The sequence below is a fragment of the Copadichromis virginalis genome, linkage group LG5 (assembly GCF_057382275.1).
Source record: "Copadichromis virginalis isolate Kocher_CV1m ecotype Utaka linkage group LG5, C_Virginalis_male_GT1.1, whole genome shotgun sequence".
NCBI classification, from domain to species: Eukaryota; Metazoa; Chordata; class Actinopteri; order Cichliformes; family Cichlidae; genus Copadichromis; species Copadichromis virginalis.
The window spans coordinates 18,511,404-18,655,582 of record NC_140622.1 but is presented as its reverse complement, the minus strand read 5'-3'; the positions used below and the strand labels follow the sequence as shown (position 1 = coordinate 18,655,582).

The 144,179-nt window shown below is 40.6% G+C and overlaps 7 protein-coding genes across 13 annotated transcripts; 4 read left to right on the top strand and 3 right to left on the bottom strand.

Annotated features, from left to right (window-relative positions):
- Window positions 1-5,688: 5,688 nt before the first annotated feature.
- fmoda (fibromodulin a) lies at window positions 5,689-9,513 on the bottom strand. The gene is made up of 6 exons (XM_085458034.1): window positions 9,394-9,513; window positions 8,465-8,854; window positions 7,722-7,844; window positions 7,482-7,622; window positions 7,131-7,398; window positions 5,689-6,845 (listed from the first exon to the last, which is right to left on the bottom strand). The coding sequence occupies exons 2-6, from the start codon at window positions 8,825-8,827 to the stop codon at window positions 6,694-6,696; spliced, it is 1,047 nt and encodes a 348-aa protein (XP_085314160.1). The 5' UTR covers window positions 8,828-8,854; window positions 9,394-9,513; the 3' UTR covers window positions 5,689-6,693.
- A 580-nt stretch (window positions 9,514-10,093) lies between these two features.
- LOC146709437 (lumican) lies at window positions 10,094-24,302 on the top strand. 3 transcript variants are annotated; one of them, XM_085456353.1, is made up of 6 exons: window positions 10,094-10,193; window positions 21,038-21,369; window positions 21,523-21,847; window positions 22,133-22,318; window positions 22,403-22,450; window positions 23,491-24,302. In XM_085456353.1, exons 1-6 carry the CDS (start codon window positions 10,169-10,171, stop codon window positions 23,640-23,642), a joined length of 1,068 nt encoding a protein of 355 aa, XP_085312479.1. In that variant the 5' UTR covers window positions 10,094-10,168; the 3' UTR covers window positions 23,643-24,302. The 3 variants fall into 3 exon arrangements, with proteins under 3 accessions (XP_085312479.1, XP_085312476.1, XP_085312478.1); XM_085456350.1 differs by having other exon boundaries at window positions 22,133-22,450; XM_085456352.1 differs by lacking the exon at window positions 10,094-10,193 and adding an exon at window positions 17,917-18,166 and having other exon boundaries at window positions 22,133-22,450.
- An 11,059-nt stretch (window positions 24,303-35,361) lies between these two features.
- On the top strand, window positions 35,362-46,540 carry prelp (proline/arginine-rich end leucine-rich repeat protein). Of its 2 annotated transcripts, none has more exons than XM_085456348.1 (7): window positions 35,362-35,485; window positions 41,764-42,199; window positions 42,287-42,472; window positions 42,570-42,727; window positions 42,802-42,998; window positions 44,511-44,586; window positions 44,768-46,540. In XM_085456348.1, the coding sequence occupies exons 2-7, from the start codon at window positions 41,768-41,770 to the stop codon at window positions 44,856-44,858; spliced, it is 1,140 nt and encodes a 379-aa protein (XP_085312474.1). In that variant the 5' UTR covers window positions 35,362-35,485; window positions 41,764-41,767; the 3' UTR covers window positions 44,859-46,540. The 2 variants fall into 2 exon arrangements, with proteins under 2 accessions (XP_085312474.1, XP_085312475.1); XM_085456349.1 differs by lacking the exon at window positions 35,362-35,485 and adding an exon at window positions 38,009-39,744.
- A 2,585-nt stretch (window positions 46,541-49,125) lies between these two features.
- Window positions 49,126-51,644, top strand: il20 (interleukin 20). The gene is made up of 6 exons (XM_085456347.1): window positions 49,126-49,438; window positions 49,735-49,923; window positions 50,042-50,104; window positions 50,281-50,433; window positions 50,531-50,593; window positions 51,402-51,644. Exons 2-6 carry the CDS (start codon window positions 49,762-49,764, stop codon window positions 51,495-51,497), a joined length of 537 nt encoding a protein of 178 aa, XP_085312473.1. The 5' UTR covers window positions 49,126-49,438; window positions 49,735-49,761; the 3' UTR covers window positions 51,498-51,644.
- Window positions 51,645-72,201: 20,557 nt separating this feature from the next.
- On the top strand, window positions 72,202-74,209 carry il10 (interleukin 10). The gene is made up of 5 exons (XM_085458032.1): window positions 72,202-72,480; window positions 72,640-72,699; window positions 72,798-72,962; window positions 73,603-73,665; window positions 73,785-74,209. The coding sequence occupies exons 1-5, from the start codon at window positions 72,316-72,318 to the stop codon at window positions 73,878-73,880; spliced, it is 549 nt and encodes a 182-aa protein (XP_085314158.1). The 5' UTR covers window positions 72,202-72,315; the 3' UTR covers window positions 73,881-74,209.
- Window positions 74,210-78,311: 4,102 nt separating this feature from the next.
- Window positions 78,312-114,996, bottom strand: mapkapk2a (MAPK activated protein kinase 2a). The gene is made up of 10 exons (XM_085456346.1): window positions 114,206-114,996; window positions 94,649-94,788; window positions 87,165-87,229; window positions 86,883-86,962; window positions 86,626-86,752; window positions 86,442-86,517; window positions 86,223-86,347; window positions 81,703-81,788; window positions 81,338-81,418; window positions 78,312-80,347 (listed from the first exon to the last, which is right to left on the bottom strand). The coding sequence occupies exons 1-10, from the start codon at window positions 114,449-114,451 to the stop codon at window positions 80,204-80,206; spliced, it is 1,170 nt and encodes a 389-aa protein (XP_085312472.1). The 5' UTR covers window positions 114,452-114,996; the 3' UTR covers window positions 78,312-80,203.
- A 19,223-nt stretch (window positions 114,997-134,219) lies between these two features.
- dyrk3 (dual specificity tyrosine phosphorylation regulated kinase 3) lies at window positions 134,220-143,868 on the bottom strand. Of its 4 annotated transcripts, XM_085456343.1 has the most exons (7): window positions 143,176-143,867; window positions 142,987-143,015; window positions 140,835-140,944; window positions 137,889-138,094; window positions 137,469-137,772; window positions 136,964-137,380; window positions 134,220-136,868 (listed from the first exon to the last, which is right to left on the bottom strand). In XM_085456343.1, exons 3-7 carry the CDS (start codon window positions 140,910-140,912, stop codon window positions 136,134-136,136), a joined length of 1,740 nt encoding a protein of 579 aa, XP_085312469.1. In that variant the 5' UTR covers window positions 140,913-140,944; window positions 142,987-143,015; window positions 143,176-143,867; the 3' UTR covers window positions 134,220-136,133. The 4 variants fall into 4 exon arrangements, with proteins under 4 accessions (XP_085312469.1, XP_085312467.1, XP_085312471.1 ...); XM_085456341.1 differs by having other exon boundaries at window positions 142,987-143,868; XM_085456345.1 differs by lacking the exon at window positions 142,987-143,015 and having other exon boundaries at window positions 143,721-143,867.
- Window positions 143,869-144,179: the final 311 nt, after the last annotated feature.

Sequence of the window (144,179 nt, the reverse complement as noted above, 5' to 3'; positions counted from 1 at the left end):
GGTGAGGTCTCTCCTTAAGACATAGAGCTCGGTCTTTTCTGCTCATGACACTGACTTGGGTTGCACTAACTTGATCTCCCATGACATTCCGCTCTTAGATGATATCCCGGTGCGGCAGCGTTAGAGGCGCATCCCCCCTTCGGAGTATGAGGTTGTGAAAGAGCATATTAACCAGTTACTAGGGGCTAAGGTGATTAGAGAGAGTAGCAGCCCCTATGCTTCTCCCATTGTGCTTTTTAAGAAAAAGGAGGCAGCCCACGCATGTGTGTTGACTATCGGCAATTGAACAACAAGACGAGGAAAGATGCATTCCCCCTGCTGCGCACTGAGGAATCCCTAGATGCGCTGACTGGTGCCCGTTGGTTTTCCACCATGGATTTAACCAGTGGCTACAATCAGGTCCCAGTTAGGGAAGACGATAGGCCCAAGACTGCGTTCTGTACTCCCTTTGGCCTATTTGAGTGGAACCGAATGCCACATAAGTATAACAGCCCTGTCACGGCGGGGTGCGCCGGTGTGTTTTTTGAAACAGGACCCAAAAGCAGATGTGGACGAGGAGTTGCAGGTTTAAACAGAAAGCGATCCTTTATTTGGATGATAGCACGAGTTAAACATGGAACCCTAAGCAAACTAAAAAACACTAAGAAACAAATACTATGAAGTTCTATGACTATAACAATGACTAAGACAATGGTGGAGATAACAGACGACCTGACAACAACATTCAGAAAACAGAGGACTTAAATACACACATGAGGTGATATGGGGAAGTGGAGACACATGAGAACACAGCTGACTCGAATGAAACATAATGACAATACAGGGGAGAGTAACACTAACTACAATGAACAAAGAACACCAGACTCTTACAAAATAAACCAGGAAACACGGAGGCATAGACATGGAGATAAAACATGACATGAACTTAACATAACCACATAGACATGAAACATAGACGCAGGAACCAGGGAGACCGGGTACAAGGGGAGATGACAGAAATAACTAAGAAATAAGGTCTGAACAGCAACGTAGAAATGAACTAGATTGAAAATGAATACAAAAATACATAAAACTCAAACACTGGGTCACACGACCCAGTACCGTGACAAGCCCTTTGTTTAGGTGGACCGCTGCGCTCCTAGCACCAGCTGTGGGAAATCTTCACAAGGTCACTTTTGGGCCACACACACAGACAAGGTATTCTTTGTTCACATATATGTCTGTGTAACACGCCATAATGAATTTATGCATATTCATGTACCTTAATAAAGAGCAGTGTTACGAGGAAGCAGACGAGAGCAACTGGGGTCAAGCGAAGGAACGGCGCTGTCACTGTTCTCTCTCTCTCGTGCACGAGATCAAAGAGCTCTGGTTGGTGTCCAATGCTTTTTGCTGTTGTAGTAGGATTGTCTCGTTCCAGCGAGACAGAACCATCATTGGTCATCAAATATAACATTTTCAGAAGATAAATGAAGTGTTTTGTAATGTTCCTGTGAACGGGCCCTGGTTTTGACGTTACATCATTTGAAACATACAGCAGACATACGAGACCAATAAAATACATTATTACTACCAGTCAGATGTTGTTTGTAGGGTTCTGACCCACATGCATGGAAATGGTTTGGCCTCATGTATTATTGTTCAATAATACTAATGGTTTTGCTAATGCTAAGTGCAAAAATAATAAAGCTTACTACTTAATTGTCATACATCTAATTGGGGATATTAGTTATTTTGTTTCACTAACACTTTCGCCTAACACAGTCAATGGTTCATTTCCTGCCAGGGACACATATTCCCTTTGGGGTTGTGTCAGGAGGGTCAAATCAAACACGTGGAGCTGCCCACTGTGGCGACCCCTTCTGAAAGTAGTTGTCGCTCTCTCCTTCTTGCTGTGCGCCTTCCTAACATCAAACCAGTTTGAACATGTTGGTGTTCATATTGTGCATGTTGAAAAACATGGAGATGAAAGAGAAAAACAAAACATATGCAAGGACCATGAGCGCAAAGCATGAAGATGAAGATTTTGGCCATTCGTTTTCACCAGAATCTTTATTAACACAAGTATCTGCACTTCTGAGCGAACAACTTGTGTATGTTTGTCTTCTGAGGTTATTATTATAACTATTGTTTTAAGTTGGCTGTACTTCCAGGTTACCTCGTTTCTTGTCCATTTTCACTCAACTATCAACTAAACACTTAGCTCAGTATGGGTACACCTAAAACCTTATTCCACTTGCCAGATTGTCTCTGTGTCTGCAGTTATTCTGTATTACAACCTTTTTGGTGTTGTTTATTCTTTAAGAACATTAAAAATGTAAAACCTTTTTGTTCGCCCCTCATTTTTGCCTTTTTTTCCTGCTCCCTGTCTGCTCTCATCACCTTGCTGGCTTGCTGCCTGTGACCCCTGCTTTGTGTATGCTGGATTATGGAGTTTGACAGAGATGCCAGAATAACAGTGGAACTTTGTGTCATATCCAAAGGTCAAATGTAATTATCAAGCCAACAAGTTCTATACATTCTGTTCATTCTTTAGACTTAGACAAGCTTCTTTCCACAGGTTTTATGAGTCAAAGGAGTTAAACAAGTGGAGATGGTTAATGAATTATTTGTGTTTGCCAGGGCAACAGATTTTACTCAGATAATCCAGTCTTTACTATATAGTTTGCTACAAAAGAAAGAGATTATGAACAAATGCGCATTATCTCTATGTATCTTACTTTTGGGAGCATTCACATGCTTCAGGTTCAGGTAGTCAAGCTGAACATGAGGTGCTAACACTCTTACCTCTTGTTCACTTTGAATGGTGTGACATTGTGCTTTACAAGACCAAATTATGGATCCTTTTCTTGCATGCAGTGAAATGTTCAGCTTTTTAAATAGTAAGGCAGTTGCCAGTCAGTCAAATCATGGTTATTCAAATATTCCAAAGGTGCTGTGAGCCAATTAAATCACTACAGAGAACGATTCTGATGGAGTGAGGTCATTGCTTGTGCAGCCTGTTATTTGGCATCAAAATGCAGCCGTTAAAAGTTGATCATTATGGTGAGTAATCGCCCTATTTTATAAGGACAAAGTTAGGTTACTGGCTTGGCTAATGCTAATTTCTAATCAGAGATCTGTTAACTTGCTTTGTGAGTGACTGCTTGTTGTCAGTGGCCATGCTAGTACCCCAAATGTCTTTTTTGCAAACTGTCAAATTGTGGAAGAACTGTAAATCCTCCTATAGTGATTTATAGCTGTGCATGGGTACAGTAGCAGTAGCAACATCTCTGCTTCAAATTCAACATTTGTCTTCTGTTTCTGCTTCTCTCTCTTCTCATGTTTTCTACAGGGAGTGCAGAATTATTAGGCAAATGAGTATTTTGTCCACTTCATCCTCTTCATGCATGTTGTCTTACTCCAAGCTGTATAGGCTCGAAAGCCTACTACCAACTAAGCATATTAGGTGATGTGCATCGCTGTAATGAGAAGGGGTGTGGTCTAATGACATCAACACCCTATATCAGGTGTGCATAATTATTAGGCAACGTCCTTTCCTTTGGAAAAATGGGTCAAAAGAAGGACTTGACAGGCTCAGAAAAGTCAAAAATAGTGAGATATCTTGCAGAGGGATGCAGCAGTCTCAAAATTGCAAAGCTTCTGAAGCGTGATCATCGAACAATCAAGCGTTTCATTCAAAATAGTCAACAGGGTTGCAAGAAGCATGTGGTTTTGAATGTCAGAAATGTATATTTGTGAATGTGGAGATGTTATATTGGTTTCACTGGTAAAAATAAATAATTGAAATGGGTATATATTTGTTTTTTGTTAAGTAGCCTAATAATTATGCACAGTAATAGTCACCTGCACACACAGATATCCCCCTAAAATAGCTCAAACTAAAAACTACTTCCAAAAACATTCAGCTTTGATATTAATGAGTTTTTTGGGTTCATTGAGAACATGGTTGTTGTTCAATAATAAAATTATTCCTCAAAAATACAACTTGCCTAATAATTCTGCACTCCCTGTAATTCTGCACTCCCTGTATGACGTAAAGGCATAAAGTTCCCAACAATTCCTATGAAATGTCCTCGAAATTACTCAGTACTCAGGAAGAAACAGGAAGTGAGCCACATGTTGTCATTACTACTCTCCACCATAACTATACACAAATCCTTCTTTTATTGAAAGCAGAGCTTGTGAGTTTAAAGCTGTGAGCAAACAGTATTATTGCCCAGTGGCAGTTACTCAGACAGTGTGAGACCTTTAGTTGTTCTCTTTTCTCATTGTACCTGTTTGCAATGGTCTGTACCTGAGTTCTCTGCTATTTTGGTCACTGACCCTTAGCCACAAGTTAACCACAGAAGTCATTTGATATACATTTTACTGTGATGATGATCCTGTGGTGTTTGTCCACAGACTACAGTGGAAAAACATCCTAAATTTAGACATTATGTGTCCTCTGACCATCCCACATCTGGTGAGCTGACGCTTAGAGGGTTAGGCCCTGATGCAACAGCACGTCATCGTTAACATTATCAGCATTACAAGTCCATCCCAGAAAAATATTCATTTGTAACATAGCAGACATAATAAATGTAAAAAGAAAAACATACACTTAAATTGCAATGGAAGGCTATTAAGATAGAGCTAAAAGGAACTAAAGAGAAACGTGAGAAGAAAGAAGAGTCTTAGTTTCCCTCTCGAGTAAAGCCAACCAGCCTGATAAATATCTCTATAGCCATGAGAAAATCGCCTTAGCTGTTTAGAGGAGCAATTAGTCTCAAGAATTCGGGTTAATGAGGTACAATTAAAAAAATATAAATATTTTAAGGAATCCAATGACTCTTCTTTGTGCCAGTATCCCCTTAAGAGCTTTCCTCAGTGTTATATTGGGCAGCTTCAGAGTTTTGACTCCTTGTGGTTTCTCAAGGAAACTGGTTTCTGTGGGCACCTTGGGTTAAAAGTGTAAATAAGCTATAAATGAAACACCTCTTTATCCTGTCTATTACTATGTAGAAACCTTGCATCAGGCCCTAAAAACCCTCACTGGTGACTGATACTCGCTTCATGCTCATGTCTGTTATTAAACCTTTGAAATAAGTATGAATTTAACATTGAGAGATAAGATCAACATAAACTTTAATTCAAAGACTTCAAAGACACTTTTCAGCCACGTTTGAAATTGCAGGAGGAAATGCGAGAGAGACCTTGAAGTGGCTCAACCCCAGCGTCCCGGATCTAACTTAAGTGCTAGGTAAATTATTTTAATCCCCCAAAGTTCCTGCTCCGGGTAGTAATTTTCAAAGAGCACAAACTTTGCAGGTGGAGCTTGCAGGAATAAAGCTTCTTTGATTGGTTGAGTGTCTATTTACTGTGTTCCTCTCTATTCAATTACTGAGGAAGTTTGTTATAGCAATATGTGACAACTCAGCAGCCTGTTATCTCAAATAAAATGTATCCTGTAAATGAAACACTATTTAAAAACAACACTTAAAGCACCGTGAAACAGTGAAGTGAATATAACTGATCAAGTCTGGGAAACCTTGAGTTTTTATTATTTAAGTTGTTATAAGGAACCATTTGAGGAATAGCTACAAAAACTTTCTCCTCGGATCCCAGATCAAAGAGAGACAGTTCATACTTTTGACTGATCACCTCAGTATTGCATTTCATCACTGGCTGATCAATATAGGACAAAAATGACACAGATCTTTATTAACTTTATTTATTCTGCAATGGGTTCATGAACAAAAACCCTTTGTCAGGATAATAATTAATCCATGCAATGTTTACATAGATCCTAATTCACAGACCACGAGCCCCACGCATGTCTGATTTACTACAGTACGATATCCATATTATTCTTTTCTCATGGAACAGAGACATTTTCTGTTTCTCTAAGAAAATTTCACTGTGCAAAAAGACGATCTTAAACAGAATCAAGCTGTCACAGCATTTTTCTCTCAGAAAGATAAACTAATATAACCAAGTGCAATAACATATTCTCATGCAGTAGACACCATAATAATGTTTTAGTATTCTACATATGATCTATATTTGAAATTATATATTTCACAGTATACAAACCGTTATTTAGCACCTTATTATACAAAGCAATAAAACACATGGAGGAAGTCCCGAAAAGTTGATTCTATTCATCTGGACGTAGCGTCCCCAACCTTATAAACAGGTTGGTGACGCTACGTCCAGATGAGACTGAAGAAGTCACTTGAATGAGTGACAAAATGTTTCTCCCACTAAAAATGCTACGTCCACATGAACAAAATCAACTTTTTGAGATTTCCCTACATGGATGATTGCGCATGCATTAAGACACGTGGAGGAAGAATCATTACAGCACAGTATGCTGTAAATAGGATGAAGGTCAGAGAACCATTCCTGAATTTCATTCAGGTTCTGTTGTTTTTTTGTGATTAAAGGCTCATTTATGGTGTTTTATCCTTGTAAATCTGAAATTTCAATACACGAGAAAAAACAGGCTTTCATTCTTTCTTTCTTTCTTTCTTAACTGGAGGAATTTCTAGTAAAGCTCACAGTGATGCTCTCTGCAATCACTAATAACTAACTCACTACCTGCTGTAGATATCAACTTATATCTGCTGTAACCTGTTTTTTTTTTTTTTTAAATAGTCCTGCTGTAGGTGCATGTGGTGAACTGAGCCACAGACTGCGTTGTGCACATGCTTAGATCTCAATGTCGAGAACCTGGCGCAGACAATGGCTCACGTCGGTGGGGATGTCCACAAGACTGAGCTCGTTTCCATCCAGTCGCACCATTAAGAGTCTGGAGAAATTTGTCACGTCCACAACACTGCAGAAGCTACCCACAGTAAACTCTACAGGCAAGAGAAAGAGTGGAGACAGCGATGAGTTCACTTTCATGCAAAACTGTAAAATGGCAGTATAACTGTATAAATCACCCCAGGAAAAGACATGTCCAACATCTCATTTCTCAAAATCCAGCAAACAACTTTTTGTTCTCGTTTAATCTAAGTGGCAGTACATATACGATCATGAACTTTCTTATTACGAAATCAACAAAACTGGCTTAAAGGTAGAAAACTGCATGGTAATGTAGAGCATGACGATTAAAAAAATGATTTCTTCAAAGAAACTCTCACCTTTGATCTGATTGGCTTGCAGGTAAAGGTATTGCAGCGTGGTGCTAACTGAAGGAATTCTCTCCAGTTTGTTGAAGCTCAGGTCCAGCTCCACCAGCCCAGACACGTTAAACATGTTAGCGGGGATGCCTTTATTTGTTAGCAGGTTATGCGACATCCTAAAATACTGTAGCTGAGAGAAGAGGCTCAGGAATCCCTCAGGTATAGAGTCGATGGCATTGTACTCCAGGTAGAGCTGATGCAGGTATGCAGGGAGCGGAGCTGGGACCTGGGACAGTGACACAACATCTCTGAACGAGATTACCTTGGTTGCTTAATAATGCATTTAGAAAAAAACAGATAAACAATTACCTTTGTCAACTTGTTGCTACTGAGGTCAAGCAGTGTGAGGGAGTTCAGCCCCTTCAGTGATGAGCCCACCTCTGAGAGAGCATTATCATGAAGGTACAGGATAGTGAGATTATCCATTCCCTCTAGGTCTGCAGGTGACACCTAGGTAAAAGTGGCAATAGCCATAAAGCATATCGTAATGTCTCAACTGATGTTGGACTAAAACAGGAGGGCTGTGAATGTGAATTTTTGAAGATTTACCTTCTCAATCATGTTGTTATCCATTCTCAGGTCTCTCAGGCAGAGGGGAAGGTTTGAAGGAATGCTGGTCAAATTATTGTATTGTAGATATAAACGCTCAAGTTCCCCCAGCTTCACAAATGCCTGCAAAATGATCAAGATGAGCAGGTATAAAACCCAAAAAGAAAAATCATCCTAAATTATGTGGTGGTTTTACAATAAAAATGATGAAAGGGGCCTTTTCAGAGCACAGATGCATTATTGTCGGTTGTGATATTGAAATGATATTACACTACATCTTTTTATGTGTTTGCAAACGACCGGCTAAGTTTCAACTAGCATTCAAACTGATGGTTACAGTGCGTGAATGTGCGTGATGTGTTTTTCAGTGTGTTTCACTGGAGAAAGAGACTTTATGCTGAGGGTTGTAGACCACAAGGTTTGTGGCTCTGATGTAGCAAGCTGCTGTCTGGTTTAGTGTGAGCATGTGCTCTGCTGATCACACTGCTTTACCCATACATGTTTCAAATTATAACAAGTTTATTATATGATGACAGAAAACTAACCACAATATTTATTCATGTTTTTTCCCCCTTTTGGTTTCTTCTTTTCTTTAAAAAAACAGATAACACAGGAAATTAACTTGAGGATTAAGAACAGACAGCAATAAAAGAAAACCGACTCGGGCTGTTAGACACCTGTCAGCCATTGTACCGCTATTTATAGTGATGTGTGTCTGGATGTGCCTATGACTACGTGTTTACCTTCTTGCCAATTGATTCAGATGTCAGCTGGTTGAAATGCAACATAAGCCACACCAGATTGGTTGCATTGCTTAGAGCTGAGTCAGGCAAAGATGTGATGGCATTGTGTTGAAGATACAAGTATTTGATATGGGAGGGAATCGGTGGCACGGTGGTAAGGCCTCGCCCATTACAGTACATAGCAACGGGGAAGGAAGAGGGGCAGTCACACTCGTCAGGACACGCCGACACACTGTATGCTCTGTCTGCATACTGGGAGCCATAAAAGTATCCTTGGCTCTGCCAGTAATTTGTCCAGGAGTTCCATCCATGGCAGAGAACGAGGGGAATCAGGGCAGACAAAAGGAAAATCACCTGACGCATGATGGAAGGAAGTCACTCAAATCTTAACTGTAATGTAACACAGGGAGAACAGAGGGACATGCAGTGGTATTAAAAAGGCCAAAAAATAGAAAAAGTTATTCACAATCACCAAAATGTTCGAGATTTATAATCTTACAGATGTTTTAGAACGTTTTGAAATGCTCAAACATGTGAAATTTGACATTTAAAAGAACAAAAAAATCTTTCAGAAGTATAACTGCCAACTTTAACTAAATCTGTTATTCTTCTGTCCTACTTAGGTTTAAGGTGCAGTGCAGGCATGGACTTCATTTGGAAATATTGCTGCCTGCAGGCAGTCACATTCTTACTGGTCTTAGTCCACAGGGAAACTCAGAAAAGCCTTTCCTGGCTTTCTTAAACCTTCCATGAATGCCAGTTTTGTAATATTCACTCTGTTACCTTAAAAATTAAGGTAAAACATTCAGTGATTATTTTTCCAAAATTATTCTACCCTTACTTCTCATTTAGCCTTGTATAAATCTCAATTTAAAAGAAAACAAAAAGATTTCACACACTTGCATGCACACACAAACACACACACCTACCCGATCAAAGGCACTGGCCCTCTTGTCCCCCGCTCTCTCTCTGAGTGAGTGTGCTCAGGACTGCAGGGTGCTCTGACACACACTGTATGAAAAGTATTTTCTCCCCTCCCTGCTCTCCGTTCCGTCATGCTAGCCCCCTCCACACCCGTCTGTCTGTTCTTGTGCTTTTGATTACTTCCACCCCCTTGTCCAGTTGCCCGCACCCCATTGCATTTGGTCGGGAATGGCCCACAGCCCACTCTGAAGCCTTTTTTCTCCCCCTCCAGTGTGAATGATGTGAGACGCAGTGGCTTTGAGGGATTGTTCCCATCTGCGAGCAGCACATTCAATCCCTCCGTTTCCTCATTTCGAGTGACCCCCTCTCTTTCTTCACAATAAAGGGTAGAAAAATAAAAGTCATACATAAGTGGCAATGATAAAATGATCCAACTTTGGTTCATATGGTGCAAATGCAAATACCTGTGAAAGACTAAAATGAGTAAGAACTTGATATTACATATACTTTAGCTGTAGCACTGCAAAGAAAGTGGAAGTTTTGTTATCGTAGTTTATTGCAGCTACAAACATAAAATCGCAGGTGTGCTGTTAGCAGGTGAGACACTCACCAGCCAACTGTGTAATTTGGAATAATGAAAAGCTGGATAATTGGTTGTGTTTTTTTCTTCTTGCTGCTTTTTTTAGGAGGTCATCATTACAGCTGGAATAACTCAAAGCAAGCATACCTTCATCAGCACACACCTGCGGGGTTTTTTATTGTGATCTGTGTGGGGAAACGATGCAGAGAAAGAAGTACAGCACAGGTCAGTTTTGTTGTAACAGTACACGGTAAAAACCTTGTTACGCCTTGCATGTGATTGTTTTGTTCTTTCGTAGTTGCTTCAGTGTGCTGACAAGTGTTTTTCCTGTGTTGTGTTGTAACGTGTAAGGCGTTGGTTTAAACATTATTAAACATAATAAGATAACCTTAAGACAGAACCTAGATGCCCTTCGACCTACATAAGTTTTGTTTCATTTTTTTTTTACATGGGTGGACCCAACTCTTTCTCGTCTACAACAAGCTTACATCTTGTAAAGGGTTAAATGAAACCATGTGTGACAGTCTCTTTATGTTGTCTGTCTGGTTTCAATGTGGGCCTCTTCCTGCTTCTCTATGTTCTCCAACTCAGCGTCCATAAGAACCAGTGTTTCTACTCATTTTCTGCCCTCTCGACATCTTTTCAATCATTGGTTATTCTGAACTTCTATCTCTTCTTTCTATCCTGCTTTTTCTCTCCTCCTTTGATGTAAGCTTGGAAGATCTATAATTTTTCACTAAAATATTATATTTACACATGGTAATGAAATCTCTGAGCTTTAACTATATGAAGGGAAAGATTTTTTGGAAACACATGAAAATATAAACAGTTAGGTCCAATATTTGTTGGGAGAAAGACAAAATATCTGTAGTTTTGCCTCTGCTCACCACCACACTGGATCGCACAGTCAACGTGCTTTCAGTTTTACTTTGGAGGGTTTTTCAGATGATTTGCATGAAGTTTTTTCTTGCAGCTTGCTTCAGGTCATTATCCATTTGCACTGTGGAGCTCTGTCCAATCAGTTTTGCAGAATTTGACGCAATCTGAGTTGAGAGTATAGCGTTGTATACTTCAAAATTATTCTGCTGCTTATATTAGCAGTCACATGAGCAATAAAAACTAGTGACCCAGTTCCACTGGTAGCTATATCGACGTTATAACGCTGCCTCCGCCATGTTTGACATATAATGTGGTATGATTTGGGTGATGAGCTATTATTTCCTTCTTCAGATTTTTCTCCTTCCATCATTCTGATAATGATCTTAATCATAGTCTCATCTGTCCATAGATTTGTTTGCAGAGCTATCCGGTTGTTCAGTCTGACGTCACTAGCCGTGTCTGGACCTAAACTCCGCTGCAGGTCCATATATCAAACGATCACTATGGCATTACTGAGAGTTGAAACTGTCTAAAGTCTTTCATCTTGAATAAAATGATCAGCGTTCTGCTCTACCAGGTGTAACAATTGAGTTTAACATCCGGGCATCCATGAAAACGAAATTTATGACATTTAACGGAGTTAGAAGTTAGCAGGGAGTTAGCTCGCTAGCTTCTATCTAAATACAATATAGCATGTCCTGACTGCGGGGTTTTGGAAACAAATTAAAACGTACAGCTCTGTTATCACTTCCAGCATAAATGAAGACAGAAAACTAAAAAGCAGTGACGTTTGTAGGGTTACTGAAGTTGGGCTAGCTGGTATATAATGATGTGCTACGTGACCGCTAGCGACACAGCTATGTTAGCATAATATAAACAAGCTAACTTTTTTTCCCCACTCGATAAAAGTTAACGTGAGTGTTCTCGGTGGTCAGGAACAAATGTAATCGCATGGCAGGATGCTGTAAAAGGACCAAACTTCAGCCAGGAGAACAGCTGAGATAATCCATCCACAATACGAGGTTAGTCATTCATATACTGCTGCATGGGCTGGGCTGTAGTTACATCCTAAGGTTTTAAAAACTGAGCTTAAATAAATGATTAGCAGTAATAAAAGCCGAGGGAGGTCAACGGTGATCACTGACTGTTTTAGGAGGTTTTTGAGATCAAATAGAAGAAAATACATAACATTAAACATGTTAACAACACAAAAGCCATATTAAACGCAGACTACTTTAGGCCCGGAAGTAGGATTCGTCGTGTCATCACTGAACAACCGGATTGGTTGTCCTAAAAGTCGCTAGAAGTCGCTAAATGACGTCATCGCCTAATTTGCATAATTGGTCATCCTAATGTACCTGTAACCTATGTTGTTGGAGAGAGAAATAACCTCGTGGAAGAGACATAAAGTGAGTAAAAAACGTCCTAAATGCATTTAGAGTTTATTTAGAACTACAAATTAAATTTCTTTTAGCAATTATTGTTTTTTTTAATGTCACAATTCCAACCCTGCTCCTTTACCTGGGCTTGGACCGGCAAAAGTGACCCGAAATAGGCACTCTGGTGGAGTTACTTTGTGTGTGTGTTTATAAGTAGTTCTAAACCTTGTGATCCACAAAACAGCATAAGAGTAGAAGAAGAACTGACTGCGTTACAGCACCCGCTGCTTGTTGAGAGTAAAAGCGATACGCGCTTTCACGTCTTTTTTTAGCGACTTTTTTTTAGAGAAAAAGTCGCTAAGGGGTCTGAAAACTCGCTAAATATAGCGACAAAGTCGCTAAGTTGGCAACACTGTGGTGCATGGGCTGGGCTGTAGTTACATCCTAAGGTTTTAAAAACTGAGCTTAAATAAATGATTAGCGGTAATAAAAGCCGAGGGAGGTCAACAGTGATCACTGACTGTTTTAGGAGCTTTTTAACATTAAATAGAAGAAAATACATAACATTAAACATGTTAACAACACAAAAGCCATATTAAACGCAGACTACTTTAGGCCCGGAAGTAGGATTCGTCACGTCATCACTTAACAATCAGATGCCGACTCATTTAGATGTTTTCTAGCAACATATAATCTGGCCTCCGTGTTCATGAGTGGAACCAGTGATTTGTTGTAACGACAGACGTAAATTGACTAAGCAGGCTGTCATGAGAGCGAGCAACCTCCATAAATGCAACAAGTCAAGGAATAAGCTTTGTTTTGTATCACATCTAACATAGCAACTATTGAACAATCTGTACATGTTGTCACATTCAGTCTGACTCTTTTTAAGTCAACATATTTCCCAAAATGATAATTTTGCAATCCATTTATGTAGCTTTTAGAGACTCATCCAGAGTCTGTTGGCTGTTCTTCCTGTAGCCATTGCATCCGACATCTGACAGTAAAAAGCTTTATGAATCAAAAAAAGGGAAGAAAAGGGTGACCAGATGTCCACATTGCATTACATCTAAGCCAAAAGTTTCTTCCCTCTTTCTTTTTTGTCTGCAGGCATCCACAGACAGATGTAGCATTGGCAAAATGTTTAAGCAGTCATATTTGTTCCTGTAAAATGTTTTAGTATTTATTTGATTTTAAATATTTCTCTTAAAACATCTGAGGAGTTGTGTTCAACACCTGTGAAGTGAACCAAGAGACCGATAATTAACAGTCAAACCCTAACATGAGGTTATAAGGTTAATAACTCTTGAAATACTGAAATCTGCTTTTATGAGATTGTTAGGCAGATAAAGTTGTGTGACTTTTGTGTGCATGCATGAGACAAAGATAACCTTTCTGTGCCACGGTGTGACACATTCTCAAGGTTACCAGCAGCTACCCTTGAAAGTGAGGGAAATGACTCAAGGTCTTCAAAGTAAAAGGGTAATCTGGACTTTGAGGAGCAACATGTCCAACCCCCACCCATGTCCCCCCGTCCCCAAACTGGGTCATGAGCGGCACTGAGCTAGAACTTAACCCTTCTAGCGCAGACTGTGAATGCCTGCTAATTTCTTCTTGTGCAAAAAACCAAAGAAATACCAAGAAACCAAAACACTGACAAAGAGATATCAGACAAGCCAAACGCCAGGCAGAAGTAACTGCAAAAATACACACGGACAACACACTAACTTCTTTTATCTCCAGCATGAAGTCAAACAGGAAAAACGCAGTTTGTTTGCAGCACGTTGCTTAAAATGAGCCAAAGTGCTCCGTTACATATGTATGGCAGTCAGATGTTCTCCCTGCTGGCTGAGGTAGAGATTCATGCGGCCCTCATAAATTTGCACTAATTTAAAAAAATCCTGTGTTTAATTGATAAGTAAGACGTGATGTTAGGGTTCCTGAAAAAGAAAGTATGGAAGAAGATAATAAAACAGTAGAGACGATAAAAGATTCACTACAGAATTCACTGCTACTTGTGATGCATTTTTTTCTTAAACTGCATAGTTTGCACATCTCTGTGTTTCTCATTTCCTGGACGCTAACCTTAACTTTTACATGCTTCACCTCATCCCTAATGATACACACACTCACACGAGCAGCATTAATAGCTCTTCTCAAGCATCCCTGATCTCCTCACTCCCTGCACTCCACTCCAAATATAGCTGCTTCTAACTTGTCCTCCACACAGTTCCAAATGCTGCATAAAATAATAACTGAAGGAAATTTACACTTAATAAAAATACTCTCAATTTCAAGGTGTTATGGTCTACTTGGACAAAGGGACTCCTTAAGGTAACTTGAACCATGGCACCCTAGGGCACAGGGGCAGCAAAACCATGCAATAGAAAGCAGATGTATACACACACATACACACATATAGATACATGCATGCACACACACTTCCACATAAACCATAAATCACAAACAGATGTTTAAATTTACACCATGTCGGGATCCTCAGCCTTTTCTCATATGGATAAAACGCACAGCTCTTTAAGGAAGTATGTTATAATTACGGGCTTGAGCAAAAATAGAAGAAAGAAAAAAAGAAAAAGAACCAACAAAAAACATTTAACTTCTTAACATCTTGGCATAATTTTTTTTCAACCAGTGTTAAATCTTTTTGAGTTACACTGAGAACAGAGGCGTTGAATCTGCACTGAACGGTGTCCTGGTGACTCAGCATAGCTGCCTGCATCTTGGACTCCAGCTGCAACATCTGGAGTCCAACACTGTGCTTTGGCCCATAAACCTGCGGGGAAATTGTAACACTAAAAGAAAGAATATGTCTCCAAAAGAAAGTTACATGTCTTATAAGAACAACCAGGAGTTTTTGCCACATCATAATTCATCTGAAGTCTTTGAGTTGGTTATTTTTTTCACATTGCTAATAAATCACATCTTTCAAATAGGCCTATATTTGATTTAGTGGAATTAATGCGGTATGTGTGCTTTTGATATGTGAGGAAAGAGAGCCCTCTAGTGTAAGTGATAGGAAATTTAAGGATGTGTTCAGGAAGCTGTTGAAGACAATCCAAGAGAAAGGTGAGAAAGAGGAAAGCAGAATCACAACTTCCAGCTCAAACTATGCTCTGGTCAGCTGATAACACTTTTAAAATAAACATGTAAAGCAGACAGTGTTAAACAATTGCACAACCTAGGTTAAAAAACATTACGAGTTTAGAATGAAGAAAGTGAAAACGTTCAAAAAACATCAGTCACAGTGTTGTATTGTACATTCAGTCCCCTTGAGACTTACGCAGACATGGTAACGTACATTTACTCACAAACAGGACGGTAGCTGGCAGGGACAAAAGACAATGACTCATTAATGAGGAAATTGAACAAGAGACTCCCAGTGAGTCACACTTCTACGATGACATTATACCTTTTGTCAGTGGTTTCATAAATAATCGTGTAATGATCCTACTGTAAACAACAGACAACTGTTGATCTGACTGTCTCATTGCATCACATCATAAAAAACTGTGATACAGTCTGAATAATAGTGATAGTAACAATAATAATAATCTAGGATTATGATGAATAATGTGTGACATTATTTGTATCTAGTTTAAGAGCACTTCATTAAGCAAGGTGAAATTTCAAAACACTTACTATTTAATCTTATTAAAGCCATTGTCAGTACTTAAAAATACTCACATGAATCCTTAAAATATAATGAGTGTAAATGGAAATGTGAGCATTTCTACTCTTCTAAAAGAAAGGAGATTTAAAAAATATGCTGAACTTGTGTTTTTTGGGGGTTTTTGTTTTTTTTTGGGGGGGGGGGGATGTTTGCACTGTGATTACACAGTGTTATTGTCACAGTTTGGAAGGCAGGAAGTGGACCCCAGTGTAGGACTTAGAAGATAAGACTTCGAACTCAGCTTTACTTTACAGCAAAACTCTAGGAGAAAAACACAGGGAGCACGGTGCAAGGAAACACATACCATGTGGAGAAGACGCAACAACAAACAGACAGGACTCAGACAATAAATACACACCAGGTAATTAGGAAGATGGGAAACACCAGGGAACACCGCTGGAACTCATTGGGGAAGCAAGACAAGGGAAGCAAAATTACACACATGGCACAAGAGACGGGAGACTAACAAAATAAAACAGGAAATAAATAAACACAGATTCACAGATTCAAAGACTTGACAAGAAGGCACGGGGGACGCTGGAGAAGCATGAAAACTGAAACAAGAGATAGAATACAAACGCAAACACAAAGACACAGAGGAAATGAAAAAATGAAACAGCAAGGGAGACATAGCTGAACGGGGAGACAAAACTGCTTCGACACAGGAAAACAGAAGGACCAGATAGGGCAATATGGGAAGACAAAAGACAAATGCTGATGTCATTGGGACACCAAGGAACACAGAAGGGAACTAACTAGAACCAACCTGCATGTCAAAAGTAACAAAAATGACAAGAACAGAAATCCGAGGAATATACTGAGTCCATAAAGAGCTGCAAACAAGATTTTTAAACTTTAAAACACAGTGAATAAAATTAAAGCCACCACTCAATAGTAAATAAATATCAACATTAACAGGGACAAATAGTGAAACACTAATGACTAGCTAAATATAAAAACAAATTAAAGGCAATAAAGAATAAAGGTGAATATAGGTAGGTGAACATCTGTAATCCACAAAATGTGATCGAAACATTAACAGCAGAAAACTTAGAACCCAGGGTTTTATAATAACGCATTCAAAATCACCTCCTTGTGCACCATTTTCAGCAGGGTTTCTCCTCTGAGGTGTGTCAAAATGTAATCCTTCATCTTGAGTGGAAGTCGTAAGGAGGCAAAACTGATCGTGCTTGTGTGGCTGTGGTCTTTTCAGAGCAGCTGCGTGGCAAACACTTCCGATCATAGATAGTTTCTGCTGAGTGCAGAGTGAACGTGGACGGTCGTATTCCTACCTAGCGTCGTTTCCACTGGTCTTGTCGCTAATTGTAATTTATACTTAATAAAAGCTTACAATGGTGTGACCGGAATGAACACTTAAAATCTGTTACACTTGTCCACACAGTCAAAATAAAGTTTGGATGAGGTGTTTTTGGTTAAAGAACATGTTCTTGTAATTCTCCATGGTTAAAGTGAAATGATCCATCCCCTCTAATACATTTTGAAGCCCACATGAAGGATTGTGATTCTCCCTGGTTTATCCTAGAGGGAGCTCTTTGCATGATGTGATCAGGAGATCATTTTGCCTGCTTCTTCCCCACTGCCTCTTCTTTCTCAGCACAGCAGTAATATATTGCTGGAAAGGAATGTGGGATCGTTTTCTTCTCTTTTGGTCAGCTGTTTTCAAGAAGCTCTTTCCTTCAAACACACACACACACACACATTTACACACACACGCGCATAGGCACACACAGAATGGTCTCTTTGGCTCCCCAGGTACTTTGTAGCTTAATTGCCTCTAGACCGATCACATACTGTACCCCCACCACCACACACACACACACACGCACACACACACAAACACTCTCTTTCGAGGAACAATAACATATACAATTTGCATGCTGATCAATTCAAATCCAGTTTCCTCTCATTTCCCCCCTCTTTGTGCTTCTTTAGCGTACCTTCTCAGATCTTTTTGTGCGTCTCTGCAGGCAAACACGTTTCCACTAAATGTACTGTTGTTACTGCGGGCTAATACAAGAGGAATGGAAGAAGTGAGTGTGGGAAGTTTATGAAGGAGGTCTGGTAGCGTTTGAAGCAGAGGAATGTGTCAGACGGGGCATATGCCGCCGGTAGCCTGAAAACATATACACATGCACACATCCCGACACACACTCATTCAAAGATCCCAAGGGTTTCATCACTGAGGATTTAGGACAACCCGTCTCCGTTTGTATCTCCTAAACAAACAGGTAAGTTTGTGGTTAGTTTCTAGTTTACCCCATTTCCTCTTTCTGCATTGAAGGCAAAACTGGAAATGATGAAAATCAGACTGTGTGTTTGTTTAGTTACAGTAAATCTCTTGGCAATGCTGCACTGTAAGACTCTAAGGGTGGAATGCAAATGCAACATTGCAACCATGCAGATCAAGTCAAACTTCCTGATGTTGCAAACATTTCTTACAAATTGCTATCTTATACGGTAACTTGATGTGTAATTGCGCATGCATGTGTAGGTGTGTCTGCATATGTGTGTGTGTGTGTTTGTCCTCTTGTGCACTTTATATGAAGGTAGGAAAATTTGTTCTTCTGTCTCAGATTTAATCAGTTTAAATTCGAAGAAATGTGCAAGCAAAAGCAACAATCTGCACACGTGGTGACTGAAAACCGTGTCACATACTTTTTCATTCATTTTATTCTATTTTAGTTTATTTCATCCTGCAAGAAAAATATTCACACAGACGATTTCAAACAGAAATTTATGTTTAACTTTTGAAGCTTCAGTTGGATAAAAGTAATTCATTTTCACATTGAACATTACTAAACAGTAATCAGAGATTGAAGTGAAGCACATGCTTCACTTGAGTACAAGTACAGATGCATGCATTAAAAAATAATTTTACTCCAGCAGAAGCACTGATTGAGCTTCTTTACTCAAGTAAAATTGAAAAAGTACCGGCTTTGAAATATAATCAAAGTACATGAAAATAGTTGAGGTTGACGATATTTCTGCCAGCTAATTTTTGCGAAGGAAACTGAAGCTCCTGCTATATAAGGATAATAATAAAATGATATTATTAAATAGGAATTTAAACTTTATTTCAACCTAACTTTTAATTCTAATGAATGTGCTTAAACACTAGCTCTGTTTGCTCTTGCCTTCATTGTAGATGGGTGACTTTGCCTTCATGTGTAAACAGAAAAATGAGTAAAGTCAAGAGTTAAAGTGGGATTCAGTGGGTGTGGGAACCCTAAGCTAAGTTGCAGTGGTGGAACCTGAGAAAACAATCATTTAGAAACAAATCACAATAATTCATGTTGTGATCTCCAGTAGAATTTCTTTGTGTGCAGACTGTGATTAGCTTAGTGTTGCTGCTACTTTTGTGGATTTACACAACCGAGTTCATCAAGATATCAGCAGATGTTTCACAAACTATTGAGGCTGATTTCCAACCCTAGATGCTACAAAACTGATGTAAAGGTGAAAATTAGTGAGTTAATTTCATCAGTTCAATTTACTGTTTACTACCCTTGTTATACCTTAACACTGACCATGAACACCATGGCTGCTCTGCAACACAATGCATCACTAACCAGCGTAGCCTGCACTAAACTGCCCAGTGTGTTCATGCAACTTTTAAATAACACAAAATATAGATCAAATTTGCTGATGTTTGTTGAGTTGATAGAAAAATTACGTTTCAAAATAACTGCCATGTTACTCCATTTATGCTCCTTGATCTTAAGTGAGGCTCATGATACTGAGGTACTGTGATCACAGCATATAAATATCAACACCAGATATGCTGTCTAGATCATTCCGACCCACATTATCCCCCGAATACAGTGCTGTAAAAGATGCATAAATTATGTTGTTTTTTTGTTTTTGTTTTTTCCCCCCATTTCTTCATATGCAATAAGCACCCGTGAAGGATACCAACAGTAGAGATATTTCTGTTACAAACGAAATAAAAGTAAAAAGGTGTCAGAAAAACAAATATTCCAGTAAAACACAGATACCTAAATTCTTAAGTACGTGAACAAGTATTGGTATTTCATTCATTCCATGTCCAAGTCTTTTTAAAGAAACACTCAGGAGGTTTACACTCACACACTTCTATTAATTTGGTGAATTTAAGAGAGACAGATAGAACAAGATTAAACATGAACTGTCACACCAGTGGCTCCTTGAGGCTCTTCATAAAAACAGTGCAGTTTAGGAAGTAACGTTCACATCACATCCCGATTTGACCTTGCAATAGTTGGAGAACTTCCAAAAATCTCAAGAGCTACATGTCAGACTTAGTATGTGAAATGCTAAAGTTCATGACTGCAAAATTAAAAAACAAAAAAAACACTGAACAAGGTTTCTTTGGAAGGGATTTATGCAACAATGTCATTTTGGCAGACAGCACCAACGTGTAGATGTTTAGCCATAAAGTCCACCACTGCATTCAGCAAAAACCAGACACAAAATATCAGCACAAACACCTCATGAAGGGTTTATGATGTGGACTTGTTTTGCAACCACAGGGATTGGGCACCTAGCAAACATGAGACCATCTGTCCGACAGCTAAGGCCTGGCCCAAATTGGGTCATTTAACAGGATGATGATCCAAAGCACACCAGCAAATCTACAACAGAACACCCAAAATAGAAAAGAACCAAAGTGTTGCAATGGTGCAGTAAAAGTCCAGACCTCAGCTTGAAATGCTGCGGCAGGACCTCACAAGAGCTCCGCATAAATTAATGCATGCAAATCTTAGTGAACTGAAGCAACACTGTAAACAACACTGTGAGAGACTCATGAGGTCATACAGAAAATGCTACTGATTCATGGAGTGTGCTCAGTTTTTCAGATTACTGCATAGAGTCCTTTGAAAACTTTCTTTTTCACATGATTGTGAAAAAAAAAGATGCTTTGGAGCTTATATAGTTGAAGCTCCTCCTCCTATAATCTATGATGGAGCTCTTATGCCTGGCAGACCATTCAAAATTAACACTTACAGGTTTGGCTTATGGACATATTGTTCCTTTCTAAGCAGTCGTACAGATCATGACTTGTAAAACTACTTGTCAAATCTATGATGGTGTTCAGGTTTTTCTTAATGTTTCATTTACAGCATCACACATCCCCCCAGCCATGTCCATGGCTCTTTTGTGCTCTGGCCTCCTGTTTCTGTTGAGTGGTTTTCAGTCTGCTTCAGGCACATTTGTAGCTGATATGGACTATGGAGGCGTTCCTCTGTGGATTAACCGCCTGCTAGGTGAGCCCAGTGTGCTGAGTCTGCAGGGGCGAATGGACCCAGCCTGGTTCCGGGCTAATAATCCGCAGCTCTGCCCTGAAGAGTGTGACTGCCCCATCCAGTGGCCCACAGCACTCTATTGTGACCAGAGAGCTTTAGCACACATCCCTGACAGCCTGCCCGACAGAACTCAATACCTGTTTCTACAGGTAGGACAAACACTGTGTGCATGTGTTATCTTAAAGTGGTCTAGTGGAAACCAACTGAGGTTTCTCCTCAGTTTCCACTACAATATATTCTATATGCTTTTCATCAGTATTAAATGACAAAATTCCTCAGGTAGTGAATTGCATTCTTATCAGGGCAACAACATCTCAACCCTGTCCTCTTCCGTGCTGGCCAACGTTACTGGGCTTCGATGGCTCATTCTGGACAACAACCAACTGGAGAGCGACAACCTGACGCAGGACTCTTTGCAGAGCCAGACCCAGCTGTGGTACTTCTTTGCTAACCACAACCACCTGAGTTCAGTGCCCAGCGCTTTACCAGCTGGACTCAAACAGCTGCGACTGGCCTACAACCAAATCAGCAGCATCAACCCAGAAGCTTTCCAGAACTTGCATAGCCTAACACTGCTGCTGCTGCAGGGAAACAGACTGAATACCATCACAGAGGGAGACCTCAGAGGTAGCGTAATGTGTCATTTCCTTTTGTTTGTTCATGCACACTTTACTTTAAACACGTATGGCTGGAAAATAAGAGAGAGCTCAGCCTGATACTGCTGACAAAAAAACAAACAGAAAAACAACTCGGTAATTAAAAGAAATTGTATTGTACCTAAACACTGCCAGGAAAGATAAGAATATTTTTACGTGTTCATCTCACTAGGAAATGTTTTGTCCTAAAATCTATTTTAGCATCGGTGTTATGTTTTGCATGTTTGTGTGTGTGTGCATCACTTCTGTCATGTAGGTCTGGTCAGTCTGAACCTGTTGGACCTCAGCGGGAATTCATTTTCAACCATTCCCAGGCACTTACCTTCCTCCGTTGAGCAGCTCTATCTGTCAAACAACTCTCTCACTGGACTGGATGTGGACAGTTTTGAGGGATTTCTCAACCTTAAGTATCTACGCCTAAGTCACTGTGGCCTGCAGAACCGTGAGGTCCACTCGCAGGTCTTTAACCACTCCAGCTTGGTGGAGCTGGACCTTTCATATAACAAACTCACTGCTATTCCCACAGTCCCCACCACCCTCCAGTACCTCTACCTGGAGGCCAATAAAATACAAGGTGAGGACTATACGTTCAGCAAAGCATGCACAGACATTGTAGAGGTGTTACTGACTTCACGTCTCCTAATATTTCATACATGTTACCATTCAACAACACAAAGCCCTGCTGTAATAGAGAAGAAATGTGGAAAGCTTTCACAGCCCATCCCGTTTAAAAATGGGCGGCTCTCCTTGCTGTATGCAGACATGGGAGGGGCTGGGTTTGGATGGTGAGGCAAGTATGAAGGCAGAGGGACAGAAGGAGAGACAAGGAAAGAAAAGGAGAGAAAGGAGGGTGGAGGTAAGAATAGACGAGGGGATATTAATTGGTTAGACGTGTGGAAAGTGGAGCTAGTGAAAAACAAGTGAAGGGAGTGCTATGGCAACATCTGTGATGGATTCGAAGGTAAGAGTGCCAGATGAGCCAGAAGCACATGCTGTTCCCCTCTTCAGTCTCCGCTTTCCTCTCTCTCCGTCTGCTCCCCATCAGTTTGATTTTTTTGACTTTTCAGCCAAAACCTGACTCACATGACCATTTAGCGGCAGAGAACTGGCACGCAGTTTTGGTTTAGCCGTTCAAGTTTGCTCTCATTTCTGAATGTGTGATGCAGCAGACAGTGGGGCTGTGTACCAGCGAGACAGACAGACAGCAAAATACTTCCACAATAACATACACCTCATCGTCTAGCAAGCAGCCTGACTGCTACTGCAGTCTTTGGCTGCCAAAGCGCACGCTCTGGCCTGAAAGACTTTTTACTACTGAAATGGCTCAGAGAAATATGAAGAGGGTGTTGTGGTTTCCTCTGTCTACATCTTTACTGCAGCACCTGTAAGATGGTAAATGCAGACTCTATGGGAAGAGGACGGATTTCTGCAGATTGCACAGTTCAACTTTGATCTCTGAACGTGACAAACACATGGCACATGATGTGAAACTAGAGCTCTCCAGACTGGCTTGGTACCTATAATGTCTTGGCAAGACAGCATTAATCACATGGTTGTGACTCTGGTGAATAGAGATTATGAAAATAAAAATACCTTTCTGTCTGTTCACCACAGAGTTCAATGTGACCAGTTTCTGCAGAGAGGTGGGACCTCAGTCTTACTCCAAGATGAAGTTTCTACGATTGGATGGAAACAAAATATCCTACCATCAGCTGCCTCCTGACTGGGTGTTCTGCCTGCGAGTGCTTCAACGCATTTACGTCTGACTCTACTTTTTGAACACAAAACCAACACAGGGGTGCTCTATGTAACTGTCAACCCATCAAACCTCCAACCACGACTCAGCATTTCAATATCCATAATGTGAACTCTAACAGCCCAGCTTTAAAACTTAAAACCAGAGAAGAGTCTGATTATGTGTTCAAATATGTAGATACGCAGCCAGGTGGTGGTGGTTAGAGGAAAACTGAGCTTCAAAAGATAGCAAAGCTTGAACTTAACCCTAAACCAGTGTTATTTATTGGTAATGACAGAGGTTCTGATCAAACCCTTTCTTATACTGCCACTGCAGCCTCGTGGCTTTCTCTCTTTTCCAAGTTCTGAATCATCAGGTTTTAAACATCTGTTTGTTATTAGTGAATAGGAACAGTGACAACCCATCTCATTTTTGAGTTTCCTGAACGATGTGCTCTGGTTAAACTGAGCTGCCCTTGGGCAAAGGAAGCACGTATGAATGGCAAAATTCAGTAGCTTTCCCAGGAGCGGATCTGACTCAGCTAGCTGCACCCTGTTTAACAGCCACACCACACCATGTGGAGCTGGGTGGAAAATGAACATGAAGCATGCTTTGACTTTGTAAACCTCTTTATTGTTAGATTCTTTAAATCTTAAGTCAACAACTGATTTCCATGATAAATAAAATAAAAAAATATATACATATACATCACATGCGTACCTGTCTTTTTTTCAAATATACAAGCAAAAAATAAAAACTCAGTATGTATAAAATTTGTGATTTAATTTTTATGCAGCTACATCATGTCAGCAATGTAATAACTACAAACTGTCTATTTAAACTTTTCAATCTCCCCACAGTGATGTCAGACCTAATAAAGCCTAATGAGGAAAACACAGAATACAAATGCAGTGAAGACCACAGTCCTTGGGCTGTTTCTCGATACCTCGAAAGTACTTATTGCAATTAGACTGCCACTTGTGCACAACATTTCTGCACTCTGTTGTCATTTCCCTGTTTATTATGCGTCTAATCAGCTGATCAGAGCTGGTGGTGGTGAATAACCTTGACTGGCATAGATTTCAGTGAGGCGAAAGAAAAGATGTAAAGATGCCGATAGGTGTAAAACTAGTGTCTCGAGGCAGCTGGTGTTCTATTTGCACTGACAAAGTGGGTGCAATAATACTTTTCATTTTCTAGTTCTGTCACAGACTGCAGTGAATACTGAGAACTGTGTGGGAGTTACATTTGTAAAGATAAACACAAGGCCATCGACTCAAATCAGCACTGAATGTATGTATAATTGCGATTTTGGTATTTCCCCAATGAATTATATACTGCTGACTATTATCAAATATTAATACAACTATTACTAATAATCTAAGATAAAGGAAAAGTATTTTCTGATAAGAGTCAGGTAGAACTCTCATAATCGTAATTTCCCTCATTTTCCAATCATTGTGACACAGATCATTTCTGAGATAGGTGCGTCATCAGTTTAAGAAAATTCAATTTAATTCAGTAAAATAAGCGGGAAAGATTCGCTTAGCATAAGCAAAGATTTGAAAACCTGAACTAGATTTGACCAAAAAACAAAAACAGCACACGACATGATTTCTTTAAGTGAATAAAATGAACATTTAATCATTATTAAAGTTTATAATACTTAAATACAGATACTCAGAACTTTAAAAACAGTACTTGGGTTTTTCTTTTTCTCACTAAATCCACTACCATATTTTCCCAGTGATGCAATTTCTTCCAAACGCTGCATGTTGTTGATGGTCTGAACATACTTGTCCAATGTCTGGACCCACTTTTACCAGAGTCAGGAGTCACTCACACAGACTTCCTTTGAGGGATGAGCATCAACCATAAAAGAGTGTACAAATTTGTTCCAGTGACAACCAGCCGGCAGTCTGCTGGCTACGTATGAAGTCATGGTGGAAGGAGACAAAGTGAAGCAAAAAGCTTGCTGGTTCTGTGTTGCTGTTGAGGGACTGTAAACACAATACAAAACCACATCATGCTGTCTTAAAGTAACAGTTTAACATTTTCAGAAACGTGCTTGATCACCTCCTTATTTTGAGTAACAGTCTTTTCAGAGCTGTGCTAATAGTCTCCACTTGTTTCCCTTGTTTTTGCTTCGTAGTTCATCAACATATTTAAAGGGACATCAGTCCTCTCATCATTCTGTTATAAAAAATCAAAGCTTTATTTCCCCAAATTTCCACATATATACTGTTAACATAGGAGGAGGTCAAATAATCTTATCTTCTGTGAAACTTTAAAGATGTCAGCAGTTCTACAATCAGCAGAAAATATATTGATCTTTTTACCTCTTTTTGTTGTCACAAAAGTTGGGTTTAAACATGTAGGACTTGCTATGGCCATACCTGACCCATCCATCTAGCCCAATCTCCTCCCTGTGTAAACATGGTGGCTCTGTGATAAGATAACCTTAGATTCACCTTTGGAAATAAAGCATTATAATTATATGAATAATACAGTTCACTGTATTTACAGGTCTTAACTTGAAAGGCAGTCAGAGAGAGCACACCATCACTGAACCCAGTAATCGACTGTTTTCTGACATATTCCTTCATACCGCAAAAATGGTGGGTGATATAAAGAGTTTTTAAGATGTGGTTCTGAGTCTGTGTATCAAAGCTGATTTTGATAGAGATCTTGGTGACGTATCACCTAACTTCATATCTGGCAGCTATGATTAGCTATGACGAATTTGCTAATGTGCTAATAATAAAGAGTGGAAAATCAGTGTATTGTTAAATATCTTTTTTATGCAATCACTGTGCGTGATTAGAGTGCCTAATGCACTGACAACAGGAATTAAAGGCTTCCTCTTTTGCCCACGCTCCACCTCTCCCTTAACTTCTTGCTTGTAACCTGACAAAATGGTATTGTACATACTGCAACCTCCTTGGCAGATGTAATAACATGGTTGCACTAATGACCTATGGAGAGCGACTGCGGTAATAATCTTTACTTTTTTTAGCTTATTTTTTCTGTAAATCACTCGCCCTCCCACACTTAAACCAGACCTCTAATGTATTCCTCATTTTCCGAACCATGAAGCATGATGATCATAAATAAGCCACGTATTTATTGGAAGAAACTGCAATTTAAGGGGAACCACATTTAAAATATGGTGCATATTTTGTTAGAGTGAGCCATTAATAGTGTCTCTAAACCAACACCTGCACCTTCTTAGATGCAGGTGTTGGTTTGTGAGATTGCCAGATACAGAAGAGCTCACTGTGGAGCCAGATGACACGAGTTAACGCCCTAAAGGCTGCTTGAAACACCACTGAGAGAAGAATCAGCGACTGAAGGTGCTGTTGTTGGTGCACTGACTGCAAGTCACTGACGTGGCAAATGTCCTTCACTGCAAAATAATGTGTAATTTTTGCCTTTTCTACTTCCAGACTCACAGATTTGCTCAAAAGATGACCTAAACAAAGTGGAAAGATTGCATAATGGATCTGGAAAAATACAAAAGCAGCTCTGTGTATTCATTTTTTTCGGTTTCATGTTTGAATAAGTATTAAATTTTGTAAAGAGACTGAAAGCTCATGTTTGTTTAGACTTTATTCATAGTCAGGAGTATTATCTTTACAGCAGAACAAAACTCTGGCTGGTGAAATCGTTAAGGCTCTCACCATTCCTCTCCTCTGAACTAAACTGTGCCTTGGAAACCACCAGTCAAAACAATCTGCTATGAAGTTCCCTGTGGTGTCATAACAGCAACATAAAGAACTGCAGAGCTCAGGACGCTTCACATATCACATCCCCCTGCCCGCAAAACTGTCCCGTCAGGTGTTGGAAAAACTCGCCTCTTTGAATCTCCGATTTAATTCACTGCCGTCAATGATGTGTTTTACCATCGCAAATATTTCTGGATGGTTCCCAGCTGCTTCCTGATCTGTTCTCCTTCTTGATTTTGAGCTGCTAAGAAAAATATGTTAATGTAGGAACAGACTCCGAAGCCTTGGAGCAAGATTTCTCAAAGTGCTACAGAGTTTTATGACATTGTTTGTGTTGATTTTATAGTCACAGATTTTTCTGTATTAGTTCATTGTCACTGGCTCTAACCCATATTACACCACGTTCTCAGTGCCAAACAACAGAGAGACAGATGACAACTGAACACCGGAAATAGTTGAGAAATTAGCACCAAAAACGCACACTTCTCCCTCCCGTATTTGGCCGAGGAGAGTGAATATTGAACTTGAGTCATCGGACTCCACAGTCAAAAACTCAAATAAATGACAGCGTTGCATCAAGTGTGCAGGAAGTGTAATAACGGGGCTTTTTGCTAATGTGTGAACAATGTGGAAACTAATGTTATCTCTTATTGTTATTTGTTGTTGCGGTGAAACTGTGGGTAGAAATGGCAATGCATTAGCGCAGGATGTTGTCTTGCTTCTTCAGATAATATTTAAACACTTGCTGTGTTGTAGCTGACAGCTCAGACCACAGTTCATTGCACGCGATTGCTATTATGGTTAACTGAAACTAAACTAAAAATAAGATTAGATAGATAGATATGAAATACCATTTTAGCTAAATTTTGAAAATGCAAAACGCTTAAACTACTTAAACAAATCAATAAAAATGTCTCACTGATGAAGGTTTCATGGACGTCTCTTGCAAACAGAGTCATCTGCTTTTGAAAAAGTTCAGTGTTTTTATTGTAATACCTGTACTGAGTTTCAAAAATATTGCCTCTGGCATATGCCCTCCATACAATAATAAATAAAAAGACTAAAACTAATGCTGATAGTAATAAAAAAAATTAACTAAAACTAAACATTTTACAACAATAAAAATGAAAGTAAAAGAAGAAAATCCATTCTGGAATCTGAAACTAAACTGAATTAAAAAAAAAAAAAAAGAAATAAAAATATAAACTAATTAGAAAGTACCTCTGTTGAAGTTATACTTTTTTTTGTCAAACTGATGAAAATGAGGTAAAAGCTCCTCCTGTGGCTGTGTCCACATCTACAAGAGAATGAGGAAAGAAGAGAAGCTATGGGTTATTTAAATGCCAGTTTAACATAGCTGACTAAGTTATAGTGCCATGCCACGGTGCGTTCAGAAAGCAGCACATCAGTAAGGTTAAATACTCACTGGGCCATTAGTTCTGGCTTATGAATGACTTTCCAGTTCATCTGAAAGATCTTGGGGTAAGTTACAAATCCTGTCACATGTTCTTCTACTTGTTTCACAGCTCTTCCCTGTTTGTCTTGTCTTAACAGTGAGGGGATGCTTTGGAGAAGTGAATTAACCCCATATTTAATCGGAAAAAGCCAGAGATTGGTGGCAATGAATTAACCGGATTGTTGCCAAAATATCAGCATCTCTGTCTTTATTTATCTTCAAGGTAAAAGACTGGCTGACTTGTGTGTCCATAGCTGCGCTGCAGGTTGTGTGTGAAGTACTTGCAGGATAGTGAATTGGGTAATTGTGTCTCTGCCCACAATTCCCCCATAAAGCCACTTTTCCTTAAATCTGTATTAAACAGTTAAGGAAAAATTATGAATGTGCTCATGTGCCAGCCCCCTATAGTGACTAATAGAGTAATTATATATAAAGCTGATGGGAACCGCCCAGCTGTGTGAAGAGTCTGTTGCTAGGCACAGATGGTAGCTTGGAATCCAGTGCAGACTTGCATGGGTCTGGTGGTTTTGGCGAGATGACTGAGGAAGCCGTTAGTTACATTTACAGGCCTGTTTACAAGCAGGACTAAGACCTCCAGCCCTCTCATTACACACAGACACACACACACAAAACTGCACACAGATGCTGATTGTGCTGTCTTGTCCTTCCTTAAAGGGTCCCTCCTATTGCATGTAGCGCAGTAAGAATTTCTTCTGTTACTTATGGCAGCAATTACTTTTTACTGAGACACTTTCACAAATAGGAATGGCCATAAGCTTACAGTAATGAGCCTCAGCAAAATGGAGGGAAATGCATAATGTTCATAAAGTTTCTGTTAGTGAGCCTGGAAGCTTCAGCCAAAGAAATGAGTAATAGCACATTGCTCGAACAAATGCCAAATTTGCATTTTAGTCTCAGCGTATTTTATTTATTTATTTTGTTTTTAAGATGCTTCAGAAAAATGTGTGCTCTAATGGATTTATTGCATTTATACTGATCAGAGTCCTCAAAGTTGTCATATTACTGAAAGGTATTGTTTATAACTCGGGGTCCTGAGGTTTTCTCACAATCCCTACGCCTGTCTGAGACCCATGTTTGGGCAACTAGTAATGCAGTACAACTCAGATTAAACTTAGCAATTGTGGTTTTCCTGTTTATTTACCTAAATGATACTTTCATTATCGTCTTGACTAAACATTACGGGAGACAGTAGGTGGAATGGGGGTTGAGGTTGCTTTGTCTGAGTGGGTAAAGGTGTTAAATGTGAGGTTTAGGGTCCAGGTTGAATATGATATACGTGTGTTATGTGTGAGCAGAGTTTGAACTCTTATGGGAAGTGTATCAGACATTCCTCATTTAACCTACGCAGCCTCACATGTGAAACACGTGCAACGTACCCAACACAGTAAGGCCATGTGCAAACATGCAGATAGCTCTAGCACCGGTATCACGCTTACACTTCATAAACACTTTTTTAATCTAAATGAATCCATCTGTGATTCAAAATTGGTGTCAAATGCAGACGTTAAGCATGTTCATGCCAGCCCACAAGTTCAAGCAGAGCAAGCGTCCAAGCAATGACAGCTGTGTCAAGCTTTAGATTTCTTAGCATGTTGAGACAGTGTGCATAATGTTAGTCAGTGTGAAGGCTACCGATGCACAATGTCAGGATCGGCTTTCACAGTGTTGTTGCTTTAACGCACGCCAGCTAGAAAGACATAAGCGACACTAACAGCAGCTTGATTAGCTGTCATTTCAGCCTGCTTAGAAACGCTCATTAGTCAGAATATGAGAAACCTGCTTCCATCTATCTCTGTCTCATAAGACAGGCAATTCTTAGTAAGCCTCCACAGTTTACAATCTAAACTGCACGTGTAGGAATGAAAAGCTCTTACTAGAAAGTAGAGTTTTAGTGCTTTAGAGGAAATAAAGTGCTATTAAAATACGCAGTATATGATAGACACTGACATTTAATTATTCGCTAGGTACTTTGTTTCTGTCAAAAAGTGCTGCGATCAATTATGGAGCACTGAAAAAAATTCACATAAAACCAAAACTAAGTGAAAAAGCAGAGATAAGACTGAATAACATGCTTGAACCGCAGCTATGGAACAGTGCTGCTTGTTTTTATGAAAGCTGTCACTGGTTTAGCTGAGGAATTTAAACACCCTCAGCTGTGAATTACACCTGATCAGACCCATGCGTCACAGGGCTAGTACTGTATAGCCACCCTGGCATCACCCACTGGTTTTGTGGAGAATCATTTTGAAACCTCCAATTCAGCAGATCAACCACTACCATCTATACTGTTTGTGTGTGTGTGTGTGTGTGTGTGTGTGTGTGTGTGTGTGTGTGTGTGTGTGTGTGTGTGCTTAAACTGTACACGGTAAATGGAATTGTTCTTATATAGAGCTTTTCTGCTCCACATGAGCACTCAAAGCCTCAGGTCCTGCATACCTCCTTCACACATTTATACATGCACTTTTTTCTATGCTCGATTACACGAGGACACTGCATGTTCACGCTGTAGCCACTTGTCAAGGCAGACGATAAACATTTTGTAGATATTAACAGAGTTAATAGATTAATCAAGACTTCTATATAACCCCGCTTCTCCTTCTACCACAGCCCAAGGGCAAATTTCTGGTATCGAAGTCTCCAAAGATACATCGTATTTTAGAGTAATGCTCAAATATTCAAAGAAGCGACACAAACAAAATATTTTAGTCACATTTAAAGGAAAATATCGCTAACACATGACTTACTGATTCAGAATGGGAGTGAACACTGTGAGTTGAAGTCTGACTATGTTTGATTGAGTGCAACGTGATCTTTGATTTGGAAATCTTAACTGCGCAGGAGGATCCTTTATTTAACGTCATACTTGTGAACCGCTTTTTCTATTAATGTATTATGTACTATGATTCATAGGATAACATAAACCAGATCTGACCTCAATTTTGGGAAATTACTGTGTGACAGCAGCCAAAACATGTCATTTCATGATTTCATATACATTTTGAGATCATGAAATGCTTCATCGGGTGCTTTTGGAACCCAGACTGATGGTGCTCAGAGTGTTTTATTTCACTTTTATCGTGACCATGCAGAATTTGTCCTAACTAGCAATAAAAGACTGAGTTTATCAATAATATAACACGATTTCTTTGTGTGCATTTAGGATCCAGCTGATGAACAGCTGCTGGGACTTTATCCTATAGGGTAGACTGCCACTGCATGCTTTACTGTTAAAGCCCTAAAGGAAGACACTTAGCACAGAGAGTTCAGCGTTTATGACCAAAATCCTTCTTTCATATTTCTATAAACATTACTTTGTTTCAATAACACTGTTTATTTATGAGTAATTAGAAAATAATTTGTGCAATCAGAAAATGATCTAAGAGACGCCAGATTTGTCTTAGCATGAATCCTTTAAAGTCGAACACAGAGACTTCTACAAAACCCCTGTTTTATTATAAACTCTTGCCATTTGCCAAAAAAAAGGCATAAAGCGACTGAGAGCTTTGAAAATAAGAGAGAGGGTGTGGCCTTCAGAGCTTAATATACAAACACGCTCTCCTAAGGGATTTCATATTATCTTGCTGTTGCAGCAAAAAGAAAGTTGTCTGTAAATGTTTGGGAGAATATTAGTATTCCTCTCACTGGACTTCCTCTGGGAACATTTCTGGCTAAAACTAATATGCAACTCCATTAAACCAAATAGTTCAATCATCCAAATCACTCTCTAGATGACAGAACAGACCGTTCTTGGAAAGTTCTCACATTATTACACACACCAAGTCATTTTGGGGCTGAGCCAGCTTCACTCTATCCATTTGCTAAGAAAACAGCTGCAGCATGTGATACCTCTGGTAAGGAGTACTGCTTAAAGATTTCCTACTGTAAAGACAAGGGTCTGGCATTATACACGCCCCTCTTCTCGAACCAGCAGGTTGAATTCAGCTGTGAAAAACTGAGAGCCCTAACATCCATTCACCTCTGTGCAGGCTCTGGCTGTACTTGAACACTGCAAGGCCAAGCAGTTACATTCCACAGGCCATGTGACTCAGTTTCCACATGCAAAACAAAACCACACAGTTTGATCCTCAAAGGCTGCTTAAGCTCTGATACACACAAGAAGAAATGATGCAGATGTATGGTGTCTAAACATGTCAGTATTTAGATGGTGAGCATGCATCAGCACAGTTGTGAAATTGTGGCAAATACAAGAATCACCATTTCAGACACAAAAGGTGATAATGAATGACGTGCTTCACAACTGTACTGTAGGTGCCATGAAGCCACATGAGAGGTTTACTTAAGTCAAAGATAGCTTATTAAACATAAATCAAAATGCAAACATCAAAGTGGGGCGATGTCACTTGTCTCTCTCTCTCTCTCCCTCTGCCCACTTTTCTTTCCCATCACCCCCAACCGGATAGAGCAGATGACTGCCCCTCACCAAGTCTGACTCTCCCTGAGGTTTCTTCCTGTTAAAGGGGAGTTTTTCCTTACCACTGTCACCAAATTCTTGCTCATGAGTGGGTGGTGTTGCTGGTGGTGGGAGTGTTGTGCGATTGTTGGGGTTTTCTTTCTTTCTTTCTCTTTATTGTAGGATTTTTACCGTAAAACACAAATCACCTTATGACAACTGTTGTTGTGCATTGGTGCTATATAAATAAAACTGAATCAACTGAAGTGGTTTTCCTACTCATTCTGTTCAAGTCAAATCTTTCTTGCAGTCACAGTTTAAATGGTGATCAGTTCACAGAATGCAGTCTCCTATTTCTGACCCCTCTTTTCTGCAGTATTCTCTATCGATTTGGTGCTGTTTTTTTCATCAGTGCCTACAAAAAATAAAAATAAAAATGGATTGGATCACGTGGCTCTCTTGTTACTATCCAACCAGTCAGGTGAAAGTTAAAAAGCTAAAGAATTATTGACTCTGCCTTATACTTAAAACATAGATGTCTTAACATGCTGCTATTTCTCTTTGTTGTGTTTCTCTCATCTGTTGCACTATTGCAGGGTATGAGTACATTAGTCCTACAACATTAGGACTAGTTAACACCCAGATTTTTCCCTTTTTCACAGATGCCCACCTGTGTGTAGAGAACACTGCAGCCACAGACCAGTTTTGTCACATTTAGTGTGGGTCTAGGGCCAAACAGCAGCAAGAGAAATTTGTGGCGGGCTATCTCATTCAGAAAAACCCTTTAATTTAATTTAGAATTTGTTCAATTTAAACTCTGCAACAAACTGGCGATCTGTCCCGAGTGTACCCCACCTTTCACACTAAGAATGCTAGGATAGGCTCCAACCCAACCCCCCCGCCAGCAACCATGAATTGGTTAAGAGAGAGAAAATGGATGGGTGGATGTTCAGTGTAAACTTCTTGGTTATTGTGTTATTTCCATGATATATGAAACATTAAACAAATGTTGGACTGGTGCTGCTAATGAGCAGCTGTTTCCAATAATGTCATCCTCGAACGCTGCAAAAAAAGAGAGAGAAAAACTCTTACACAGAAATTAAGTCGCTGACGCTGATTAGAGCTGAGTCACTAACGTATTTGTTACACACACCCGTTTTGCGACCTGTTTGTTAAAGTATACTCTCCTTCCTTAGCTGGAAACAGTCTGGTCCAGATGTTTGACCCGACTGTATCATAATCACTGACTGAGTGGGAGACAGGAGCGCGGCGGGAAAAGGAAGCATGTGTGTACATGTGTCTTAAAGACATATCCCCACATATGTTCACCTCATTATCATTCAGCTGCAGCTCACTCTGCAGGAATGCAGGGTAGCAAACACATGTCCACCTCCAAACCCCTGGTGACATATTAGCTAAACACACACACATGCACACACACACACACACACAGACCCTACTTCATGCCACCAGCCCCACTTCCTGAGAGCCCCATCACATCACCCTCCACTCCACATTTGGACTTCGAAAATCAGACTGCTTTCGTGTACTTACACTAGAGGGAAGGGGGGGAAGAAAAAAGAAAGAGCGTGCCTGGATATTTAACTGACACAGAAGAGATGCCATGGAGTCAGCGGAGAGATGCTTCTAATGAAAAGCACATGACTGGATCTGAGTGCAGTCATCTAAACAATGGCGGGGTGGGTGGGAGACAAAGAGGAGATGCAGTTACAGCTGGGCTTTCCCTCACAGAGGTCCAGTGTTTGTTTCTCAAAGACTACAGATACAGAAACTAAGGCTTGTTGCAAACACGCAAATATGGCATGCAAACACATCATGGTGCCCTGGTGTTTATGTATTTAGTTGTTTAATTTTTCAGACCTACACACTCATCATATAGTTGACAAAAACAAAATAATAACAAACTGTACAACGGTTCAGACACATAAAAGAGCCGGTGGTCTACCAGAAGGAATTAAGATTAAACCTCTGTGGCTCTGAGCCAAGCTAAGGGGGTGAAAAAAAGAACCACTGTGACCTTCAGAGGGAAAGAAGCCAGGGAACAAACCCAACAGGCAGGCTTGTCCACCAAAGGAGAGCGAGAGGGGGAGAGAGAGGGAAGGGAGGGCTAGGGACCAGAGGAACAGAGGAAGAGCAAGAGGGAGTGAGGGAGCGAGGGATAGGAGAAGAGTGAGAGAGGCAGAGAGAAGAAAAGACACAAAACTTGTGACTTGACAAAAGAGGGCAGGTACCAGAGGCAGGTAAGACCCTTTATTTGTTGTTTCCACTGAAGGGACCTGATGAGTAAAGGTAAGAATGCAGACAGAGTTCTGTGCATGTGTGTGTGTGAGTGTGAAACAGAGAAGCCAGGAGAGGCAGTGAGGGAAGTGTTTGTGGACAGAAGGGGAATCCTGGCACGGGCACAGCTGGGCCATGCTGCCGAGTTTCTATAGAAACAGTTTGCCATACAAAGTGGTACTCTGTCCTCCAGGGAGCTGCCACACGCTGTGACTCTGCTGCTTTTCTGTGCTGCTGCACGCTCACCTTGATTTCATCTTTTTCCATTAGTGAGTGGAGAGAGCTGCAACTGCAGTGCAAGTGAAAATATGCAGACTAGAAGAGCTTTAGCTGCTGTTTTTTTTACAAAAGAAATGCCATATTGCTCACTTTTGGCAATCAGATGGATCCCCGGGGGTTTTAAAGGCGGTGCACAAATACATTTTTGGCTTCTTCTGTGGTGAATTCAGATGGATGCAGTTCCTACATGGGTGTAAACTAACAGTTTAAGAAGCTGAAATGGAACGTTCTGGAAATGGTTTAAAAACAAGCATGCACTGAAAAAAATGTGCAATCACATGATGTGCTGACATAGGAAGGTTTGTGAAGTGTGTGAAGAGTTTGAAAAGAAAAACAGCAGCTACTTTGGAGCTGGCTGATGGCGATGTGTACAAAGACGCGGGGATGAAAGTTTCCAGATTTCTGATGTTCGTTCTTCTGCTCTCAGCTATGTTGACATTATATCTACTGTCGTTTGGCTTCTTAATAAATTTCTCATGTTTTATTAGAGCATCAAAGAGCACACTTAGTTGGAGTTTTCGTATTTCTAAATGTATGGAAAACATCTGTACATGTATATATATAATATACACTAGATGTTAGAGAAAATCTTGGCATAACCTTTGTGATTATTGTGCTTAGTCACAGTTACAGGACTCAGATGAGTGAAGTCGACTGGGGATGATGTAACTTTTCATCATGACTTTTTTTAAAAAGTGGTTTTATGAAACACTAGTTTTTTTCTTTCTTTCTTTTTTTGGTAAAGGAACGACGGGCTGTTCTGCCAAAAAAAAAAAGGTTGGAAAGAGCTCATCATCAGTGATGAAAAGGGCGTTATGAAACTGAAAATTTTTGAGATATAACCTAAAACTCACACTAATTCCTAAGACTTTCTACTTTTCCTTTAACCAAATAATTCTAAACTTTAAATATATATATAAAGCAAACTGTTTAATAGCTGCACATGAAAAATATCAGCAGTAACGTAAGATTGTGTTATTTTTTAGTAATGTTTAACTTTTATCTCACCAGTACTTGGATATATGTTTTTAACCTTGCAAACAGCTGTTGAGAACGTAATACCACCACTTAGTAGGTCCACATGGTTTTCATCAAGTCCAGTAAGACAAAAGTCTCTGATGTTTAAAATATGCAGATCCAGTTCAAAGTCACAGTAGATTTTGTTTGTTTTAAAGCTTTGCAACAGAGTGTCATGTACTAGCAGTGATCTCTGTCCTACCATCCTAAGTATAGTTCTCATGCTGATAACGATCAGATTAACTCATTGAGGTCATAAATAACAAACTGGTGAATCAGCCATTGTGGATATTGAGTCTTTAATTGTTTGCCAAACTTCTGGTCATAACAGCAGAACGACAGGAAGGAAATCTGGCTCTGGATTTAAACGAGGGGTTGCAAGGCTCTGAGAGGGAAAATGAAGGGCAGTGCCAGGGAATGCTGTCAGAGAAATGTTCAGATTTGTTATTTCAAGCATTTTAGATATGAGGCTCATTCCTGCGCCATGATTTATATCAAACTGATCAAAGGCAAAGAGAAAGAGCACTGGAAACAAATGGTGCCTCTGTGATGAGAGTTTGTTTTTCTAAATCTTTGTGATACTTTGTGATACTGCACACGGCCATTAACAACCAGAAGAGTCTGTTCAGTGACAGGTTGCTTCTCCCCAAGACAAGAACTAACAGACTTAAAAACTCCTTTGTCCCACATGCCATCAGACTGTTTAACTCCTCTCTGGGGGGGAGAGGGAGGAGAAACAGGGGGACAAAGGAGGGGGGAACAACTAAGCTGTAGTGCCTCTTCACCTCACTGTGCAATACCTTTGTGCAATACTTTTGTAAATAGTAAATGGTGCAAATAGACCTCAATACTTGAAATGTGCAATTCACTTGTATTTTTATTTTTATTCCTATTTATTCTATTTATCCCCTTCGTATATTTTATTTATATTTGTCTCTGTATTTATATGTGTGTGTGTGTGTGTGTGTGTGTGTGTGTGTGTGTGTGTGTGTGTGTGTGTGTGTGTGTGTGTGTGTGTGTGTGTATAACATTCTGTAACTGTAACTTCTGTCGGTGCTGTGCTTTTGGAAACCCAATTTCCCAGAGGAACCCACCCGAGGGATTAATAAAGTTCTATCTTATCTTATCTTATCTTACTTATTTGCAGGCCTTTGCTCATGATATAGAGGATAACGATTTAGCCATAGTTACCATGGCCTGAAAAAGATCGTTTCACTTTGAAACGTGAATTAGATTCACTGAAGGGTAAATACCTGGAATGATAAGCCAAACAACAGCGTGTATGTGTGTGTTTCAGTCTCAGTGTGACGTAATTTCATTGTCCACATACAGAAAAAGTATCCCTCTCCCTCCTGATTTATTAATGTTTTTGCATATTTGTCACATTTTCATGTTTCAGATCATCAAACAGATTTTAATACCAAAATACAGTTTTTAAATGATGGCTTCTCTCAATAAGAGAAAAAGTTATCCACACCTACCTGGCCCTCTGCGAAAAAGTAATTGCCCCCCAAATTTTAATAACTGGCTGTGCCTCCCTTGGCAGCAAGAACTGCAATCAAACATAACTGATGGCAGGGATGGGAACTGAGAAGAATTAACTGATTCCATTATTAGTATTACTTATCGATTCTCACTGGGATCTCACTGGCTTTGTTTTGAGAGTCACCACCATCTCTAACCATCATGTCAATATTACATTCATGCAAATGAATTGCTTTGTGCTTTGTCAAATGTTTGTGCATGTTGTGGAGTTATTTCTCCCCCTTGTTGTGTTCAGTGGTGGGTCATTACTCAAAAAAGTAAATATTACAAATATTACACAGAACACTTTCATTAAAGGTGATGCAGTACATTACTTAGTTACTTACTCATTACTTTTTCTTTTTCTTTTTCATAAAATGAGCTGAAAAGCTTTGCCTCATAATTAACATTTAACAAGATACACCTTCAGGCTACAGTCCTACACACCAATGCAAATCTTGATCCTAATGAGGACAGACATATGAACACAAACACAATGCTGACAACACAACACAAGCAAAAAGAGACTTTAAAGTGATTGCCACAGTGATTCTACTGTAGAAACATGAACAGGTAAAAACTGCTCATCATTTTTTTTTACCTGTTGAAGTTAAGGGTCTGACTCCTGGGCTTGGGCATATACTCATAACATCTCTCTGTGTTTTTGGCTAGCTTAGTATTAGCATGCTGTCTGTACAGGTGCTTGCAAAAACCTGAAGCTGTGTTAGCAGCATAATGCAGCTGTTTCTGTCTACTGTAACATCGTGCTCTCGTCCTATTATGCAATGAATTGAAAGTAAAGTCCATATCCACGCTGCAGACTGTGCCACTGTTTTCCTCCTCCTGCATGTGAACTTAGATCAGCTGATAATCAGCTGATTGTTGTTTGAGTGCTACAACTGATAATAGTGATCCACAGGCAAGCAAACCAACAATTCCAAGAAACTGAACTACTGGGAACTAGTTCTCTGCAAGAACTGGTTCTCGATTCCCTTCCCTAACTGACAATGATGCTCTTACGTTGCTGTGGAGTAATTTTAGCACACTCTTCTTTTCAGAATTGTTCCAGACACATTCAAGGGTCTAAATCTTCATTTTTTTTGTACTTTTCTGAGCCATTCAGAGGTGGATCTTGTGGTGTGTTTTGGACTATTGTGCTGCTTAATAACCCGAGTGAGGTTAAGCTTCAGGGCACAAACGGATAGCTGGACCTTCTTCGGGACTTTCTGGTAGAGAGCAGGAATCATGGTTCCATCAATTACGGCAAGTCGTCCAGCAGCAAAGCAGTCCCAGACTATCACACCACCATATTTGACTGGTGGTATGATGTACTTTTGGCTATGTTAGTTTTACACCAGATGCAACGAGTCCTGTTAGTCCACAGAATATTTTCCCAGGCCAGGTAGGTTTGGCTATTTTTTGTTTTCCCTTAATAGATGCAATCATCATTTAAAAACTGCATTTTGCATTTACTCTGGTTATTTGAGTCTAATGTTGAAATGTGTTTTATAATCTGAAACATGCAAGTGTGACAAATGGGGCGTGGGGGTAAATACTTTTTCATAGCACTGTAGCTAAACCGATTTGCTCACAGTTGTTATATATTCTTAAACCCCGTCAGTTACAGAACATGTAAAAATCACCTCCCCTGTCCTCTCATTGTGAAATGCAAGCTCATAGGTGTGCCTAAGATGACTCCTTGTATGATCAATGTGATGAACTATACAAAATGGAAATTCCTTTTTCAAAGCAACTTTGGAAAATTCCTCATGCACACACAAAACAAATCCTCCTGGTGTGAAATTTTAAACACACACTGATTATAAAATGCTGTAAATACATATTGAGTTCATGAGAGCTTCATTCCAGTGCGCCTCCCTTTTGTTGACATATTTTAACCTTGCAGGCTTGCTTTCTCTACACACCTCCCCCCTCTCGACCCATGCTTACAATAGTGCCTTTATCCTTTCATAAGCGCTCATTTCCTGTATTAGTATCTGCCCTACATTCTCTTGAATTTAATCAAATTAAGGATGTATGGCTCCTCCTCAGATGATCCCACCTCTTCAAACACAGATTACGTTACCGAGCTACACATGTCCATCTTACATTAGTTTAAACTGCAATAGAAGTGTGGAAGCAATACTTAAGGTAGGCTGGGGACAATCTTGGTATATAAAATTAAACCTCAATGTTTTTATAGAGTCAGGTGAGCATTGCTTCATGTAGGCCTTGGTAATGCTGTTTCACTCAGTTCAACCCTGAAAACTACCTCTTAAAATGGGTTGAACAGTAACCAGCTTTAAAGTGGAATCTTTCCAAAGGGAAATACAAACTAACGGATATTTTTAGTAAAATCAGAGATAAGATGAATGCCCTGGATTGCACGTAGCCTTGTAGGAAAAAAGGAGGGTTTGTACACAGCTGAGTCATTACACCCACATGGAGAAAGAAGCACCAAAAGGACATATTCTAAGGAGCTTGGAAAGAAAAGCATCTGAACTTCTTTAAGTTGCTTGAAGACGTTTCACCTCTCATCCAAGAAGCTTCTTCAGTTCTAAGGTCAAATGGTGGGGAGTCCCAGATTTAAACCTAGTGGGAGTTTCCCCCCAAAGAGGGACAAAAGGGCCCCCTGATAATCCTCTACCTAATCACATGAGCCAAGGTGTGAAAATGGGTGTGGGTCACAATCAGCCAGGGTTTCGGGTGAGCTCATTGTGAAACCTGGCCCCACCCTATCATGCGATTTCCTGAGGTCAGATGGCCCAGGATGGGCGTTAAGACGTCTGGGGAGGGATCTCAAAACTGGATTATAGATGGCAGACAGTTGGTGTCGCAAACCACCGCCTCTGTTCAAAGATGGTCGCTCACAGTGGACATCCATGGCTTCTTTCACTCCTCTTTCAAACCATCTGTCCTCTCTGTCCAAGATGTTAACATTGGCATCCTCGAAAGACTGTGTATGCTTGGAGAAAGCATGACATCCCAGCTCACAATGAGCTCACCTGAAACCCTGGCTGATTGTGACCCACACCCGTTTTCACACCTTGGCTCATGTGATTAGGTAGAGGATCATCAGGGGGCCCTTTTGTCCCGCTTTGGGGGGAAACTCCCACTGGGTTTAAATCTGGGACTCTCCGCCATTTGACCTTAGAACTGAAGAAGCTTCTCGGATGAGAGGTGAAACGTCTTCAAGCAACTTAAAGAAGTCCAGACACTTTTCTTTCCAAGCTCCTTAGACTACAATGACCTGGATGACTGAGAACCTTCACAGACACAAAAGGACATATTGTACTGAATTAAACTATTTAGTTTTTCTTTTTGTTTTTTTGAAGCATCTTTCTTCCTTAACTTAATGCCTTTCACTTTGATTACTGCAGAGTCAGTAGAAATCACTACTTACACTTTATGCTTTTCCTAGGACAATGAAGGCTGGTGCAAGACTCCTGTCTGCACTGACTCTGCTCCTCCTACTGGGGGCAGTGTTCACACAGAGGCCTCGGCCAAAGAAGCCCACCAGGCGCCCAGCTACCCCCAGAAAGCCTCCTGCTCGTCTCCCAACTGTACCACCCCAGCCTGAGCCCAAGGAACCAACAGATTTCCCCCCACCCATCCTGGGCCCACCTTCCATCTTTCCTGACTGCCCCCGGGAGTGTTTTTGCGCCCCAAGCTACCCGAATGCGCTCAACTGCGAGAACCGGAACATTCGTGTAATCCCAGCAATCCCATCCAGGACTCACTACCTGTATCTCCAGAACAATTACATCTCTGAGATAACCTCGGAGCCCTTCCTCAACGCCTCTGAGGTCCGCTGGATCAATCTAGCAAACAACCGTATTCATCAGATAGATAAGCAGGTCAGGGAGTTCACCTCTATAAATGCTCAGGATTTAAAGAAATAGAATCACTTTACTACGGTTGCTTTGCATCTATCTCTCACGCAGGTGTTTGAAAAGCTTCCAGCACTTCTGTATCTCTACGCCCAACGAAACCAGCTTAATGAAGTCCCTTCAGGCCTCCCAGAAACTCTGGAACAGCTCCGCCTTAGTAGGAATCGTATTTCCAAGATCCCACCTGGGGCCTTCAACAACATGGGGAGCCTGACTATGCTCGATCTGTATCACAACCAGGTGAACCTCACTGTTACAACACTGTGCTATCTAGACATGTATGGAGAACTAAATCTCTAGCGTTTGTGGAGCAAATATGTGATGTCTTTTCTGTCAGCTGAGTGACAGTGGCCTGGGTAAGAACAGCTTTAAGGGCCTTACGAACCTGGTGCAGCTCAACCTGGCTCATAACACGCTGAAGAAGATGCCTACTAGTATACCAACCAGCCTCGTGCAGCTTTTCTTGGATAGGAACCGTATCGATGACATCCCAAAGCAAGTATACGGTGCACGCATTGTCCCAAAGTTGATTATTCCCACTAAGAATCTTTATTATTGTCTTTTTTCAGAAACTACTTTGACAACCATGCTCACCTGGCTTTTGTGAGGCTGAACTACAACCAGCTGAGTGATAAAGGAGTTCCCAAGAATGTGTTCAATGTCTCCAGCCTGCTAGACTTGCAACTGTCCCACAACCAGCTCGCTTCAATTCCTTTGTTCAACGGTCACCTGGAGCACCTGCATCTCGACCACAACAGCATTGAGAGTAAGTAACCAGCAGCCACGTCTGTCCCAGTGAGTGGTCATCACTGTGCTAAAGCAAGGCCTCCACATCAGGGAGCATAACCACAGTTTGTCTCAACTTGGGCTGAATGTCAGGGCTCTTCATGTAACTTCCAGCAACTTGCAGCTGTGTCAGGTCACCTTATCTTCTAAGTTCAATGTGGTCTTAGTGTTGTCCATGTCTCCCTGTTTCTGTTTGGATCTGGTGGTGTAGCAACTAAACAAATAATATGTCGTAGATTCAACCCCCCCTTTTTAACCTATGCATTAACCGCTGTAAATTATCTTGGTTAATTATACCCAATTGTCTTGTGTCCTATGCCGACTTTAATGAAGACAGATCAGTGTAGTCTGTTGACACTACAGCTGTAATTTGATCAGCGTGCAACACAAACCGAAAGTATTTTTTCAGGGTATTCTGTTATACCTGTTTCTGCGTCATGACTACAAAACTACTTTGGCTTCAGGCCATTTTTTTTTCAACTTCCACTGAAGTTAATTATCATGACGAGATGTGTCCTCCTGTTCAATTGTATTTGGAATTATTTTAAAAAATATGTTTCTTAGTTATTTTGATGCAATAATTTAAGGGCTTACACAATGCAATCTTCTTCCAGACCGTTAATTCAATTCAATTCAATTCAATTTTATTTATATAGCGCCAAATCACAACAAAAGTCGCCTCAAGGCGCTTCATAGATACAGAGAAAAACCCAACAATCATATGACCCCCCTATGAGCAAGCACTTTGGCGACAGTGGGAAGGAAAAACTCCCTTTAACATGAAGAAACCTCCGGCAGAACCAGGCTCAGGGAGGGGCGGCCATCTGCTGCGACCGGTTGGGGTGAGAGAAGGATGCTGCTGGGTTTTGTTTTGTTTTGTGGGTTATAACTACATATAACTACACAGTTAGAAATGCATTAATATTAGTGGACTCTGTAACACAACAGCACATTTTCAACTTGAAACGCTTATATGTCTGAGTATGTGTCACATTACAGAGAAAAATCAGATGTGATGTGATTTAAAATACTTACCTACTTGTGTTTTGCAATAAAGTATAATCAATTTTACAATTGAGCTCTGTTTAAAGGTGTGTTTGTTTTTTTCTCAAATATACCCACTTCAGTATCATTTAAACACACTCATATTTCTGTCTTTTTTGTATCCTTTTTTTTATATTCCTAAAAACATTTCTCATGCTATTTTCTAAGTTAAAACATCATAAAAAATAAAGATTTCTTCTGAAAATGTATGCTAAGCATTGCATGTTTAAATAAAAAAATTCACATTATGCATAATATTTAAGATAATTATCTTCTCAGACTATTATCAGGCTATACCCTGCTCTTCCTGTATGTAAATTGCTATAATGAAATAAATTATACAATAAAAAAACAAAACTGTCAAATCTAAAATAGCATATTTTCTTATTTATATGCACATGTGAGCACTTGAAGACTAGATCTTCATGACTGTGTATTTTCCTGACAGACATCAATGGCACCCAGATCTGCCCATACAGCGTGCAAGCTGACCCGAGTGATATGAGCCAGGTTCCCAAGCTAAGGTATTTCACATTATGTCATAATGCGTGTCTCAGCACTGACCTAAATAATGAACTTGTCTGAGCTGTGTGACCTGTGTGTTAACAGGAAGTAAACAAGAACAAAAGAATTTTGTCTGGAAATGCCAAGTTCAAAGAGTTAAAATCCCAATGACATATTAGATACCTGCTCTGTTGTTTTCAGGTATCTCCGTTTGGATGGAAATCACCTGAACCCTCCCATCCCTCTGGATGTCATCATGTGCTTCAGGCTCCTTCACTCTATTGTCATTTAGGAAAACCATGCCTAAAGGCATGGGGGCTTGCACATGCAGTACTGTGCAAAAGTCTTGAGCTACGCAGCATTTCTTTATATTTTGCTAGGAAAGTGTGAAAAATGTGCTTTCTTCTCATTTCTTTAAGTGGTCTCCAGAAATTGTTGTCCGGGCTTCTTAAAAGACATTCAAAGCTCTTCCTTGAATGTTGGCTGCCTTTTGTTCTCTTCCCTATCAAGAGGATCCCACACTGCTTCAGCAATTTTGAGGTCTGGGATCTGGAGAGGCCAATCCAAGACTGACAGTGTTTAATTGGGTGTTTTTCTGTCCTGGTATCTTTTACTGCTCTGGCAGTGTGTTTGGGATCGTTGTCATACTGAAAGTTGAAGCTTCTTCTAATCAGATACTTTGCAGAAGGTACCACGTGGTGGATCAAAATCTGACCGTACATTTCTGTAGTATTGATGTCAATTGATTTGACAAGATCCCCAACACCACTCGCTGAAATGTAGCCACAAGCCATGACAGGGCCTCGGCCATGTTTGGCTGCAGTCACAAACTGTGTTACATCTTTCTTATTGACTATAATTTGAACTAAAAAATTCAAATTTTTGTTTCAAAGAAGACCCGTTGGGACTGATATTTGGTCCAGTTCTTGTGTAATTTGACATACCTTAACATTTTCTCCATTTTACTTCTTAACAGCCACTCTTCCATTTCTTATGAGGCTTCAGTGAACAGTAAACGAACTGAAGGGTCAGATGCATCTCTCAGGTCATGTTTCAGATCTTTGCTGGATTATTTGACCTATTTCTTCTGAATATAACTTTCAGAAAAACTTTTAAAAGATTTTAAGATCTTGGAGAATTGTTGCTCACTGCTATAAAGAATTAAAAGAAAGTCTGGCTCCAAAACAACAAGAAATGAGGGGTGGCTCAAGACTTTTGCACAGTACTACTGACACACACACACACACACACACACACACACACACACACACACACACACACACACACACATCCATGAAAACATAGACTCACTTTGTACTAGGTGCATTTCATTGCAAAGTATGGTGTTTATCAGCAGTAGACGCTGTGGAACTGTAATACTGAGAGAGGGACTGCAAATAACTGCAAAACTTGGATGGTTCAAACTTTTTTAATTGTGATGACAAATTTAACTATTGCCATTTTTTGGACAGTCCCAACATTAAACTACAAATCAGCATAAACTGTGGCTATGCTGACATTTAGAGTTAGGTTTCTGCAGTAGTTGCAGTTTATCAGTGTTTTTTGTTTACAAAACTTCATGTAAAGAAAAAAGTGAAAAATATAGCTTGAGCAAAGCCTGAAAACACAGGGACATTTACAGACATGCTACAGACATAAACGGTAGTTAAGTTCACAAGAATAGGTCAACAGAGTGGGGCAGCCGTCAGAGGCAATGAATAAATATGCAGTGTAAGTTAAAAGAGATAACCAGCTTTAAATAACTAGCTCCATGTAGTTAAAACGGTTTCAAATGTGCCTGTGATTTTCAAGATACTCTTTGTAAAAATGTCATTTTATTCTTGTTATCCCTAATCTTTTGTATAATATTCTTCTGTATAAAGAAGCTTTGTACAAACAATGGAAAATAAAAGTTCTCCTTGATCATCTGAAAATGCTTGATGTTTGAAATAAAAAATGTAGTTTTCTTCCTCATTTCTCTTTTCTAATATGCCTCACTGCTCTCTCTGCTTAGTCGACACCAACCCGACCTGTTTCACAATAATATGAGCCTTTGGATAAAAGCAACATGTTAGTAACTGACCAGGTATAAGGCAAGGCAAGGCAAGGCAAGTTTATTTGTATAGCACAATTCAACAACAAGGTGATTCAAAGTGCTTTACAGAGACATTAGAAACAAGAACAAATAAAAAGCATAAAAGGTATAAAAGGAACATTCCAAAGAAGCTAGAGGTAAGGGCGTTGCCTGTCTGTGAAAGTGTGCAAGAACCGTAAAAGACGGATGTAGCACCATAACGTCAAGGTCGGCATTTTGGCTGACGCCATGTTGGTTGTTTGGAGACTGAAGTTAACATATTTGAAATATAGGTGAAGCTTGGTTTGGCAAATTAGTGCTAAGTAAAAAACTAATAATTGACTCACCAAAACTGAAGCACAAAATTCTGTGTTGGTCTGCACCACAGAGGAATACAAGTTACTCATTTAAGACCATTAAAGGCTCCAGAAGCACCAACATGGGAGAGGTCTATACCAGTGACTTGAATTAGCAGAGGTGAGGTCTAGTAGATGCTAAAGGGCCACAGCTACTTGTGCTGGGACACCTGTCAATGAACCCACCCAAAGTCTTGACTCAATAATCCAGGTGGATATTTATATACATTTCTTTTTCCACCAGGTCTTAAAAATGCCTTTTTTTAATGCTTTAAAGTTTGGCTTTTTATCATCACGACTTCCTCTCGCAGCTAACTTCAAGTGGCAGGAACCAAAGGTTTGTGCACTTCCTCGCTGGCTTCATTTTAAACTCATATATACATGGCTATTTGAGAATAACAATTTCTAAATGTAAAATTTCAGATAATCTGAAGATTTGTTTCTCAGGGTGACATAATAAAAAGAGACAAGAACCTAGTTGTGTAAATCACTGAATGGCCTCACCGTTACTGAACACAGTTTGACGCTTGAGTCACAAATACAAGTTAAAGCTGCAACATTCAAAGAAAAAGATCCAGAAATGGTGCCACGTCCTGTGAGCCTGAGCTCATCGAAAAGACAGCATTTATGATGTAGTACATTAGTACACAAGCTCACGTTAATGCTGAACAGTATACACAGGTACTGAAGTAACATATGCTAGCATCCAGAAAACATTTTTTCATGAGAGGCCCTTGTTTATTTAGCAAGGCAGCAGTTAACCACATGCTAAACGAGTTAGGACAACATGACTTTTGAAAAAAAGAAGTTTGCGTGCTGAACTAGCCTGAAGGGCCTGGCTCTGGAAACATTTGGTAAAATGAAAAATATGACAACCAAACTTTTCAGAAAGAAATGAAACATCATCACAATAGCATTAGCAAACTGCTTTGGTTCATGCTTCATTAAAAAAAAAAAATCATTCCATTTAGTTTCACTTCACTGTTTTGTTGGCTGATTTTCTGAGGCCCCGGGAGTACCTTTGTGTCCTAACAGTGGGGGCCTTCCCCGCAGTTTGAGAACCACTTTCCATGTTGACCCTGTGGTCTGGGTGGTGTTTTTGTGGGTGCTCTGATTTCCACCCCCAGTCCAAAGACATGCGTGTTTGTTTAAATCGCAAATGAATTAAAGGGTTTTTCATTTTGTGTTTATTGACTGTGACAGTTTAACATGTAAGAAAGCAGAAGTGACTAAAGGCTGCAAAATTGCACAACACTGCGCGAACAGAAGTAACTATGTGCATGTAAGAATGACCGGATTAAGCCAAACTTTCATTAGATACATCATAAGATACCTTAGCAAGAAAATATTTAATATCCACTTGTTTCTAAAATGCTTGATGATTTTACCTTTTAAGATGTCTAAAAACGATTTCAATGAAACATGCTGACATTTCAGCTTTTTTCAATGAATAACTGTTCAAAAAAGGTTGAGAGAAACTGACAGTGGCTACGATGGCAATTTTGTCAATTTTTTGTGTTTCCGGTTTCAGTGTAAAAAAAAAGTCACTTTGTTCCCGAGGCTCTGTATTAAAGAGGTAGTACTGCAGGACTGCAACTCTGGTGGAATTGAGAATACAATAGAGAAGCATGCGAGGCTTTTTAACTGGCTCTAATTGACTTCATTTACAGGTTATTCCTAGTTTCATTGGGTTTTCTTGCTTCCTACCGCTGCAAATGAAGTTTTAGAAGACTTCAAAAGCACCCTGGTAAAACAGGCTGGCGAGCAGGTCTGGTAGGTATTTCCAATCAGGACCTGTTGACCGAAGTGATGTCAGAATGCCCTTCGAGTAAAAAGACAAAAGTCAATGAGAGGCTTTATTTCCAGTATACACCCAGAGTGTTATGCAACATTTGGAAGTAGCTATACCAATCAATCTGAAATCTAAAAGAGACAAGAAATAAAATGATATTGCCACAAAACACTTCCTTTTACAAATTAATCACATTAAAACAACACAGACTTTAAAAGCTCGTAAGGCAAATGATTCAGGGAGTGACGTCTTAATGCGGAAGCTGCAGCAGCTTCAGTTTAAATGATGAAACTCTAATCTAGCAACAATGATTACTCATTCATTATTTACATTACGCATCACTGAGAGTGAAAGTTTTTCTTCACAAAGACAGCACTACTCATCAAAGAGGAGGAAATCAGCAATAATTCTTTTTTCCATTCTTCCAATCAGAGACTGAAACATGACCGGGAGTTCCTTTAATTGCACCAGACTTCCTCCTCCTGTAAACCCATTCACATGCATGCACCTGTGGAGTCCCATGCATGTTTAACCTGTTCAATACCTGGTGAAAAGAAAAATCCCCTTACTCCACACTATAAGAGGACACAGGATGGAGGCCCAGAGACACAGCTTCACCAGAACTCTCCCTCTGAGTGACACACGCACAGGTGAGTCTGAATACAGGTGATACTTCTCCAGGCAATGATGATGGCAGCTGATGGACTTGACATAGTGTTTCCTTTATTCTGGATATTGGTAGTTTATAAACAGTTTTTTTTAAATGATCCAATATCCATTTATGAATCTATAAATGCTCATAAAGTATTTTTTAATTTGTGGATTTGAAGTTTTTTATCTGTTTTGATGATCTGAGGAAACAGTGATGAACCTTTTTCCTAAATTAATCAACAATCAACAATTTTACACAATACACAATTCTTACAAACCGAAACGCTTCTGTTAGCTTTCTCACCAGATCGCCATCATCAGGATGAAGATGCTTATCGGCTGCTCTGCTTCCTTCCTCCTCCTCCTGCTGCTCAGCTGTCTGACTGAACCTGCTGAGAGCCGAACTCTGCATCTGGACAGCTGCTCTGTCAGTGTTCACACACACGAGCTGCGCAAATACTACGCACACATACGATCAAATGCGGTGAGTTCAGTCATGCAATCAAAACCTCTGGCAAGAGCTTGCACAAGTGTAACGTCAGATTAAAGTGGCAGAAAGTCGTTGTAACTGATCCTTTGTTTTTCTTTTTCTTTTGTGATAGATTTCAGAAGACAACGAGATTGGAATGAAACTTCTGGATAGATCACTGATGAAAAATGTTCAGGTGAGCTCTTGCGTTGTGTTGCCACTCAGTCATGATGATTTGCTTTTTAGATTTACTTTTGCTTCCCTTTTTTTGACAAGTGTCTTCCACATATTAAGTCTCTATCACCAGAATATGGATTCTGAAGATAGGTTGTGAAAGGTGCTAGAATCTGACTTTCGCCATGTCCCCCTCAGGACGGTCAGACATGCTGTTTCCTGCGTCTTGTGTTGCGTTTCTATGTTGAGAGAGTGTTCAGCAACTATGCCTCATCTGAGCCACAACAACAACGCTGCTCCAGCGCTCTGGCCAACGCTTTCGTGAGCATCAGAAGAGACATCCATAAATGTGTAAGTTTGCTCTCCAGTCTCAAAATGTGCTTCTTCTTCTTCTTTTAATGAAAAGCTGTCATAGATTGTAATGATAATTGTGCTTTTCTGTGTATAGCATTGCCAATGTGGAGAAGAAACCCAGAGAACAATTGATTCAGTGCATGCTGAGTTTATCAAGGTAAGACACACAATAAAATCTAAAATGACTTCCTGTCTTAGACGCTCAATAATAAGCCCCAACATCAGTTGTTGTAATTTTCCTAATATGACCTAGTTAGTTAGGGAAAAGTTGTGAGCTGTGAAACTTTGTTGTATGTCAATAATATCTTTATTAATGTTACTTTTTGTCTTGGATTTCAACAAGAAACAAACACAAATGGGTTACTATACAGAAACACAGCACACAGAGAAAATACCTAAATCTATAACTCACTTCAAATAAAACAGCCAAAAACTGCAATGATTTCTAAATCTTGTAAACTAAATTTTATTCACAATAGATTCTCTGAGTCTTTTGATGATATTATATTCTTGGTGTCCTGCAGATGACGAGATAATCAAAGCAGTTTTACTTTATTCTGAAATGATTCAACAATTAGCCGATGTTTTTGCAGATAGTTTCATCTTTGTCCATCTTTAGCTGTGAGAAACTCTGCCACTCTAAGAGGCCCGTTTTATACCCAGTCACGCTACTGACATGCTGCCAATAAATTTAATTAGTTGCAAAATGTTCCTCTATTGACTTTCTCAGCCTTTTGTTGCCCCTGTCTCGACTTTTTCGACGTGTGTTGTTACCTTCAGATTCAAAATCAGTTCATTTTTTTCTCAGCTTAAACCTTTGATATTATTTCTGTGTTCTATTGTGAATAAAATCTGAGTTTATATGATAAGAGTATCACCTGCTTGAAAGACACACGTGTTGTTTTCAGATCTATTTTCTTATCTAACTCTTCCACTTTTCCCTTGTTCCTCTTTCTGCTGAGCAGCTACAAGCAAACAGGGCAGCACAGAAGGCAGTGGGTGAACTGGACACTGTGCTGGAGTGGCTGGAAGCACTGGGACCCAAAACTCAAAGAAATTGAGCTGCTCTTTACAAATGTGCTAATTTAAGTTTTGTGGCATGTTGCATTTCTATGTTTTCACTTGAAAGAACTTGATACTTAGTTTTTTATTACCGTTTTTTATCCACTAATGTGGACTGAAATTGTATGCTATATTTATAACTAAACAAAAACGTGTATACTTCTGAGGAAGCTGTTACTGTAAGATTGTTTACTAGACTTAAATGTTTGTTTTTATTTTTGTAAATGCTTTAATTTAAAAATCAATTAAAGAAAAATACAACTGTATTGTGCTCTCTGAGAGTTTCCTGTCAACAGCTGATGTCTGCTCTTCATTACCATCTAGTGGCCATCAGTGAAAATTCAGTGTTGCTGTTTGTCCGATACTAGATTAGGTGCCTGCTCGTGTGTCTGCTTCTGTGCTTTCTGAAATTGTCTCAAATCAGTATTCATGGTGTAGCCCACATTTTATCACAGTCTAGTATTCTGCTTCGCACAAACGCTGACAGTATCTGGGAACATGTGGACAAATTTCTTTAGTCTGTTGTCAGGACTGACATCAGTCCAAAGGCATTGTTTATGATTTTTATGATATTTGGGATTTAGTGTTAAAGGGGATCTTTTAAAGTCCAGACACGATAATGTTATGGCTGGAAGTCATGGTGATGCTTCCTCGGATATATAATCTATGTTTGAAAGAAGAGAAGAGAAGAAGAGAAAAGAGAAGAGAGAATGTGTTTCACTTACTGTTATCAGATCAAATCCATTTAATCTGATGTGTCTTTTTTATGTGCAGCAGATGTACAGCTAGTAGATAACTTGATCTGGCAGGCTGCTCTGCCTTATGAGCTTCTTAATGCGCGGTTTGTTTTATGCCTGTAATACTGTATGACTGGGCCTATTTGCCCCAATAAATCACCTGAGAACAAATACGCCTGTCACTTCTGCAAAAAGAATTAATTGAGGGACATTATCTCACACACATGCTTTCACGAATAAGAGCGGATGTGTAGCAAGCCCTCTGGCTCTGTCTGAACAGACATCTGATTACTAGCTGCTTGAATATTTGCCAATACTGTGACTGTTGTGACAAATATTACAAAGGAAATTGCTTCCTCTGATCATTAATCACTGCAGCAGCAGAAGCAACAGACCTGTGACAGACTATACATGTAATCATGTCTTACACAGGAACAATAACACCTCAGAAGGTATGTTAAAAAGAAGCACAGGGGGAAAAATGAACACCTACTTACTGAAATTCTCATGTTCTGTGAATCCATAAATGGTGCTGCTTGCATTTTTTTTCACTTTGCTGATAAAGGTTCATTTGGAGTAAAAGTGAAACCTAAGTTAGGAAGTTCTAGCTAAAATGTTGTACTATCTTTCTTCGAAACTTGTGGCCAAGTTTTCCTCTTCTGGTGTCACAATCTGCTGAAAAATGAAAATGAGATAAGTACATGATGTGTAGGATCATATTGTACAGATCTTTTACTTAGACATGTATCTATGTGCTCAGTTTCAGAAAATGTTAGCCAACTGATATATAAGTGATTGGACTGTTGATACTTACAACAATGTATGAGAACATTTATTTATATCCACTGTAAAGAAACTATTCTTAAGGAGGGGAAACAGGCTGAAGTACCAAATAACACAAGAACTGGACTGAAGATTAGTGCCAACAGTGCTTCTCACCAACTGATTAATCTAATTGTAAAATTTGATTTCAGCCAGCTGTACTGGGAATCTTATCAAAATTGATGGAATTATGAAAGCGGGAAAGTTTGATCTGGTTTTGATCCCATTTAGAAACCATCTGACTCACACTGGCTTCGATTTTCAACATGAAAGTGATACCAAACACACAATGGAACACTGTCAGGCATGGATTGGCCTCCCCACAGCTCAGACCACAATGATATTGGACAAGTGTGGGATCATCTTGATAGAGAGAACAGAATAAAAGGCAGTCAACATCCAATGAAGAGCTTTAATCCAACAATGTGGTGGTTCATCACTAACATCATATAGACACAAATATCCACAATCCTGATTAACGACTGCACAACAATCCCAGCCACTTTTCCTTATAGCAACACAAAGGACTCACTCACCTCCTCCAGTATCGTTTGGCCCACAGCCCACAGCTAAAACTAAATCTAATAGAACAAAATATTAATATCACCAATAAGTCACTGCATCAAACAAACCCATGACAATCTTATCAGTATTCAGAAATGATTTGGGAACATGAATTTGCTTTCTGCCCCTACTCCTCAACAGAAATCTGTAATAACCCTTTTCCACACCTAATGGTACAGATAAATTACTTACACAGTGTATGGATATTTACAGAGTTCGCAGCAACCACAGAGAGGAGTTTGCGGATGGCCAAAGAAACTCTCACCCTCTGTTCCTAGAAAGCTTTCTCGAAACAGTTTTCAGAATGTCGTTTCTCATTTGATTCATCAGCTCCCTTCTATGTCTTTCTCACTCTGTTCCTTTTTTTCTTGATGGTTCAGACCAGGTCAAAAAAAAGTTTGACGGATATTGCAGACGGATGTATCACGATTTATGCCAGCAGTTCCGATCACTCATCCCAAGCATGGTGAAGGTATTATTTGACTTAACCAAACTGATTGTGATGGGTTGCAAAGAGTCAGGATCAAATGTTCCAATCTAAAACATGTCATACTCAAACATATCTCCTAACAGGCTGCTAGTGCTTTTGCAATCACCATTCTTCACCATTTAGGGAAATGCTGGTTTCTGTTCAATTCTGTTTCCTTGGAAGTATTACAAAAGCTCATGAAGACCCTCAGTGGTGGGCGGCGTGGGCCACTATTTCACTAGCAAGCACCCTCGTTAGGGTGTGGAGGTGACTTAACACTGCGGATAACAATCAAGGCAGATACGAAAATTTGACAAACCGAGAACGAGGAAATTGATGACTTAGAAACCGCACCTTGCCGAGACAACGAAAACATAACAGAACATACACAGAACAGAGGACTGCAAATGGCTGCTGACATTCATCACACTTCAGTTTAGTACAGAGCTACAACGTTGGACTTATTCAGCTGGATATTATATCAGCATCATCTGGCACTGTGCTAAAAATCGCTGATGGCAGATTCTCAGCACCTGACAGCACTCGTGTGTGACAGGATTAGAAACTGAGTTTTGAAGGGGTGAAGGGTTCAGACCAAAACTTACAACGAAACATCTGAAATATGCAGAACAGGCAGATGCAAGATAAGATTCGCTCTTTTTTTTTCAGTAAAGCAAAGTGTGAAGAGGAAAGATTTGGCACTGTTTAAGTTGTCAGTTACATTTAACAGGGTGGTGTGAAACATTGACAAACTTTTTTTTTTAACTCCTGGCACAGATGCATTTTGGTAGTATTATGAAATCGCATACATCTTTTAAGTCAAAGTCAGGAATTCATTTTTATGGTTACTGTGCTGTGTTAAACTTTGTGTGGTTTGCATTTTGTAACATGCTGTTTCAAAAATAAGGAACAAATTGTTAAAAACTCTAATAGACTAATATGGTCTGAAAAGAGAAGCAAGAATGGAAGTGCTTTAAACTTGCTTAAACATGAAAAATCCTCTGGTTGCAAGAAAAGTTGAACTCTGTAGAAGTCCTCAAGAAAATGACCCTACTCTTCACTTAAGTTAAATATTTTGAGCTTGTAACAGTTTGTTTTCAGTTTACATTTCATCTAAAATCGTCTTGTTCTGCATTCAGATGAACTAAAACACCGTGATTATCCTTTGCAAGTCCTCTAGGGTCCATGCAAAAATCCCTGTGACCATATAGACTTGTGTGTGACTTGTTAGACTTCAAAGAGGCGTAACAAATATGACCAAAATAACACCTCAATACATGTTTTTTGTCCCATCTTCCTCCCCTCACTCCCAACCAGTCACAGCAGATACCTTCACAGCCAAATGGTGTAAAATGCCAAGACAGTGCAGTAAAAGCCCAACCAAACTGCATCCATCTCTTGCATATAGAACCGTACGTCTCATGACAAATTCAGTTCAGTTCAATTCATTTAGCATTTCTAACACCAGTAATATACTTTAAACAAATCAACCTGAGGACTCATCAAGGTGGGGGAAGAAACTGACGGGGCTCCTGAGGAGGGATTTTCTTTTCACTCCTTCCTTTATATACAGACACAACGAAACACAACACACATTTTAATTTGTTTTGGGGGGTTTTCTAGAGTCTTTTGTTCCCACATGCTCTCCTGCTGTCTCCCCCTTCCTCTTCACCCTCTACACCACAGACTTCAGCCACTGCACAGAGACCTGCCATCTTCAGAAGTGGGCTACTGGAACAAGAAGGCATCGGTGGGCAAGAGACGAAAACAGGGCGTTGTTGGAATGCTACTATGCAAGTAACCCCGGCGGAAGGGGCTACATGAATAGGATGAGGGACCTATGGATTCTTCGATACCCAACATCCACAATGACGGCGAAACAACTAGTAGCTCAGTGTTCCAACATTCGAAAGAAGGGACTGCTCTCACAGCTAGAGATTGACGAGGTACAACACAAATGCTACGGCAAGGAGGAGTCAGGACGCCAGGTCAGGGGGGAGATATCATCACCCCCACCCGAGATTGGGTACATAGCCCCAAGTGCGATAGGAGAAGGATCGTTGAGTGCGAGAGGAACTGACCTGAAAAATAGGATCATGGCCAAGCTTGAAACCTGGATCCCGCGTAGCCGGTTACCAAGATTACGTGAAGTTCCCTCAGAAGGTCTGCTAGATGATGTTAATGCAGCACTACGGGCAATACCTACAACCACGATTACCGACACTAACAAGCTGATCTACAATACGGCAACAGTGATCAGTGAGATGCTTGGCTACAAGTTGAACAGCGACAAGGGGCAGTACCCTCCATGGAGAAGGAGGCTAGAGGGCAAGATCAAAGTAGCACGGAGGGAGGTTAGCCAACTAGTACCTGACTCCGTGGTATAATTCTGAAACACGTACCCTAAAGCAGATGACTCGTAATCTGGAGAGGAAATGGCGTGTCACAAATCTAGAGGATCATCATTTAGCCTGGAGAAATAGTTTGCTGCTTTATAAGAAAGCCCTCCACAAAGCCAGAACATCTTACTATTCATCACTGATTGAAGAAAATAAGAACAACCCTAGGTTTCTCTTCAGCACTGTAGCCAGGCTGACAAAAAGTCAGAGCTCTTTTGAGCCAACCATCCCTTTAACGTTAACTAGTAATGACTTCATGAACTTCTTCACAAATAAAATTTTTATCATTAGAGAAAAAATTACCAATAATCATCCCACAGATGTAATATTATCTACAGCTACTCTTAGTACCATTGATATTAAGTTAGACTCTTTTTCTCCAATTGATCTTTCTGAGTTAACTTCAATAATTACTTCCTCCAAACCATCAACGTGTCTTTTAGACCCCATTCCTACAAAACTGCTCAAAGAAGTCCTGCCATTAATTAATTCTTCGATCTTAAATATGATCAACCTATCTCTAATAATCGGCTATGTACCACAGGCCTTCAAGCTGGCTGTAGTTAAACCTTTACTCAAAAAGCCATCTCTAGACCCAGCAGTCTTAGCTAATTATAGGCCAATCTCCAACCTTCCTTTCATATCAAAAATCCTTGAAAGAGTAGTTGTCAAACAGCTAACAGATCATCTGCAGAGGAATGGTTTATTTGAAGAGTTTCAGTCAGGTTTCAGAGCTCAGCACAGCACAGAAACAGCTTTAGTGAAGGTTACAAATGATCTTCTTATGGCCTCTGACAGTGGACTCATCTCTGTGCTTGTCCTGCTAGACCTCAGTGCAGCGTTCGATACTGTTGATCATAATATCCTATTAGAGCGATTAGAACATGCTGTAGGTATTACAAGTACTGCGCTGCAGTGGTTTGTATCATATCTATCTAATAGACTCCAATTTGTGCATGTAAATGGAGAGTCCTCTTCACACACTGAGGTTAATTATGGAGTTCCACAGGGTTCAGTGCTAGGACCAATTCTGTTTACATTATACATGCTTCCCTTAGGCAGTATCATTAGAAAACATAGCATACATTTTCACTGCTATGCAAATGACACCCAGCTCTATCTGTCCATGAAGCCAGATAACACACACCAATTAGTTAAACTGCAGGAATGTCTTAAAGACATAAAGACCTGGATGGCCGCTAACTTTCTGCTTCTTAATTCAGATAAAACTGAGGTTATTGTACTCGGCCCTGAAAATCTTAGAAATATGGTATCTAATCAGATTCTTACTCTGGATGGCATTACCTTGGCCTCCAGTAACGCGGTGAGGAACCTTGGAGTCATTTTTGACCAGGACATGTCCTTCAACGCACATATTAAACAAATATGTAAGACTGCTTTCTTCCATTTGCGCAACATCTCTAAAATTAGAAATATCCTGTCTCAGAGTGACGCTGAAAAACTAGTTCATGCATTTATTACTTCCAGGCTGGACTACTGTAATTCATTATTATCAGGATGTCCAAAAAACTCACTGAAAAGCCTTCAGCTAATCCAAAATGCTGCAGCAAGAGTCCTGACAGGGACTAGAAAGAGAGAGCATATTTCTCCTGTTTTGGCTTCCCTTCATTGGCTTCCTGTTAAATCCAGAATTGAATTCAAAATCCTGCTCCTCACATACAAGGTCTTAAATAATCAGGCCCCATCTTATCTTAATGACCTTGTAGTACCATATCACCCTATTAGAGCGCTCCGCTCTCGCTCTGCAGGCCTACTTGTTGTTCCTAGAGTATTTAAAAGTAGAATGGGAGGGAGAGCCTTCAGTTTTCAGGCCCCTCTTCTGTGGAACCAGCTTCCAGTTTGGATTCGGGAGACAGACACTATCTCTACTTTTAAGATTAGGCTTAAAACTTTCCTTTTTTCTAAAGCATATAGTTAGGGCTGGACCAGGTGACCCTGAATCCTCCCTTAGTTATGCTGCAATAGATGTAGGCTGCCGGGGGATTCCCATGATGCATTGAGTTTTTCCTTTCCAGTCACCTTTCTCACTCACTATGTATTAATAGACCTCTCTGCATTGAATCATATCTGTTATTAACCTCTGTCTCTCTTCCACAGCATGTCTTTATCCTGTCTTCCTTCTCTCACCCCAACCGGTCGCAGCAGATGGCCGCCCCTCCCTGAGCCTGGTTCTGCCGGAGGTTTCTTCCTGTTAAAAGGGAGTTTTTCCTTCCCACTGTCGCCAAAGTGCTTGCTCATAGGGGGTCATATGATTGTTGGGTTTTTCTCTGTATCTATGAAGCGCCTTGAGGCGACTTTTGTTGTGATTTGGCGCTATATAAATAAAATTGAATTGAATTGAATTGAACTAACGGAGTTGCAGAAAGGTGCGACAAATAAGGTGCCTAAGAAATACAGCAAGCTGTCCATACCTGAGGCCTTGGAAACTGCCAAGCAAAGACTCACAGCCTTGGCCAGCCGCTTGAGGAGGTACACCAGAGAGATAGAAGGCAGGAGAATAAACCAGCTGTTCTCCACAGAACCAGCAAAGGTGTACTCTCAGTGGCAAGGGAACAATAAGAGAACAGCACCACCAAGGCTGGAGACGGAGCAATACTGGAAGAGCATATGGGAGAAGGATGCAACCCATAACGGCAATGCTCAGTGGCTAGAGGATCTGAGGGCTGACCACAGCGACCTCCCTGAACAGGGTCCAGTAACCATCACAGTGGCAGATATCCAAGAAAGGGTCTCCAGTATGAAGAGTTGGACAGCACCAGGGCCCGACATGGTTCACGCCTACTGGCTGAAGAAGCTGACTGCACTCCACGAGCGTCTGGCAGCACAAATGAACCAGCTGCTAGTTAACGAGAGACACCCGGAATGGCTAACCGAAGGCCGGACGGTCCTGATCCCCAAGGACCCCAAGAAGGGACCGGTCCCCTCCAACTACCGACCAATAACCTGCCTCAGTACTACATGGAAGCTCCTGTCAGGCATCATATCGGCTAAGATGAACAGGCACATGGGTCAATACATGAGCGGGACACAGAAAGGAATTGGCAAGAATACCAGAGGCGCAAAACACCAGCTACTGGTAGACAGAACAATCAGCCGAGACTGCAAGACCAGACTGACCAACCTGTGCACTGCCTGGATTGATTACAAGAAGGCCTATGACTCAATGCCCCACAGCTGGATACTGGAATGCCTAGAATTGTACAAGATCAATGGGACCCTAAGAGCCTTCATCAGGAACTCAATGGGGATGTGGCGTACAACACTAGAGGCCAACTCCAAGCCCATAGCACAAGTCACCATCAAGTGCGGGATCTACCAAGGAGATGCTCTGTCCCCACTGCTGTTCTGCATAGGCCTGAACCCCCTCAGTGAGATCATTAACAAGACTGGCTACGGATACCGACTACAGAACGGAGCAGTTGTCAGCCACCTCCTGTACATGGATGACATCAAGCTGTATGCCAAGAGTGAACGAGACATCGATTCACTGATCCACACTACCAGGCTATACAGCAATGACATTGGAATGTCGTTCGGACTGGAGAAGTGTAGTCGGATGGTAACAAAGAGAGGGAAGGTAGTCAGAACTGAGGGGATTGAACTACCAGAAGGCAACATTGCAGACATAGAGGACAGTTACAAGTACTTGGGGATCCCACAGGCGAATGGGAACCATGAAGAGGCCACTAGAAAGGCTGCAACCACCAAGTACCTGCAGAGGGTCAGGCAAGTCCTGAGGAGTCAGCTGAATGGTAAGAACAAGATCCGGGCCATCAACACGTACGCCCTGCCCGTGATCAGGTACCCTGCTGGGATAATAGGCTGGCCAAAGGAGGAGATAGAAGCCACTGACATAAAGACAAGAAAGCTCCTTACCATGCATGGAGGGTTTCACCCCAAATCCAGCACCCTGAGGCTGTACGCTAAGCGGAAGGAAGGGGGCCGGGGACTGGTGAGTGTCAGCACCACAGTCCAGGATGAGACAACGAACATCCAAGAATACATTAGGAAGATGGCCCCAACTGACCGAGTGCTCAGTGAATACCTCAGGCAGCAGAAACCCAAGAAAGAGGAGGGAGACAAGGAACCATCATGGAAGGACAGGCCCCTGCACGGTATGTACCACCGGCAGATAGAGGAGGTGGCTGATATCCAGAAATCCTACCAGTGGCTGGACACAGCTGGACTGAAAGACAGCACAGAGGCACTAATCATGGCAGCACAAGAACAAGCTCTGAGCACAAGATCCATAGAGGCTGGGGTCTATCACACCAGGCAAGACCCCAGGTGCAGGCTGTGTAAAGATGCCCCAGAGACAATCCAGCACATAACAGCAGGGTGCAAGATGCTAGCAGGCAAGGCATACATGGAACGCCATAACCAAGTGGCCGGCATAGTGTACAGGAACATCTGTGCCGAGTATAACCTGGAAGTCCCGAGGTCAAAATGGGAGATGCCCCCAAGGGTGGTGGAGAATGACCGAGCTAAGATCCTGTGGGACTTCCAGATACAGACGGACAAAATGGTGGTGGCTAACCAACCGGACATAGTGGTGGTAGACAAACAGAAGAAGATGGCCGTAGTGATCGATGTAGCGGTTCCGAATGACAGCAATATCAGGAAGAAGGAACACGAGAAGCTGGAGAAATACCAAGGGCTCAGAGAAGAGCTCGAGAGGATGTGGAGGGTGAAGGTAACGGTGGTCCCCGTGGTAATCGGAGCACTAGGTGCGGTGACTCCCAAGCTAGGCGAGTGGCTCCAGCAGATCCCAGGAACAACATCGGAGATCTCTGTCCAGAAGAGCGCAGTCCTGGGAACAGCTAAGATACTGCGCAGGACCCTCAAGCTCCCAGGCCTCTGGTAGAGGACCCGAGCTTGAAGGATAAACCGCCCGCAGGGGCGTGCTGGGTGTTTTATTTATATATATATATATATATATATATATATATATATATATATATATATATATATATATATATATATATATATATATGTGTGTGTGTATATATATATGTGTGTATATGTATATATGTATATATGTATATATATAGGGCAGCACGGTGGCATGGTAGTTAGCACTGTTGCCGCACAGCAAGAAGGTCCTGAGTTCAATTCCACCATCAGGCCGGGGTCTTTCTGTGTGGAGTTTGCATGTTCTCCCCGTGTTTGCGTGGGTTCTCTCCGGGTACTCCGGCTTCCTCCCACCGTCCAAAGACATGCAGCTTGTGGGGATAGGTTAATTGATTAATCCAAATTGTCACTAGGTGTGAATGTGCAAGTGAATGTGAGTGTGAATGGTTGTCTGTCCCTGTGTGTTAGCCCTGCGACAGACTGGCAACCTGTCCAGGGTGTACCCCGCCTTTCGCCCTATGACAGCTGGGATAGGCTCCAGCTCCCCCCGCGACCCTGGAAAGGATAAGCGGAAGCGAATGGATGGATGGATGGATGTATATATATATATATAATCGTAACTTGTGGCTTGAGTCTGATGACACTCTGGTTTTTGCTATGACACAGAGACAAGAGTTTTCTAGTTTTTCTATAGAGAAGTGGTTAGGTACTCTTGGAGGGAGGGGGGACTTTCAGAAACTTTTAAACTTATATGTTATTGAAAAAGATTGTGACTGAGTCACTGTGGATCACTGTGTATATACATATATATATATATATTAGGGGTGCAACGATACACAAAATTCACGGTTCGGTTCGATACTTTGGTGTCACGGTTCGATATTTTTTCGATACAAAAAAAATGTTCATGCCTTTTTAATTTGTCATTTATTAAAATTATAAATATATATTTTAACTCAAAAGTACAGTTTTTAAATTTAACCCTAACCCTTGTGCGTGTTTTTTATTTTGACAGCGAATGCGCACCTGCGGACCACTTATGTGCAGCCCTGGTTATTTAGCTCGTCATATTGCAGCCACAGAAATTCTTTTGTCCATGAAACCATAAAGCTGCACTTTCTTTTTGCCTTATAGTCTGATTTGTCATAACTTCTCCGTTTTGTGGTAAGCTTTTCTTTGGCTGTCACTTCTTCACCCTGACCTGTCTTATTTGGCTCAGCAGAACTAAAATATATATCCTGCTGCTTTTACACACGCACTCACAGCTCAGCGATTCTCTGCGCGATCAACCTCTCACAAGTTTAAGCTTGCTGCGGGAGATTTCACTTGTCAAGTTTGCATAGTAAGCTACCAATTAATAAGACGATGTCAGAGGAATTGGTGCACAAATTATCATCACTCACAGATCAGTGCTGTCATTGCAAAGTGAAAGCAAAAAAACAAGCGCAAATTCAAACACGATTTCAATATGTCACATATTGACAGTGGCTCACCGATGCCAATGACATAATTACCCAGCTACATTTCTGAAAGAATGCAAAAGCATTGACATATATTTTTCCTTCCTACAATAACCCGACGGGCAGGGAAGAGATAGATTTTGGTAGCCCGACTGAAAAGATCGCTAGCCCCGGGACGTCGGGCTAGCGATATTGTGAGCCCTGTATCTGATTGAGGAATCACTCATCTTTGGAAAAGAGAGTTTATTACAGAGAAATGTCTCTTTCCAAAATAAAAGCTATACTATCCGCTTCTTCTGGGCTATATTCTCAGCAGCATATTAAACATATAAGGAGAATCATGTGCTAACAGCTGTCTAAATGACTCGGCTAAAGTTAGTAGCATGCTTGCTTGTTTTTTTTCTGCTTCCACTTGTCTTTGCACTAGGATGATGTCGGCGTAAATGTGCAGTCATATTCGTTGTGTTCCCACTAGTGCTTTCAGGTTAATCTCGTTGAAATGACCTTAACGCCACAACACGGCAAATCTCCGTTAACGAGCTACCGCCGATCGCCCTGTGCATGGGGCTAGACGGCCAACACGTTAATGAGCTAACTGCGCTAACACACTAGTTCCCACCCATGTAATTGAGCATTGCATGGCACATCCAACATACTGTTTTACTTTAGTGCATGACTCGCTTACCTTCAGGGTCATACGTCACATGAAAACCAAAATAATTCCAAACGCCAGATCTGAATGAGGGTGGGGGAGGTCCATGTTGCAAGGAGAGCTTAACTTCTGTCTTGCTAGCTTGCCCTGCGCTCTTCCTTCTGACGATGCTGTCTGTGTTGAGCGCTCAGTGGATCTGCGTTCGACTACTCCGCAGGCGGAGTAGTCGAACGCAGATCCACTGAGCGCTCAACACAGACAGCATCGTCAGAAGGAAAGTTGATAAAATAAATTAAAAATTTTGTATTGTTCGATACATATGCGTACCGAACCGAAAGCACTGTATCGAACGGTTCAATATCGATACGAATATCGTTGCACCCCTAATATATATATATATATATACATATATATGTATGTATATATATATATATATATATATATATGTGTGTATATATGTATATATATATATATATAGGGATGGGTACCGGTGTCCGGTGCCATGATGGCACCGGTTCTGACATAAACGGTAGTAACCAGACCGAAAAGCAGCGCACATTTCGGTGCTTTATTTCGGTGCTTTTTTTTCCTGAGCTGTGATACACTTCTAGCCAATCATTTTACGTTTCCGAGGATAGTAGGCGGGGCCAGGTACGTACGTTCTTTTATGCAGAGCTAAAGATTAAAAATGCCCAAGGCGAAGCGGTCAAAAGTCTGGCTGTACTTCACAGCAAAATATGCAAACTCAGCAGCCTGCAACAAGTGCTTTAAGCTGATACTGTGATACTGTCAAAGGAGGTAACACCTCAAATCCGATGAAACACCTGGCAACGCATAGCGTTTTTTTTTTTAAAAGCCGAGAAATGCGCCGTATTTGATGGCAGCAGCAGCCGTTCTTCTCTGCGTGAGTAGCTTAATGTTGTTTGTGTGTAATTTACGTTGAGTAGGCTAACCATGTTATTACATTAATGCATGTAAGGTGAACTAGCAAACATCATCATAGCTACATGCGGCTGTCCTCTTGTTTGATGGCAGATACTCCCTTCACCCTGGCTAAAAAGGCTAAAATGACCAAAGAAAAAGAGGGAAACAGCTAAACATGAGAGGTTTTTGGACAAAGTTTGTATTTTTTCCATTGTTTAAGCACTGCTTCCAGCTAAGAGTGATACCATATATGCCCCATAGCTGCAGAAAAGGCTAACATTGTTATCTTTTTACAAAAAACCAGCTGAATATGAGAGGTTTTTGGACCAATTTTGTGTTCTCCATTCTTTAAGCACCGGTTTGAGCACCGTTTGAGCACCGGCACCGTTTCAAAAGTACCGATTTGGCACCGGTATCGGATAAAACCTAAACGATACCCATCCCTATATATATATATATATATACCTAACCACTTCTCTATAGAAAAACTAGAAAACTCTTGTCTCTGTGTCATAGCAAAAACCAGAGTGTCATCAGACTCAAGCCACAAGTTACAATTAACATGTAAACTAATACAACGTGCTTTACTGAATTTAATGAAAACCATTTTCTCCCTGCGACAGACTGGTGACCCTGTGTTAGCCGGGCCGGGCTCAAGCCCTTCCGTGACCCTGATAAAGATAAGCAGAAGAGAACGACTGGATGGGCACAATTTCTGATAATTTTTTTAAAATTCAGTTCAATTCAGGTTTATTTATATAAAACCAAATCACAACAAGAGTCACCTCAAGGTGCTTTAAATTGGAAGGTAAAGACCCTACAATATTAAGTAGCTGCTTCTATCTTTGGTAGTTTAATGGGTCTGACAATGCTATTGATGCTATTATTATGTAGGTCAATGATTCAGTAAATTCTGGCAGATCATTCCAGAGTCTTCCTGCTTTGCTCTTTCAGTTGCACATATAAAGACAATAACAGTGAAATTATGCACTCGTGCAGCTTAATTCTGGATAAAAGTCCGGCTGCTAACTTCTGCCCTGTCTAAAGTCAAGCAGTATTTTTTTCATTCAAGCAGATAAAAAGACTGTTGCATCCCTCCAAGTGTTATTGGGTGAAAGCATCTGTGTCTTTAATGAATGAAATAGACTGCATTTCTGGAACATTCCTACACTGACAGAACACAGGTCAGCGTGAGAGCATGAGACCCCATGTGCATAGCTACCATTTACAAAAAAAAAACCCACGCAGGTTTAACCATTTCCTTTCCAGTAAGTCTCCTCCCCCTCATATCTGTCCCATTTTGCTAGACATTAAGACAAGCGGGATGACTTCTAACATTCAGCAAGCACCTCTTTGGAAGTCTCACACAGTATTTCTGCTCTCTGAAGTCCACCTCTCTTTGGTGTTTCCTCCTGTCCATCATGGTCTCTCTCCAGAGGGCCTTTTCATCAGGCTCAAGAAATTGAACTTTTGACAGATCCAAGTGTGAGTAGTATTTCCAAATAACACTAACCCAGCATTATATTGTTTTGTAACACTACCTGCACACTAGCCTGAAAGCTATTTTACTGATTTTTCTAACTGGATCTCCAAGTTAAGAGACATGCAGACATCAGAAATGTGATGCACTGGCCTCTACTGCAGTTTGTGCAACTTAAGTTGATTTTTAAGTTGTTGTTTTTTTTACTGTTAAAGCCAGTAAAATGTGGGCATACTAGAGCTTATTCAGGAGCTGCTTTGCATTCGTTGGTTTCTGTTTTCGTACGTAAGCAGCCTAGCTTTTGTGCCTTTCAAGAATATATTTGATTAGGTCAGCATGCTGAGATGACTAAGCCTGCCTTCCTGATTTGTAAACTGTCAAAGATTCCCATGTTTTGTTTTATTTTGCATTGCTGAGAATTAAAGAGGAACACACTAAATAGGCATTTTTTTCTCTCTTTTTTTTTTTGCATTGATCAGAGATCCCTAAACCGGATATAATATTGCCCCGTGGCTGCATTTGATCCACTTCAAAATCACACTGTTTGTGTTAGGGGACCGAATCCCAATACTCGTTGTGTCAAACATTGCTCCAACCCAAGGATCCGGTCCCCCGGCAGAAACAGAGTAATATTGTGCACGCTGTCAGGAGGATTACAGTGATTTATACATCAGAGAAGCCAAACAACCTCTGGCTAAGCAGATGGCACAACACAGAAGACCTACCTCCTCAGGCCAGGACTTTGCAGTCTATTCACACCAGCAGTTTACACCTCTTATGTACTGTTGGGGTTGGGGAAACCTGCAGCAAGCTGAGACTGAAGAAATCACTTGGATGCGTGACAAGACGTTTTTCCCATTAAAAACGCCACGTCCAAATGAACAGCATCAGCTTTTTGGAACGAGTCAATTTTTGCATCCAGAAAAGTACATCATGCTTTGTTTGTTTTCAGGACTCTAAATACATATATGATATATCCATGTATCCATATCCATGCAGCTCGAGTGCTCAAAAATAACATGCATCGTTTAATGATTCATTCACTCTGATTATTAAGGTGGTATAATATCAAAACACAATGGAATTCAAAGAATATCTATTCAATTGTCTGGAGTGGCTGTAGCTGAGAAGGGAGAGCAGGTCATCTGCTGATTGGAAGGTTGGTGGTTAGCCAGTCTGCATATTTGGCATGCAGACTGGAGTAGCCAGATTTGCATGGGCAAGATATTGCATGAATCCATCAGAGTGTGAATGTTACATAGAAAGCATTTGCACATAGAAAAAAAGTGATTGGGTGAATGAGGCATGTTGTATAAAGCACCTTGAGTGCTCACATAGGGTAGAAAAATGCTATGTAAGAGCCAGTTTACTTACCAAGTGTGTTTATATATAAAAAAAAATAAAATATCTGACGAACAGCAGACCAAGCATGGAATTAAAACGATAAGAATCTGTGAAACTGTGATTCATCATTACAGATGCACGGAGAAACTGTTATTTTTAATTTTCACTAATTCAGCATTTATACACTACATTAAAAAGGAATGTGGAAAACATGAGCTGTCACAATGAGCAGTTCTTACTTATGTGCGGTTAACACCATCTTAGGCACATATGCAAATTACCAAATATGTGCATGTGCTTACGCACTTTGACTTTAAAAAAAAAAACCCGCTAATAATAAAGACAGTATGGAGAATGAAACCTAATTCTTGATCATATCAAACTGAAGCATATCAGTTACAAACCAGAAAGTAGATTAACGAGTGAGTAGGTCCGGGTCAGCTGAACACAGGGAATTTCAGAGTTTCCCCAGTTGACAGATGACGACTCAGCATGAGCGCAGGGCTACTTAAGTTTCACATCACACCAATACGGGTTTTTCATACTGCTTGTACAGCTCTGCAGAAATAATAAATTTGTTGACAACGTTTTATTTATTACTGTATTCTTGTGTATGTGCATGTGTTATTCTGTGTGTGTGTGTCAGGTTAAAACCACTTAGGTATTGGCAAAAAGCACTTGTATAAATGTGTGTGTGAATGAATGAGGACTGTGGTGAAAACCACTTCAAGTGCTCAAATAGAGTAAATAGCACCAGTCCGTTTGCAGTCAAGTGTGCATTAAATAAATAAATGATGATGAATTCGTTTTTTCATTTCCATCACTAAGCAGAGCACATTCATCACAGTGAGTAAGCTGGGAGGGCAGTTCAGTGACTGAAGAATTACTCGTAGTTCTCTGTTGGTCAACTACAGGGAACGAAGATGAAGCTCCAAGAAATTTGCTCTTTTGCTGTTCTGAGCATTCTTCAAAATAGGCATCGATCCACCCCGTTACCAGCTGTCAGATCAGATCTCATGCAACTTGTTACCACACCCATCCATGTGAGTGTGACTGGCGGTATCAACGATACTTACTGACCCTGGTCATAGAAGATGCATTTCTGATCATTTCCTTTTTGAGAATTTCTAAAGCTACACAAAACTAGTGAAGAGACACACACTCACACTTCATAACAATTGTTTATGTTTATATAACCAAAGCCACAAAATATAAACAATAACTGAAACATACCTGAGAAGAGTTGTGTGCTACAAATGAGGGGGGGGGGAGAGTACACATACGCGCACACACACACGCATTCAAACGGACAAACAATGTGAAAGTGAAAGAGGAGTGTGGTGAATGTGACTGTAAAGACGCGTTAGTTTCTGATAAACTGACAAAAAATGTGATGCACAAGGCTGAGGAAAGGCATAACTACAATACAGAGTGCAAGTCATCAGGTCTGCAGAGCACAAGAAATTCACATTCAGACGCATTGTTATATCAGCTCATTTCTGTCAAGTTCCAGGAGTGGGTTAGGTTTCAACTGGATGTGATATCAGCAGTAGTTTCATGTAAAGTGCTGAAAATCGCTGACAGCAGATTCTCAGCACTGGTGCATGACAGCATCAGCAAACTGAGGTGAAGGGTTAAGCGCAAAGACAACAGAGACACCTAATTATTTACAAGGCATACGCCTCCCAGCCGACTGTTACAACAAAGCGACAAGATGCAAGATAAGCTCTGGCTCTGCTTTGTCCCCATTTCATTGAAGAAAATTGTGAACAGGACATGAAAAGGGATGTGTTGGCAGAAGAAAACCGTTGTATGGTGTGGGAAATATCACTGCTAAAGCACTTCTTTGCGGTTTCGTTTGACAGGTTACCTTTTACAGACTGAGATGAAGACGCCGCTTAACGAAAATGTTAACTTTCTGACAGCGCAGATTCTTTTTCATAGTATTGTGATATTGCTAAAACAAAGAGATAAAACTTCACGCCTGTAGCTTTCATCTATATTTTGCAGCGTTCTAGTGTGAAAGTCACAAGTCTGTCAGTTTACTTTATTTTATATTAAAATGAGACAGAAATGCAAATGTCACCCGAGAAAGGCAGCTATATTAAAGTGTATGCGGTTTTCCTTTTTTTGGTGCTACATACTGATTCAAAACCAGGAAACAGCTTGTTACAATGTGACTGATGGAGGACTGATGTAACCTCTGTACCAGAACAGAGAAGTCGACTATAAAGTGCCTTAGCCCTTAAAGAATAAGACCCAACTTCTCTCTTGATTTATTACCTCAGTAAATACTTTGACCTTTTAGCACTGTGTTTTCAGTTTCAGTAACATTTCCCTTGCCTTAGATTGCTGTTAAGATTTTTTTCAGTCTCGAGAAGAGTTTTTGCTTGCTACAGGCTGCATGGCAGCACGGTCCTGAGTTTAATTCCACCATCAGGCCAGGGTCTTTCTGTGTGGAGTTTGCATGTTCTCCCCGTAAACAGGAATTTGTTGCAAGAGGCTACAGTTTACATGGGCTCATCACAACTGGTGAGATTGGGAAAAACGTCAGGTGTGATGAGTCTAGATTTGTGCTGTGACATTTGGATGGCAGGGTATTGCATCAACAGTCAGGCTGCTGCTGCTCGTATAATGTTCTTGGCGCACTTTAGTACCATCTTAGCATCACTTAACTGCCACAGCCTACCTGAGCATTATTGGTGTATTATTGGATCCTTACTGGGTATGTTCATCCCTTTGTGATCCCAGAGTATCCATCTTCTCATAGACACCTTCAGGAGGTTATCATGTCCCAAAGCTCAAATCATCTCAAACTGGTTTCTTGAGCATGACTTTGAGTTCACTGTACTCGAATGGCCTCCATGATCACAAGATCTCAGTCGAACAGAGCACATTTGGGATGCGGTGGAACAAGAGATTCTCATCGTGGATGTGCATAACTGTCAAGTGAATATGAACCGAAATCTCTGAGAAATGTTTCCGACACCTTGCTGAATCTGTGCCACGAAGAATTAAAGCAGTTAAGGCAAAAAGGTTTCCAACTTAGTACCTACAACAGGAAGGTGTGGTGAAATGCTTAACTGGAGGCATGAAGACGGTAGCCCACAAACCAATGGATGACATCATTTTTGCTAATCTTTTGCATATGGTTTCAGGTATATCTCGTGGCAAACGGGATTAGCATTACTAATACCAGTAACACAATTTCAACCTGAACTAATCATACCTTGATAACACCTCAGTTCTGTGAATGGCAGGTCTGAAGACCTCATTTATTGTGTGGTGTGGGTTTCTATTACTCAGGAGTTTATCTGGTTAAACATCTTATGACAAAAGATTCTGACTAACAACTTAAAATTTGTCATTTTCAGAAAAATGACGTATCAGACTAGTCAGAAGTATCTTAAAAGCAACTAATTATACAAATTATAAAATCACAATGCAGAGCGCATTCATGCACTGATGTGAAGTATGAGGCGTTTCCCATGAACTGGTCACTGCTGATTCATTTATTTTACGTGGAGTAACTTCAGCTGTTCCCTTACTTCCTAAGGTGTTGCCCCATGCATAGATTTTACGCTGGATTGGCCTTAATGACATAACCATGGGACCAAACGAGAGTACACTAGCTCATGACCCTCTAAGGATGGAGTTTGTCGGCTCTCGGTCTCAAATCAGGGATCTTTTACACGTTAGCGAATGGGTTAACGACTACACTATAGATTTCACAGATAATAGATATCGTGGATAGATTTGACCACTTCTTGATTTTTCTCTCCCTAACCCAAACCATAACATGTTCCCTTGCTCTGTTTATTTTTTGTAACAAACTGAAAGTTACACCATAATTTAGACATTTCAAATCTTCTGCCTTCAAAAACAACTTGAAACCCTTTTATTAAATCTCTTATTACAATATTATTGCAAAACTATGTATGTGTCACGTGTTAAATGAACTTTAGCTTGACCCTTCATTTGTCTGCTGACTGCAAAGTCTGTTTATCACACAGAGGCGATCACAGAATGACCCCCCCCTCCCCACACCCACACACGGGCGTATTTTCCAAATGCCAGTGTTGCCTAACATGCACGGCCTAAGACGACGTGTGAATTGGGGAGATATCAAATTATCTGGACTGCTGGACATTCCATTCAAAAAAAGTACTAAGGGGGAAATACCTCTTACACTCCCAACATTACTGAATCACTTCTCGGTGCGGTTTCTCTATTACAAATCTGAAAACATATATACATTGTTTTTAATGCAAAATGGTTCACTGAGAAAGGATTATGGAATCTAAGAAAGATTGCAGTAACTCCAACTCAAAGTGAAAAGCACTCTTATTACGTATGTCTGACATGCAGCGAGAATCCACAGCGTCATCATATTCAAACCACAATTCATGTCATTTCCATATGGGGGTTCGATTTCCTTTGTTATTGTGAATAGTCATACGTTGCTTTTCATGGACTTTAAACACAATTTTTACACTGAAAAATCAGTTTGGAGTTCTTTATCTGCTCCTTTTAGGAACTTAGTAGGGTCGATGCGTGTAAACTTGTCACTTAAAAGCAACAGGTTGAATAAAAATTCTAAATATATAATGATTATAATAAGGTGATGAAGGATAACTATATTTACTATTACTGGTAGTGGTAGCAGCATTTTTATTATATATGCAATATTATTACTATATGAAAAATCATTTTTTTTAAAACAAGCAAAAACCTATTGAATTATTGATCACAGAAAATGATGTCAGAGTTTATTTCCATGATGTCAATACCAACCCATATGATGGGAGTGGTAGAACATATGCAACACACTAGCTGCTTCTAGGCCAAAAAAAAATTCCCCTTCATGTATGAAGCATGTTTAACCATTTCTCTTCCAGTAAGTCTCCTCCCTCGCCAGATTTTGCTATAAATTAAAGCAACTGATGAGCTCTAGTATACACATTTTTCTCTTCTGAGCAATTCAGCAAGATCCAACAAAGCCTTTTGTGCAGCAGCAGCAGGAGCATCAGCATTTCTGTGGACCAGCTATTCTCTTCATTCCAGCCAGAACACTTCAGCATCTTATCCAGCAGAATGACTTCTCAGACCGTCCTCCTGTGCGTCCTGGCGCTCGCGTCTTTCTTCAGCTCTGCTTTGTGCTCTCCTATGTGCAACAACCGCTGCTGCCGTTTCGTGGAGGGCTTCCCCGTCAGGCTCAAGAAGCTCAGACAGGACTATTCACGGATCAGAGATTTCTACGTGAGTAAAAGCACGTTCTCTGCAGGCATTTTTGCAGCATCACCAGCCTTCCCCACAGCGGGGATGCTGCACTTTCTCACTTCTGCCTGTCAGCCTTTGTGGGTGCACGGGTGTCTCACGGCGCACTTACTATTTTTTTCTCCTTCGCTGTTTTTGCAGGAAGCAAACGATGACTTAGACTCAGCGCTGCTAGATCAGTCCGTCGAAGACTCCTTTAAGGTAAGATTCTCGAGGGGGAAAAAAACCCTCTCCACAAAAAGTTTAGGATTTGATAAGAAAAGCATGAAAATAACCACGCTGATGTTCTGCTCCATCAGAGCCCGTTTGCCTGTTACGCCATGAACAGCTTACTGGAATTTTACCTGGACACGGTTCTGCCGACAGCCATGGCCGGAGTGACTGAAGACACCAAGAACTTAAAGCCTCACGTGGAGTCCATACAAGAAATTTTCAATACCCTGAAGAGAGATGTCACCCAGTGTGTGAGTATCTGACACGTGTTAACTCCCACAGCAAAACAAACCGTGTAAATATTCACCTTGCGCTGCTTTAAGGTCACGAGTATCCTCTGTAGAATACGCAAGTGCATGCCTTAAACTACCATTCAGTGGCTTCATATGACTTTTTTGTTATGTTCGCTCAAGTCGTTAAAGATGGCAATAAAAAAAAAAGCCGAGCAGAATTCAATAAAACTATTTACAAGTAATCACTGCAAAGTATGTTTGGTCAGGTGGATAGGGTTTGGTTGATAAAATACACCTATAAATTGAGTTATATATTGATTTTGATTTTTACTTTAAATAGCCGTTTGACTTTGTGATCATCTGCAAGGAAGTTAGCTTCTACTCTGCATTTACAAATATCCAATTTCTTAATTCATTAAACCAAAAAATTTCCAAGTACCCTGCGACAGGTTGATTCGGGTTTAAGTGAGTGCTCACAGAACGAGTCTTAATACTGCATTAGTCATGTGATTTTTGAAATGCACAAGTGTGCATCTTCCAGATTATGCAAAAAGGGAAGAGAAGAGACTGAATGTTCCCGCCTTAAGGTTCTTTTCTTAATGTTGTCCGCATGCAGATCACCAGTAGTAACATCATGTCTCTTTTGCTCTTCTTACAGAGGAACTACTTCTCCTGCAAAAAACATTTCGACATCAACAATCTGAACTCTACTTACACTCAGGTGAGTGTCAAAGTCACACATGCAGTGAGGCAATATTTGTAATCCTGATTTCAAAAGAATATGCATGCCTATACTTTTTGCCATTTGTACTAAGTGAACCTGTCTTTGCTCATATGCAGATGGAGAGCAGAGGTCTATACAAGGCCATGGGAGAGCTGGACATATTGTTTAACTACTTTGAGACATACCTGGCTTCTAAACGACACAGACAATAACCTCTGCTGGAAGACCTCCTGACCTAAATCAAGATATGAAGCTCATCTCTGGGAGAAACAGAACTTTTACAAGTATTGACAGATGTGAATTTTTTGTATGGGACTTACTGAACTGTTGTCTTTATTTTTTATGAGACGTTATAACCAATTTGTCCTATGGACAATTTTCTGTTAGGATCCTTTTGAATCATTATCATGCTGTTTTTAAAAAAGGACACTTTGTTATAATAATATTACATTTGTTATAATTATTTATAAAGATGTTTCATTCTGTGTTTTTTATATTTATTGTGCCTTCTGTTAAATTGAAATAAATTACTTTAATAATATGACAGATGTCTCTTTAGAGTTGCTTTCACGATATGTAAAAGCTGCTATGTTTGCCATTAAAAGGAATAAAGCACTGAATACATCACATCCTGCAGTATACGTGAGGAACCATAGACTGCACTGTCAACATGCTGATGCACTAACCTCAAACGTGACCCATATACATCACTTACCAGCAGCAACACTGCTGTATCTTACCGTAACTCCAACTAGCCAGCCTCACCCTCAATGGCATATGCACACTTGCATGCATGCAAAAGTAATCTCACTTAGTCACACACATTTAGAACAAAACTGACAGGCAAACTAAAACCACTCTGTCACAATGAAGGGAGCACAAAGTCATGGGGAGCAATTGCAGATTTATTTTGGGGAGGGTGTGGTGAAAGCATCATACAACAGTCAATGATCTGAACTGCAAATAAAGAAGAAGAAACTGTACACAGACACCTGTGTACTGTAGTATCTTTGACTGTTTTTTTGAAAGTGAAGCATCTACAAAACAAACTCACAAGCATCAGTGAGGTTCCAGACCTGACTCAGGGCTGCACTGAAACTACTCCAGGACATTTCGTCAGTCACTTGCTGACTCAACGTGGGATGAATAGTATCAATTCAGCAATGACAGTACCTTGCAAAAAGATATCATTCATAACTTTGTTCTAACAGGGCATTGCTATTTTTTTGACCTGTGCAAAAAGCAGTTTGTCAGCAGTGTTGTGGTCAGTGCTTTTTTTATTTCGATTTTTTTAAAGATGCTTGCAGATTCACACTTCAGTCACCCCCCGCCCCCCAAAGAGCTCTGGAATCGGTTCCACGTAAACCGCTTAAGATCACATCTGGTTGTTATGTAATGAGTGGACTTTCAGACAGCAGTAGCTTCAAAGCAGGCTGAGAAAAACTGAAGAATCATTTTCACAAGTATCACGCTGGTACTCTTTTACACTAAATATTCACATCCACCTAAAGCATGGCATTGAGCAGAATGCAACATCTCTGAATATTGTACAGGCATGCTCACGAACAGCAGGTCACAATAAAGAAAGCAATTAAAATATCTGTTCCTTGGGCAAATGAAATACGGCTGTGTGGAATCTTTGAAAATTAAGTTTCATGGTGTTTTCAGTGAATAGAACATTTTCACAGATGCATGGGTGTCTGATTTTGTTGACGGAAATATAAACAAAAAAAAGTCTTTCACTCATCTGTTTCATGGCTCACGTGTATAGGAAAGTAACAAACAGTGCACACAGACGCATATGTGTTCCGCACCCTGGAAAAAAAACATTTATTCAGAGGTTTCGGTACTCGATCACGAGGCAATTAATCAAAGGGAAGGTACCTCTTATAAGACTGGTTCTAAGGCTGCAAGTGCATATTGAAAGTTCAGTCAGTTTGCCGCTTCACTATATGGACAAAAACGGTCACCTTCACATTGCACCTACAGGAGGTTTTATGACATCCCATCCTACATCCGTAGGCAGAGCACCTATGATGTCTTCCGCTCTTCTGGGAAGGCTTTCTATGACATTTTGGAATGTGTCTCTGGGAATGATTGCCCACCCCCCAACAGTGGTGTTGGACAAGAGGCTTGACTTGCAATTTCTGTTCAATATTTTCTCAGAGGTGATTTTGATGGGGTTAAGGGAGGTCAGGGTTCTGTACAGGCCAGTCAGATTATTCCACACCAAACTCGTACTTTTTTTTTTTTTTAATTAATAGAAAAACAAAGTCTGTTTAGAAATCATGAAGCTATGTGAGGAAACAAAAGCATCTTCAAGAAGAAAAGGAAACAGCAGTCAGATGTCAAATAGACCAGCTATGATTCATTATTTTTAGAATAATTAAGATTCAGCATGTTTGCAAAGAATATTTCTACACACACATGCACCAAATTTAGATCCTTCAAAGACTGATACCCTTTCGATAGAAAGTGACAGACTCAATTATGAGTTATTAGTCCACCTTCTTGGCATGACACGATTAGTAAAAGGACACAGTGCATGACATGTCACTTTGTAGGCACAGTATGGATATTCTTCCTGGCAACCTTTCTGCATCGTTCACTGGAAAGACATCGGTGTGAGCTCTGATCATGTTGTGACGGATTTCACAAACACAATATTAAGAGCTGTTCCCCACACATTGCACAACTGGGTACTTGCTGAAAAAGGACATAACCATATTAGGTTATGTTCTGCAAATGACAAAAGTGCCACACAAAGCATGTGGTTGTCACAGTACGATCCTATTCTACTATAACTACTCACTGTATAACTGCATATAAGATGAATATCACAGTGTTTCATGGCAGAATATTAGCACAAAAACTGTTAATAATAACAATAACTATGACTTATTATTACTATTATTAATATTAATGAGGCATCTGATAGCTGCCAAATTCATTTTGTAGCACCACAATGAGCCTAAACATGCAGCCTCATTCACAGAGAACAATCTTGAAAAACAATCCAGCAACAGGTGGTCTGACTGCCATCAGCTCAGGTCTCATAGTCTGAGAATTACAGAGGAGCCACTGAGAGCCTGAATTCATAAGCTGTTCTCCAAAATAATTTATTTATTAAAGCTTGAAACCAAGAAAAAAAAAGCAGCTTTTCTTAAAAACAAAAACAAAAACAAGTTCTTTGGGTAGCAACTGAGAAATCAAAAGCCATCCATTGTATTATTTCTAGAAAGGCCCCTCACTTTGCTTTCCAGTATTTATAACTTGCACTATACTAAATGTATAGTGACACTTCCTTGTGCAACTCAGCTTTAAAGATCAAAACATGTTTCTCCAAGAAGCACACCTTTGTTACAGGGACCTAAAGAAAATTTATCAGAAAAACGTAATCAAAGCAACCGCACTAACCACAACATGCACGCTGGGCTGTTCTTGACAGTAAGATGATGTGGATTTCCATCACATGTGAAAGATAAGCCACTGTACATGCTAAACTGACAACACAAGGATTCCATTTCATGTCTGGTTTACTCTGTGCTGCGGGTTTCTTGCTGAGGTAATGTGCCGCATCTACGGCTCTACTGTCTGCAGCAGGTCAAGTCAGAGCCGGCACGTACAAGAGGATGTGTGTTTGTGTGTGAGAATCAGGATGGCATGCCACTTCAAAGAACTCTGAGCTGTGTGTCACCAGCTCAGCTGAGAAGTCTCCATCCTCTACATTTCCCCACACCTTTTAAAAACAGTGAACAACAATAACATATTGGAGGCCAACTTGCTGACAGTTTCCAGACCAGGAAAAATTATTTAATCACTTGTTTTTAAATTGATGAGGGGGGAAAAAAAACAAGCATCTAAACCAACTTCCTCTGATCGCATTTATCACAAATCACATCAGCTGCTGAGAATATTACTTTAGAAAACATGTACATATAGTGATGACATTTTACAATGCTGCTCATCTCTACCCACCCAGACCGCAGAAAGAGTCCAGGGACCCGTCTTTTGTGAAAAGCATGCCGAGTGGGCGCCCTAAGGTTCTGATGCATTTGTAGTGAGGGGTTGAATCTCCACAGGACTACTATTACAAGGGACTCCCCTGGGGCTCAATTTACCCCCTCTCTCACTTACCTGGCAGAGACACACGTTTTACAGAGATGACTGTGGGTTTCGTCACACTCAGAGCTGGAAGCTCAAAGTCTACAGTTGCCTTGCACCTGAACCATATGCACTAGCGGGAAACTGCTCTAAACACCCCACTGTTGGCAAATGTCTGTGTTGACTCAATGCCACTGTGCTGTTTTGCTACGCAAATGCGTATATTCCAGGAGTCACTCATTCTAGCAGGGATGATACAAACTGGTCACGAGTTGAGTCTGTGCACTTCGGCTGAAAGCCACAATTCCCAAATCGACACAAGAACCTGAATCATAACCGACAAGTGTTTCAGTTGAAAAATTCCCTGAATGTGGAGGCATAGGTCAAATATGAGGAAGATTTTTTTTTTATTTATTTATTTATATATATATATATATATATATATATATATATATATATATATATATATATATATATATATATATATATATATATATATATATATATATATATATATATATTTTTTTTTTTTTTCCCCCCCCCCGTATTTATTGAATTTCATAAAATTTCAGTTATACAACAAAACAGACTTGAAGTGCAAGACTTTCAGTTTTACTTTGAGGGCACTGGAAAAGGGTTTTAGAGCTCAAAGTCTTGGCTTTGTGATGAGATCTTGAATCCATACTATACAGAAACACAGGCATTCACACACAGATCCTGTTTTTTTCTTTAAAAGAAGAGATAAGAGAAAGTTGGTGTTTTATGGTTGTTGTTTTTTTTAATCCAAAGCTGAAGCAGACAAATGTACGGGAGCTGAACAGATTCCAAGACACATCTGTGTTTCCACTACAAAAATGTGTTGAGAGGGACAAAAAATAAAAAATAAACATTGTCACAAACATTTCATGAACATTTTTCCTGTAAGAAATTTCTAGGTGCGATATGACAAGTAAAGTGGAAGTGATCTTACAAAGTGAAGTGGCCTAAACTGACAAAATTATACAATAATATTCCCATGATTCCCAAAGTGAGCTGGGAAGTGTCCTGTTGCATTAACAAAACACTACAGAAGGAGAGACCATTATACTTTCTCTGAATGTGATGACAGCTTGCTGGTGGTAAATCAGACTGTGCACAAGGATGAGGAGCAGCTACTACGTACTTTCTAACCTATCAGTTTCCGAGGAATTGTGAAGAACTGACAGATGATAATGGAACTGCACTAGATTAGTCAAGTTGAGTATATCCTGACTAACCCTGGTGCAACCAACAGTAACTGGAAATGACCAGTGTGCCCTCTGTACTCCCAAGGGGATGCTACTGCTTACATAAAACACGGGAACACTCCCTACAGTTGCTCAACATCTCTTCAACACATGTATAAACAGAAATCACTCGTAATTTGATGACAAAAAACATCTGCATAGCATTAACCTGAAATATAATCTGGCAACGTTTTAAATTCTGAAGCAAAACATTGGTAAAAGCTTGAACCAAATGGTAAGTTTGAGTTAAAAGCCATTTGCTGATTTAGCAGTACTCATTAAGGCCTATGCTAAAACGTTTATAGAATTCATAAAAAGTACAGTATAGGCTGCCTCCAACTCTCCTATGAGCTACATGCAGGAGAAAGACGGGCCAGTTTCTGTATTTTAATCTGGCTTCCCTCTCTGCCCTAAAATTGTGTACCTGAAAAACAAGCGTAGATAAAGATAGGAGAGAGGGGCCACGAGTGAGGTGCTCTGTCAGAACGGCCCCTGTGTGAGTGCATAGGCCTGTGTTCAACATTCACAAAGACAAACTGAACCTGACACACACTCCGAGTCCCGGGAATCAGCAGCTTACTTCTAGCTGATTCCAACAATCGAGGACAGAGTCTTTACATTCCACTTGTCAGTTCAAAATACATCTGCTTATTTTGCATGTAAGAAAAACTAAACCTTCCCTTGTGTGTCTGTGTTTTTTTGTTTTTTCATTTTTGGGATTTAGCCATCAGAGTTAACATTCAAAGGTTTGGGGCTTGAGCTGGAGCAGGCTTGTGGGGGGGTGTAAAATCACTACTGCTAATGCTAAGGCGTACATCTCCTATTCCAACATTCGAGCCCCTGTGAGTACACAACCTGATATTTAGGAAAGAAGAGGCAAGAGGATGTGTCAGTTCCCCATTCTCCCCTTTTCTAAATTTCATAATCTCTTCAGTGGTGTAAAAACACAGATCAACATCCCCTCTGCTGTTGCAGAGCGATGAGTTGTTAAAATGGTAGAGTAATAAAAACAAACACTCTTACAAAACATTACAATTTGTCATGAAAAATAAAACACTGAGAAAAAAAAAAAGAAAAATCCATGCAACCCGACTCACGTGTCGACAACTTATTGCTTCCTTTTCACAACCTGTGTTTGTATGTGAAGGCAGGCATGCATGCATCTTTCAGTGAGCAGCAGGTGTAGCCACGGCGTTATTTGCCTTCTTCCTCCTTTTCATTAGCAGTGGATTGGTCGAGTCCTCGATGGTCTTAATTCTGATTTGCTCGTAGTCGACCCTCATTGTTGCCAAGGCACTAGTCATTTCTTCCTGTTAAATTGAGAAACAAAACAAGGCCATTAGTTTTATTTACTTATCAAAATCTGTGGTTTTAATGGATGGGAGACATACATTTAAACTATTTGGTTTATCAAATAAGCAAAGCAGGTGCCAGAGCCTGGCATGCACTTGATGTGACGCTACTACTGGGAGTTTTTAATTTTTAAATCCAACACAGACAAAATACCCTCACACCAGATTTTGATATTTAATCCATTCAAATTACCAGAGACCAACAAGCTACTGATAACTTCATCTGTTTTACTTGGTGAGCCTGTTGCAAACACACTCAAGTAGAAATAATAGATTAATAAACAAAAATCATGACATGATTCCAAAAGTTGATTTGTTTTTCCTTTTAGGTAGACTACTTGTTTTCCACACACTGCCCTAGATCCACACGCTGGGTTGGTAAAGCTGCTCAGTCTCAATGACAACATTGCAATTTTTTTCCTTGTTAAAGTTTCCGTTCACATGAATGAAAACTAATGTGATTAATATAACTATTTTCACCAGACACTGTGTTAGAGGAAGAGAAGAAGAAAAAAAAAAAATACAGTTCCGCTGAAGCTTGTGGTTACACCGGTTCAGGTAGCACAGATGTTCCAGTATATTAGCTGCAAGCATTCCCAGTACAGCACATCAAGTACTCATTCGTTTTTGCTTACACAAGAAACTTGCAGTTTGTGTTTTCAGATTCATAAATAAATGACGAAAAAATACAACTTTCCATGTTTAATTCTGGATTCTGATATCCATGAGCTATTTAAAATGTTTGCTTGGAACACAATTTATTTTTGCACGGAAACCCCCCCCAAAGAACTCTTAAATGTAAATGGATTTTTGCAATTATCAAACAACTGAAACCGCAACAGGTAGTAGGTGTCAACTTTCACATTAAGTAATTTTTCTATTTGACTATTTGTCACCATAAAAGCTGACAACATATGGATGGTGCAACGATAAGCAGGCATCTTTTACCTTGACTTCCTCCCATGCGTCCTTCTCTTCCATCAGAACCCGGCTGGTGTGAAGGGGGGTCTGGGGAACCTCCATTGATTGCTTTAGGATGACACACAGAGGCAAATTCATTCTTACTTATATTTTTTTTATATATATATATATATATATATATATATATATATATATATATATATATATATATATATATATATATATATATATATATATATATATATATATATATATATATATATATATATATATATATAAATAAATAAATAATGGTGAAAAACACTCATGATTTTAACCAAAGGGGGTAAATAAAAGATCAAATAAATAAAATTTAGTAAGCTGTTTAAGCAGAAGTTAACTTGCGTGCTTACATTGATCCAGGGATGATTCATGAACTCTGTGATGGTCAACCTTTGGGTGGGCTCAGTCTTTAGAAGAGTCATAATCAGCTGTTTCGCTGCAAAAAAATTTTATTATATTAATAAAAAATAAAAGAGACATTTGTATGAAATCACCCTTTGTATGTATTTACAAATCTGATTTAAGGAAATGAATCAAAAAGAATGTTTTGTAGACAATTATGTCAGAGTGAAGTTGACTCTTAAAATCCAAAATAACTCTTTGAGTAATGTGATCTCAGCAACCTTTGACTTTCAAACCTAATTAGCATTTTGAATGTCTGTTTGTTCCAGATGTAATGATATAATAACAGTTCAGGGAGAGTCCATAGTATCCCATATTTGAAAACTTTTTCAAATTATTCATGTTCTTAACCAGGCCACGCCCTGGACAAGTCACCAGTCCAAATGGTTAATTTAAGATCACCAATAACTTGTGTCAGCAAGCCAGAGTGCCCAGAGATGACATGCAAACTCCACACAGCAACGACCCAGGCAACCACAAGGTTCAAATCTTTTTAATGTGGTACAATAGTGCTAAGCACCTCTGTCGCCTATTTCCTAAATTAGGTTATGTGAATTGAGAAAAAAAAAAAGTGTGTAAGATTTGGTATGATGGTAATACTTTGGCTGCCTTAACCAAAACACTGTGAACACTAGAGCTCATCTTTCTTTGATATACTGCTTTGTCTGTTTTGTGGTTAAAAAGAAAAAAACCCACTCTGAAGTAGACGACTTTATCAGCAGTAAATACTGCACTGCTTCTTGAGTAATGCATTACAGTAAGTACAACCCATCAGTCGACAACTTCCACAAAAACTAGAGTCATTTTACAAGGTATAGAGAGCAACACCAGCTTGCATTTTCTCTTTTAAACAAAAATCCATCACAGAATAAATGCATCACTTTCAATTGCAGAAAATGTGAACGACAGTAAAGGATGTGAAACACATCAAGTTTCTAATTTTTGATAATAAAGTAAAGACCAGTCTGACTGTCATATTTAGGTGAAATCTTTTATAAAGACTTGAAAGTGATACCATTATGAAATTTCTTGTTTAGAAATAAGGCACCTCCATAGTTCCATTTTACATATAGATACACCACCAGTCACAAGTGTGGACACAGTCTCATTTAATGTTTTTTCTTCTTCTTTACTTTTACTACTTTCTACAGTAGATACATACTGAAGACATCAAATATATGAAACAAAATACATGGAATTTTGTAACAAAGAAACCATTGTTGAATAACTTTTAGTTTAGATTCCTGAAAATAGCGACCCTTTGCTTTGTTGACAGTGCTACAAACTCTTGGCCTTCTCTCAATGAGCTTTATGATGTTGTCACGTGAAATGGTTTTCACTAGGGCTGCCACAAACGATTATTTTGATAGTCGACTAGTCACCGATTATTTTTGCGATTAGTCGACTAATCAGATCATCATCCATTGGACGTACAGCGTACAGCTTATTGCACCAGCAGCATCTGGTCTTATATAACTATCATTAGCTTACAGCTTGAAGTGTTTGTGCTAACTAAAAATAAAGACAAGATGGTAGTTTATTAATTTTTAATGAAATTTGCAGATTGTTTCGGTGAAGTTTAATAAACTCCTTGCTTTCTAAAATATAACAGGACACCGGAGTATATTCTCCAGCGTCTCACACTTCTGATAATCAGCTGTCTGCTTGACAGTTTTAGCTGTGCAAAAACTATAACTTTAATCTCAGCCAAACCGATTTACTCAGGAACAAATAAAATACTAAAGAAAGCCAAACAATAACATTTTTAAGTTATCTAAGTGACTTATATATATGTTTAACCTGACTAGCGAAAGACGGCGGTGGGTTTGAAAACGATTTGCCGGGAGTCCGGTGTTCTCACGGCTCTAGTTAGCCTTGCCCCCGCCTAGCTAACGAGCTAGTGGGTAACAGACGTCTCTGAAAACGTCGGAGCGCTTTTGAAAATATGTGGTGTCTTGATAAACTGAGCAGATATTTGAGGTTTACACAGCTACATTCTCGCCTGAAAATATGTTAAACGTTTATTTTGTGACCCAGAAAGAATAATAAGAGTAAAGTTAAAACTAACTAGCTGCCGCCATTGTTGACAACTGCGCTGGGCTGCGCTATGAATTCTGGGACACAGCTTCTTCTTCTTCGGGGATTAACGGCAGCTGGCATCCTTGTACATGCAGTGCTGCCATCTTCTGTTTCAGTCCGTTATTACACTCTTAAATCCTACTACTCATTCCTGCGTCCTTTGTGATCTTACAAAGCTTCAAACGATGCGTCGACTATTAAATTAGTCGTCGACGATTTTAATAGTCGACATAATCGTGACTAGTCGACTAATCGTGGCAGCCCTAGTTTTCACTTCACGTGTGCCTTGTCGGGGTTCTTGCCTTCTTAATGGGCTCGAGAACCTCAGCTGTGTTGCGCAGTCAAGGTTTGTACACAGCTGACAGCCCTATTTGACAACTGTTAGAATTCATATTAAGAACCAATCAGCTACGTAAAGACAGTCAATCATTACTTAAAGAACTGAAGGTCAGTCAGTCTGGAAAAATGCTACAATTTTGAATGTGTCCCTAAGTGCAGTCGCAAAAACCATCAAATGCTAGAGTGAAAGTGGCTCGCATGAGGAGCGCTCCAGGAAAGGAAGACCAAGGGTCACCTCTGCTGCTAAATAAAGTCGTCCGAGTCACCAGCCTCAGAAATTCCAAGTTAACAGCACCTCAAACTAGAGCCCAGATAAATGCACAGAGTTCCAGTAGCAGACATACCTCTACATCAACTGTTTAGAGGAGACTGTGCGAATACGGGAATTAATGGTCAAGAAACTACTAAAAAAAAGCAACAAGCAGAAGAGATTTGTTTGGGCCAAGAAACAAAAGGAATGGACATTAGACCAGTGGAAATCCATGCTTTAGTCCAAATTTGATATCTTTGGATCTACTTGCCATGTCTTTGTGTGACACAGAAAAGGTGAATGGATGTCTCTACATCCATGGTTCCCACCGTGAAGCATGAAGGAGGTGGTGTGATGGTGGGGTGATGGTGGGGGTTCTCTGCTGGTGACACTGTTGGGGATTTATTCAAAAGTGAAGGCACACACGGAAGCAGCATGGCTACCACTGCATCCTCCAGCAACATGCCATCACACCGGGTTTGCGTTTAGTAGGACCATTGTAACATGGTAGACTAATGTGCCTGTGTTAATTCAGCTCCATATTATTGTGTGAAGTTGCACTGGGTTGGGAGTGGTTTTGTGTGTGTGTGTGTGTGTGTGTGTGTGTGTGTGTGTGTGTGTGTGTGTGTGTGTGTGTGTGTGTGTGTGTCTGTCTGTCACATTTTTGGTGAGCCAATGGCTGGAATGGGGTTGGACTAATTAGAGGCAGGTGTACTTGATTGCACTGATACACTGGTCAACTTATAGCCCACACTACAAACACTGCTGTGTCGTTTTGTCTCTCTGTGCAGGTATGTAATGTGATGAAATCAGATATGTTTGGGATGGATGGATTTTGTGCTATGAATTCTATAGTGAAAGTGTCGTTTTGTCTCTCTGTGCAGGCCAGGGCCTATTATATGCCACAGCCTAAAGGTAGCAGAGTTGCAGAGGCTGGAGTGACCACTGGCTATATGCTTGCAGGGTGGTGGGTCTCCAAGGACAACTTCTAACCCTGTTACAGGCAACACGTGGAGTGCAACTGGCCATGTGGCATAGCTGGCTCTGGCCTTGGGACTGTGTGTTTTTTATATAATTCATAAATGGGACACTGGACTGTTTTATCTTTTATCTCTTGATATATTTTTTTGTCAATAAATTATCTTTTAGAATTTTATTGACTGTCATCTTTTTGCCCACGACAGAGACGGTTGGTCAGACCTAGAATCTTTCTTTGGGTGTGTTACACCATCATTTATTTTTCAACAGGACAATGACCCCAAACACACCTTCAGGCAGTGTAAGGGCTATCAGAAGGAGAGTGATGGAGTGCTGCGCCAAAAGGCCTGGCTAGAAAGTCACCTGACCTAAACCCAATTGAGATGGTTTGGGATAAGATGGACCACAAAGTGAAGGGAAAAAGGCCAACAAGTGCTCAGCATATCTGGGAACTCCTTCAAGACTGTTGGAAAACCATTTCAGGCGACGACCTCATGAAGCTCATCGAGAGAATGCCAAGAGGTGTGCAAAGCAGTAATCAAAGCGAAGGGTGCATATTTTCAATAATGTAAAATATAAAACGTGTTTTGAGTTATTTCACATTTTTGTGTTCACTACAGAATTCCATATGTATTCATTCATAGTTTTGATACTTTCAGTCAGATTCTACAATGTAAATAGTCATGAAAATAAAGAAAAACCATTTAATGATATGGTGTGTCCAAACCTTTGACTGGTAGAGGAAATATTACAAGTCAATATAAAGTTTAAAAAAAATTAGTTTCGACATTGCATTAACAAAGTCTATTTTTATGATCTTACCTTCCTCTGATACATCACACCATTCAGGGTTGGGAAACTCATATTGACCATTTCTGATCCTCTTCTTCATCCCAGGAGAGATGGCTAGACCATGGTTAGAATAAAACGGAGGATATCCACACAGCCTGTGGAAGGTGTAAAACATCATTATATGCTTCCGTATTGAATGTGACATCTATAACAAAAGGATTAGAGGGAGGAAAAAAAACAAGAACTTACAAGATATACATAATGACACCCAACGACCACATGTCACATGACTTGTCATATTTCTCTGGGCCGAGAACCTCTGGAGCTGTATGCCATAAGGAAGAAAAGAAGGAAAAGGCAAGAGAGGGATGTTTTTAACTAGTTATCAATGAGAGCAGCTGTAATGTAGTAATAAACACAAACAGGTTCTTACCAACATAGTAGGGCGTGTAGCAAGGAGTAGCTAAAGAGTTAAGTGAGGTGGTCTCCTTGGCAAAACCAAAGTCTGTGAGCTTGAGCAGGGCACGGGGTCTCTTTGAGGAATACAGTAAATTCTCTGGCTGCAGGGAGTATTCAGGAATCCAGCATAAAGATAAGATTACAACATTAGTAACTTTAAGTCATCCTCAGTTTAAAGAAAAGTTTATTTCTTATGAATAAGTATGATAAGGCAATGCAAAGAGCACGTACCTTGACATCTCTGTGGGCGATGTTGATTGCGTGTAGAAATTGTATAGCCTCACCTATGCTCTTCATGATGTGAGAAGCCTCTGAAGTGATGAGACAGTTCAGTTTTTTAACAGATTTTAAGTGACTGTGTCAGCAAATGTCAAGCGTCACAAATGGAGACTGAATGTATTTAGCTGGTATCAGAGTGCATATGTCTTTATGATTAATCAAATCTTCTACATAATCACATCATAAAGCATAGTAAGAAATGCTGGGATTTTTAGGGCAATATAGGTTTATTACCCCTCTCTGTGAAGGCCTGGTCTCCTCTGGACTGGATTCGATTAAAAAGCTCGCCACCATCCATGCTAAAAAAGAAAAAAAGAAAAAAAAGCCTTATGTCAGTAAATACACGTGCTTTACAGTCTTCTATGTTTGATTCCAGGTTATTGCATGTACAGCGTGATACCCTACCAGATGTCCAAACAAACAATTATGGTGGCTTGTTGCAATGATACCAATAGAGACAGAGGAAATTGCTCTCACTGGGACAAAATTAAAATGAGAGAAAAACTCTGGTAAATTAACTGCAGTGCGAAAACACATTAAAACACATGTCCTCTGAAACGTGTGTGTGTGTGTGTGGGGGGGGGGGGGGGGGGGGGGGTAGCACAAAAGCTAAAATAGCTGTCAGGATGTGGGGTTTGGTGTGTGCCCTAGTTGTAGGAAATACAGCACACCATTCAAGCCGTTTCAAAGCAAAGAGGATGCTCTCTTCCTCTGCCTTGTAGAGGTGGTCTGCGGTCTGTTGGTTGACCAACAAAAGTGTGCGAAACCAATAAAATGACTTTTTCTCACACCTTTTGCAAACTAATCTAATCCGCCATCTGTAAGGTATTTAAATCTTACAGTTACTTCCTTCTTCCATGAATGTAACTAGTTCATCTTGTATACCACAAAGTGTGCATGGCAACAATTCAAATTTGCATGGTTTTTTTTTAAGTTAGTTCAAGTAAATTTACGATAAAAATTACTACTATTTTACTGGCAATCTACTAGGTCCAGCTAGAGTCTGTGAAAGACAGAAGTAGGTTGCTATGGTCTTTTACACACTTCTAGTATGACTAACAGACAGATTGCTGGTTGATTGATCTTCTGCTTCCCTGTGTTGCGCAAATGTTAAAGACTGCTCTAAAAAGAATGTTAATGTGTTCAACGTAGCTGATAAACTAGGTCTTTAAATGCCCCCTTTCGTTCCAAAAACGTGTTATGCAGAGTACTTTTATATATGAACCATCTTGAAAGTATCTATATTTATACTGTAGTCAGATTTAGTAAAATACTGCTTACACATCCATGGCCCCTCATCACATTATGATAACACACAGGAACACCCCACACTATGTATTACCAATGAGGCGCAGACATATGCATGTGAAAAGACTTGAAGAAAAGGTCGATGTAAGCAGATGCTGACCACTGGTAAACTAATGAATGTTAGCCTGAATTTAAATGAGTATGAGAAACTCGCACTTAGCATGCTTGATGTTAAGTTTCATTTAATCTCATTGCACACGGTATGACTGTGAGAGTTTCAGGTAGAATCATCAACGTCAATTTTGTATCCGAGTGTGTCTAATGGTATATGGCAGTGTGCGTATGTATAGCAAGCAAGCAAGATCCGGGGACGCCACGGGACAGGGCTTCTAAACCACAGCACACTTCGAACTTCTTTAAATTAATCATTCACATTTTGCATACTGAAAAATGGGCAGCAGTTTGATTGAACTCATTTTGATTAAAAAAAAAAAAGTGTGAGAGATCAACATGTTAAACTGCCAGTTCTGAGGTGATCCAGCCATTATTCAAACTTATCTTGTACTTTTGCACTGCAAGCAGTAGGGTTCATCAATGTAAATGAATCTATTGAAGCATCTGTTCTGCTGAGAATTCACACTTCTTTTAATATTTTCAAAAGCTCAGAGGAATTGCACACATTTTACACCATAACAGCAGCAAACTGTAACACACTTGTTAAGCTACAGTCTTTCACATGTACATGTGGAGGGTACAGTGTTATAAAACTGGATTTTTAAAGCTGATTTTCTCAATGAATATATCATAAAGGCAAGTTTGTATTTGCTCTAAGGATCTAAAACTCTAATAACAGAGTGTAATACTAAGAACAAAGTTTCTATCAATCAGGAGTGGTAGTAGCAACTGTGGTTAGCACTCTGAAATTAAAGAAATCCCATAACCACAATGCCATACGGTTCAAACCACCAAGTTTGTGCTGAAGGTTGTACAAATAACATGTTTATCCAGCAGTCCCAGACAGACTTCCGCTTCCAGTTTGTCATGCAGGAGAGATGACCAGCACCGAATTTCCAAAATTATGTTGCGGACCTGACATATTCACATGTTGGGTTTTTACACAACACGGGAGAAAACAAAAATGTAGGTCATCACACTGACTCAGTTACTCAGCGTATCTAGAAAAGAGAAATGCCTGACTATGTTTCTCTCTGTCCACAGGTGATTTTCTAGGAATCATTTTAGCTTCATCAGAAAACTTCATTGGCGTTTCATGCCTAGCACATTTTCTCAAGGAAATGAGTCATCAGCGGCGCCATTTTTTCGCATGTCAGTGTGTAAGCAGATCGGTCCACTAACGCCGACGACTACAAATTGAAACCGCAAACCTAATGAGTGCACGTGTTTGAAGTTGGTAGTGGGGGATGGGGGAAGGGTGGTTTAAAATGCTTCAAGTGGAACTACAAAAGCAAGGAAATTGTACCAATGTCATTTAGAAGAAATGGGTCATTTCAAAGGTTGTACACAAGTGATTTACAATAACTAACCTGGCAGAAATTTGCTTAGAGCAACAGAGAGGTCGAGATGAGTATCACTTCACCTTTGTTCTAGGTAATCTTACCTTACCTACCTTACCAATTCTAGAAACTGAAAACTATATAACAAATGAAAATTTCACTCGATTTATGGTTTGGCATAATAGCCCATAGACGAGAAATACTTAAAGATGAGTGGGCTTATGTATTTTAAAACAAAGATAAATTTACGTTTAGGATTAAAGAAAACAAGCTGCTCACCAACACTTTGATTGTTCCCAACAAATCCTGTCAATCCTGTTACATATCGAACACATTGTTATCACTCTAATTTAAGCTTGCTTACAACCTTCTGAAAAGTTTATATTTCCCCCCGCCATTTAAGCGTTTTTTAATGAAGACATAATAAAGAAGAAAGTATCATTAATGAAAAATGTAATCCATAAGTAATAAAGTATTAAGTTTAATTTATCTCTACCTAATCCTCAGTTTTGCATTTGAGCACAATGGCAGCCACCGACTGTGTCCAGGTCTGGGTCAGCCCTTTTGCATTCAATACAATACTCTACTTAAATACTAGAAGTTCCTCCAAACTTTGAGCTTGATTTGTGCTTACATTAGGGCCGGGCGATAATTTGAAGCATGTGCGGTAACGATATATATCACGATATATTCTTTTCTTCTGTATAACGTATTTTCCACACTATAAGGCACACTTAAAATCCTTTAATTTTCTCAAAAATCGAGAGTGTGCCTTATGTATGAATTCTGGTTGTGCTTACTGACCTCGAACCGATTTTGGCGTGCAGAAATCTGTTAAAAAAATGTTTTAGTACAACTTTGGTAAGCTGCACAGCTTGATGGATTGTCAGAACATTGCGGCTGCCGTAGTGAGGAGCTTCGCGGAGTAATCTGGGTCCAAAACTCCGTCCCTTCAGATCCCAAAGTCAAATGAACACTGAAAGTTAAAAACGGTCTAAATTCTTTCATCTTTAATAAAATCATCAGCGTTGCTGCTTTAACAGGTGTAACAATTAAGTTTAACATCCAGGCATCCATGAAAACAATATTTATTAAATTTAACGGAGTTACAAGTTAACAGGAAGTTAGCTCGCTAGTTTCCACCTAAACCTGACAGACCATGTTCTGACTGAGAGATTTTTGAAACTAATTAAAAGGTACAGCTCTGCTACCACTTCCAACATAAATGAACACAGAAAACTAAACAGCAGTGGTGTTTGCAGGGTTACTGAAGCTGGACTACCTGGTATATAATGTTGTGCTACGTGATTGCTAGCGACACAGCTATGTTAGCATAACATTAGCACAGTGAAGCTGGAGGATGAACGCCAACTTTTTTTCCCCCCACTCGATAAAAGTTAACGTGAGGGATTCTGGTGGTTAGGGACAAATGCAATCGCATAGCAGGATGCTATACACGGGGCAAACTTCAGTCAGGAGAACAACTGAGATTATTCATCCACAATACGAGGTTAGTTATTAATATACTGCAACAACATGGGAAAGAACAGCTGCGAGAAAATTCAACATTAATGAATCAATGTTACGGAAGTGGAGGAAGCGCAGTTTTTGGCTTTCCCCATATTTCAAAAGTGCTTCATCACTTTGCTATGACTGTCGCCCGGCATAATTTGCAGATGATAATGGTTGTAGCTGCTGCGATGCTTTCAACCAAAACAGGTGCAGCTTGATGACATCATCAACACGCGCTATCGCGGTATAGTCAAAATCTCTATCGTTGGCCAAATTTATATAGTTTCTATCGTATATCGTTTATATTGCCCACCCCTAGCTTACAGTGGGGCAAAAAAGTATTTAGTCAGCCACCGATTGTGCAAGTTCCCCCACCTAAAATGATGACAGAGGTCAGTAATTTGCACCAGAGGTACACTTCAACTGTGAGAGACAGAATGTGAAAAAAAAAAAAAAATCCATGAATCCACATGGTAGGATTTGTAAAGAATTTATTCGTAAATCAGGGTGGAAAATAAGTATTTGGTCAATAACAAAAATACAACTCAATACTTTGTAACATAACCTTTGTTGGCAATAACAGAGGTCAAACGTTTACTATAGGTCTTTACCAGGTTTGCACACACAGTAGCTGGTATTTTGGCCCATTCCTCCATGCAGATCTTCTCGAGAGCAGTGATGTTTTGGGGCTGTCGCTGAGCAACACGGACTTTCAACTCCCGCCACAGATTTTCTATGGGGTTGAGGTCTGGAGACTGGCTAGGCCACTCCAGGACTTTCAAATGCTTCTTACGGAGCCACTCCTTTGTTGCCCGGGCGGTGTGTTTTGGATCATTGTCATGTTGGAAGACCCAGCCTCATTTCATCTTCAAAGTTCTCACTGATGGAAGGAGGTTTTGGCTCAAAATCTCACGATACATGGCCCCATTCATTCTGTCCTTAACACGGATCAGTCGTCCTGTCCCCTTGGCAGAAAAACAGCCCCATAGCATGATGTTTCCACCCCCATGCTTCACAGTAGGTATGGTGTTCTTGGGATGCAACTCAGTATTCTTCTTCCTCCAAACACGACGAGTTGAGTTTATACCAAAAAGTTCTACTTTGGTTTCATCTGACCACATGACATTCTCCCAATCCTCTGCTGTATCATCCATGTGCTCTCTGGCAAACTTCAGACGGGCCTGGACATGCACTGGCTTCAGCAGCGGAACACGTCTGGCACTGCGGGATTTGATTCCCTGCCGTTGTAGTGTGTTACTGATGGTGACCTTTGTTACTTTGGTCCCAGCTCTCTGCAGGTCATTCACCAGGTCCCCCCGTGTGGTTCTGGGATCTTTGCTCACCGTCCTCATGATCATTTTGACCCCACGGGATGAGATCTTGCGTGGAGCCCCAGATCGAGGGAGATTATCAGTGGTCTTGTATGTCTTCCATTTTCTCATGATTGCTCCCACAGTTGATTTTTTCACACCAAGCTGCTTGCCTATTGTAGATTCACTCTTCCCAGTCTGGTGCAGGTCTACAATACTTTTCCTGGTGTCCTTCGAAAGCTCTTTGGTCTTGGCCATGGCGGAGTTTGGAGTCTGACTTTTTGAGGCTGTGGACAGGTGTCTTTTATACAGATGATGAGTTCAAACAGGTGCCATTCATACAGGTAACGAGTGGGGGACAGAAAAGCTTCTTACAGAAGACGTTACAGGTCTGTGAGAGCCAGAGATTTTCCTTGTTTGAGGTGACCAAATACTTATTTTCCACCCTGATTTACGAATAAATTCTTTACAAATCCTACCATGTGAATTCATGGATTTTTTTTTCCACATTCTGTCTCTCACAGTTGAAGTGTACCTCTGGTGCAAATTACTGACCTCTGTCATCATTTTAAGTGGGGGAACTTGCACAATCGGTGGCTGACTAAATACTTTTTTGCCCCACTGTATATTGTTTTTTCTTCACAGTTCAGTCTTTTAGGTTATGATCTAATTGTTCTTCAGAAAAAGGTAAGTGCATTCAGAGTGCATCAGGAAGTTACCTTTCTTCCATGATCAGTGAAAGTGGTAAATATGCTTGCCTACTGGTCTGCATGCAGCTAGCTAGCTAGCCAGCACCAAAGATCCTTATTCAAAGTAATATGCAGAGAATGTATGACTATGTCAAGTGGTTAGATGCTCATTCTGCATGGTCGGGCAGGTCGAGGGGGAAGCAAGTCGACTGGGAAATGCATGGGTTCTTCCACCTGACGATTTTGATTTTGACTCTGAAGGGGAAGCCCCCCCCCACCAAAAAAAAAGTATCCAGAGAGTTAACACGTTTTCCAGCTCTTAGCCAGAGCACTATCAAATTCAAATCGAATTACTGCCCTGTTGCAGTCTTCTGAAAAGCTACAGTAAAACCCATCAATACCTGTTTGTTTGTCTGTGTGCACCAAGTTCAACAGTTTCTTGTACACTTGTGCATACAATGACGCTCATCTAATCTTAGCTGGCATCATGCTTGCATCTTTAGCAGTAATAACATAATTTTCTGCATGACTCCAGTCTTACAGAAAACAATTCAGTATGATATTGAGGAACACATTGTTGTTGAGGAACGTCTTTACAAGGTTGCTTCAGTTCATTGAGGTTTGTGGGTATTGTGTTTATGCACAGTTCTCTTAAGGTAAAGCCAAAGCATTTCAATCATGCAGAGGTCCTAACTTTCACTGGGACGTTGCAACACTATTTTCCTCCCAAGAGTTTCTGCTGTAGATTTGCTACGATACGTGGGGTCATTTTTTTCTTGCATGACTCAATTTGGGCAAATGGTCACACATTTGGGTGCCACAGTAGCATGGTGGTGACTCTATGTCTTAACTTAAATCTGAGCAGGTTTATTTTAATATAAAATGATACAACTGAGAAACAGTTTGTGCAAAAGAACTCAGGCAAGTAATTTTGCAACAGTACATTTTTAAAAGGACAGTGACGACAGAGAAATGGGATATTTAGCTACTATAAACAAAACTGAAGGCAGACACACAAGGATCAACTGAATGTGGCAGCAGTAAAGGCTTGGGAAAGAATCTGAAGGGAAACATAGCATTTAGTCATGGCCATGAGTTCTAAACTTAAAGAACGAGAAAAAGCATTACTAAAATCCAATTAATTACAATGAACCTCAAATTCAGAATTTTACTAGTTTGTTCATTGAGTCTGACTTTTTTGATAATGTATACAAATTGCTGTGTATCAAACTGTCAGTGGAACAATTCTGACTGATTCAAAATCTACTTGGACAGTGTACAGAGTCAAATCTGTAAAGCCTGTGTCACTGTCTAATTACTTATAGACCCAATTGCACATTTTCAGTGTGTGTGTGTGTGTGTGTGTGTGTGTGTGTGTGTGTGTGTGTGTGGGGGGGGGGGGGGGGGGGGAGGGGGGGGCGCGCACCCCAAAACTGTATACTCACCATTCCATAACGATAAGCAGACACTTTTTGCCCTGATAGAGGTTCTCATAAACATCGATGATACGCACAATGTGGTCACAAGGTGATGCCCTCCAGTGAAGCTCCACTTCCCTGCGGGCTTTGGCACAATCCTGTAGCATCTGAGTAGAACAACAAAGAGGGACATTGAGGTTAATAACAATAAGAATAACAATGAGAAATTAACAGGCTTTAGGAAGAAACTGGAGTCCATGTTATATTAAAATTATCAGGTGTATATTAAAGTTTGTTTGTTTTTTTAAATTGGAGTAGAGAATAAAAAGTTTGAATTTGCAGACCAACTGAATGCCTCCAATTCACATCAATACCAACCATTAAGAGTGCAGTGCTGCCATCAGGTGACAAAAATCATGAACCATTCCATTTTCCATTCATGTGAAAGTGGCACCCTCTGTTGGTTACACCTGGTCAATGCACCATTCAACATTATAAGCCATTGAAACAATATACAGTAAATGCAATGGACTGGAATCTATAACATACCTAGGCGTCTCATTCAACCAGTAATACACAATCATGCAATGCCTTTAACTCTACCTAAGCACTTTGCCTAACATTCAAAGACACTCCGATGGATTCATGGAGGGCAACTGGGGATTCAGTAAAATGCCCAAGGATAGTTCAACACATGGACAGGAGGAGCTAGGGATCAATCAACTGACCTTGGTAGACGACATGCACATTCAGCTGGTATGTAATATTCTGTTTATTCTATTATTCAATACTGCTACATTATGATCACATGTAATTAAACTTAGCAAAGAGTGTAAATGTAAGTTAAAGGAAAGGGTCAGGGTGTTATGACCCTGCCCATTGTAAATAACACATTAAAACGCCTACGAGATTGACACAGGAAACCAGCCGATTCTGTTACACTAGTAAAAATAGTTCTTTAGACAAATAAGGACCTGAAGGTCTAAAATATAAGCTCCTGCCTTTCTTAAATAGCAAATAAAGGAAAATAGATTAATATACCAAGCAGGAAAACATAAACTACACTTTTCAAAATGTCTCTAGAGAATTGTTTGTTTTTTTAACTCAGTTGCACTGCTGATAGAAGTGCATGACTACATGCTTTTATTTACAAATTTAATTAAAAGATAATTAATGTAGCCCCACAACCTTAAAATATCTTTGTCAGCCCACAGAAAGAATTCTGCCATGTAGCTTAGCCAATGAGCCGCCGTCTGTTTATTTTGTTGTGTATTACATTCCAGCTCTCTCACCCACCCACCCACCCACCCACCCACACACACACACAGACACAGTTTAGTTCCAGCTGGAGTGTCCAGTCTGTTGGCTGAGCATCATTACATTTACATACATGATAACCTCGTTCCCTTGAAATACCAGGAAAACAAGAAATTAAGCAAAGTGTTAAAAAACAGTTTCAGTCATATCATCTATACCCTACCTTTATAAAGCATTCTGTCCTTATCATACAATGAAAGTAAATTCTTATTTGCCTTATGTACAAACTTTCTTCAACCTTTAGTCAGACCATCAGTAACATCAGTCTAAATAATGTTTTCTCTGGATTGGAGTTCAAAAACAGCATTAGTATTAAATGCTTCCGACCCAAATCAGTAATAGCTCTGAGTTAGATTTTTCAACAAATCACCACCTAAGGGTACATTTAAAAAACACAATTTTAACATGACAAAATACACTTAACCATGTACAGGCTATTAGACTAATGTCAGTGACAGTGCTGCATCAGATGATCTGGCCTCCATAATTGTCTAACTTAACCCAAACTGAGACGGTTAGGTTGAACTGGAGTATGCTGACCACATGAGGGAACCACCTAAAGAAATTCCAGGCAACTATCATGAAGCTGGCCAAGAGAATGCTAAGTATGCACGAGCTTGTTATCAGTATAAGGGGGAGATGTGCGAGGAATTGAAAATTCCACTTTTCCACTACACTTTTTGACTTCCTACCCATATCCAAATGCTTTATGTTTTGTTTTAATGTCACCACTGCTTTCCAGTGGGAAAACAGGGAAAAACAAAAGAGTCAATGTGTCAAAACCTTTCACTGGAATGTCCCTGCATGGTACAAAACACATGGATTGTTAAGGTGAGAATCAAATGTCTTAGGGCTCACTGACCATTAAAAAGTGACAGTGTTACCCAGGAGTAGTATGGTGTGATGTATGAGTCCACTTTATGTCAACACTGAACTCACAGGACAGTTCAACCACCCTTTGCAACAGAACAAACAAGGGTGGGTCTTACTTCCTTCGTCAAAAAAGGAACGAGTCTATGGATACACACAGGCATGAAGGGAACAGAAGCTTCTGTGACATAACAGTTGATATTTTGTGCACATCTTGTGAATCAATTAAAAAAATGGATTTTGAAAATTAAAAATCCACGGTGCAGCGTGGCACATTATTACATGTCCTTCATCCTGACAGCAGGCTGTACAATCTACACATTTGAAATATAAAAAAAAAAATTAATGAAATACAAAAAATAAAAAGTAGCTCACTGCTGGTTTACTTCACTTGTGAGAGACTATGCATAATAACACGACCGTCACAGGAGGAAGAGATCCACTGTATCAGAATTAGTCAGCAGCCAGTTTCTACCTGGAGTCTGGGAAGGCGGGAACAATAGGTAATATAAACTACAAACATACCCCAGCTCCTAGATACAAATAAAATGGAACAAACAAACATACGCAAAAAAACAGCCCAATACCTTAAACACATAAAACAAGGACATATACACATATATGCTCCCCATTCAGTATATAAAATTACTATAGACCATTTTATAATACATCTCGCATATTTAACAAATTAGTGTTGCTGTCTTGTCTTTGTGTCTGTTCATGTAGGCATTTGTAGAGTGAATGATTTTGGGTATGCAACCTTCAAAGGCAGGCTTACAAAAACAGTACACAGCCAGACGGTGACGATGCTATGCGTAGGTCAAATGCTGTTGAAAGCAGAGTTCAGTACAAAGGGGAAGAGGTGCAAAAAAAAAAAAAAAGAGAAAAAAAAAAAAGGGATAAAAGATCAAAAAAAGCAGCCTAAAACACAGACAGCTGCTGCAGTAGACAGACCAAACCAACTCCCTTAGTTCAGTACATTCTGTGATTCAATTAATTACCGAATACACTGTAATATCTCTCTGGACAGAACAAGTACAATAACAAAGTGTGAGTTACACTGGGAACACGTTAGTGCACCAGCTGTTTTCCATCAGTAAGAGTATGCTAATGGAGTAGGCCTTAAACACTGCAATAGTTATTTACATGAAATGTGTTCATTTTAAACTCTAAAACACTAAACATTTTAAATATCGGTCACAACCTGGGACTCACCCTGTAAGGGGAAACAACAAAACAGTCCGATATTGTGGCAATGTTTTTAAATTTGGTATTATTTATTAATTATTTCTAGATATTAGCCCTCTGGTCTTTTGTCCACCCTCACTAATAATAGTTAACACTAGAAAGAGAGCAAGAGTTACAGTTTTTGTGACTGAGAATGACTGAATTATTGTTACACTGACTATTATACTACTACTACTACTACTATTATTATTATTATCATCATCATTATTATCATCATTATTATTATTATTATGTTGTCCAATTGTAAAAGCACAATTTAATTAAAGACTGGTGTGCATGCATGTACTGGAAACAAAACTATTGTATGAAACACTCACACCACATCTTTAAGTATATGGGCACAGATGAACATGCTCCTGTCACCTTTCAGCTGATGCATTACTGCATTGCAACCCCCCTCCAATCTGCTGGTAGCCCTTTGAGACCGAAGCTTGTGGAGAGAAGGAGGGATATGTGGAAGACAGATGGACACACAATACACTTCCTTTAGCCGGCACAAAAGCTCCCCTGCCCAGAGCAGGACAGTGGGAGGTGGGATGGGGTTACGCTAAAGGAAGTAACCATCCTCCACCTGCTATTCCTGAGCCAAGGAAAAGCCCAGGGCTGATTAGAGTGAGACCAGAGGGTGGTAGGGAAGTGAAATTCAGTGGAGAGGCGATAGGTTAAGCTAGGCTCAATTAGAAAAACAAAAAAGGGTTAAACAACACTGTAGCAGTAGACTTGCTTCTGTATGTGACTTTTTCCTTTTGTGGGCTCAGTGAAGCACCAAACATGTTTGTGCGTTAATAGGACATGATCTGATTAAAGACATCTGTTAAGTCTCAAAATACAATCACATCTGTTGTTGTGTGTCTGCACACTGTCATGAAATCATGTTTTGCACATCTATGTAATTAGATTCGTACATCTGTACGTTTACTAACATTTCAATAAGCAGTCTCCAATACTCCTGTTTAATACAGATACAAAGGCGTACAATTTTGCAGTCAGTACAATAAAAAGTTCATTTCTTCAGCTAAATACAAACAGAATTTTATAGCGTGACTGCATGTCAAGACAAAGCAAAGATCCAAATTCACCCTGCACAGTGCAAATTAGACATCCATGGGTGAATACTGTTTGTAGTTGGGTGAAATGTTTGTACATGGAGAGATATACAAAGGTAAGAGTAAGGTGGGCTAATTGAGAGCGAAAACAAAGGCCTCAAATTCCCAGTGAGTTCTATAGGTCTGTCACTCTGAGCTAGAAAACACATAAAAAAATAATAATGCAGCTTGTTCATGCGTAGCCCTGTGACGGACAGACAATCTGTCCAAGATGTGCTCTGCCTCTGGTCCTGTGACAGCTGGTTAAAGCTAACATTTGCACAGAACATACTGTTTGTGGCAAGTAAACACAGTTTTCAACTGTGGCACTTGAGGTGAGAATTTGTTTAATTTAAAAAACTAAATCTACGTTTTGAATGTCTCACCAGTGACCAAACAGCACTGTGAAGTTCTGTCAATAATAATGACTGTGAACCTAGCAGGACAGATGGCTTAAAGCATTTCAATTCATGAAAAAGAACAAGTGGCTTGTTAAAAGAAGGAAATGAGACAGGACTATGTCTCTATGACAAAAAACACCAAGTTGTCTCACTTCCCAATATAGACTGGAAGATGGAGGGGTTTTTTTGTTTGTTTGTTTGTTTTTTAAAATAGAAGCAGCTGAGTTGGGACAGATGAAAACCGTTTCAGGCAGTGGATGGAATTATTATAGAAGTGAAATAGTGAAATAGAGACTAATGACATTTAGCAACATTTTGACTATAACCCTTCCTTTTAGCTAGCCTCAGTACCGCCTCCCTTTGGCCACCCTGTGATTCATTGTGTAAATCCCCACCTGCACTTGTGGCTTTACTATATAAATACAAGCAAAGTGGCGTGTTATCAAGTGCTTTCAAATGACAGCAGGCCAACAATGTGACCAGTTCCCGGTTAGTCACAGGTGTGAGTGTGTGAGAGTGTTTTCAGACAGACAAACTAAGATGTTTAGCAGGACAAGTTCCCAGAACAGTTAAGCTATAAGGAAGTTCCACTCTTTTGCATATTAAGGATCCTTAAGAGTTCAGCAGTTTTATTTTGTTTCACAATTTCAAAATAAAGTTGCACAACAGCAACTTTTGCTTTTAAATGACTATAACTAGCTTCAAATCTGTGAATTACTAGAGTGTTGTGTCACAACTGACACAAAAGCAACAGATCTATGTGATATGTTGCATGAATGAACTCTGAGCAAGAGAAACCACTCACTTCCCGTTACTGTTAACACCATTCAGCACTATTTAACCATGCTGCTTCCATATTAGGAACTGATCATAAGACCCGAGCAGAAAATAATACATGAAGAAAGAACAAAAAAGTGAGGATGAATACATAAAATATGCCTAATTATGTTACATGAAAAAACTAAGAACTTGCAAGTACACAGAAACAGGGGCTAATTTAGTTTCACAAAGTACTGCATCAACTTGGAAATTACTCTGTCACATCTACAGTTGCCTACCTACATCTGGGACCATCTTTCACAACCACAATACCACATCCTTCCAAAAGCACTTCCCTCCACAGAAAGAAATGCAAGAAAAAGACATGGTCAGTATGTGTGGGTGGTTTCAGTTGAAATTTAGTTATTTATTCACAGGGGCCACATTCACAAAGAAGAGATGCACCATACCTCATTTATCTACTAGTCAAGCAACATCTACATCTTTGGGTGGTTACTACACTCGATCACAGACAACATAACTGATTAAATCATATTAGGCCAAAGAAGCTTAAACCCCTGAAATGTTTATGAGGCTTGAGCTAATCTCTTTGTTTGTGGCAAATGTCAAACACATTTTTGGGGGTAAATATGCCACCATTTTGACAGCAATAAAGATTTAAATAATGCTATGATACAGATCCCACTTGTCACTCAGCCTGTGACCTTCAGACTAAACACAAAACAAGCACAAAGAGTAGACAATGGTCTTTCTTCTTAACCTCCTGGCGTCCACATATGTGGAGATCACATTTTGGGTTGTCTAGACCAAAATGCCAATAACTAGTGAGTAACAAAACCCCAAAAGGTTTTGTTTCAGCGTCATACCTATGATCTGCGTCATTGTAGCTACTGACTGAATAAGTAAACAGTTGGCTCTCTGCCCACAGATAAAAGGTACATATACACACTGAGTTATAACATCAAGTCAGTTCATTTTATTCTTGCTGTCCAGACATTCCCCTTTTCCTTTCACTCTTTAAAAATGAAAAACATTACTGTCTTTCAGTTTCACACTACCTTCAAAGCAGAGTTTCAGTGGATCAATGTGCCTGTTAGCGAAATTATGTGTTCTAAGAGTGAAAAACATTTTTAGCCAGAAGTTTGGTACATCTGGTATCTGATGGCAAAATGAAAAGAATACTTTTAGAGATTTAAGGATTAAATTATTGAGTAATACATTCTGTTTAACTCACTTTCCACAGCAAATCAGTGATGACTAAATGTATGCTGAAAGCAGGGGGATTTCAATCTTGCTTAAGCAGGTAATCAGATGCATAATGGAAGTAGCTCATCATCAAGCAATGAAAAGAGAGAGAGGAGATGGCAAACTCATAGGGGAAAATCATAAGGGTAGAGAAATAACTCAAAGGAGACCAAAAAAGAACCTCTTCCTTCCTCCCCGTCCTTCCTTTTCCTGCCATCTCATGATTAACGGGTGAGCAGTTTTTCCTCCATCAGTGATAATACTTAATCAGACCCCTTACCAGCATAAAGTCACAAGAAATTATGATGTTAGACTTTTTGTTAGCCGTTTCAAAAAACACTACTTTTAAAGCACCATTTAGACAGGTTTCCTCTGCTCTGTAGTCCAAGTGAAATTGTGGAAATGCAAACCACAAAAACACACATTTAAACTGCCTAAGATCACCACTTCCTCTTTTCTTAAACAGACCTTGACAGGTGTTTACTTCACTTGAATAAGTCAAGCATTTTTTTTCCTTTTTACCTCAGAAGGGACAACTGTTGGAACAACTCTGAAAATGTGACCAGAGGATTTAGTTTCTCTGTCTACTGTCATTTTCACACAATGTCAAGAGAATCAGTTTGGGATATTGCTCAAAGTTGCTATTTCTGATGCAGAAAGAGGAAGCTCGCCTCTCACTACAAGAAATACTGCAATACACAGACGATGTCCAAGTGACAGTTACCTGCACTACTCACACATTGCCACATCACGCTGACTTCATACTAGGAAGCTGACAATTTAGAGACAGAAAGCATTAGGAATAAAATTCAGTTCATGTGGAAAGTGCTTAAACACCTTAAAAATGCACAGTACAGGGAGTTCCTTTCCAGATACGAACAAACTTCAGAGGGATATCTTCTTTTGAAAACATACTGTTAATTTCACATTTGTGGGTCAACATTATGCGAACATCCTAGTCTAGTGAAAATACTTGACTACAGCAAGATGACTGCTTTCTTCCAAAACAGAAAATATAGTTATAATAATATATGATAGACCCACACAGAATAAATAAATTATAAAAGCCATTGGTGATGTATTAATTCCAGAAATCGCTACAGTTTCCAAAATATCTCTGCTCATTCTAAGCCCATATAGTCTAGAAGGCCTAAAGCCCTCTCAGCCTTGTTCTGCATTCCCTTTTATGGTTTTGTTAGTTTGTTAGTGTTCATCTAACATCATTTATTTGTCTTTATTTAAATAATATACAAACTGCAGCCAACTACAATCACATAACACTAAAGTATGTCACTAAAATAACCCTTCTGTCAACCAAACAGGCTTCACTGTAAACTTCACTTCCAGCTGGAACACAGTTCAGTCATAATGTATAACAAGCCTATATAAACAGGCACAATCCTCTGTGATCTAAAAAATAAATGTACCCGGCTAGATCCTACAGGTTTAAACCTCTAAAGTGCCTGCTGTATTCAACCTCTTTAGTTACTGTGAAGACACCACTGAAATTGCACAGCAAGGAGTCCTGACACTGAAGTCCATTTTTTACCACACATTAGAGAAAGAGAAAAAAAATGATAGCAGTAAAACTGAAAAACCGTGTAGCATTCTGGCATCAAGCAAGTCTAATGAATGCCTTATCCCATTAGGACTGTATGGAGGCATTTCATTTTCTTATCTGTGTCATCTAACAACTTCACAAATAAAACCCTTTGTGTTTCGATTAAAATGTGACGTTGAATTTAAGCGCTTCCAATAACCTGCTTGCTTGTCAGCATTAAAATGCAGGCATTGTAAGACAACACCTGCAATGCTTCACACCTTGTAAGGGTTCGCCTGTGTTACGACACTTTAAAGATAAACCAATTCGTGCCCGTTTTACGGTACAGCAGATGCATCCATTAGGTATTTGCCTATGGAGAGGTACTGTCAATGTATACAAACATGGGGGCAAATACCAGTTGGCTAAAAAGTGGGCCGAAATAGGGAAGGGTACAACAGGCTTCTCCTATTCCAGTGACCTCCAGAACGAAGCCTGTTGCTTCCATCAACAAACAAAATTTCAATTTGATAAGCAAAGACAGTGACTGCAGTGGACACAATTCATAGTTTTTAAACACTTGTTCTCACTTCTCTTTTTATGCTATAATTCGCCCTTTTCAACACCACAAGCACAAGTAGCCTGCGGACCCGGTTGCACCACATATTTTGAACACTGCCTCCAAGAAACGCTCAAACAAGGACACACAACACTGTCTCCCACAAAAGTTAAGAAGTCAAAGCTAGTGTTTCTGTGTGACAAACTATATTAAGCACAATACATCAGAAGGTTGCAACTGACTATTTAAGGGACTCTAGGGCTGCACGATTAATCGTTAGAAAAATCGCGATATCGATTCATACTTATGTGCGATCTCATTTCCAAATGACAACGATTTTTAAAAAAGACGACCACGATTGTACCGCATTTTGATCCGGGACGTAATCTGCATGAAAACAAGCGCTCACTCTTCCTGCTCAACAAATGACAAGGGCGGAGCCTTATACCACGTGATACAGAAGCTGGCTGCTAAAATTAGCAGGGAAAAAACAACGGAGAGCACGTCAGGGATGACGAGAAAGTGACAGGAGAAAATCAGTCCCGGTCAACCACCCAAGCATCAATAACGGGAACCTTATACAGCGCTTCCCTATACCCGTCGAACTCCCGCAGGCACAAAGAAATTACAGAGGCTATTACTTATCACCTGACCAAAGATATGGCTCCCATCAACACTGTACAAAACAAGGGATTTAGGAAAATGATCAACACCCTAGACAAACGCTACACAGTGCCGTCCCACAACTATTTTTCTATTGTTGCACTACCTGCTCTATACACGCAGTGTCGAGCAACGGTGGAGACGGAATTTCAAGCAGTACAACATTTTGCGGCAACAACAAAACGTGAGACATTTGTTGTTTTTATGTTTATTCATTGTTTTTATGTTCAGTCTCAACTGTTACGAAGTTGATGTGCAGTTAATAAGTGCAATAAATATTTATACTGGAAAAGAAAATCGTGAGAGAATCGTGATCTCAATTCTAAGCCAAAAAAATCGTGATTCTCATTTTATGCAAAATCGTGCAGCCCTAAGGGACTCCACTTCTTTATCACAGTATCTCTTGCATGCACAGCTGAATAATCATGACTTTTTCATCTGTATTATTACCATAAAACCTGGTTCAAGAAAACATTTTACAAGGTGACGCCACTGTGGGAGATGTCGGCAGAGTCCTGAGGGTGGGGGTGGTGGTTGGGGCTAGGGCTGGGTATCGTCCCTAATTTCTATAATCAATTTGACTCCGATTCACAGGGTCCCGATTCAATTCGTTTCCATTCCATTTTGATCCAGTCAGAAATATTATAATTATGATAATTTATCAGTACATATCCACATTTTTATATCTATGTATAAAAACAAAGCTGACACTTGTGAGACTTCATCAGAGGTGTAAGCATCACAGCAGATGCAAAGATTATATGACCGCCTTAAAGATATTCTGCAGTAGATCAAAAACGCAAGAAAACCATGAATCAACATGTGAAAATTACCCGATACGGCTGAAGTGAAGCAGAGCAAAGTTACAGAGGTTTTATTAGAGGCGCAGCTAAGAGTTTTGCAATTTGGCGTAATTTTCAAAAAAATTTGGCTTCTACCAGTCGGAGGTCATTTTTGAGAAGAAAAAACACAAAAATCAGCAGCCGACAGTGCTGTACACAACAGTTGACTGGTGCGTAATAAGCAAGCGAATAATGCAGAAAACAGATTTGAGATGGGAAACGGTTCTTGTACACAGAGAGAGAGAGAGAGAGAGAGAGAGAGAGCAGTGCAGGAAGTTTGATTTTAATCGTGCTGGAAGCAGAAAGCAAAAGTAACAGGGAATTAATGACAATGTTTATCAAACATGAAACCTAGATTTGATCTTTTGCTGCTGGTTCAGTGAATTTAGGTGAAAGACTGACAAAACCTGCAGCTTCACAATCTGTGACATCTCGGCTTTCAGCTCCTGTGTAGGGTGAACGATCCGCGCTTTGTGTTTACGTCTTCGTGCGGAATCCGTTTACCTGCGCTCATTTGCAGTTTTAGCTGTTCGGCAGTTGTTGAAATAGTTTTGTGAGCTTTAAACTGAGATTCTGGCGTTTCTGAAAAAATACATTTATATTTAAAAATCGATTCAGGATTTAATGAATCGATATTGCTTTATTCAATTCAAAATCGATTAGAATTGGAAAATCAATTTTTTTTAAACCAACTCCTAGTGGGGGCTCAGGGGTCTTATGGAAGAAATAAAAAGTAGCCTTTTACAATAATTATTACTGTTTGAGTCTATGAAATTAGACAGGCAGCTAACAAAGCCATCTGTCCAGATGCTAAAACATAAGAATATTTATGTGGAAGCATATTTATGTTGTCATTCAAACAGTGTACAAAGATTAGGTAAAATCTTCACTAACTTTCCTGTAGCTGTGATACATAAACAGCAAATCCCCCCAACTTCTGTCTCCGGTTAGGAGAGAGAACAAGTGTTCTGTGCAAACGTTATCTTTCATCACTGCTATTTGTTCTTCCATTTTAGGGGCTTCTTTGCAGCAACATGTCTTCTAATCCAATTTTTCAATTGCATTTTATCAGTGAGGTCCTAACAACAGTTTTGACTTTGTACTATCAACAATATAATATTAATTAAGCCATCTGTCACTTTCTGCAGCTATTTCTGGCAAATATTTTTAAATATACAAGTTCATATCAGGGGAAGGACTGCTTTGCTGATGGAAATTCGGGGTTGGCAACATGACCAAAAAGGGAAAATCTACATGGCACCCCATATCTTAGGTTATGAGCCGCAAAGTGCTGCCAGTTGTAATGTGCCTTGGCAGAGATTTTGTAGGTCTCTGAAACTAATACATATTCCCCCATTTGGCGTTTTGATGATGGTGTACAGTACTGTTGAATATGCAACTCCAAAATTTCCAATAGGACTTCAGTTGGGTTGAGATCTAGTGTCTGACAATGTAATTTTCATCAACCACTTAGTGACTCCCCACCTTGTGCATTGTCGCCCTCGGAGGGACTCAAATCAGGATGAAAATATTTCATTGTAAGATAAAAGTGATTCCTCAGAAACTCTTTGTACTGATGTGCACCAACACCTAAAATTATAAGGCTGCGAGGTCACCTGAATTTAGGAGACAAGTGTTCAGATTTTATAACTTCAGTCATTTTAGTGAACCTAATGTGTGCAGTTAAGAAATTTGTTGTGTTGTGATTAAAAGGATAAAAATGATCCACTGTTGACAGCCTCTTGGACACGATCTCGAGTCTGACGATAACAAACGCTAAAGAAAAACCCCATATTGGCCCCTAAAAAGTTGATTGCATTAGCAGATGCAGTATGACTTAGGCACTGTGGATGTGCATGGACAATGGGGTAGTGGTAGATGCAAAAGACAGGGTTTATTATTGCCCGGTAATAAACACACCCATACCACACCATAATTACTAAGGGCTAACCCCTCCCACGTGAACCAGTCTAAAATTAAATGACCCTACCACCCACCTTCAAACTAAAACTGTTGCTCCACATGATTACACTCAGACGTCAACAACCTTTACAGCTGGCATATCAAATGAGATGTGATAATACTGCGTGCCATAAAACATTCTCAATGTAGCGGCAGTAAAAAGAAAAAGAGATAAAAAACATCTAAAAAGGATGCATTCAAGCCACTATATCCAACAGAAGAAAAAGACATCTAAATAGTCAGCTTGTACACAGTAACAAAAAAGAAAAACACCAAACTGCAGCATCTTTGTCATTCAAGCAATCACATGACCCAACCTCCCTTAAGTTTTGCATAAGGTCCATGTTTTTCAATCGGGCATTTACAGCATTGAACACAGTAACAAAATAGCAAAATTTCCCAGCACCTAGACCAGAATAATGAACACTCAGGACTGAAGGAATCGGGCAAAGTAAATTATAGCGCATGCAGGTAGGAGGAGGGGGGGGGGGGGGGGGGGGGATTCCTTTTGGCGTCTTATGTGTATCAACTTCACTTAGTTCAGACTTGTATATTTAGTTGGAGAGATGCCACAAAACAGGGTTTGCTCAGTGTGATTCATTTTAGATTCAGACAACTCTCAACACAGGAATGCTTGAAGATTCAAAACAATTATATTAATGTGCAATAATGGCAACTACTCAACTTCACCAAGTGACCAGAGTCAGGAGATGCAGCAGCAGTTGCTTTATTTATTATACCTCATATTGGATTAGGATCATAGTCACAGTTTGAGAATTACAATTTTAGGGTTTTTTGAAGTGTTATGGAAACAATATTCTTATTCTTACAATTTTATCTTATTCTTATATTGTTTCTAGGTGAAACACGGTTCTGGAACCTGTCTTTGGGAGCTCGGGGTGCCATGTTTAAAGGATCCCTGAGTGGACTGTGCTGAACGCCCTGATTCACAGAAACTTGGATGAAGCGTTAGTGTTAAGCAAACAATTTCTCATTTCAAGTCATTTAAACTGATACCTACTTCTAAACCCAACCCAGCAGTTAATTTTCTGCAAGGCAGACAGTGTTCAGGAGTCTGCCTGTACCTCTGGATCAGTTTACTTACTAGACCAGGGGTATTAAACTAAAATTTGAGGAGGTCCAGTTGGAGAAAATCTTCTCAAGCAGAGGTCCGGGACATCATAATGTCTAACTTACGTTATGATTGTGATAGAGAAGCAACCTTTTTTTTTTTTTTTTAATTTATATCTGAACGTATGAACAATAGACTGTCAAATCAATGAAAATACAAGTTAAAACATTTCAACAAAATTTATTGTTAACACTGAAACACACAGTAGGCCTACATTAGAAATAGGGCTGCTGTTTAAAATGAATTAGAGAAAATAAATAAAATGGCTAAATTGTGCATCTTAAAACAAAGTGCTTAATTTCAGAAAAAAAAGTTTCCCTTTTTCTTTACATTTTACATCTCGACTAAACAGTCTCAATACATTTTCAACAGATAACCTCAAAACATTTTAACAATTTTACAGTTTCTCTTTCTTTCCCCCTTATATTCCACGTCCCAACTTTCTGTTGTTCAGTGAGAGAACTGAGCTTTAGTTCGCTCTACTAGGATTTTAAATCTGGGCTGGAATGGTGTCAGGGCCATTCTCATACACATGTGTAGGTGCTCATTGGTGATCCTGGAACGATATTTAGTTTTTATTATGTTCATTTTAGAGAAAGCTGCCTCACAGCTGTATGTGGAGCCAAACATGGCAGGTTCAGTTCTTCCAAACTGCTCTTTCAGGGCCACATCTGCTTGGAGATCAATTAGTTGCATTTGAAGAGGCCCAGCATTTGCCCACTTGAAGTGCTGTGTGACTTCCTTTGAGAACCCTCTGACATCAGTGATGGCAAATGGGTTCTTTATGAACATGGTGAGCTGCTGTCCAAAGCTGAAGCTATCAAAACGTTTGCTGAAGTTTTCAATCAGCTTATCAACAAAGTCAACAAAAGAGGACACATCTCTCTGTCCCTGAACCTGTTCCTTCACTGTTGGGAAGTGTGCATAGTCTCCTTGCAGGTCTTCTTTGAACACTTCAAGTTTCCTCTGAAAGCAGCGGACAGCTGTCATCAGTTCACAAATTGAATTGTCCTTGCCCTGCAGCTTCAAATTCAGTTCATTCAGGTGTGAAGTGATATCAACCAAAAAGGCCACAATATCCATGTTTTTCCCATCATTTAAAAAGAGAGAAAAGTTTGTTGCTTTTTGACTTTCCAGCTCTTCCAAGAAAGCTGCTACTTCACTTCTGATGGACCAAAATCGCTCCAATGCCCTGCCTTTGCTAAGCCATCTCACATTGTTGTGAAGCAGAAGATCATCAGCGTGTGCATCAACTTCTCTGAGAAATTCCCTGAGCATGCGATGCTGACAAGAAGAAGATGCCCTGAGAAAATTAATCATTTTCATCATTGTTTTCATCACCTCAGCATACTCGTCTGACAGGGTGGAGCATAACACTGACTGATGAATAATGCAATGATAAGAGATTAGCTCGGGATTGTCCTCTTTCATTCTTGCTACAGCTCCTTTCTCTCTCCCCATCATAGCAGGGGCTCCATCTGTGGTTATTGAAACCACTTGGTTTGGCTCTATTCCTCGCTTTGTTAACATTTCCTTAATGGCCAGGTAAATATCCTCTCCTCTTGTAGTGCTGTGAAGGGAAGTTACACCTAGCAGGTCTTCACAGAACTCTTTCTTATCATTGTTGAAGAACCTTACATAAACTAACAGCTGAGCATTGTCAGACACATCAGTGGACTCATCTACAGCCAAGCCTACACATGGTGTCTTATGAATAGCTTCTTCCAGCTGGGATAGCACATCCTGAGCTAATAATTCACTTCTCTTTGTGGCTGTTGATGCTGACATAGGTATTTGCTTTATTTTGTCATGAAGCTCTTCTTTTTGTTTACCCTCAAGTAATGTTTCTGCTACTGCACTCATGTACTCTTTGACAACACCTGCATCTGCAAAGGGCTTTTTGTGTTGACCTAAAATCCAAGCAACTCTGAGGGAACATTCATGAGCACGTTGTTGGGCGGTGAAAGAACTGGTTAAGATCCTTGTGGACTGATCATATTGGGCTCTGAGACTGCTAATTTTCTGGGACCTGAGTTCAGACTTGGGTGGGTATGATTGTTCAAAAGCTTTGTGCTTTGTCTCATAGTGGCGTTTGACATTGCCACTTTTAATCAGTGCCACGGTTTCTGAACATATGAGACACACTGGTTTGCTGCTTGCGGCCGGAAGAATGAACATATATGCGTCAGTCCATTCAGTCTTGAAAGTTCTATTTTCGGTGTCTACTTTTCTCTTTTTTGAAAGCGCCATAGTTGTTTTACCTCTTGTGACTCCCGCTCACGTCTTGTCTCACTGTATCGTTAATCGTCTCGCTTGTCATTCACCTCTCACCATGTCTTTCCTCTGTCTGTCTGTGTCTGCACTCAGAGTTGCGATCGCCTTCAATGCGCAGATGTGATTGGCTAAGTAGTGTCACGTGGGTGGCGTAACTCGCACACAATTGGTTAGTATGTTCCCTGGTCTAATACAGCATGTTCCCTGGTCTAATACAATGTAAGGTTACTGCTTAAAATTGAATCGCCCCGTCAAAATTAAATATAATTTAATATTTTGTTAACTATAGGTCTGGGTCCATATAGGATGGCGACTGGGTCCGGACTCGGACCCCGGTCCGCCTGTTAGTGACCCCTGTACTAGACTGATGACAACCTGGGCTGCTGTGTAAAGAAAAAAGGAATATTTTTGCATGAACCACATTCTACACTTTGCTAGCATTTGTGAACAAACAGAGGGGCTAGTCATTAATGCATCCAATTTAACAAGTATCTGTCACCTTAACTAAACAAAGTTGGTAAAAAAAAAAAGCTCCTTTGCCATCTAATGGGGTGTTCCAGTGTTAGAGACTATGAATAGTCTGTAGTGGCTTAATGGATTGATTCGGGAGTTTATTGCTCAGGGTTGAGTCCATTTCTCAGTTGAGGGGTGTGACCAGATGGAAGTCTAAGATCCTTACAGTTGCAAAGAAATTTTTCAGTAACAGCATTTAATAAAGATTTGTTAAAAATGCTGGTAAATACCTCTGCTAGTTTGGTATTTGGTATTCTAATGTCAGAATTAAGGATGTCAGAATTAGTTGAACCACATCTAGTGATGTGTCAAAACATGTCATTAAGGATACAGGAGAGGTATTCAGATACTGTCTCTAAAGGGCAAGGACCTAATGTAAAAAAGCAGTTAGAGATTCAAAGATGTTATGACCCCAATGGCCACTAACCTGGGCTGCAGCTCTGACAGACAGATGCCACCCCCTTTCTGTCTGTTAATTTTTCTTTGAAGGGAAGTTGCAAACAAGCAAGGGGAAAAGTAAACAGATGACAGCCGGCTAGCATGGCTGTCACCCCCCCCAAAAAAAGAAGTGGCCGTTTGTCAGGGTGTGAATGCTAGGATAAAAGAAGGCCACTGCTGCTGCTAGCACTGCTACGTTTGGTTAGCTAAATTCTACGAACACTGGTGTTGTTTTTTGTGTAGCCATTTCCCTTGTTGCTAGGTTTCAAAAAAATTGTGGTTTTGATTTTTTGTGAGGGAGCTGCTCTCATGATTCACTGAGTGACAACAATAACTGGCCAATCAGTGGCATGGAGTCTGTTGACCTCACATTTTTGGATTATTTCAGATCACTTGGAACCTTGGCCAAGTAGGTATCTGGTGCCAGGTACTACCACATACTGGAAAACCCTACAAAATGGAGTTGAGTCGAGCCAAGCAGGTACTAGGCACTAGTGGAAAAGGTCTATTAGTCGCCAGAAACATCCCTAGTTTGGTACTGAGGAAATTAAGAAAATAGATTTATTATTGCAACATAAAATTATTTTACAATGATGTAAACAAAATTATTTCATTACCGATTCCCAAGTCTCCCTCTCACAGCCTGTCATTTATCCCTCTTAAGCAATTATCTTATAAGGCAGATGTGCAAAATATCTTTCAGTTTTGGATCATTTTAACTGACACCGGAAATGGATTTAATTATATTCATATTCCAAGATGTTATGTTAACCTAACCACTGCTTTGTCACTACTTTTCTAGAAAGTTTACACTAAAATGAATTACTCACTTATGAGACAGAATCTAGCTAACACTAGTTAGTTACCAGCTGCAGTTCATATATCTTTTCTTTACTTCTTTTGAGAAAGAATTTATATATATGTGGTCTGAAACTGATGGAAAATTGACAATATTTGCAAATGTGATTTTACCCTCCAGGACACATTCAGTCACAACCTAATAAGACTAAGATTTAATAAAAGAATGACCCAATATATTAAATCATACTTGGAGAAAAGTTCTCTACTCCCTCAGCCTTAAGCGCTCAAAAATCCTGGAAACAAATTAAGAAGTACAGAATTTCAGCCCACTTCTGTGTAATCTGTGGACCTTTAGCTTGGAAATTTTTTCACAGGGTGAACATAAAACTGATTTTTAATCGAGTGGCACCCATTTTACATGAATTACTGAGCAACTGCAACAATAATCATGGGAGCCTTTTACCAACTTCCTTTCAGCTTTGCACTTCTATTGGATATTAAATACTGCTTTACTAGAAATGTTTTACACTTCACTGTGAACTGAGTCCACTTCCACTTTAAAAACGACAACTATATTCACATAAAAGGCAACTATAGTTTTACATGCAGCGCTATCAATGTATAAGGCCCCTGCTCACACAAAACAGCTGAGAAGACAATTGAGAAGGCCTGAAAGTTCAACATGACTTTCTAAGTTTATACTTGTTACAAGTGTTTTAACAACAAACAAAAACATGGCTGATTGACGGTTGCGTGGGAGCTTGTGTGAATTTGCTGTTTAACACACACACACACACACACACACACACACACACACACACACACACACACACCTGTTTTTTCAGGTTTTAGATTTGTATTTTTCGTTTTGTCTTTCCCTGACTCATTCACTTGTAGAAGATTTTGTGCAACAGTTATGTATGCTGACAATCTTAAGATTACACTCTCTATCATAATGATGGGGGGGAAGCCTTCAGTGATATTTAGCCTCACTGGATAACATTTCAGTTACTTGTGTGTTTATAACTGTTGTGACGTTTGTCCTTTATCAATCATTGACCAATACAGAAAATGATCTCTTAAGAGGTAGATCCTGATACTGCAGTGTCACTTTACAGCCACAACCCTAACAACCACCAGCCCCAACCCATACACGCTTTTTTTTAAAGCTACGTATGACATTCTTACCTTGTTACTCTACGTGGTGAAAGTGGGTGACAAATAAAACAATGACAATGTGAAATCAAAAAAAAAACCAAAAAAAAAAAAAAACGCACACAACTGAGAAAAAGCTTTAACATCACATAGCAACCTCCAGTCACAAGAAGCAGCACTGCACACTTGAACTAGAGATACCTGTTGTGTATCAATTCATTATTTGCTTATAAGTTACTCTAGGTTCACTGTGCACCAGCTTATTATGATGAAGTTACATGTTCTAATAATAGGAGTTAAAAATCACCCGTTGGACAACATCGGGACATGTTTTAGGGTAAGAAATTATTGCCAAAGGTGATCAAAAATTTAATTCGTGGATACACTTTTACCAACATTGCCACATCAATGAAAAGGAAGACAAAAAAAAACAGAAATTTGGTGCTCTGTAAAATGTAAGCACGCTGAAAGTTGAATTTCCTGAAAGTTTGAGGTCTTGATATGTTTTATCTAAACAGCAGGCTGCTAGCTAAATTTAATACTTTGCAGGACAACAAACAAGGAGAAATATGCCTAAATAATAAGTCTCAAAATGACACTGTGGGATAAAAATGAACTGCTCTGATTGACTCTGTTTGCCTATTAAAGCGTCCAGTGGTGTAGAATTGAACTTTAAAAGTCTTCATTGCAAAATAGTGACCACTGCATGAACTCATAGCTGGACAAAATTGTGTTGTTTTCATTACAGATATGACCTACCTTTAGGGCATACTTGTCGCCAGTGCTCTTCTGTACTATTTCGAGCACTTTTCCATTGATTCCCAACCCCAACACCTGGCTGGTCACCTTGTATTCGTCAGTGATTGCGTTCTTCCTGATCTGTAAGGTGGGTCTGGGCTGGAAGGAGTGGAACTGGCCCGAAGGGTTCTGTTGCCCGGCTGGGTTCTGCTGCCCCGCCGGGTTGGGAAACAGTGGTTGGTTCTGTGAGTTTGATAGCATGTTCATAGTTCGGGGCTGAGAGGTAAGCAGCCTCCCCTCAACAATACTGTTCTCAATACAGAGACCGAGTCTTCCTGAGTTAGCTGGCCTCTGACAAACTGCTCACCGCGTCGCGTCCAGGCCCGAGGAAAATCTGGCAGTAGTTCTAACGATACGGGTTCACAAAGTCGCTCGGTTAGCCGGTAAAAAGCCAAGTTAGCTAGCTAGCTATTAGCATCGTAGCTCGAGTCTTTTCTGTGATTCTCAGCTAACAACTCAGCTATCGGTTAGCTTATCCATCTCCGGTGGTGTCCGCCGTCCACCGGTTTCCTCAAAGAAAGCTTCAGGAACTTTTCTAAAACATCCTCTAAGGCGGCAACAGTGGCAGAGTTTTTTTTCCAGTCGATACCGTGAAACCTCTCGAGGGAAGTAAAAACAAAAATAACAGAAACACTTCACGAAAGACAGGCAACACAGGGAGAAAAAACTCCGATAGCAATAGCACGACAAACACACTTCACTTTCCAACGGACAGACACCCAGCAGGTTTAGCTTCTGACGTCATATGGCCGGGGCTTTTTTTCGGCGCTTAAAGGAGAAGTGCGCCAGAGGAAACGACTGGATTCATACAACAGACTGGAGCGTCGGCCAGGAGAGGGCACACGCACAGGCGTTTACAAGAACAGAGACTTACTTTGCCAAAAGATAATCTAAGAGTAGCCTGCATTTTTATTGTGCGTTTCCTGTGTGACAGTATGAAGCGTTACGCAGGTTTTAATTGCCAGTCTTTCAGGCAAGAGACCCCCCTCCAGAGTTTATTAGCAGTCTAACAGGGACGAAAATAGACACACTAATCTCTGACCAGAAGGACCAAAGTGCTATAGGTGACCTCAGCGCTAGAGCTTTTGTGCCTTTAAGTCTGCTGTTCCTACTTTCACATTGATTTGTTTTGAGAAAGGTACGATATTGGCGAATTAGAACCCAGATCTGCATGAAAGTATTGAAGTTACAGAGCAACCAGGATTGTACACACACATACATACACACACACACACCTTGCTTTGTCTTTTTTCTGTATGTATGTCAAAGGGCAGCAATATATAAAATATTTTCCATGCAACTACTAATATTGTAACTGTCAAAAAATGAAACCTTATTAATTAGCCTAAAAGCAGCATTGAATGCTAACAATAGCCTGTGCAATCACTTTAATACCTATCATTTTTACATTCTAGTTATTAAATGAAAACTTCCTCAGGGATATAAAATTTCCACTTTCAACACAAGATACAGATATAACATGGTGTTTTGGTCCGTACGTTTTAATTAAACTGTGGTACCTTTACAGTAGGCTGTCTCTGAGCCTAAATCACTGCAGCATTGTTGCATTTCAGAGGGATACATTGTGTTGCTAATCTGCAAGGGAATAAGACAGCACAATAACTGTGGAAAAGAAATGATTACAAAAAATGTTAGGATAGGGGAAGGCTTATGGTAACCAGCATGACTGAGGAGGAAACTGAGCAGATGGGCCTCTGCAGGTCAGTCTGTGTAGGTTCTCAGTTGTCCATGTCAAGGTAGTCTTAACAGCTTTTTTTTTTAAAAGGAAGCTGGACTTCTTTAAGTTAGTGGAAACATCATCTAAGAGGCTGGAGAGACCTATGTCTTGAAACCCTAGTACAGTTGACCCAAGCTGTACATCACTTAAAGGAGAAAGGTCACTCTTTGAGGATGAGAATGTCCACATTTTAGACCAAGAAGACAGATGGTTTGAAAGAGGAATGCAGGAGGTCATTTATGTCCACTGTGAACAGCCATTGGTGAACAGGAGTGGTGGCTTACAACACCAGCTATCAGCCACCTACAATGCAGTTTTGATATCCCCTCCCTGGCGCTTTAACCCTCCCTCACACCTTGCCTCAGGTGACCTCAACAGGGTGGGGTGAGGTCTCAGTGTTTTAACCCTTAACCGCCATTGATGGTATTGACCTGTGCATTTTTTCACACCTTGGCTCATGTGAGAATTCAATTACTTCCAAAGGAGAGAAATCCCACTAGGCGCTAGGGGTTAAATACCTGGGTCTCTCCATCCTTTATTTTCAGAACTGAAGACGCTTCTTAGATGAGAGGTGACGCGTCTTCACAAACCTAAAGATGTCCACTTTCCTTCTTTCCCAGACTTTGAGGTGTATTCTTCATGTGTCCTTGAAACTAAAATAGTGGTCGTTGAGCAACTTTTAAAGCATCACTCTGCTCTGAAGTTCTGAAACAAGTGGAAGTGTGTTGAGGATATTCCATGCTTACATTCAGCTGTTCTGGTGAGTTCACTGATGCACTTAAGCACCTGGAGAAAAGGTCTCCTCTTTGTCTCCTGTTTGGCCTCTGAAATATTAAAAAGATAAAGTGTATGAGTGCAAGCAGTTTTTTTGTTGTTGTTGTTGTTGTTTTGTTTTGGGGGGGGGGGGGGGGTTGTTCCAAAGGAACAGCAAAGTGACTTTAGCCAAATCCTGTCAAAATTGGTTCCCTTTTCAAGTTAATATGGTGTAGTACTGGCCTTGGCACAATAACAATGAGCCTGCAATTTGAACAAAAAACAAACAAACAAAAAACGTGCAGAAATAGATGAGCACATTATTTCTGTTTATTTTTCTGCCACTTTAATTTCTTACTACAGTGTCAAGCACTTGGTCCGGAGCTAATGGCGGTAGAGAAGCTATAAATTGAATGCAGCGCCTCTTTTTTACCAGGAGATGGCAGACAAGTCTTAACGAAACGCCTTCCTCAGAGCATATTAATATAGGGTTTTTGGTATGTAGTTGTGTAGTTCAAATGGTAATTAGCCAAATCTAAAAACAATCTGAAAAATCAGTTTGGAACGCCATCTTCCAACAATGTATATGCTTTGGTTTCCTTTTGTGCAAAGTATTGTTTATTTCAATCATGCTGCACCGGCTCTGAAGATTTCAACTTAAAAAAGTACCTTTTAATAAAAATTGGACTGTTATTGAACACAAACATTATTGCAGCATTCATATGTAGTATACAAAAACTTCATGTGGTCATTCTCATTGTGCTTCCAACAGTCACAGGTCAGTTTGGTTAACTTTCTGTCTGTGAGTGGGATAGATTTCACCTGAAAGTGTTGCTGAATGAAATCAAAGTCTATTTCACTGCCATCAGAAATGAGAGAATACAACTAAGATATGTTTAATGTGTGAAATCAAGATTTTAAAGGTTTATCCAAAGTAGTGCCACATTATTAAAAACCTTAAATGGAAATACACATACACTCATCTGCCAGTAATTGGCTCACAATTATGTAGAAACGCCGCGTTTTATTCTAGTGACATATGCTCACTGACCACAACTCTTATTGGTGGCAATCATGCTGGTCTGAATATTTCAGAAACTGATGATATACTGGGATTTTCCCAGTAATCTTCTCTAGGGTTTACAGGAAAAAGTCTGAAAAGGTGAAAATATCCAGTGAGGCAGTTCTCTGGACAAAAAAGTGTGTCTCGTTGATGTCAGACGTCAGAGGCAAATGGTGAGCATATTTTGAGCTGATAGGAAGACTAACAGTAACTCATTACAGTCAAGGTATGCAGAAGAGCATCTGTGTAATAGCAGCAGAAGACCACACAGAGTGTCACTCCTGTTAGCTAATAACAGGAAACTGAGGCTACAATTTTACGCAGGTTCATAATAAAAGATTGGAAAAACACTGGCAGCATTCGCAATAATCTCAGTCCAGAGCACCTTCACTACAGAAGAACAGGACAAAGAACTGTGATGCTATCATGTCAATATGGACCCAGATCTCTCAATAGGTTTCTAGCATGAATCTTTGCCACAAAAATAGGACTTTTATCACAGATCAAGATCCAAAAATGGTAGCTCCTATAAGCTTCACCATACAGACTTAAATGGTGGCCAAGCTCTGCCAAAGCTGATTTTATATACTACCTGGACACAGCAGAAGAAATGATACAGCTGTTTTAACCAACTGCTTCCTATTACAAGTAAGCTAATATGCCAGGGATAAAGGACATCTTACAAGCTTCATAAATTTCCAACCAACAGAAATTTTCTCTGGCATGGTGTACAGGCACATCTCTGTCTTTATGCCTCTTTATCCACAGTTATGTAAGAGAAGCACATCACATGTCCTGACGGACCACCTATATATATGTATGCAGAGAGTACATCTTATAAAACACTTTTGCACAAGCACGTGAACACACATACAGACTCCATATACCACATGCGGAATATTTGAGTGAAGGCTCTGAAAATGGAAACGCTCGCCTGAGCTTTTGACAGCTTTGTACTGATGAATTAACACAGTCTCCTTACATAACTCGTGGAGTACTTATAGTGTCTACCCAGACACTGGTCTGACCTGTTTATAACAATATTCACCTAGGGTTTAGTGTCCTGGCTCCAACCTTTCTTCATTATCAAAGCAACCTGAGTGACTATATGACACCAACTAAACATAGAAGATTTCTATCCATGGGTTATGCAGCAGTGTCCCAAAGTTTATCCTGTTCTACAAGAATCAGGAATGCGTGGCCGGTGCACAGGGCTGCACAGTTTGGCATGTTGACATTTTCCTTTTCTCCACTCTTTCCCAGAATGCTCCCTAGACACTCTCTCCTGTTTCACAGCACCTCTTTTAACTTCCTGACAGGGGCAGGAGGTGCATCTCCTTTCGTATTTCCTGCACCCCTCTCTGTTCTTCATTAGAGTGCATAAGTCAAAGCAAGTTTGGATCAGTTATTTCAGGCTGGCTAGAACCCATCTTTCTCAGAATAATCCTCCGCGCAGGGCTGAAACTCTAGCCGACTCTTGATATAGACCCATGGTCAGCACTGGCTCTGATATAGGATTCTAGCACCCGAACACTTCCAACCCTCCTGCCCAACATGGGACCCGATGAACCTGCTCACCCCACTGATGCACTCAAACACACACAATCAGACACACACCCGTTATAATGCCCTCTTATGATCTTTGTCTCCCACCAACTTTGGCTCTTTTCTCTTTGACTCTCATGTCTCTGTAATTGTTATGTGAAACAACAAGAACCCATAAATTAATGTTTTCCCATTTTACTCTGATTTAGCTGCATCTGTTTGCATGCAGTCTGATTTCACTTAGCCAAAAAACAATAATCTGTAGAATCTTCAACTAGAAATTCAGTTATTTCCATGCTTATGGTCTGGTTTTTCAGAAAGCCAATAATAAAATGCTCTCTCCTCAGGAGATCTGGTTTCTCTGTTCTAGTTTTGTTAGAAACAGATATACAGTAGCTTTTAAAGACAATTTAATTTAATTTAGTAATTTAATGCATTACTAAAATTTCCCTTTCTCTAGCCTCCTTTCTCACGGTATCCCTCTCTTTCTCATGTTCTCAAACATAGTAGGTTGTAAATATCACAACGATAAGTCATAGTCACTAGCTATGAGGCAGTCCAGTCATGTGGCTTGTGGTGGAGTGATACAGCGTGTGCAAAGACACGTGCAGTCTCACTACATACATTTCTGGAATATGTCATGGTCTGTAGATGATAGTGTAAGCGTGAGTTAATTCGTGAGTTGGTGTGCAAGTGTGCTAACAGAAGTGAAAATAATTCATTAATTCATCTCATAAAGTAGTACAAGTTCTTTCACAATATTCTCATGGAGCACGTTTGTGTAGAGAGTTTACACACTCACTTAACCAAGAGGAGACACAAATCGGTGGGTTTACATTAGAAAGGGCATCCGGTGTAAAATCTGCCAAATCAAACATACCAATCATCAAGAATGAGACTTCCATATTGGGTCAGTGCGGCCTATGTTAAGAATGAACAAGGTCCTCATTCTGTTCTAGTATTGGCCGAAGACAAAGGAAGAGGAATGGGGGAGGCATGTTTGAAGCCAACTAGAGGGAAGGAAGAAGAGATGGTTGAAGTGGTAGAGAGTGTCCCCAGGGGAAGAGAGTGGTGATTGGAACAGATGTAAGCTGATATATATTCAAAAAAGAAGGTGGCAAAGAACAGTGGGATAGTTAGGGAGATGAAGAAAGTAGAAAGTGTAGTATCAGGTAAATGTTAAGAGGTAGGAACGTTTCTGCTGGGTTGTTGTGGGGGGATGAAAAATAATAAAGGACACTCATTGGAGTAATGGCCCGTCTCGTGTCTGTGAGTCATGCCTCCAGTCAAATAACATCCATAACCTCAACTAACGGAACATGGTGTCAGAAGACAACTGGAAACGTTAGTTGGGTATAAGCGAAAGGTTTCGGCGTCGGTGCCAGGTTAAAGGTCAGCCATAGAGGAGCTGCGCGAAAAGAGACGTGACGTCATGAGTCAGTTTCAAGTCACCCCGCCGGAGACGTTCACTTTTAGGTCCGACGACTGGACCAAATGGATAAAGCGTTTTGACAGATTTCGCATCGCGTCTGACTTGGAGACGCAAGCGGACGAAAATCAAGTGAACGCCCTTATCTACACTATGGGCGAGGAGGCAGGTATCCCTGCACCTGACTCCCGAAGAGGCGAGCAATTATGAGACCGTTAAAAGGAGGTTGGATGCTCACTTCGTAGCCCGAAGAAACATCATATTAAAGCGTGCGGGTCTAATCTGATTTCTTGGTTATATCCCAGCATCACATCCTATTTAGTAGGGGGGGTGTAGTATCAGGTAAATGTTAAGAGGTAGGAACGTTTCTGCTGGGTTGTTGTGGGGGGGATGAAAAATAATAAAGGACACTGTGTCTGTGAAGGTTCTCAGTCATCCAGGTCATCGTAGTCAAAGGACACTCATTGGAGTAATGGCGCGTCTCGTGTGTTTTTGAGTTTTGCGTCCAGTCAAATAACACCCATAACCTCAAATAACGGAACAGAAAGAAAGAACAAAGGTGGTATGCTGATAAAGCTGATAGGCATAATTTGAAGATATGGGAACGTGTTGATGAAGCTAGGCTAAGAAACTATCAGTGAGAGTGACAATCGGTGAGCTTCATGCTTTGAAAGGACACTCCAGATGTGCTTTTTGCTTTCAGAGTGTTGATGGAGATGTATAGAGAACATCAGAAGAAGTCGCACTGTGTCTTTCTGGATCTAGAAAAAGCCAATGACAGGATGCCAAGAGATAAACTGTGGTACTGCGTGAAGGTGTCAGGAGTCACAGAGAAGTATGTGATATTTGAGGACACGGTGTTGAGGTGTGCAGGAGTGACAGATGGGTTCAAAGTGGAGGTGGGATTAAATCAGGGACTGGTTCTGAGCCCCTTGTTTGCAGTGGTGGTGATGGACAAGCTGGCAGATGAGGTCAAGCAGGAGTCTCCGTGGACTGATATTTGCAGATAACATTATGATCTGTAGTGAGAGTAGGCAGCAGGTGGAAAAGAGCCTGGGGAGGTGGAGGTATGCTTTGGAGAAAAGAGGAATGAAAGTCAGCAGAGGCAGGTCAGAATACATGTGTGTGGATGAGAGGAAGAGAGGTACAGTATAAGACTGAAGCTGCAAGGATAAGAGGTAGTGAAAGCAGATGAAATTAAATATCTGGGGTCAACCATCTAAAGCATAGGTGTCAAACTCTGGCCCGCGGGCCAAATTTGGCCCACAGCCTAATTACATTTGGCCCGCGAAGCCATACCAAATTACTATTAGAGCTGGCCTACTGGTATTATACAGCTAATATATATATTGTTTAGTATATAGCATCAAGAGTGAAAGTGAAGGTTTACAAGGTAGTAGTGAGAGCGGCTCTGCTGTACAGTTTGGAGATGGTGCACTGACAAAGAGAAAGGAAGCTGAGATGGAGGTGGCAGATCTGAAGATGTTAAGGGTTTCACTGGGAGTGACTTAGTGCGTTAGAGAGGCAAGGCTGAGATGGTTTGGACATGTGCAGAGGAGGGACAGTGGATGCACTGAACTAATGATGCTAAAGATGGAGCTGCCAGGCAGGAGGGAAAAGAAGAAGACCTTAGAAGAGTAGTAAAGGAGGACATGCAAAGGGTTGACATGACAGAGGAGCATACAGTGAGATGGAGGCAGATGATCTGCTGTGGCAAACGCTAAAGGGAGCAGATGAAAGAATAAAACATAAAAGCCCTCATGACAAAGACCAAACATTAAACTCACTTCTCTCTCTCTCCCTCTAACACACACTTATGGTACATACCTGTGGAACTAAAGACAAAAAAGGAATGCGTTAAGCATAGACTGACATTGACCTGCACAACGCTATAGAAATGCTGTATGCACATGCATCCAGACACAAAGGAAAACCATGTACGGCTTATTTTCCATGCAGTAGTTGGCCTCTTCTATAGCGCCGCAGGAAGCATGTGACCGTCACTGGAATCCCCCTTTCATAAGAGAACAGAGACTATATCACAGAGGTCCCTGCAGAGGCACGAGAGCCCTCATGGTCACATAGTCTGGCCTTTTTCAAACTGGTCCTCTGTGGAGCTGAGGAGGGATATTTTTAAGCTGGTAAAAGAAATAAGCAGATGAACAAGATTTCCTTCTTTCTTTCTTTTCTCTTTCATGGATAGAAGGACAACAACTTCTGGGTTTCATGTGTGACCAATTGCTCTCACGTTTTAGTCACATGAACATTCCTGTCCCCCTCTGCCCCACCGACCCCCCGACCAATAAACAAGAGACTGTTTGATGATAGGACATGATTATTTAGCCTACTTCTGCTGCCAGCTCCTCTTTTGCCCTGCTCAGCTGTAAAGAATGCCCTAATTTCAGTTCCACCCTACTAACAACCAGCCTCACACGCCCCCTTTTCCTTTTCATTTTACAGCTTTGGCCATCTCTTGTTTCTTTCTCACTTTTGGGCACACACACAGATATGCAGGTCTGATTCTGCTGACCCAGTGGCATGTGGCTGCAGGATGCTCCAGTTATTTTGCACAGAGAGTTTCTGCATTTATTGGTCCACTGGCATAAGGCCCACTTCCAACCAGACACAACAATTCCATGCTGCTTTTTTCCCCAATGATTCACTCCTGTCCACTGACCCAGTCTTGGAAAGAAGATACACTCTCACACTCACTCAGTTATTGCTGGTAGTTAAATCTGTCTGATACGACCCTAGGACACACTCAGCACCTTAAGATGACTCAAAGGGCTGCTTTGACCCCAGGCGGTTGTTATTTTGTCACGGATGGAGATGCATATGCAGAATATCCAAACAGCATGGTACACTAACCGCAGTTCTGCTTGTTCCTGAGATATCAACATGAAGCTCACAGTGTATGTTTATGTTTACATATTCAGTTCAGTTCAAGTTTCCATGCTTTAAATCAGTGTTCTCTCACTGAGCCAAGTACATGGCATGTTTATATATCAAACTTGGCCCGTTTCTCCTTTGTTCAGTCGTCCATTTAAGATCAGTTACAGCTGTAATAAAACATAATTAAGCTTCCAGAAGCCATGTAAAGGTGCAATACCTTAGGATCCAGCTATAAAAGAATTTATTCTATTTCACCAACCTGACAAGTTGTTTCAATACATGATCAAAATCTAAGAGACATGGATGTCAGTAAGATAAAAACTCATGGTGACGTTACAGAGATTCAGTAACAGAGTTCTCTAAGTCAGTTTTAGTGATTAAATGTTTGGCCCTAGCAGATCAGCTACAAGTCCATCCCATCAGGCACTGGTGGAGGTGGTTGGTGTCCCTTGCCATTGCGGGAACTTGATTATGTGACTCTTGGATTTTTGTGTATATTATAGGTAATTTTGAAAATGAATGTGATGTCCTCTGTCCTCTGGAAATTTAATATTGGTAATCACAGGACTTTTGAACAAGACAGTGATTCCAAGCATATTTGTTGTTCACAGTAAGTTTCAGGAATCTCTTTGAGCATCTGTCTCAGTGCTCAGAATCCCATGAAAATAAAAAAATCTTTCATGGTATTTAAGGCTGGCTCGTAAATCACTTTATGCTCTGCTTCAGCGTAAAGTCTAGTTCACCATTAACTTTTTATAATTTTTTGAACATTTGGCAGAGACACAACTGAAGAAAAAACGCTTTAAACTTCAAAACAGTAGAATCTCATTTGTGTTGGAAAATTTAGAAAAAAAATATTAGAAGCTTTAAATGTCATGTGGACCAAAACTTTATTATTTTACTACACCAAAGTTCTGTGTTTTCTACCAGGTAAGCCCAATATATATTATGGATCTTTTCCTTGACTGTTCACTAACAGCTTATATGATGTTCTGATTAAAGCTCATCTTCTGGCAGGTTAGCATTGTCCTGTCTGTCTGCTATATATGAGCCTGCTTAGCTTAGCTTAATAACTTTGTGTTACAGAAACATGTCATTTTAGGTTCTATACTAAATTATTTAAACAAGTCACTGTATGAATTTTAGTTCAGTCACTTATTGGAATTTGTTACCCTTTAAGAGCCAGGTTAGCTATTTCCCCAGCTTCCTGTCTTTATGCTAACATAAGATAAGCTAAACTAAGCTAAGCTATGTGGTTACTGGTATCAGCTTCGTTCTGCAAGTGTAAGTTTCAGCTGTCCATCTTTTTTTCTCTCAGTCTGTGTCCCTGCCTCCCTGCAGGGGGGAGGGGGGGGCTCGTAATCCAATAATCCATGTTAATCCAAACTGAGATTACATGAGGTGAAAGAGCCACTTTGTCCATGGGAATATGGTCCAGTTTAAATCAGCCCGACATTTTATATAGATTACATTTGCTGCATGTTTTGTACATAATCAAATGTATTAACATCTGTGCATGAGTGTTGATCTGTTATGGAGAAGAGCGCTGTGCTTCTTTTTAATGAACAGCTGTTCCTGCAGCCTAGCGGTGCTTCTTCCTCCCTCCACTGTGTTCTGCGTATTAGCAGAGGTCAGCCCAGCCAGTGCTCTTTAATCCTGCCAGTCTGATCCTCATCACGTTTCACCTCCTACACTCAGCCTACTGCCCCACTGCCCTAACACGTCTGATCGACTAGATTTGCTTCAGAATATTCCATATTCTTGGCGTACTTGCTCTGTTAATACAGCCCTAACTGACTTACAGCATCACCTTAACCTGCCTGCATCACACTTCTGCTGGTGTCTTATGATTGAAGAAAGAGAGCTGAGATGAATCCTAAGACATAACTTGGTTTAATGATCATCCTCTTTGTCTCAGCAGACATCACAGAGCTGAGAGAAATCTGCTGTGATTTACTGGACTTGCGGTCATGTGTTCTTAGAGTCCCATGCAGTTGCAATCCTCCACTCGGCACTATTTTTAAGCTGCCCAGCTGGCACCACCACCCCCCACACCACACATGCACACACCCACACTGATGTATGTGCTTGTGCAGGGCTGGTATGACCATTGCCTCTACTATGTCCTTGTATGGTTGTGTGACCCACACACCCTGCTAGTACAGCTTTCCATTCCTGGAGTCCACTCCTAAAACATACTGTATATTCCTCATTGCCAATATTATGTCCTGTCACGCCTCTTGCGTACTATTTGGCCTACCCCTGACATGCATATACAGTAAACCATCATGGGCATGCAGCACTAACAGAAACAACCACACCTGCTTATCTAGATGATGTGAACCCATGCCATCTTTACGGATAGATGACATAAATAGACCATTTTGGACTTTTAGTATATCCATACTGTATATACATAATATCTCCCTCCCTGCCTCACGTTCCCAGTGTATCTTTCACCAACTGACAGGATTAGTAACATTAAGCCCTGAACTCTTGAACCCAGGACTGTCAGGGAACACGACCAGTGCACTACCACTGTTAACTGCAGCAGGCCTCGCACACTGTTGTATGCATGCTTTTTTGTTCTGTGGTGAAGATGAGTCGAGGAGATGCATGCCACTGTCATATCTGCCCATTAAAAGTGAAGAAGATACAGTCAAGTGCTAGTTAGCTTCACTTAGTCTGAAGACTGGGAACAGTGGAAAGAGCAAGCCTGGCCCTGTCTAAGCAAAATGTTGTGGGTTATGTGCCAGACTGTTTCTTGGCTCTGTGTATTTTCCAGGAAACCAGCAGACACTCCATTTAATTACTTGCTCCAAACCAAAAAAAGAAAACTAAGGAGGAAAAAAAGTCAAAGGACACATAAAACCAGGAACCAGTAAACAAGGAACTGTCTTTTTTTAGTTAAAAAAAAATAGATTCATCAAAGAACACAATCTGCTATTAGGCGGTTTTAGAGGTGCTCTACTGATCTCTAGCTCTATAGCTACACTAAATGGCTAGAACTAAAACTAAAGGACTTACAAATCAAATGATACTGCCACGTCTTTTCTGTTCTGTTCATTTCTTTTTCTGTCTCTCCCTTTATTAGGATTTTTTTTACCCTGCTTGCGATGTTTAAGCAGCCAGTTTGCCTCTTAACACAATGCCTTAGGCCTTAATGTAGCACTAAGTCTGCGCTCAGCTGCCAGTGAAACATAAACATTAACACTTTGCAGAGCACTTGAATTATTAATGCTCAGCTGATGGATTGTGTTCAGTCGTTGCTTTAGCCTCTTCCAGTGTGTGTGTGTTGGTGTGTATAAGACAAAGGGGTAGGATAATACAGAAAGAAGAGGCTAATTCAAAGTGTGCTCTTCACTGTTTTGGCTCCTGTGGGAGACGCTGCTCTCCTCTCGTCAGTAGGTCAGGATGTTTCCTGTCAGAAGCAGACAGTAACAGCAGCTCCTCACACTCTGCCATGGAAAAAACTCTTAGGACAACAATCCACTCAGCAGCTGCTAACAATAGAGAGAGAGCTCAGAAAGAGGACATAGAGAAGAATGAGGCCAGTGGGGCTTCCCCTGAAGACGCAAACTTACAAACATATGCACAAATATCTTTGTACAACACTGGTGCCACCCTGTCCCGCAAACGCCAGCATATAATGTGCTGTGTAATACCTTCAGGGGTGATTTCAGTGGAGCTTTTGTCCCTTGTTACAAAGTAATGCAGTATGCCCTCTTCAAACTACAGTCAGTGTAATCAGCATTGAGCTGACTTCTCAAGTAGCCACAGATAAAGAATTACGGGTGGTTATGAAAGCATTCAGAGAACAGCTGGCCTGACTAAAGGACAGTAAATCGATTATCTTGTTGTCCAGTAGAAATACAAAATTGAAATTTCTCAGAATTCTTTGTTCCAACACAACAACACTGGAATACACAGATTCCCATACTTCGAAAGCGGACTCTGTAGAAGTACAAACAAGATAAACCATGTGACAGAAAGTGATGAGTCGGTGTTTACTCTGTGCATCTACTGATGCAAAGACAGTCACAACACACATGAATGTGTTAAATATATACAAGCAGCACCCGAAATTACTTTATTATTTATTTTACAAATGCCAAACCGCTTCCAAAACTATAGGCCAGTGAAGGTGGTGTAAATTGATTGTCAGTGCTGATGTTTACTAAAGGTTCACACCAGAACATGACTGTCTTCCAAACTCCAAAAATTCCCTGCTAAAGGTTATCCTGTCTTTTAAAGGAAACCCGAAACCCACCATAAATATACCATTTACCCAGCAACAGAATAGATGGGGCAAGAGTTTCCAGGCTGCAGGTGCCTTACCAGAAAACACGAGTCTGATGTTTTACTACAGATAACCTGCAGGTCGCGTTCTCTTAGCGACAGCTAAACATCGAGCACAACGTACAATGATTTGCTGTGCTGCCGTGACATGTTTAAAGTGGACAGGCTTGGGTCACCAGGCTTATCGGAGCATACAAGGGAGTGCATGCATGTTTGATGGGGAGGGAAAGAAGATAAAGAAAATAAAACAGAATAGATGGGTGATGTCATTTAGGAAGACTTTTAAGGATAGGAGCTTGCCACCACTTGGTCAAGCAGCCTTTTATGGCTTTTAGAAGTAATTTTGTAGGTGTAGTTATCATAAAGCCTGAATGAGTCAACCACATCAGCATACATTCCCGATCACACAAGATAAATATCCTTTATGGTGGTTTCTGTCCTGAAAGTCAGGGACTAAAGCTTCCCTGTTTATTATCTGTTTATTTACATTATCTGATACTGAATTTCAGTGTTTCTTAATCATTTTATATAGTTTTAAGATCCAATTTGAGTAAACAATTTTATACAACCTCAAGTTTATCTTATATTATGTTTTTTCATGCAAACTACCTGTTGTCGAAAGACACAACACAAATACACATGCCTGACACATTATTGGGTGGATGAAAACAAAAATGTCAGAAGAAAAACACTCTCGAGCGCCTGGTTAATAATAAATATGTTGAGCAAGACCAGACTGTGGAAAATTTGAGTAGGTGGGCAGACAGATTTTGAGATAGGATTGCTTTGATGCGCCCTTGGAGCGTCTTCCTAGAGTGTTGCTGTGCAGACCGGTTACTTAAGGCTATAAGAAAGCACACACTAACTTACATACACATATAGAGAAAAAGACACACAGTCAGATTCACCTCTGCAGACAGGGGGATGAGTCATCCTCTATTCCAGTCCCAACTGTGATCCAGCCGGGGTCATGTAAACAAGTCTAGCAAGCTGGCAAACTAAATATGGGGGCTGTATGTACAGGCAGCAAATACATTGAGGAATAGATACAGTTTCAACCAGAAAGATTCATTTAAAGGTTGCAATAGGATGCTTTTTAAAATAAATTTTTTTAAAAATGGGGGGGAACAAAGTGTGCACACGGTGTATCATGCAGTCTGTGTGGAATGTAGATTGGTGGGTTGGGTGGGCAAATGTTCTTGAAGTGCTACCCCACCTCTCGCAACGATCTGCATCTGTTCAGCCTGTATAGACATGTGCTCAGCTGTGCATGTGTTTGTGTGTGTGACTAGTGCGAGCTCAGCTGTGAGTGTGTCATTGTGTGCACATGAGTAAGGAACAGTGAGCTGTAGTCAGTCTGCTTTTGTGCATGTGGAGGCATGTGTTGTGTTTGTGTGTGAGTTTGTGTACTGGTGCAACAGCAGGGACTAATGTGGCATTCGCCTGCTGCTTCCCTCGCCTGGTTCGTACCTCAGCTGTTCCAGTGGACCGAAGCCAGACGACACTCATAGCTCTGGTGTGTGTCTGCACTCCGTGACCTGGGGCTGTGTCTGTGTGTGTGTGACAGTATTGTCCATTCCAACATCGTGCAAAAAAAGAAAGGTTTGTGTAACTGGAGAGCTGAAGTGAGCCTACTGAGGAATAAGAGAATGAGCTATGGAGTTCACCAGAGAATCGCCATTCCAGTAGACAGTTCAGTTCAGGCAGCGTTAATAGGCTGCCGCTGGTGGATCATCACAGAGCTCAAAATTACATAAAACGAGCTTCGTAACGAAGTTTTGTAACATGCAAATATGTGAACAAACTAAATCAAAAAGAGGCTCGACAGACCCCTAAAGGCATCCTTTTAATTTACCAAGAAACATCAGTCTCTGTCTCATCCTTAAACACTGGCTAGAGAAGTCTGCAGTCACAGATGACTGCACTAGAAAATAAAAAACAAATTCTTGGCCAATTCTTTGGGTAAACCTGATACTCTACTTAATAAATCACTAGAATTACTAATGACCTCATTCTTTATTAAAACCATGTTTTTCTTATTTATGTTTCTTAATATCTATCAATAAATCCAGCTTTGGCATATCCTCTTGTCCCTATGCTACCCCGAGTGTCTTTAGAAACACCATTTATTTTAAAAGAAGGAGGTGCCAGGGCCTAACAACTGCTGCTGAAACTCCAGCCAGCAGCACCAAATTCTGGTGCAGATACAAGTTGCAGATTAAGCCCTAAATGTATTCTTGCGTCGACTGAAAGTTAGCGTTCTATGTCCAGTCTAACTGCAACATTGTGTTTGATTAAATGTCATTTTTCACACAAACTAAAACTTTTATTTTATTGGGAGCAAGACAGAAATCTGAGACAAATGAACTGAATTTCTGAAAACTGGCTACATGGCAAGAAACAACTGGAGGTAGGGCTTCACTTTTTATGTATTTTAAAGTACTGCTTCCACAGGTTTTAAGAGGGTATAAGTAGCAGCCAGGAGCTACTAATCAAATGCATTTCAGCACCTGATCATCAGCAAATGTGAGCATTTCTGTGAAAGCAGATATTTTGTTGTTTGCAGTTTGCTTGTCTGGAGCATTTCCACCTGTGAGTGTCGCAACAAATTCAGTCTATGGCTGTATAATAATCTGCAGAAAACCCACAAGCTACATATCAGAGCCCTCAGCCAGCAATGTTAAAGTTGATGACAGTACAATTAGCAAAAGACTAAACAAGTACAGCTCCTTTGAAAGGGTTGCCAGGAGAAAGGCTCTTCTCTCTCAAAAGAACGTGGCAGCACGGCTTAGCTTTACAAAGTGGCATCTGAACAAACCACAAGACTTGAGTGTCCTCTGGACTGTAGAGCGGAGATAGAGCGGACAAAGGCCTTTACACACTGCAAACAACCACATTTTCTGGTTGTGTAACACATATATATGATCCCGATGTTTCTAAACAAGAAAAGGAGGAAAAGGAGATCCTAGGTTTATCCAGTTTTCACAAGAAGGAATCAGCAGGGAGAATTTCTAGGTTTGATTCAGGAGTTGAAGCGGGATGACTGCTGTCGTAGATAGTGCATGATTTCAGTTGGGCAGTTAAGCTTTTCTTGGTTCAGGACTGCATCTGAGGAGGCAGAGAAATAAATTCAGAGAACCAACTGACCCAGAGCAGCATTTAGCTGTGTGTCTGAGGTAAAATAACATTATTTAAATATTTCTATATAATTATATAGTCAATACTGGTGCACATTTTGAGCTACGAATACATTTACTTATTCACATCTGCAAAAAATGGGAAAAATCTAGCTCAGAAAAAAGGCATGAAATATTCACACGAATCTTTTTACACGTCCGGTGTGTGAAGGCCTTAACACACGGCGTCGTGTTTGCTGAAATTCAAACACATATCACACAAACATGTCATACCAACTGTCAAGCACGGTGGTGGAGGGGTGATGATTTGGGCTTGTTTTATAGCCACAGGAGCTCAGAAACCTTGCATTCATTGAGTCAACCTTGTACTCTCTGTATGCCAAGGTGTTCTAGAGTTATATGTGAGGTCGTCTGTTTGACAGGTAAATCTTGGCTTAAACTGGGCAATGAAACAGGGACAATGCCGCCAAGCACGGCAGAAAATCTACAACAGATTGGCTGAAAAAGAAAACGATCAACATATTTCAATTTCACATCACAGTCCAGACCTCAACCTGATTGAAATACTGTGGTGAGACCTTAAGAAACAAGAAGAAACATTTTAAGAAGCCAGGCCCAAATCCCTCCACGATGTGAGAGACTGACAAAGTGACATACACAACCATTACTTCAAGTTACTGCTGATGGAGGTGGTTCCACAGGCTACTGAATCATGAGGTGATTTATCTTTTTCACATGACTGTAAGCAACATGCCTAAAATGTTAAAATCATTGGCAGATGACACTAATTTATATTGCTCTGGCAAAGGTTTGCAACAGCTTCTGCACACAAATAAAGAACCTTAAAGTCTTAAAGGAATTAATATGTTTTCACTAAACTACAGGGAAACCTATTATGTATAATAACAGGCAAATAAAAATAAAGTTATCCGATCGAATCGACGGCATAGCGGAGCTTGTAGAGAGACAGAAACACATGTTTACACTTAGAGCCAAACTTTTAGGAAGAAGCAGGTCAAGATTTCCTAACCTGCAAGGTAACCAGAAACCTGTCACCACTCTGCCCCTCCTCGTTCAGACTCAGCACCAAAAATCCTGCTGTGGCTCCATATGGTCTGCAGGGTTAGACTCACTGGGAGATTCTCGTGTGGGAGAGAGATGTGTGGGGTTGACAGAAATAGAAATCAGTGTGTCAAAGTGGATGTAGGGACAGAGGAGCTTTACACCATATGGTCAGAAGGTGACTGGGTTGATGTCTAATGGGATTGGTCTAATCTGCTTTTATGTTAATCAAAAGAGATGAAGAGAGACAGATTCCATCACTTAGCTTTAGAGTCTGTCAAGTTCTACTAGCTGATTGTACGAATCATTTTAAAGGGAAAGCTGAATACAGGAGAAATGCATCCCTGTAAAACCTGTTCTTCTGCTACAGCGCAAACAACGTGAGATGAGAACGTTTTTACAAGGACGGGTTACCACATCAAAACAAAGACAGAAGTTTTCTTGTAGGCTTAAATTCCCTGAACAATAAAATGAGATGGTCTGTCTTTTCGCATGCATTGTCTGCTTGCTTATTTGTTCTGCTTAGCCTCATATTTGAATAAAGATTTTAATAAGGGCACCCTGACCTACTGCTGATGGAAAGAAGGTGCCACACCCAGGCTCAGGCAAAATAATGGTACACACATCATTTTTACCCTAAGGCAACCCTCGTATTTTCAAGATCAGCTGGCAATAAACACCTGTGTCAAATTCTGTTACGTATACCCGGCTACCTAGTCATCACAAACCACTTCTCTAGTTTCTGTATGCAGTCATGTTGCTCAACCGGTTTCTCCTCCTCCTGTTGCATGTGTACCTGACTTTTTCATCCCACTGGACACCAGCCTGCACAGTGTAAACAGCCATGAATCACCAGTGTCTGCGATCTTACGAAAGCAGGCGTCTTCTTCCAAATTTTTCTTGACAGGATTATTTTTAGCAGTCTTGTGTTTTGGTTTTGTGTCACATCAGGACACGAGACACAAAGGACATAAAAGGACAAGAGAAAAGTTGAGAAATATCAGGAGGAGGGGCAATTTAATCTATATATAATGAGATCTAATCAGCTAATCACATGGCAGCAAATCAGGCCGTTCAGGCATGTAGACACGGTCAAGACGATCAGAAGTTCAAACTGAGGATCGGAAAAGGGAAGGAAGGTGATTTAAGTGACTTGGAATATGGCATCTTTGTTTATGTTAGATAAGTGTTGTCCAAAAAGGAGAAAGCATTTAGTGAGCTGCTGCACTCCCGCCAAAAGTCCCCCGCTGACGTCAGAGGTCACACTGCATCGAGCTGGTAGGAGGGCAGCAGTGACTTAAATAACTGTTTATTGGTATGCAGAAGAGCATTTCTGAGAGCACAACACTTAGATCCGTGGAGCAGAAGACCACACCGGGTGCCACTTTTGTCAGCTAGGAACAGGAGTCAGACAGCAGGGTCATAATTTAGCATAATCAACATGAAGTTTCACATGTCACAGAAGCTGTAAATGAACAACAACAAAAACATTACTGTCAGCACTTCCTCATCAGTTTACTAAGATAGCCTGTACTCATTGTTAATTTTGTTGGCAGAGCAGCTGTTTCGGCTCTGGTACAAACACAAGTAGCAGGTACACTTACCGTACTTTGTTTCACTACCTAGAACTAAAACGCAGTCCAATAGCCTGGAAGGCTGAATCGTCTTCCCGTATGTGTGCTGCGTATTTTCTCACATCTGTTCCTTACATCTTTATGACTTTAATAAAGGTGGCATAACAACAAGGCAGCCTCAGTATAAAAGGCTATTGACTCATTCATTACCGTCTGTAACCTGATCGCTGACTGAAATCCAGTTCACTTAAAAGTGATTCATTATGCTGACTGCAGTGTAAGCCACTGTTTTCCTGACACAAGCTCCTGATGTCAGGCAGAAAAAAGACCCAAAACAACCCCCCCCCCCCCACACACACCTGGTTTCTTTGGAGATGAGAGCTTCACACTAGGTGACAAATGAGCAATACATGTCTCATGGAATTAAAAAAATTCATTAAAAAAAGCCCATTTCAATCCAGAAATCACCCCAAAGCTTAACAGTTCACTGAAATCATTTTTATTTTTTCTTAGAAAAAGAAACTATCACAACTTCATTTGGTTACTGTACAGTTTCTCTCATAGTCACTCAGTTTTGATAACAGGTTGTGATTTCATGCTGAACACCAAACACCCTCCCTACTAACTCACACCACTAGTACAACATGACAGTATATGACTTTTCTCTTTTTTTCTTCTTCTTTTTTTCATTTTTTTTTTTTGCATTTGACATCCTTTGATATTCAGGAGTGAAAAGCATTAGAAACCACTTCTATAAAAAAAAATGGAGACAGAGTAGAAATCCCTGACAGTTTCACTTAGAAAATGAGGGACAAGAGAAAGAACTCTTTGAATGGTGTGGTCCATACCAACATGCACCTGACATGTTTCTGTGTGCGCGTCTGTACGTGTGCATTCTGGACAGCACCATTATTCACTGTGTATGTGAGAGTTTAAGAGGTTCCCTGCCCTACATGAGACAGAGTGAGAAAAAAAGAGGAGCGATAAAAGTGAATGTGGGGGAGGAGAGAGAATCTAGGTCAGATTGTGGAGCATGCAGACCCCCTTCACAGACTCTCGTAAATGCTCTCGCTCTGAGTGGACTGGGCTTGCATGCCATCTTCATCCACAGTCGGGATACATGACTATAAGTGGAACACAGTAAATTTTAAGATTAAGGGATGTATCAAGTATGTCTCCCTGAGAAACGTTTCTTTCAACAGTACCATTAAAACCGTTCGTTTTGTCACTGGCTCGTCTTCCACACATCTCTCCTCCAGAGAATAAAATATCCTGGCTCATATTGAACATACTGCCCTTCATTTTATCCCGTGATCTATCTTTCCTTGCACTACCCACCCATTAGGACCACTACCGCTAACAATCTCGGCAGCCAATTACAGGCACGGGCAGGTGACATTCATACAAAACTTTCCAGCCAATCAACCCAAAGGTGTTTAGGTGCTTTGACTTACGGCTCTCTCCCTCTCACTCTCTATCTTGCAAACCAGTTGTGAGGTACCGAACGCGACGCCTTTGTGACCGAGTCCGAGTAGCTCTACTGTTCTTCCGATTCCCCATTTTTTCCCCACTCGTGTACGGTGAAAATAGGAGGACGACAGTGGGCTATAAATAGGTTGTCCTATGTCCTCTCAGCGTTTTCCATAGTATTAACATCACATACTGAGCTGACACACAAGTGCAAGGGATGAGGAAAAGTGGTGTATGTGTGTGTGTTTGTGGGGAGAAAAAGGAAAGAGGAAAAAATAAACTTCTTACTTCTGTTTTCAGAATCTGTCGCTACATAAAGCCAATCCTGTATTACCAGTCTGAAGGCATTTTTGTTGTATATATGAGGGATAACTGAGTTAAGTGTTCGCAGAACCCAAAAACTAACAATTTGTCTTCTAGTTAAAATCCATTGGCTGAACAAATCTCGCTAAGTCTAACTTGATAAGAGTAATCTCTGTAGCCCTTTTCAAGTTTAAGAGAGTGAAGTGAGGCAAGTGACAGTGCAGGTGTGCTTCAGTGCGTTTTACCAAAACACAACACTTACGTGAGATCGCACACAGGTTAGAGATATTTTCTCATTGAACAAGCTGTCCACTCACACGAGGAAGTTTTCTTTTGTTTTTAAAAAGCATTATCTAATATCAAACCACGTCCTGTGGCTGTAAACGGAAAATCCACAGCCGCTGTATAAAAACTTTTGAGTGTTTCTTTTATTATTCCTCTCTTTCTCTTTTCAACTATTATTAAAAACCAAAGACTGGGGTGTCGACACCTCGCAGTAGAAAACAAATAAAAGAACAAACAAAGCTGTTTTAAAACCACTTTCTCCTTTACTCTGACTCCTCCTGAGGAGTGGGAAAACGTGGCGAGGGAGGAGATTAGAGGATTTTATCTCTCGCTTTCTCTCTACGAGACAAGTTTAGGTAGGACCGTGCGAAGAGGTATGGCCTCTCCTGAATCTCCCATCATGTTGCTTCTAAGTTTGTTGTTACTGGCAGTTGTAGAGCTTAAGCCAGGCCCCCCCTTGGCCAGAATAGAGGGAAAGGAGGTGCTGTGGTGCTCGGGGAGTCGTTTCACAGACGCTCCTTGGCTCTTCTCTGTCCCGGGTATTGGTTTGGGAAGCCTGCGATACAGCCAAGGGTGTCTGAGGGCCTGGCTGGGGGTGAGGCGAGAAGACGGGTCCCAGTCCAAACACTTCTTTATGAAGTCAGTAAAGGCGGGGTCCTCGCAGCCCTTGAGTGCAGCACTCCAATCCTTGCTACCTGGAGGGCCTCTCATCTTGCCACGGCGCGAGCGGGACCCTGTCAGCACAGTGGCTCCGGTGGGCAAAGTGTTTGCACCGCAGTACCGAGGGTGGCCCTTGGAGTTGATGAAGTTTTTTGCTCTTTTGGCCTGCTCCAGGACCTTCTGCGGCGGCATCCCCAGCAGCTCCATAACACAGGCCAGCTGGTCGCCCTCATCTTCGCCGGGGAACAAGGGGTAGCCAGTCAGCAGCTCGGCCAGAATGCAACCAAAGCTCCACATGTCAATAGGAAGGCCGTAACGTGAACCGAGGATCACCTCCGGAGCTCGATAAAAACGAGATTGAATGTAGGTGTAGACCCGCTGGTGTTCAAAACAGCTGGAACCAAAGTCAATCACCTGGTAGGGGCAAGAGAATAAGAAATGATATAAATGAAAATGAAAACCAAACGCACAGACCCATTACAGCACAGACGAGAAGGCGCCGCCTTTACCTTGATGCCGCTGCGACCCTGCTGTTTGAGCAAGATGTTCTCTGGCTTGAGGTCACAGTGGATGATTCTGTGCCTGCTTAAAGCCTCCAGGCACTGCAGGATGGAGTGCGCAAACTTCCTGACCAGTGCCAGACTGAAGCCCTGGAACTTGTTGCGTTTGATAAGCTCATACAGGTTCATGCTGAGCAACTCAAAGGTCATGCAGATGTGGTTGCGGAAGGTGAAGTTCTCGAGCATGTGCACAACATTCATGGTGCCGTTACGATCCTGCTTCCGCAAGTGCTCCAGGATGCGGATTTCCTCCTGCGCCTGCCGGTGGAAACGCTTCTCGTTGCGCACCATTTTCAGAGCCAGGTGTTGCTGCAGTTTGTGGTCATATACCTTCGCAACCTGGCCAAAGCTACCTTTACCAATGATCTGTAGAGAGTAAGAGAAAGGACAAGCATTTGTTTAGCTAAAAATGAAAGAACAAATTTAAAGCCACAAACATCAGAACACATCTGACCTTGAGGAACTCGTAGCGGTAAGCCAGGTGGTCGTGGGCGACGTGAATATAACCTCCTTGCTCGTCATCGTAGCCGCAGTTGTTGCTACCTCCGGCAATTGCGGGCCTCTTCTTTGCATTGGGTCCCACAAAGTAAATGTCTGGGTAGGAGTGGATCTCCGCCTGTTCCAGGGTGGTGAGCTGAGTTCGGTACAGTCTCAGAGCCTGATCAGGAGTTAGTGGGCCGCACACTTTACTGCTGTTGACGCCATTCCCGGCTCCATGCGGGCCAGAGGATTCGACAGAGCCCTTACTGGATTCAGTGCTGTGGCAAATGAGGATGGAACAAATGTGTTAACCGACAGCTTGACTGGTCATCATCTCGCCTGTAACATTTTACTTAGTTAGCATGCTCTTAGTTAGCATGTCCATCTTTCCCACCTGTCCACACTGTGCTCTTTGGACAGGCTGGAGGCTGGGGCAGGTTTAGTGGGTGTCTCATGAGTGGTCCCACTGTTCAGTGTGGTTGCTGTGGTTATGGCGTTGACCTTGCGGTTGCTAGTCGAGTCATCATACAGGTACTTCACCTTTGACGGGGCACCTCGGATGGTCACCTGATCCCTCATTACAGCCTTGTTACTGACAACCTATTGACACAGAGGCAAAACAAGACTTTACAAGACGCAGTCGGTGAATATCAGAGCAAATGCAGTTTATTTTGCTCTACAAAGAGAAAACAGTTTCTTAACTGAGGGTCTTCTAAAAATGACTCAAAACTCAATATTATCCTGCATCATTCCAGCTCCACATATAAGACAGAGTCTGCAACATTTTTAAATCCTGATTATTAACAAGAAAAAAAAGGTTGTATTTGATGCAGATCAAAATATCAACACCCAACTGTAGAGTCTCAGGTGGAGAGAAATGAGCAGACATCCAGTTTGCAGTTGGTTAACCAGCACGACAGGATCCAGATCCAGTCTGGCAGCAAATGCTAATGCGCAACGTCCCCTCTTCTCCTACCAACACATGCAAAACGACCCACATCCCCACCTACTTGTTTGTATCCTTGCTTAGATGAAAGATACCACTAATCATTGTTAGTGCTGTCATAATCTTGCTATAAACATTTAACTTCTAACTTACTCCTTAATTACTGCAAATAGCATCTACGTACAAAATGAAGTTCAGAATAAAAGAAAGTGATCGCACAGTCACTAGGCGATTTCCCCCCCCCAATATAACTGTCCACAAACTTTAAAAGTGACAGTTCCACCTTTGCTTGGGGGTGAAGGTTAAAGGAGTTTAAAGAACGGTCTCGAGTCTCGCCGGAGAGCAGCTTCATTTCAGCAACCCCAGGAATTCATTCCTCCTCGCTCTCTCTCTCTCTAGCGGAAAGAACGCTCCGCAAGATTATGGAGCACAAGGGAAATGATGGTCATTAAAGTTGAATTATATTGTTAAACTATAGAAGATGTGTGGCTGTTAAGACATGAACTCACCGAAGCCTTCGTACAAGGAGTTAGACTGGAGAGGGATATATCCTCGCGCTTTTTGTCTCTCTCTTACACATGTACACTTTTTACTCTAAGGGCAGACCGATTTTGGGAAGATTGTTTTGTTTTTTTTAGGAAAAGTGGGTGTTGATCATCCACGGAGAAAGGACTCAGCTGAGAGTGTGTTTTTGTACCAGGTTTGGGCTCTCTAAAAATAGAGTGGGAATGCGGGATGGGTTTCCATACATGTAACTATATAGTCTTAACTTATTACAACAGCTCTGCTGCTGACCCAGGGTCTCATGCAGCTGTTGTTCCAAAGTACACAGTGAATGTCACTGATCGAGCCCCTTCACCCAGACACATACACAAATATTGACATACATATCAAAGCTCTCCACACGGGGAACAGCGTCTGTGATGGATTACTGACTGACCCGGCTGAAAAATACAATAAAAATTCAAACGTAAGAGGGCTCCAAACGGGAAGAGAAATCAGAGCGTGCGGCATTTTCTCTCACTCAGGTATTACAGAGGGTGGAGTCCCCTGTGTGCAAATCTGCATGGTGCAACAGATGGAGGAGAGCTAATCTCTTTCTGCTACAGAAACACCTCAGTATCTTTTTCTCCTCTCTCTGAAGCTCACACAAGGTTGCAGCAACCACACAAACCTCTGTCACAAACAAAGCAAATGATGGTATTATTACGCTGCCGTAATTTGGGTGACAGTCAGAACACGGCTATAAAAGGTGGGGGCTCATGAATTCAACTTACTATGAGTACAATTTATTAAAGCAAATCAAGCCCTCATCTATCAGTTTATTACTTTAATAGAGCATGAGGCTAGTGTCTGAGGACTGAACACGCTGAACTGGGGCGAGTTACTGTCAGTCACATTCACCGGAGGACAGTAACTCTGTGAGCGTGACACAAAACACAAAGGAAGAAGGATGGGACTAGAATAGAAAACTAGGCCTAAACTCTGTGCAAGCCCACTGATGGAGGATTACACGAGCTAGGGGAAGGGGAGGAGAGGGGGAGAATGCTGATTGGTGAGTTTGTTTGTGGGTCACATTTTCAAGCCCAATAAATCTTTACAATATATCAAACCAGCCTTTTTCATCTACTGACATGTAGGCCTGTGGACTATTGTTGTTTGTGTGTATGTGCATTTTATTTTGCCATAGGGGACATTTATAAGATCACATATATATATTTACCTAGGCTAAAACAGATCATTTATTTTTGGTAATAACCCTCCTTTAATGTAAAACTGCCTAAAAAACTCAAAGCAAATCCCTAATTATCTTTCAGAATGGATTAACAGAACAGCAAAAAGTAATTATGGTATATGGGTCAATTTATTGAGATTAATGAGGTCGTATCCTCAATGAAAGTTACCGTAAGCACCGTAAACATGCATATATATCACCTGCTCATTAACATGGTTTGAGTCAAATGACGTGTCCAAAAACAGATGAAGGCAAGATAAGCGCACTCTGTATTCACTTTAGCCGAAAAAACAAATTGGCCAATTCACCGTAGTTTCCCTGACGCAAGCACCGAGAACTGCCGGGGCACCAAACTTTGATGCCCTAGGACAATAAATGAGTCTTACTCACACAATGCTATTAAATGAAGGGTATAAAAATCTACTGAAAGTCACATGTTGGAGATAAGGAAACAGATAAGCTGCCCATCCTACGCAGCCAGAACACAGTGGAACGAGGGAGGGAGGGAGGGGGGGGTACAAATGTGATGAACAGGAACACAGGCAAGGGAATATCTCTCAGAGGAGCAGGAAGTCTGGAGACAGAGTGTGCTCCAGCACAGGAAATAGGGCTTAACTGGCTATGCGCGTATGCGTGCGTGTTTGTGTGTGTATACTTACTGTGTGTTTGGGCATTGGGGGTAGCCCCGACGGACTGTTTGTGTCTGCTTCGTCTTTCAGGATGTGGTCGGTCCTCATGTACGAGTCGTACAGACCGTCACCATGGCGAGCTGCAGGGACAATGATGAACAAAGTCAATCAGTGTGATGATGTGAGGCTATTAAATCTGCAGCAAAAGCACAGAACGATCCTCGAAGGTGACGTCAACAGAATGCAATTTAATTTTCTCCACTGAGACGCACTATCCTTGTTTGACCAAATCAGGCAATGTCCTATTAATCATCTCATCAATCACACCAGCAGTTCTAGTTACCCTGATGCTAAAACAAACTGCATTGTACAACTAGACAAATCCCTTGAGCCACCACAGCAAGACATCTTGCATTACACCGATCTCTGTATGCCAGTGGGGATGAATATGGTCTCCCACAACAGGCTAGCTCACAGTTGCAGTGAAAAGACCACCATTATCAGATACATCACTGTAGCTATTGTACCCAATACATTGTGTCTAAGGCCAGCGCTCCAACCTGACCAGCTTACACGCGGCTTAGGGTCCCAGATCGCTAGCGCTGCAAGTGGTATTATTGGCCTAATGGGGCTAACAGATGCCTCTGTGACGACAGCATCTTTCCGTCTGCCCATCTGTCCATTCAGCCCAAATCATGTGGCGCACACACCAGGTGTGTTTGGAATTAGAGCTAATATAGAGGGATGCTTGTGCCTGTCATTCAATAGTGCTGTGTTTCATGCTCACCTCTTTGGCATTGAGCCAAACACCTAATACGAGATGATACGGCTACAGTAGATGGACGAGCACGGCATTTGGGACTGTGGGTGGAAGCCAATTACAAAAATGGCAATCGCTCCCATTGGCCAACTGTTTACCACAACAGTCATCGAGCTTACATGCTAGCTGATACACCAACTGATTAAAACTAACTGTGTAAAGTGCAGCTTGAAATCAGGGTGAGTAGCTCATTAGCCGAAGTTGTGGCGAGTTTGGCGTTCTCCCTCGTGAGTCCCAGAGAGTGCTGTAACCATGTGTAGGTGCGTCAGAGACTATGTTCCCAGCACAGGCTTGCTTCTGGACAGATTAGACCTGCTGCCTGGATACGCACGCATTAAACCTGCACAGCACTGCAAACAGTGGCATTAGGACTACACACACAATATTAGCCAAGCACAGACTCCATTAGCCCTTAGCAAACTCCTAATCGCTCAGTGGGTGCTCAGCACTTTTTGTACAGAATCTGAATTTGTTGTCCAAGCAAAGCTTGAAAGGAAAAAAAGAGAAGAAACAGAGAGCAAACATCTGTGTAACCCCAAACATCCAGCCCACTATGTCCAGCTCTCCCCACTATGAAAACTCCTCGGCACTGTAAAGGATAGAGAACAGGGTTCAGGCAAACAAACACAGCAGCTCATGTGTCATAAAACGTGTGAGCGTGGCTGTGGTGGGGGAAAGGCTCAGCTTTTTGTCCTCTTCCTGGCATTCTGGACAAAGTGTGTTTTACAGAGGCAAGGTAAACCACAGGGTTCATATGACATGACATAACGATGACAGCCCTGTCATTTTTCATTCTTTCTTTCTTGGCTTCTTTCTTATTACCAGCTAAAAAAATAAAATTAAGAAAAAAAATCTGCACATAAGCAAACAAAAACAGATCAGTCACAGTGTCATAAAACAATAATAACACTGGTCATAGTACAAATTCCAAAAGCGCGTCTTAAAAGGATGCCAACTGAGATATTACTGCTTATCAACCCTTTGATAGAACAATAAAAGTTTACGAGAAAGATGAAAATAAGAAAATAAAATAAGCTTCCTGGTGTGACATTCAAAACCTTCTTAGATAAAAGTCTTGTAACTGATCAGGGTAAGCAAAAGGAAAAGAAAACTTGTTAACATGTCGGGTCTTGTGAGAAGCCCACGGCACTGTTACAGTAGCTTATATACGTGCTCTATCCCCACAGACGCGACGTGACCGCGAAGACACTTGTGAAATTAACCAGTTCTGCAGCTACTTGGAGGGCATTTTTTTAAATCCCAATCATACTCACCTCTAAATTACCCCCAAATAAATCCTATTCACACGACCACGAGGAAGCGAACGTACAGACAAACAACGTTTTACTTTGTTTTGGTTACCTGTTGCTATTGGGCCCTCTGGTTTCCGGCTTATTATCATCATGATTGCAATTAATATTAGATGCCAGCATCCAAAGTGAGGGGAAAAATCAGATTTTAAAAAAAGGAGAATAAAAGTTCAAACTAGCAAACTGAGCTACTAGTATTAAAAAGTCTGCTGTTGCAGTGTTTTGATAGCAGTCCGAGTACCCGTTAGTTGTCTTTTCGACTGAACTCAAGTTGTTTTCCTTTCTGTATCAGCAAGCTTTCTTCCCAGTGTAAGCAGTAGTTTCTTCTTAGTTTTACTGTGTTTTCATGTGTTGCTCTCACACTCGTCTTGGCTAACATGGGCCAAGCTACAATTAAAAAAATGAACAGGCGGTGGGGGTCGTTTCCCTCAGCTAACTAGCCAGCTAGCTCGCAGAGCCACGAAACACTCGTCCGCCGGAGAGCCGCTTCCTCCGTTAGTTTGAGTCCAAATATCACAACTCGATGGTCTGACCCATGTGCCCCTCGCCTTTCTCTGACAGTACAATGAGTCGATCCAGAGCACCATTCCCGTGCCTATTCCTGGTAAGCTGGCTTGGTAGTTAGCAAACAAGAGCCCCCAGGATTTGTCCTCCTTCGGGACAGCTTGGGGGGTGCTTCGCTCGTCTTCGGGGATGGCTAGCCCAGAACAGGCTAACTGTATTCACGCCTCATGTTTATACTGCACTAATAACCGGAGCAGAATCCCCGTCGCGTAAAATCTTCACCTGAGGTCAGTGCAGTAACGCTGCACTGTTAAATCCTTCTCCTGTGCGCTGCGAGTATCTTATTCGACGGTGCAGCTGTGTGTTGTTGCTAAGGGCGTCTTCACTGAGCTCAGAGTCAGCAGGCGGACGGAGGGAGGGAGCAGGGCGGCGCTTACCGGGCATCCAGACGGCAGGCAGAAGGGCGCCCTGCAGCGTCCACATGGAGATCTGCAGAGGAGCCAACAGGAAAGTGGTCGAGCTTCTGCATGCATAAGAACATCACAGGTTGTTTTTTCTCACATCACTGCGCGAAAAAGCAAGGGGGGGAAAAACAAACAAACAAACAAAAGACTGATGTAAAGAATTAGCAAGTGGTGCACTTGTGTAGAAGAGAGCCATAAGTTTCAGAAACACCCGGGCTATTCCTGCGGCAAGAGTCCTGTAAAAGGCTTATAAGCAACACTCATTAGCAATGCTATT

Bases quoted from the DNA above. Each gene is read 5' to 3' on its own strand.
- mapkapk2a (XM_085456346.1), bottom strand. From the start codon at position 114,451: ATGAACATGCTATCAAACTCACAGAACCAACCACTGTTTCCCAACCCG. The intron at 94,789-114,205 runs GTAGGTCATATC...TGTTCTACTCAG, and splicing joins GCGACAAGTATGCCCTAAAG to ATGCTACAGGATTGTGCCAA. The intron at 86,753-86,882 runs GTACGTGCTCTT...TACTCCCTGCAG, and splicing joins TCGCCCACAGAGATGTCAAG to CCAGAGAATTTACTGTATTC.
- LOC146709437 (XM_085456350.1), top strand. From the start codon at position 10,169: ATGCAGAGAAAGAAGTACAGCACAG. The intron at 10,194-21,037 runs GTCAGTTTTGTT...TTTCATTTACAG, and splicing joins GAGAAAGAAGTACAGCACAG to CATCACACATCCCCCCAGCC. The intron at 21,370-21,522 runs GTAGGACAAACA...CATTCTTATCAG, and splicing joins CTCAATACCTGTTTCTACAG to GGCAACAACATCTCAACCCT.
- dyrk3 (XM_085456341.1), bottom strand. From the start codon at position 143,029: ATGATGATAATAAGCCGGAAACCAGAGGGCCCAATAGCAACAG. The intron at 140,945-142,986 runs GTAACCAAAACA...TTGTCCCTGCAG, and splicing joins AGAGGGCCCAATAGCAACAG to CTCGCCATGGTGACGGTCTG. The intron at 138,095-140,834 runs GTAAGTATACAC...CTGTGTCAATAG, and splicing joins CCCCAATGCCCAAACACACA to GTTGTCAGTAACAAGGCTGT.
- prelp (XM_085456349.1), top strand. From the start codon at position 39,683: ATGTTAGTTTTACACCAGATGCAACGAGTCCTGTTAGTCCACAGAATA. The intron at 42,200-42,286 runs GTCAGGGAGTTC...TCTCTCACGCAG, and splicing joins TTCATCAGATAGATAAGCAG to GTGTTTGAAAAGCTTCCAGC. The intron at 42,728-42,801 runs GCAAGTATACGG...GTCTTTTTTCAG, and splicing joins CGTATCGATGACATCCCAAA to AAACTACTTTGACAACCATG.
- il10 (XM_085458032.1), top strand. From the start codon at position 72,316: ATGACTTCTCAGACCGTCCTCCTGTGCGTCCTGGCGCTCGCGTCTTTC. The intron at 72,963-73,602 runs GTGAGTATCTGA...CTCTTCTTACAG, and splicing joins AGAGAGATGTCACCCAGTGT to AGGAACTACTTCTCCTGCAA. The intron at 73,666-73,784 runs GTGAGTGTCAAA...GCTCATATGCAG, and splicing joins TGAACTCTACTTACACTCAG to ATGGAGAGCAGAGGTCTATA.
- fmoda (XM_085458034.1), bottom strand. From the start codon at position 8,827: ATGCGTCAGGTGATTTTCCTTTTGTCTGCCCTGATTCCCCTCGTTCTC. The intron at 7,845-8,464 runs GTAAACACGTAG...ATCATTTTGCAG, and splicing joins CTGAATCAATTGGCAAGAAG to GCATTTGTGAAGCTGGGGGA. The intron at 7,623-7,721 runs GTAAATCTTCAA...ACTTTTACCTAG, and splicing joins ATAACAACATGATTGAGAAG to GTGTCACCTGCAGACCTAGA.
- il20 (XM_085456347.1), top strand. From the start codon at position 49,762: ATGAAGATGCTTATCGGCTGCTCTGCTTCCTTCCTCCTCCTCCTGCTG. The intron at 50,105-50,280 runs GTGAGCTCTTGC...TGTCCCCCTCAG, and splicing joins CACTGATGAAAAATGTTCAG to GACGGTCAGACATGCTGTTT. The intron at 50,594-51,401 runs GTAAGACACACA...TCTGCTGAGCAG, and splicing joins TGCATGCTGAGTTTATCAAG to CTACAAGCAAACAGGGCAGC.